Source organism: Brachionichthys hirsutus, chromosome 4 (genome assembly GCF_040956055.1).
Source record: "Brachionichthys hirsutus isolate HB-005 chromosome 4, CSIRO-AGI_Bhir_v1, whole genome shotgun sequence".
Classification (NCBI taxonomy): domain Eukaryota; kingdom Metazoa; phylum Chordata; class Actinopteri; order Lophiiformes; family Brachionichthyidae; genus Brachionichthys; species Brachionichthys hirsutus.
The window spans coordinates 5,420,563-5,564,741 of NC_090900.1; the positions used below are offsets into that span (position 1 = coordinate 5,420,563).

Below are 144,179 nucleotides of genomic sequence, written 5' to 3' on the forward strand. Positions count from 1 at the left end.
CAAACCACTGCCTTTTATGTGGTGGGCTTACTGTGGGCTCATTGTTTTTGCCAACTGCTATAGACCGCTATAGGTCTCATCCAGAGGTGAGTGCACAGAAAGCATTAAGGAAATAAAAGGACACAATTTATTTAATTTAACTTACCATGGAGTCATTCAAATGTCCTTGAAATATTATTTGCTCTATTCTTTGTTTTGAAAAGGCTTTGAAATAATAATAAATAAATACAAAACTGCAGAACAGCTGAAGAGAAGCTGCTCTATTCATTAGAATATCCTTTTCATCAACCTCAATTTACAACATGAAATCAATAAGGAAGGCAAAATCAATAGTCTTTTATTTTCTTCAGGCAACAACTAGTACCGAAGCCGATCAAATTGTTTCCCCACATATTCTTTCTGGGTTTTTTTGTCATGATGCATAAACTTACGGGCTGATATCCTGTGCTGCTTTGGAATAAGAAGGGATTTTGGAATACACTGATTTGGAGGCGATAATGAAAGGTAAAAACTAAGCAGAGTTTAATGCTGTTAATTGCAGAGCTCATGTTTTCATCCTGTGTTATCCAGGCAGACACAACACAAGCCTTACAAAGCGCTTGAGGCCATCAAACAGAGCAGCGTCAGCGTGTCTTGGACCGAGACAGCCATTAGGTCACACAGGGCCACAGCAGCAGTGTCTTAATGGCATTGGTCTGGACAGGAAGCAGTAATAGGATTGGTCTGGATCAGAAATGACAAATTTGTCCTCAGCTGTGCACCTCCTGGTCTCAGTGAACCCGTACAGCCCATAGACTGATGCCCAACTGTCCATCTTTTCCTCTGCAAAACTCACACGCTTATAAAACAACCATGCTTAAAAAAATAGCAATTGCATGCTTAGCCATTTTCTCACAAATTAGTTTATGGTTGGGTTTTTTCAAAATGTATTTACAAGCAGCTTAAATACTGTTTATACTTTTAAGATAATAAACTGACGACAATTTTGAGCATCACAGTTTGAAATGAGGGTGTTGTTGTTGTTTTTTTTTAGTGGGAGGTGAGTGAGATGAAGCGCCTGCCAATTCAAAGCAACAAAATGCAAAAGCTCATTAAAGAACATGCATTTGTCATGTCATGTGTGTATATATCCAAATGTCTTTACATTATTAGTCACCATTATATGTGCCTGTAACTAAGTGTCCTTGTTGTGTTTTAATAATCAGTGTACAGTTTGACAATTTTTTGTACAGTTGGCAATGACAAACTTCTGGCGGTGAGTGGGCCTCCACTCCAGGCAGGAAAGCGCACGCAGAGACGCACACACACGGACGAGGTGCTTCCCTACTGCGTGACAGTCCGCCCCTTGGCATTGTATTAATCACAGAGTAGCACTACAGTAAAAACACACATGGTTTACACTACTTTTCTCCAAGAGTCCATATGTGTGCCCATGCAAGTTTTGCAAGTTTTGAGCATAAGCACAACAAACACACATGCACACCTGCAAAGAGAAACATGCACGCGCACACATGCATAAACACATGAATGCGCACACATGAATGCGCACACAAAAACATCAGTGTGCAGGTTTCCACTTTGGGCATCAAACCGCACTCTCTGAAGTTTGTGCCGCGGTTTTTCTTCCCTTTTCTCGCGTTTCTTCGAGGATTGCCAAGGACCTTGTTCCAAACCCATATGTTGATGTTTTTGCAGGACTAAACACACACAACAGACACACACACGCACACACACACACACACAACTCTGGATGTGCCGAGACATAGCCCTGGCTGACCTACATGTTGGCCCAGGCAGCAAGCCAGGGTGGAGCTGAAGGAGAACATGGGCCAGCACCATATGATTTTTACTCTTGCCTATTTTGGACATTTATCGATAGAGTTAACAGCATCCTTTAAAGTTTAAACCAATATCAGGAATAGTTTTAAAATGTTCATAAAATGTGTATATTTAAAGAGGCATTCTGATGCTGAATGTGGAGCCACTGGACCGCTTAAAACGCGTTCCCCTATCTTACAGGCTGCCTTCATACTGTATAAATCTACAGTACATGCCACAGCTTCACTTTTTCAAGGGGTAAAGACATGCAGAGAGAGAGAGAGAGAGATTTATATGCAAGGTCAATGCGGTTTTGAACTACACACACACACACACACACACACACTACATCGTGCTTATTTAAACAACCATTTCCTGGTGCTCTGTGCTGCGCTGCTTGGGGGTCTGACTGGAGCCTCTGGGTGATTTGTCAGCTTGAGCCATGTAGGTTTGGAACCCCTCAAGGTTTGCTTTGGGTTCCAGAGGGACACGTTCAGACCCTGGAATTTGAGGTTATGGTATCCCAGTTTACCCTTACTTCAGGAATGTATGACACATTTATACACTGTCACGCAGATGGGAATGTGTATCCCACAGTATATGTGGAGGAATGTGAACATTTTCCAAAAGCACATACACGCAGCTTTAGAAAGCAATGTGCCATCAATCTATCATTCTCCAGTTCCTTTGAACCACTGGTAAGAGGTTTATTTTAAATCAAATTTATTTACATCATCCTGTTATTAATAAATGTTTTATTTTTCCTTGCCATTTGCCTGATTTAAACATGCAAACTTCAGATCTGTATTTTATGTGCATACTGAATCCTCGACCCTCCCAGATTTATGTTCACTGTTTTGATTCTGGGCGGCACGCTGGCGCAGTGGCAAGCGCTGTTACCTCACAGCAAGAAGGTCGCAGGTTCAAATCTGATTTGGGGACTTTCGGTGACGAGTTTTCATGTTCTCTGTGTCTGTGTGGGTTCTCTCCTCCCAACACCAAAAATATGCAAATTAGGTGAATTTGTTACACTAAATTGCCCATAGGTGTAAGTGAGTGTGTGATTGTCTTTCTACGATTGGCCCTGGATTGAACTGCCGGCTTGTCCAGGGTGTTCCGTCCACGTCTCTGCTGGGATAGGCTCCAGCACGACAAAGCGGTTAAGAAGATGAATGAATGAATGTTTTAAGGGTTTCCTGTTACTTTGTTAATCCCGATTAATTTAACAACAGGAAAAAGCGGTTTCTCTGGCATTAATTTAGATAATGATATAATATTCAAATAAATTATGGGAGTCTTCACGTTATACACCACTTTTTATATTAATTATTTTTTCTGGCTATTAATTATATATTTTTATTTTATTCTTGTGCTATTTCAAATCATTATTCTAAGCAGCATAGCCTATCCTCTCTTTAAAGTGTACCATATTCTTTCCCCAGTAAGTGTAACCACTTTGGAAGTTTTGTAAATAATAATACCTCAATCTATTTCTAACAATCGTGTCTCAATTAAAAAATATTGTTTAAAAAATAAATGTGTGCGTGTGTGTGGGCATTCGTGGTAACTGCTCCCTCTTGTTCGGGTCCGACAGGAAAGAGTGACTCAATTTCCTAGCAGGCAATGCGAGGAGGATGTGTCGGGGTGACGCGCGCACTTCTCAGCCAATAGGCGCCTTTCATACGCGGAAGTCTGATTGAAGAGGGAAGATCAGTTTGTTTATATTGTCGGAAAGAAAGCGTTTCTTGTCCAAGGAAATATAGAATGTGTGAATAAATCCGAATTCTGCTCTGTGAGAGTCTTAACTTTGACAGCCGCACATCTTGTTTTCATGTAAGTCAACATTTTAACCTATTGTAGCCGACATTTGTATGACAACGAGTGAGTTGATATGCCCAGAAGTCTTCAGCTAAAACAGTCATGCAAAAAGATGAATGAAGTCGTAGCGACATTGAAAGGTGTATTTTTTATTTATTATTTATTCTATGCATTTAGATTGAACTGCATTCCGTAAACTTAATTATGAGGCAGTGGAGGGAATACTGGCATCATGCGGTGTGGTGTAATTATTGCACCCAAATTGTTTAGTATATAAATTTATTGTAGTATAGTGGACACTGTAAGTATATGAAATTTTCATATAATAGGGAGCAGTTTTCTTTAATCTTCAGTACACAGCCCAAGTTTTTTTCCACCTCTGCTTTGCTTAAAACTGAGCCTCCAACACAAGACCACAAGAGTTGTTTGTTCCTAATTTAGTTTGGCTGTTTTTCTCCTCACTGAATATGAGCGTTTATATTTTCACATCAGTATATGCCGCAGGGGCTTTCCAGCAGAGGCGATGGCAAGACATTAAACAAATCATGTATAACAAGGTGATGATAAAACACAACCCTGTGGTGTCTCACAGAAACCTGTAATTATGACAAAATACAACACACACACACACACACACACAAACAAACTAGTTAAGAACATAGTATTTGTTACTCAGTAGGTCTATATGATTTGATGGCCTGCAGCTAGAACGTGGCTCGCTGAGTAATGGTGATAAGGTCTCAACATATCCCGATTATCATATAAGGTTTTTTCCCCACTCTCACTGTGTGCTTCTGCAGAGACTCACTGTGTGGGAGTGGGAGAGAATGATGTGTGTACAGTATAAAATAGAGCCTGACAGTCCCATCGGCTGGCTGGTACTATTATCAGTGTATGTTCTGGATGTATGTGGAGACTTGGTACAGAAATTTATAGTGCGCATTTTTAAACAAACGTTTATCAATTTTTTTTAATGTAATATACATAGAACTGTATGCTTTATTTAACGCTTGCGTTTTTATTTATAGCTAATTGTAATTTATTTTCCTTCATAAAATGGTGATTTTTATGGAAGAGTTTTTTCTCCTCCATTTATGCCCATGATTACCAGCATATAGTCTTCTTTTTTCTTTTGCTGCATTTCTTTTCTTTTTACCATTGCCAATGGTGGGATAACAGAAAAACCTGCCCACATATGCATTTTCAGTCCATGTGTGACACAAACAAAATGGGGTCCCACATGCAAATATTGCTCCTTTGTTGTCTAAGCAGTCAAAAACATCAAGGTATCTTTATTTTAAAGTATAATACATTTGATGAATAGTGACAAAGTAAAAATGATTTAGGATGGTCTTGTTCTTTGTCTCACAAGATCACAAATAGCATCTTGGACGAGCAGAAAATGTCTCAGCTGCAGCCAGTGATCCAGCTCCAACAGATGGCAGAGCTCATGCTGAACATCCCGGATGTGCAGCTCTGGCTGAACAAAGCGGTGGCTTGGGGCCGGGCTGACAGCCAAGACACTCAAAGAGACACCTGCCTGCACTTGAGCAGACTGAAGGATTTCCTCCAGAAACTCCTCTCGGACATCAACAACAAGGTGATTTGTCAGGAAAATATATGCAATATAAAGAAAGCAATGCAATTTATATTCTTGACAGATTTGGATGGTCTTCGTTCGACACGTCATTTCCAGTTAAGTTCTATAAAATGGTCTGTATCCACTGTGAGGTCTGTTTGGCATGCAGGGTTGCCACATTTTAGATAATGAAATTAATTAACAATTAATTAGTTTAGTCAAAGAGCCATCAGATTAATGAAGCACTGAGTTTATTCAAATGCAAGCACTCATACAAATGTGAACATGCACAGCGTGAGCATGTTCACAGTTCAGGCCAGGGCTGAACAGTAAGCCCAGCGTTGGAGGGTTCAGCTAACAGAGACTGCTCTGTGCTTCTGCAGAGACTCTGCATGCCTGGCCGGCTGTGCTGCAGTGTTGAGTTAGTCAGCTAATAGCCGCATTGGGACCTCCAGCGCTAACCTAATGTATCCCCATATCGGGTCCAGCAAATTTGGGAAGGGGGCAGACGACAGGAGGGTGTGCTGGACTGTGGACTGTGAGATTTCAGTGTTACCACCACCTCACCTCCTCCCTTCAGCTCTTATGCCTTGGCACGCTCCGTCTTGTTGCTTTTTTCATGCTAGCCTTGCAGTCCTGGTGCTCTTGCAGCTTTTAATTCATGCTTGTCTCCAGTCCATGTATTCTACTGTAACGCGCTCAGAGTCTGTCTGCCTGGCGCTGTCTCTACCTTGGCAACTTGCCATGTATTCTTTATAGATGACAGCATTGACTGGTTTATATTTGTATCTGTCTGTCTTTTCTCTGTTTGCATTATTCCTTGCGTATATGTTATACAAAAATGTCAGGATTTCTAGGATAATGCAGCTTATGCAAAAAATGGATTGCGTAATGAGGTAAAATGCTTTTTACTGGCAGTGGGCTCATAAAAGGAACCCTGCTTCTTGGCAGCATTTTGCATCCTTTAATGACTTTACTTTCCTGTGGTTTCTGCTCCAAGAAATACTAGTTATGCTGCACCACTTCTACGTCGACACTTGGTTAGAAAGTAAACATATTTGGTGAAAATCTGATGTTACACTCGTTTACCTTTCACAGTGAGGTTGCCAGAATGTCGCTGTGACCAGCCGAGAATTTGCTCCACGCATAAAATCATATTAACTTCATTAAATTATGAACTATTCCCTCCAGAGGTGGCATATAGAGTTACCGTTGTTCGTCTTTTTGTACATATGTCTCTTAAGTAACAAAGTATGGTCAATTTGCATCTCCTCACAAACACATAGTGAACTTAAAGGTCTTAATTTGATAATTCGTTTCTTCAACCTGCTTAATTGATACATTTTAGCCACATTTGAACATAGTTTTAAAGCCAGAGTTTTGACATTAGTGATCAAGCAGTGGCCCCACAACGTCGAGTTCCCTCACACTGAACAGTTCGGTCCAGTCGTCAGGAGGCTGCCAGTTGTGATGTTTAGCCTCCTCTTAATAGCAACAAATTACGTAATTAGAATGATTGTAATCCAAACCAGTTTTATCAGAAATTACAAATTAGCTAAAATGACCATCTGAGGAGAAAACGTATTCAGGTGTGTGTGACCCATATACACTGCAGCCAGCTATCAGTGTGCAATACGGTTAATTTATCTCAAAGCCCATATATAACTGAAGACATGATGATTAGGTGTTGGTGGGGATTTAGTCCTGACAGTAAGTGATAAACCTTTGGACTGCTTATTCTTCCAGGCGTTCCTCCAGGCTCAAGGCATTAGTAAAGTTCCTAATGAACATTCCTTTTTAGTTGCATCAGTGACACACAAATGTAAACACATACTCTGTGCAATGGGATTGATAGGAAGACTGAGTGGAAGGGCTGTGTTCCAGGCAGCATCGGTGGGGTTGTGGCAGGCGCAGTGGGAGCCTTTAGAGAAAGTCTTTAGAGAATGGCCTATTACCATTCTGCTTCCCATTAATAGTGATCTCATCCACTTGAGCTAGTCAAGTAAATATCCTTGTCTGAGTGTTGCTCTTTTCCAACACACATGCATGAAGTTACATTAAACTCTGCCTTTAAACCAGAGCCTCACTGAAGCCCTGTTTACTTACTGCTCTCTTATAATTTCTGATTAAATGTTCAACAAATAAGCAGATGGATATTAGCTATATAACCTCCTCTATTTTCTTCTTCCCTTTGCTCGATTCTCTTTTCCGCCTAGCTCAAAAATAAGCCTATATATTCCTGTTAAAAGTCGTAATAAAGTATTCCATTTCCACAACACACAGCCATTGCAATTCATATACTGTATTAATAATTCTCACTAAAAGAGAATACATATTCTGCATTCTGGGTGTCCTTGTTGATGGAGAAACCTTGTTCACTGAGAAACCGGTCGCAAGCTTAGGTAAGGTTTTTCACTGTCGCCTGAGAGACACAGCGTCCATACAAGCAACCATCACAAAGCTTGAGGCATGGTTGTCTGTAGTAGACAAGTCTGGCCTACCCGGCAGGATCAAGGCATGGCTGTACCAGCATGGCATTCTGCCCCGTATCCTCTTGCCTTTGTTGGTGTATGAGCATGCGGCAGCAGGGGACATCAACAAGGTGGGAAGGAGCGCTGGAGAGGAAGCTGGAGAGGAAGCTGGAGGAGTACCCTGGTGACACGACCAGGTACTGAAGACGGTGGCTGAGACCATTTCCAGTACAGTGGCCAACAACTAGCGTGTCCACAGCCAGAAGTCAACACCATTTGTGAAGGCTGGAGAGAAGCCAGATTCACAGCCAGCATCATCAGCCAGCCTTCTCTCATCGGCATCAGACTGGGAACTGCAAGTCGACTTGGGTAGGCAGCTCAAGTTCCCAGAACATGTAACACCAACTTCCTTGAGAGCAGACGTGGTGCTGACATCTGCCTCGTCTAAGCAAGCCCTCTTATTGGAACTAACAGTCCCTTGGAAGGACCGCATGCACAGAGAGCCTCCAGGTGGATTTGGATTAAAAGGTCCAAAAAGTGGGCTAACGCTGCTGGGACACAAGCCGGGGAATGATCACCCCGGCTGGGTCGCCTGAGGGAGGGTGTCTGATGTTGAAAGACCCGAAACACCCGAGCATCTCAGGAAACATCACCGAAAATGTGTCCCAGCGCATCCGTGGAAGTATCTATACACACGACATGGAAATATTATCCAGTTTAATTAGCTCAGAGATTAAATGAATTATATTGTCTGTTTATTATAGGAATAATACCAAGGAATACTGTTAGGATGATTGTGATCTGTTGATTTATAAAACCAAGAAATGTAATTAAATGACAAAAACACACAATTAATTGCAGAGTGAAATGAAAGTCATCATCTGCACTGAATCTTTGTGTCTCAACAAGTAATGGCAAGTCATTTTCTGATAAATTTGCAACATTTGTTTTTACACATTTATTTTGTCAATCACCTTCTGTTTGGTTCAGGGTTTAAATAATTACCGGTACACTTAAACCCACACATGGACTATTCCTTGCTGTTGAATTCACCAACAGTCATGATACTGTTGACCAGGTCTTGTTTTTCCTCACTTTTATTCTTTCATGTGGAATTATTCAATACCTGAAATCTAAAGTTTTGACAAGCAAATATCCGCTGGGAAAATATGATATTTTCAAAACTGAAATATATAAAATGTCTATCTTAAATGTTATTGTAAGAGTTCTGAATCTATGCTAGCTTGAAGCCCTCAGGGTGTTTTGATTGGCTCTGAGGTGAAATAAATCACATGATCTGTTGCTTTAAGCTGGATAAATAAGCACTGACATTCACACACTTAAACCTTTACATGTCTGGTGCCACGGTTTGGTTGTGACATCACCAAAACACAGGAAATAAGAGTGGGTCATGAGTAATGTGTCCACCTGTGTATCCATAGTCATTACATCGAGTTTTTGCATTTTCTAATAACATGGCAGAATCATAGGTGTAATATTCAAAACATATAAACTATTAAATAAATTATTTTCCATCTATGGCTATTCTGTCCCTCAGAGCTCCACAACAGAGACCATGAAGAGGCTGCCTATCTTAGGCCGGCTTCTTGGCCGGCTGTGCTGGAACCCTTGTGTCTTGGCTGATGGTGAGTGCACCTTCTGGATGAATGTACATAGTGGATGGATCGGGTCCAGACTAAATAATTTTGTTACCTACAGTCAGTGGAAAATAGCAACGCAGAAATCTTGTATCCACACGGAGACCTATGACCCCCATCAAGACTTGATTTCCGGTCTCTTGTTGTCTACAGCTACCAGCAGAGGACTGTTGTTCCAGTGTTTGTGGGGACTGTATTCAGAGCATCCAGGCAATGCTCTGGAAAGAAAAACCAACCAGTGGATACAGGTATGAACCGGTTTGTCCCTCTCTCCCTGTGAATACAGAAGTGAAACTGATGCTTCTCTCTTTAAGCTACGGTTCAGTCCATTCATAGAATCTAGTTTTCTATCAAACATCCATCATGTGCATTTTTCTATACTTTTTAACTGTGATCTATTTGCTGTTAAAGCCCTCATTAGTACTTAACTGTCATCCAACCATCAATCCATCACGTTGTCAACAAATATTCCCACAATGAATCTGTCATTGGCTGCTTAAGATATTTTCTTCCAATTTGACTTTTAATAGGAATTCGCTCAACAGACATCTTTGTCTGCTTTCCAGGGGGACACGGATGATGAGCAAGGGAGATTGGGTCTCGGTTAGTCAAAGCCTTTTGTGCTTAAAACTGTAAAACATACTTTGAAGACAAATTAACTGCCTCCTGTCACCAGAGAACGGTCAGCCTTTATAGCATGGATATTTTATCTGGTTCACTGTGTTTTAAAGGCACACACACAAAGGAGGGAAAGAAACCGAGGGAAGAAAGGGATTCAGAAATGTCAACTTTGAGAGGGTTCACGCAGATGGCTCATGATAAACTATGTGAAACCTTCACATTTTTGCCAGATTAACCGAGTGTTTGTATTCTTTTGATGAATTTCTCATCTAATAAAACATCTTGCTAATTAAAGCAGTGTCATGAAAGTAAACCTAGAAATCGCCAGATGGTCTTTGACCCATAAGAGGGGAAGCAGAGTATGTGTGTGTGTGTGTGTGTACTATGACTACATATCTGCACGTGTGTAGGTGAAACTGATGCAAGGGACATTACCAAAATTGTTCCACAGCAGCTACACAGACAGAGCTGCCTGCAGAGCTGCCTGACTTTTAATCAGTCATGTGAGAAGGAGCTTTACCAAGTTTGATTATCTAAAAGCTATAGAAATAATCCTGATCGACTGGAACGATCACTTAATTCTATTTTCAAACTGTGTTTGATCATTCATGCAGGACCAAATGGAAACACCCAGAGAGCAATAAGCAGTATAATAACCGCTGAGCCAATGTTGCAGTTTTTTCTCATTCTCTTCTTCTGCATTGAAGCTTCCACTCCCCACAAATGACAGGACTTGTGGGGAGCCCCCCCCAAAAAAAAAGAAAATCACCACAGCTCATCCCATCCTGGGGAGCAGGATAGATATGAGGTTTGAGGTCAGATGATTATCTGTCTCTTTCTCTCTCTCTCTCGCTGTGTCTGTGTTGTGTTGGACTGGCTGTCTCGGAATGCAGAATGCAACCTGTTTTTGGTTAGCAGTGTCTGATGCTGCTCCCCAGCAATATTTTCATGCTGCCTGCATAATAGACCATCAATTAACATCCCCTGGGCCAAATCCGAACCACGAGAGGCTTCTGTCCGAAGCCTTTTGACATGATGGGAGAAAGTATAGATATTTTATTTTTAACATTTGTCATCAAAGGGATTCTGAACAGTTACAACACGCTGGTATGCTCTACAGTTGCCAGGCCACTACAAGAGGCTGCTAACATTGGCTTCTACATCTATTTGGCACGTTCAGCGAAGTCAAACACAGTGGTGATAATATGCAAGAAAGATGGCATCATCAACAGTCAGAAAGATTTAGTGTGAAATCCAAATCTTTAGAGCTGTAAAGTAAAGTATGCCCTTATTCTTCCTGCCACGAGCACTCAAAGGCCAAATAGCTGTCTCGGCAAAACAGAAGAATCATAAAGCCTGACGGTTTTTGAAATATGATACGAAAATAAGTATTATACACTAACTGGTTGACATGAACTCGTACCTAAATTACCTCACACTAAAATTACAAGGCAGAAACTAAGAGATCATTTTGAAAACTTCTTCTTTTCATTCAGAATCGCTTTCTTGTCAGAAATGTCACCACATTCTAACAAGCGACTAAACAGATCCACATGAAGCTAGATAGTGGTTCTCTACTCGTGGACCTACTTGAGAGCAGTGTGAAAATTTTCCCATGGTATTTTGGAAGGAGAGGCAATGCAAGTAAATGAATGTAAGCATGTGAGTTGTGATATTTGATTTCTTTTTTAAAACTCGGACATCCGTGCTTCGCCTTTAAGCGATTGTTATGATCATTCCAGCCTTATAAAGCATTTAATTTAGCTCTCCTGAGAGAATGCTGTTTTTTTATGGACTGAAGGGAGTTTGTTTACAAAGGGAATTTGGAGATGGAGAGTTATTGTGTTGTTTATTAAGTGTTTCTGATGAATAAAAGTGCAAACTTAAATCAATTTCATCTGTCTGACCCAAAGCATGAGCCCATATTTATAGGTATCTAACAGCTGGGGTAGGGTTGGCTTACTGGAACGCTAGCAATTTACACTGATGGCCTGATGCTAAATGGCACCTAAATATTTAGTTTGTGTACGTTTATGCATGTTGCTTTTATATATTTGTATTCTTGCAGGATCATTCTAGAATCATACTAGTTACATTCCTAACATTTATTCTGTTCCATTTGTTCCCGACTGTAGTAAACAAAGTGGATGACTCATACCAGTTGCATCATGAGGAACAGAGACTCTTCTGCTGGTCCACTTGTATAGAAGCTAGTGACAGACTCAGATGCAGCCAGTACAAATCCTTCAAGCCTTTTTGTTTCAGCTTTGTGAAGCCTCTATCTCCAGCAACACGGAGTTTGCTCCTCTGCCTTTTGACTTTTTTGGAGTAGAGTCACAAGTGACCTGCCTCTGCTCTGGAAGAGCTTGGATGAGTGAGCCCAGAGGGAGAAAGTTTCTCTCCTGCTAGGCTAATCCCACTAGCTGCTGGCATGTTTCCCACATCTAAACATGTAAGCAAGAAATGCACCTAGTCATAGCCTGCAGTAAACTTATATTACAAGCAAAAAAACAAATAGCACCGTTGGTAACATGTTAGCCTGAATGGAAAATGTGCCTGTCACTTCCCTTGCCATGAACTAACCACTTCCTGTGACTGGAAGAGGGAGAGTTGGGATAGGGTGACCAGTAAAGGGGAGGATAACTGTTTAAAAGCTGACCGTGGAGTCAGTGGTACTAGGCATAATCACAAAACAAGACAGAGTGTGTTTAAAAATGTTAGCCTTTGCTCCCTCATGTCTTCCCCTTACTCCTTCCTATCATATCCAGTCTAGCTACATCGGCCTCATTTCTCTACAGCCTGTGCGAGCAGGGCGACCACACAGTGCTGCAATAACATTGCATGATCTTTGAGGAGATGACAGACCAGTAAAGCACGAGAGTGTAATATTAGAGAGCTGGAAAGACCGTTTGATCACCCAATCTTTGGATGCTTGCATGCTTGACTCAAACGGGGCGAACCACAGGTAGGCCTCAGAGCGACTGGCAGCTTTATAGCTTGGAAATATACTTTGGCCCATTTGCTAAAACTGGCGGCTCCAGCAGCCAACGTTCCTCTTTCGTGTTTTACTCATCTTTGGTGGCATTGCTCAGCAAATCTGACGGAGGTGATCATTAGAAGTTATTATTTATTATTTTAACTTGTGCGTCTTTCTTTAACGCAATACTTTCACAATAAAAAAAAGTAGCTTTATTTTTCGTCTTGTTTTACCCACGTATGCACATTAATGTAAAAATAAATATTTTCTGTGGTTTTACAGGGAATGTCTTTCATCTTTGATTTAATCTTGGGTGGCAACTTCATGAATTACAGAAATACGTTCACTTATTTATTTTTCTTCTTTAGATTTAAAGGCTGTTTATAATAGTGCTTTTATGTCATCATATATATTTAATACACATACAAATGGTAATTCAAAAGCTAATAGCAGTTTGGGGTTTTACATTGAGTGGCCTGCTGGAACTAAGCTGCTGCTGTGAGACAAAAACATTTCAGTGAAGATTTAAATCTGAACACACACACACACACACAGAGAGAGAGAGAGAGAGAAAACTAAACAAATGTAAACAATGAAACTTTACGAAATTATCATTGTTAGAAACCACAAATGTTCCATTTAAATTATACTTCTGAAAAATATCTGCATGTCAAAACACCACAAAACTTTTCAAAATGGTAGAAATATCATAGGTTGTGTTTTTAGCACACACAAATTTAAATTTGAATGCACTTTATGTCAGTTGTTATAGGTTTGGGCGCAATTGTTTATAGCTTCATTATTTTGATCATTCTGACTTCTTGTGCTCTTCTGTCTTCTCTCATTTCATCTCCCCTCATTTTGTTCTTCTGGTTTTGGTACGATTCTGTCATGGTTTTGTAATTGTTAACAGGCACACATCAAAACTAACCCAATCCTCTGCCATGTGCATTTTTATACATCATTTCTTTTAATTCTAGATTTATAGAGGGATAATTCTATGGCAGCACCATATCGAGTCTCCGTAAATGAGCTTGGTCGCTGTTTTTCTGTGAAAGAAAGATGACTTTTGACCTAAAATACTTCCTATCCATCAATCCATTTGCCTTTCATCTCATTCCTCTGGTGACCACACCCTTTTTTCACCCTGTCTAAATATGACAATTGCAGTGCTTCTCTTGTGAGAAGAGTGTTTGATTTTGTGTGTGCTCAATGCGCAGAGGTTGAGGATGCTCAGATGGTAGTCATTGGGGTTGTTTTGTGGGACTCTGTGGAGGGTAAGCATCTTGGCGTGCTGTAGGGCCCGGCCAATGAAACCACACATCTCCACCAACAACGCTGGAGCGCTCCTCTTCTTGGATTTTTGGCTTCTCTCCTTTCCTCTTTTTGTCTTTTTTTTAAAAAGATATTGTGCCTCTCTCGGTTTTTCTCTCCTCTTCTGTTGATCCTTTTATCTACAGTTGAAAAGGATTGTTGCTGTTATAGTCTACTCTTAGTGGTGTGGATGGTTCTTTGTTTTTGATGTATTGGAGTTGTAAAAAACAGATGTGTGTCGAAGATGTGAGACCTCGACTATTTCTGCTCGGTCACTTTTTCCAACCAGCAAAACAGCTTATTGTGGTCATATAAGAAGACTAACCCAACATCTAGTCTATTAATTATTTCACCACTGAATTCTGTGTGGCGTGTTTTGCAAGAATGTAAAATGAGTCAATTTCTCAACCTTTTTTTGTGCTTTCGCGACTTGAGTAGTAATTCTTCAGAAACCTTTTATTGGTACTGAGAAAAGGTTGACATCCAAACATTAGAACTGCTAACTCCAAAGACACTCGTGTTCCCTCCGTTCCTTCACAGCTGAGAATCGGCTGAGTATCTTATTTAATACGTATATGAAGAGTTAACACAATCTGAAACAAAGAATGGTTAGTTCTCCAGTTTCTCATGTGCTGCCCATACATTCTCTCTTTCTGGTGCGCCTTTTCTCCATTCATGTGGTTCAAGACATCAGTCATCCTGTATTCCAGTAACTAATGAATTGCCGTTGATCTGGTACACATTATGCTCCCTGCCTTCAGAAAGTGTTGCGTCTGCTCGCTGCGGAAGGAAAGGAAGGTGCAGCAGAGGCATTAATGAAGCATGCGTGTGTACCACCTAAAGAGTACCATCTAAGAGTCCTGAGAAAGGTAGAGGCTCCTGATTCATAAGGTATGTGATTTTGTGGAGGTATATCTGCTCTTTCTTTCGTTTCAGAAGGTGGAACTGCTGCAGCAGAACATCGGGAGGAGCTGCAGTTCTTTGGGTGACATCAGTCAAAGGTTAGGGTTTTGTGTTTATGTTGTCGATTGTTTTCATGACTGTGCTGTATGTACTGTCATAAAAAAAAGGTTGACGTCTTCTAATGTCGTGCATTATCAATCGACACCCCAATAAATTATCAATATTTAATTTATATTGCTATACAAAGGGAACAAAGCAAATCCCTGGAAAATGTTATTATGTATTATAATTTGAAAAATACGCAATTTCTCAACCTAAATAAACAACTGCTGATTAACTATTTGTTGCAGTTATAATGTAAACTAGCCTCAAAAACATCTTCAGTTTATATATACATATATATATATATATAAATACCGATAGTACAATTTGCTGCAAAGAATTAAAGTGTACACATTTTACAGGTTATTGCTGATAAGTTCAGTGTTAATAGGGATTTTGTCCCAGGTGTTCATGTGACGACATGCGGGCGACATCTGAAGCCTGCGTCCCACTGGTCACCTGCCCTGAGGCTGCTCCTCTCATTGATGCCCTGCTGCAGAAGCCAGTCTCTTGTGTCAGGGCAGCACTGAGTAAAGACTTCCTGGACGCTCTGAGCGCCGCCTACTCCTGGTATAATTTAGGCCGAGAGTTCCGGCCAGGGTTTAACATACATTTGCCAAACACCTTTCTAATGTAATTTCTGTTAAAACATAGAACCATTCTTAATTATTGCTGTTTTTACAGCGATTGCGTGTCACTGGAGGAGCAGTCGGTCGTGTCTCTTTGGTATCACAACCTGTCCAGCTTGGAGGAAGCCGTGCTCAGCCTGCTGGAGCGCGTCGTCACCAACACGGGGTTAAAGCCAGTGGAAGTAGTGCAGCGGGCAACACAGTCACTGCTGGTGAGTAAATATGGTGTTATGAGGTCAAGTCTGTGATGGATGAGGTCAAAGTTGCCCAAAATATATGTAAGTATGTCCACATTCAACCTCAATGTTTTCTAGTTTCACTCTGCAACACACACACAAGCAGCTGATGTTCTTATTTATCCTATGGTTTATGAAATGTGATGCCAACAATTCAAAAGCTGAACCAGAAAGACTGAAACAATTCATGATTAGAACAGCTGCAGAATAATTAGCTGTCAGTCATCTTATCAGGTCACTCTCAGCCTCACATTTCGGGGAAATGTCTGATTTTGCTCTGAACCAGCTTTTTACGAGGGATGTTTGAGCAAGTGTTCAGAGAAACACATGATTTGAATCTCATTCAAGCCAAGAGGACAAAATACGCTGCGCTGTGTTTGGATCATCTAAAGTTTATGACAATATCTAACATTCATGTGTCATCCTGCTGTCCATCTTTAAGATTGTTTTCTGGGGTCTTTGTTTTTCAGTTTAATAGCTAGCAGGCAGGAAATGACGCACAAAATAATTATTATTTTAATAGTGATAATGTGATATAATGTTTCCTGCTACTGGATCATTTGCAGCATTGAAGAATAAGAGCATTGATGCTTTTGCAACGCCATAATTAAATAGGTGTATTATAGTAGTTTGACTCATTTGCCCTCATCATCAGCAAACAATAAGGCTCATTTATTATCACATATTCTCAGGTATGGAGAATATGTGATAATAAATGAGCCTTCGTACTTCTGAGAGGCATTCCATCGCCTTTTTAGTGGGTCTTTATTGACTGTTTTTTCCTGGATAACTCGCATCATTTGGCTCCCCTCTGCATGCATCTCACATCATTTGGCTAGCTCAGAACTGCATCTCACATCATTTGGCTCGTTCTACACAGCCTTTACTGTGGGAGGTACGCGCTGGAAAGATCAAAGTCTGAAGATTTGATTTATGCGTCGCTATGCGTGATTATTAGAGATGATCGCCTCATCACCAGCAGTGATTTGTAGGATGTTGGACTTCGCTTTTTATTTGATCCCACAATCACTTGGAGCCTGCTGGATTAGTTATGAAGGAGGAAGGGATATCAATAAAATATCTGTGACTGAAACGATTCAATTCATTAGAGATCGGGCCAAACAGTGAAAGTAAATGCAAAATATTCTGTCACACTCTAGACTTTCTAATTATTCACAGAGGAAGCACATTAATCTCTGCAGAAATGTTTGGTGCAAATTGTTAGTGCCAAACATGTGTGCACAGTGATGCAATAAATGATGCGTTAACTTGAGTTATGAACGCAAACCTTCTTTTTTTTTAAAAACCACTGATCACTGATTGGCTCATGGTCGCCATACATGTGAGAGCAACAAAAATTTACCTTCACGCTACAAAGACTCAGGCGAAGTTTGTCAGTTGTGTCCCTCCGGTTTTCCCAGAGTGATGGTCCATTTGATTTGTGTACTTAACAGACCAGTTTAGGAACTGTTCCCAAAAAACAAAGCTAGATTAGAACTTATTTGGATGAGTTGTAACACCGCGTGTACACGTATACCCCACTCTCCAATCACATTGAGTTTGTGTGTGTGTGTGTTTACTTTCTTGTCCTGTTGTGAAACTTTTTGTTTACCCACTCCTCCATCTCTGATTGACCTCCACTTTCATCACCTTGCCAGCCCGCACGCACATCTGTGCATTGAAGACGCACATGTCTCCACCCGCCGCGCTTTGTTTACGATATTGCATCTGCTGCAGGTTGTTTGAATGTCAGATGTGGGTTTCTGCACATGTGTGTGCGAGCCACATGTGTGCAGGAGAGGCGTCTGGCCCACTGGCTCCTCCACGTCCCCGTCTCCCTTTCTCTCGCTTGTTTAAATTGCAATCAAAAATGGGAAACATAAAATTAGTCCTTCATTCCTGGTTTTGGCTCATCCCGACGCCATGTGATCCAGCGATTTATAACAATAAACACTCACTTCCTGCACCTTGCTGCCAAAAGCAGGATGTTTGTTGTGTGCTGTAATTGACCCTCCTTGAAGTGTTAGTGTTAAGGTATGGAGGAGGATGCTTAAAAGCCCCCATCTGTTTTCGCTTTGGGGAACTATGACACGGAGCGTTGATATACACAACTGGCACATTAAAAAACATGCCAACGCATTGATGATCCCCTCGAAACAGCAACAAATAAACCCTGTTTTTTTATTACCAATTCTGTTTTCTGGACAAAACAGAAACGGACAATTCAAAGGATGCGCTGAAAACATTATATTTACGTTCTGATGACAGCTTAGAAATGCTGGGTGGAGCGCTTTGTTCTTTCTTGATCTGTTTACCCTGTTTACCCTTTCCCTATTCTTATTCATATTTGTACTTACTTGACCTTCAATTATTATAATTATTGCATTGTATGTTTTATTATATTGCAGAATTGAGTCTCACACATCAAAAGCCTACTTGTAGCTGATCTCCAATCTAATACTGTGTGACGTGTATTAAATATAGGGGTGTGCGATTGAGAGAGCGTCGAGATAGAGGCTGCGATTTGTACAGCTGTTGTGGGTTTGCACTGTGGTGTGTGCATTAAACAGACATAAGATATGTTGAGGAGGTTTGTCAGTTATGCAATTGTGACACCCAGTGGTTGCGGGAGAGTTTGGGAGTATTTAGCTCTGCAGATTTGACCTCCGATGGTTTTACTGGTTGTGTGAACTGTGTTTTTGTGTGTTCCAGCCTAAAGCCTGTGCTCAGCACTGTTCCATATTCCTGGTTGTAAGTGACATCTTCAGGTGAGACGTTGCATGACGTTATGTTTTGGGCTCGATGATGTCTGCTTTCTGTTATGTTTTGTGTATGTACGGTTGTTGTGTTGCAGTGGACTGTAATTTTTGTGTGTCTGACAGGTCCATCCTTAAGCAAACCGAAGGGAGCGCGTCTGTTTGGTATCTCATCCAAACGTTCACCATCTGTTTCCTCAGGCAGCTGAATTTGCAGCAGCATCAGGTAGGACTTGATTTCACATCCAGATCCAAAATGTTTTCTGTTTCTTTAAAGATTGCAAATCATTATATTTATGATCAATTCCCAGTAGTCCAAGTTGTTAAGTTCACATTCCTTGTTTGTTCAGGTCTACATTCCTAAAGACAAAGATATTAGGTTTATTATTCCAGAAAATAAAGAAAAGCAGGAACTCTTGGCTATAACAAGTGGATTTTTTTATGGTGCTTGATCTCTTTGTTTTGCTTTAAAATAAGATTTCTTTTATTTTTTTAAAGGCCCATTGGTTATTGTGCAGTGGTACAAAATAAAAATGTGTCTTCTGACAGTGCATTCTACCTTTTCAAGCTCAGGAAATCCAAAATATAAAAGTCTGGAGAGGTCACAAACCACAACAACAAACGCTGTCCTTTACAAAACATGTTCAGTTTCCCACCATTTTTACTAGGAATAAAAAGATGGTTAAATTCACTTAACATTTTTGATATTTCCTCTTCATTATCACTTTATTATTTCTAGGGACACATTTCATATGTCTGTGCCAATCAGTAGATGCAAATAGCTTTTAATCATCAGTCTGACAAATGAAACATAATCCTGTCAGCCGTTAGCGATGTTGATGCGTGGAATTATTTTACAGATGAGTAACGGACCCTTTAGCCCGTACTCACCAGTAGATGGCAGCGCTGCAGTGTATTTACAGAGGACACAGCTTTAATGGATGTTGTCACACTGCACTAAACGCTACCTATTACATGCTACATTACACATTAGCACCCACTGTATCACCATTACACAGACTCCCATTCAAAATGTCATTTTTCAGGCTTTCAGAGCAGAGAGATTTATGAGATCAAGGTAAGTATGATTTACATTTATGAAGCTCAGGAGAATGTTGGATTTGTTTCGTTTCAGATGAGGACATCAATGAAGGCCTTCTTCCCACAATCACCTCAGAGTCTGCTGGTTCCTCTCTTGACACTGCCATCAGGTCACTGTACTCATGGCTCTGTGTGTGTGTGTGTGTGTGTGTGTGTGTGTTTGTGTGTGTAATAAAACACAAAACCCTGCATTGTGAGGAAAATGTATTTTCAGACATCCTTTAACTGAGTCAACACAGTTTCCCTGCTGCAGTGAACAGCCTCCTGTCTTGCTCTTTGTAATCATTTATAGTTAGTTAACAACTGTGGTGTTTGATGTCAAACAGAAAGCTAACAATAATGTGGAACGGAAGTTAAGTTAAGTATTCTCCAAATTCTCAAGCTTCCTGATTTGTTCGAGCTACACATTAACACACTATTTTGTAAATTTCGTTAAGTAAAATATTTATTAACCTCAGGCCACCCGGGGATCACGCACCTCCACTTGGCAGATTTACACGTACTACTGTGGCGACGCCACATACGCCTCGCCCTGCTCTGCCTTTGATTGACTCGCTTGGCCTGTCACTGACAGAACAATGGCATCAGCCAGCGTTCCACAAAAGTGCATTGCAACCTGTTAAGGTCATTTTTTATTCTCTGTGAAAACACACAAACAAGCAGCGCCCATTCAGAATCCTCCAGCTGTCTTTAGTCGGGGTAACTATGTAATTCTGAAATACAATGGAAGTACTTGCTATTGAAGGGATGAAATTAACATGAGTGCAGGGGCACAGCAAAGCGGCGCTTATCAGTTTGTGCCTGTAGGAAGGAATGATTTACAGGAATGGGGCCATTTAGGGACACAATCGAGCCCAGCCAGAACTTTGAGTTAATTATTACGGTACTGTGTGCATGTGAAGGACGATTTTTCACCTGGGACTGAATGGAAATGTTACTGTGAAAAGTAGTAGTTTGAAGTTTCATCATGATTTGTGCTTCCTCTGCATTGTTAGACTGTAGCTAGGAGGAAGAGCTGGATTCAGATATCAAGCGTGTAATAATACACTGAACTCTGGTAGGAAGTTCTTTTATCGTACATTCTCCACTTTGTCTGCTGAAGCAGTTGAAAAATATCTAAACAGATTGAAAGTGCAGCGGTTGATCCAGTTCAGGTTGGAAGATACGGAAAGTTGTGCAAAACCTTGCATGAAATTCCATTTTAAGTGTACATCTTTAATTAGGAGGTATTCTCCATCTAACATGAGGATGATTGTTGGGAGGTAGAGGAGAACATTGATGCGCCTCTCCTGTCAGTGCCAGGAATACGAAGCTGGTTATCCTCAGCTCAGCATAAAAGGAATCCCTTTAATAGTTAGTAAAAACCATTGAAATACTTTTGTACCTAAATGTCTCAGGTTCAGCTACTATGTGAATATTTGTTTGCTGGCCTTCTGACTCTAATTAGAGTTTTGTCCTGTTGGACGGAGAAAGTTAGCGAGTCTCCTTGATACTTTAACATTTACGAGGTAGCTGGCTTTGGATATTGTAAATACTAATTGTAAAAAACTAAAAGTACATATATGTGCAGGTAATACATAACGGATTCTGCTCTTACAGACATGCCTGAGGAGGCTTGGAGGTCTCATCTCAACTGGCTCAGTGGCTCATTACAGAGACTGACAGAGGAAGAAGAGGAACGAGACGGAGACAGCAGCACCAGGTCAGAGTGAGAAAGGCATGCAAAGAGAACGCGTTAACGTGCGTGTGCTTCCAGCGCCGTATTGAATGGCTGTGTGTTGTTCTTATTTCCATTAGCTGCTGTTGAACTGGTGGTTAGCCAGATATTTTCCCCTTGCAGCTCAGTCAGCACAGAGGTCCGGTTGCGCTGCGTGGCTCCTCCAAGCACTCATTAGAAGCTATTAGCTTGGGAGAGTGAGAGCTGTGGAGAAAACAAGTGTTGGAAAGCCCAATAAGAGCGAGAAAAGGAATGCAGGCGAAGAACCAGATAAGCAGAGAGGAAGAAGACAGAGGAGGGGATGTCATATTAGGGTGTCATGGTGCAGAGAAGGAAGAGCCTTGGTGGGGTGGATTGATACAAAAAGAGAATAGGGGATGTAGATGAAATGTTGGATGTCCCAGAGATGGATGTTGCTGACTTGACACCCTCCAGCTGCAATTTTTAACAGGGCCCATTATCCCCCATCACTACTCCATTCTGGAGCTCCACACAAAACTCCCAAAACATCATTGCGAGCCAACAGCGGGGAACTAGTGTGTTGTGTCGCTGTGAGTGACGATGCAGCAGCCAGGGCGACGCTGTTTGCACGAGGGCCAAGGGGACAGGAGGAAGACGAGGAGGACGGCTCTAATGGCCGCATCGGAGAAATCTGAGAGAAAGATCCATATCACTCGTCCAACTTCAAGTCGTGGTCCCATTGTTGCTGCTCTCTCTCCGCCGAAATGTTCGGCCATCCTTCACACTGTCCTTTCAGACAAACGCCAAGATATTCTATCACATGTATATTTAAATATACAGCACATACATATCGTGTCAGAAAAGTAGAAAATCACATTTTGAAAGATGGAACCACGAGGTTGGAGAAGAAGACTCTGCCGTCTGCAAAGGATGGAAACAGAAGAGACATTTAACCACAACCAGAATTCAACCTTCCCTTCCACCTCTTACAGTGCTGACTGACTGGAGTGAAGGATTATCAATATCAGTGGGCATGCATTATTAAGAGGTGTCCTCTGATGATACGAAACATGCCTGCATTTAGGTTACAATTAGATTGTTTTGTTTTGAACATTCATCAACTGCTGAAGGCTACAAGACGCTCCTGAAACTTCTTAACAAATCAATTATTAGGACTTTAATGAGAATCAATCAATAAAGAATTGCAAAGATATAGATAATACATTGTTTTTAGAATCCACTGAAGTGTCATTTATCCAAAGCAAGACCATCATAAAACAAAAATACTCCTGATCTCCTGATGCCCAGAGGAGGCAGAGAAATGCTCAATACAAATATGTAAACGCAGAAATGATGCCGATCCTTCAAGCTACGCAAAACCAATTTCACGCGTCTCTGCGCTCTGGGGTGTCAAACCTTAGAATTCGTAACCAAACGTGAGCACAAACTGTTGGTGATGGGGTTGCACCCCGCAGGCGCCTCAGCATGAAGCTGACCCCTTTCATTCCGGTTATTTCTGTTCAGAACAATCATGTCTGACTCTATTTCGGCATCCTTTGCTGTCGGTAAAGCGACACACATTCCGCCTCGGACACTGTTTGCGTACTACTGTGGCCATGGAAATGACCTGATTAGCATCACATACTCGAATGCAGATAACATACAGATATGTTGACAATGCTCACTGGGGAAGTGTGTTGCGTTGTTTGTCCTCCTGTCCTGTAGGGGGCTCTGTACAGTGTTTGAGGCCTGGTTCCTGCTGGTTCAGTGTGCCCACTGGGTGCAAGTGGCTGTCCAGTTACTGGTGACATCAGGACCAGAGGATTGTCTGCCCCTACTCTGGCTGCTGACGTTCTACCACCACCCCACCAACAGAGGGCACCGGAGAGCAGAACAGCTGGTAAGAATCTCCAAAAGGAAGACATCTGCTGCTTTTCATGCCTACCCTCCGAATCAAAATATCACGACGACTGAAAGGACTGAAAACACACAACGAGATAAATTAAATCATATTCCCATCAGCTGCACTCTGCGTTTAGCTCGAGCTAGCAAACGCAATGCTAACAAAGATGGTAAACGCCACACGGAAAGAAACGCGGATTGAAGTTTCAAGATTTGTTTGATGTTGAATATAAAACTAGTGTGGACAAAGTCTCAGGCATAGTCAACATATACATTCTGTTGGTAAGTAGCGCGCACAGAGAGAAAGTAGAACAACGCATTAAAGAATGAATTATTGATGAACCCTATCTGAGAAAGAGAGAACGAGACAGTGGCGAGGAGAGAGATACAGATGAGGGAGGAGAGCTGGGTGAAGAGGGTGATGTCGTATTGATTTCCCCGTGAGTGTCTGGCCAGCTGGCCTGAGTTTCATCTCTCCGTCTCCTCCTCATAACCCGGGGAGACTCACTGCCGTCTCTCCCATTACGATCGTGACCTCAAGTCACCCGGGGTTGTCTTTGCTATTTGCTTGAGAGTTACTAATCTATCAGTTTTTATTTGCAGGAAAGAGGCTTAACGCAGCGGTCCTAGATTCCATTACGGTTTATAAATGCAATCGGTCAGCTGACAGACGCTTTTCACATTTCTTCTGTTTCGAGGTGCGTGCCAAAGAAGCATGGCACCACATGCACTCCGCTTTCCTGGTCTCGGTTCATCCTCCTCCCGTTGACGGCCTGCAGTCATTGGCCGCTCTCTTCTCACCGCATCCGCAGCAACAGTCCCCGTCTCCATTATCGATCCTTAACCTCATCGTCAACTTTGCTGCGTTCGCCAGACAATCACTGAGTGCATCGACGGAGATTTTACAGACGGTGAGGAAATTCATTCTCGGCCTCAAAATCTGTTTATCCTGTTAAATAAAACATGATTTATTGTAAATGTTGTACCAGCACTAATCCTTAAAACACAACGTCCACTTGGAAGCTTTTCTGAATCATCTAACTCCGGACAGACTGAGTGTCAGCTGGTAATGACTTCTCTCTCTCTCTCTCTCTGTGTGTGTGTGTGTGTGTGTGTGTGTGTGTGTGCGTTCAGGTGGTGGACCGGTCTGGTCTTGTTGATGAAGCAGGATCTGTTCTCAGCTCACTGAAGCTCACACTAAATGAAGGAAGCGACGCTAACAGAGTTCTTCTCAGGATCAAGGCACTTGAAGACACGCTAACACACCCGCATACCCACATGGACATAGACACACACACACACACACACTCAGATTAATGCACGTAACCACACAGCAATGAGTTCATCCTTGGCTCAGGGTTTTTTCGGGGCACCTTTGCAGAATGACAAATAGCCAGGCTGTTGTGTAGATATGCATTACAATGACAGCAGTGTGTCAAAACGGCACAGTGAGGACAGATTATGCCGAGAGGGTGCAATTATCCACACAGACACGCACACACACACCACACACACACACAACAAAACCACCAGGCCCACAAGGACACTTGAACAGCTACAGATCACGCTGCCTCGGAGCAGCAGCTCGTACAACATGCCCGAGTTCTCCCACTCGTACAATCGTCTAACGCTATAAAGGCTTCTCTCTTCGCATGCTGACAAAAAGCAGTTATCCTTATGGAGCTACTATTTCTGGTCGACATGAGGAGCACATTCTATACGCACTGATTATATAAGATAAATGTCATTTCTTTCTATGCACGTTGTCTGTTGTGTTTATTTATCAAGCGGGACATGTCCTTTTGGTCTTTATCCCCGTCCGGGTCGTGGAGGCAACAGTCTCAGCAGAGATTTCCAGACTTCCCTGTCCTCAGCCACCGCCTCCAGCTTTTCCGGGGGGAGCACGTGTCCCGTGTCTTCCCCGAGGCCTCCTCCCGGCGGGACATGGCCGGGGAGGCGTCCGAAATATACGCCCCCAGCCACCTCAGCTGACTCACCCTGTCTCTAAGGGAGCGCCCAGCCACCCTGCGGAGGAAAGTCATTTTGACCGCTTGTATCTGGGATCTTTTCCTTTCGGTCTTGACCCAAAGCTCATGGCCGTAGGTGGAGAGTAGGAGCGTGGATTGACCCGTAAATCGAGAGCTGCGCCTTTCGGCTCGGCTCCTTCTTCACCACAATGGACGATACGACGACCGCATCACTGCAGCCGTTTCACGATCCTTCTTTCAATCTCACGCTCCGTCCTTCCCTCACTCGTGAACAAGACCCCAAGATACTTGAACCCCTCCCCTTGAAGCAAAGACTCCCCACCGACCTGCAGAGGGCAATCCACCTTTTTCCTTTCGAGAACCGTGGCCTCGGATTTGGAGGTGCTGATCCTCATCCCACTTGCTTCGCAGTCAGCTGCAAACCAACCCAGTACAAGCTGGAGGTCCCGGCTCGAAGAAGGCAACAAGACAACATCGACCGCAAAAAAAAAAGCAGAGATAAAATCCTTTCGCCTCCCAAACCGGACCCCCTCCCGCACCTGACTGCACCTAGAAAGTCTGTCCGTAAAGATCATGAGCAGAACCGGTGATAAAGGGCAGCCCTGCCAGAGTCCAACCTGCAACCTGGAACAGGTTTTACTTACTGCAATGCGAAACAGGCTCCGACTTTGATCCTGTGGGGACCGGACAGCCAAACAGGCAAACCTCCAGCCTTTTTAAAACATGCCATTTTTATTATCTTCAGTCGATGGTTTTTATAACTGATCACTATTATATGCAGCAGTTCAGTGCGGGCCGCCGTGGCTGAGGAGGTGGAGCAGTCGGCCACTTACTGGAAGCTTGCATTCAGCAGACGTGGGTGGGAGTGACGGCGTGGAGCGCCATCACTCCTGATGATCAGGCGGCGCCTCGCATGGCAGCCTCTGTGTGGACGGGCTAATGCTGGCCGCTGAAGTGCTTTGAGTGGTCAGTGAGATAAGACATCCATTTATACTTTTAGCAGTATTACAGTAATATTCTGTACACACAACGCATACCAAGGATTCAACAGTAACTATTTTGTTTTAAACACAAACACTAATGAACTGTATGTTTCTAGTGAGGTAAGGTAAGAACCTGTAAAAGAAAAACCAGGCAACGCTGCTGAAAGATCTCAGATCTCAGTTTGGCGTTTGCTGTGATGCACGGCGTTTCCTCTCAGGCTTTATTGGGTCAATGCACTCATTTTGGGCTGAAACGTTGACCCGCCAGCTCATTATCTAGTGACAGTAAACAGTCAAGTTTATATTACGAAAACGTGTTTATTTTATTGTGAACATATCGAAGATTTTCACTTTAAAATCACACAAAAGACAAATCATCACTTTACATACACACACACACCGAAACCAAGGAGCACAGCAGCTCAGACTTTTAAACATGAATATTTGTTCCCCTCTTACTTGAACAACAATGCGATCAATAACCTTCTACCAGCGAGAACAGTTGGTGTTATGGGTTCGTGCCGACTCCGCCTTTAGACTCGAGTCCAAGTGCTGCTCCCAAACTGGCCATTCGTCCTCAGCTGTAAATAGCTCGGCCTTCTGGTCTTCACACTGACGAGTGCCAAACTCCTGTCTGCAGCCTGGAAGAGAAAGCAGCGAAGACGGGAGCATCAGGGAACATCTGGTAGCTCGTTGGTTTCTCTCTCATGAGAAGGGACGCAGTGAGATGCTGCGTGCGTTCAGCCCTGAGAAGTGATCCATTCTGGGAGCAGAACCGGGTCGATACTGGGTTTCGGAAGTGGATACTAAAAGTTCAAAAAAAAATCAGAGGACAATGGGACAACTGGAAAACTTAAAGAATTCTGAAAAAGCTCTGTAGAGAGGACGGGAAGTTTGACACACCTCACAAGCGTATCTTTTCTCCGGCTGGCCTTTCTTCACCTGCCAGCGTATTTATAGTTTAATACGAGTTGGTGGGCGTGCTGGTTAGTGGACTGGACTCCTGTTCCTGCTGAACTGAGCCAGTGGTTCTATAGGACTGATTATCAGCTCAGTAGGCACAGGAAGCCAGGCCCAAGGCTCCACCACTCTTGAAACCCAACCCACACGCGCTTATTCCTTTGCAAACTGTGTGACGGGTGACGCTCCCCAGTTTCAGTTCACTAGCTGGTGAAAGCAGCGGTTGATCCGGCGGCGGGAACAATCCAACATCATCGGTACATCACAGGCAACGACTTCGGAGTCGGATCATATAAATCACATCACATTCAACACCTGCACACACACCGGATTACCAAAGGTCACGAAAAGGTCCCAAAAAATATGTCTTGAAGTGCTTCTCCTCTCTGAACTGTGAGCCCATCCATCAGGTTTAGTTGCGTGATGAGAGGACGTGGGCGGCGCCGGCCAGCCGGGTTTATTTTTAAGGTCTTGGCTCACTGTTGATTTGTCCTGCGATGTGCGGAGCACCATCTCCCTCCCATTAGACTGTAATAAATCACCTTTTAGATATTCAGTCTGACGGCGGTTCCTCTGTTCCAGGCCTGTGATGGTCATTATTCTTTTAACAGGCCCTAAATATAGGTCTAAAAATGGCAGGCTCCACATGGGCCTCATTTCTAATTCACGCGTCTGTCCTCGTTAAGCCGCCATTTTGGCGTCGGACGTCGAACACTCCGATATCTCCTCGGCTCCCACAACCTGATTTATTTATTTTTTAAAGAAGGAAAGACCAGTTCTAAAATACACCGTCACCCATCTGTTGCTATCTTGATGTTGTGATGGGTTTCAAACTTCTTGATTTTGGTCAGATCACCGTGTGTGTGTGTGCGCGTGTGTGTGTGTGTGTGTGTGTGTTTAACAAGATGACAGCTTTTGTTCATACCATGCGAGACAAAACAATAGACACTTGTAAATCCACAGCAGAATCACCACGTTGGTCCAATCTGACTTGAATATTGTGGAAAGATTTCCATCTTTTGACGCCTCGGTGTCGTTTCCCTCCACAGTGGGGACGTGTTCGGTTAGAATCTCTTCTATGGATCTTTTTGTATCACAGCTGAGATTAGATTTAAATCAATACGCATCACTTTTCACTGCCACGTGATTTAAAGTTTTAATCCTGATGCACCTTTTAAGTCATCAAAGGTCCTTGCGAGTCCTGATCTCCTGCTTTAGCTAAACACTGAGGAACCCCCCACCATGATGCGTTTCATCGGAGGACAGAAAGAAGTTGTTTCAGTTAGTAAGTCCCTCTTGAACTCAATTTAAAAAGAAGAATGTTCAAAATAAAAATACAGAATTTCTTTTAAGAACAAAAATGTGATATATACAAACATTTTCATAAATTTCTTTTTGAGTTTCCGCCCTATGACAAATCCATGTAAAGCACAAAATCAACTTGCAAAATAGAAATGGAAGAAATAGAACGGCAGACAGGATGCTAACCTACACCCAAATTTTCACAGGAAGCCTCAATTAGAAGCGACATTTAAAGGTTGTAGTTGTTACGGCGATGACGAGAGTGATTGTAGCCGCCGCTGCCGCACTGATAACATATCTGTCAGCAACTTTCGGTGCTCGAGTCTCCTCAGGCCTCATTAGCTCTGGAAGTACAGTTACTCTGCTGCATTTGGATCTCACCTCAACAGGAACTACAGAGCGTGCGGCTGGCATCCATCTGCAGGAGTATCCTTTATACCAGCTAACTAAAAGGAGACAGCGTGGAAGAAGAGAGAATGACAAAGCAGAAGATGGTTGCTCGCCGCTCATTAGAAATGTTGCGTGGCAGTTTTTCATCTGCGAGGAGGCTTGGTGCGTTTAATTCTCGGTGGAAAACTTTTAACAGGCATGCAGAAGCGGTTGGAGCTGATGAGATGTGTTAAGACTCCAGTTGGCTTGAATCGAATGGAAAACTGTGGGGATAACGGCGAAGGGAGGAAGAGGAGAGGAACGAGATAAGAAAGAGAAGAGGTTTAGGGTTAGGAGGTTTCTGTGTCTCCACCCAAACATGAGATATAAAAGAAACTTCCATCGCCTCCTTTTGTCTGCTCGTCTGGGTCACGCTCCCTTCAGGTGCAGAACTTAGCCACTGTGAACAAAGAGGGAATCAATCACTGTTCACCAATCAGCTAAGCTCTGTGCCTGGCCGGAGAGAGGATACACAACCTGTCTGGTGGACTGGCGTGATCGGCCACACCCCCCTCCCCCCTTCTAAAATCATCGGCTCCATACCCAAACACCCTCTCGGATAATCGTGCCTCCTTTAGTTTGACGTTGCAGAGGGTGTTTTCGGGTGGAGGCGGGGGGGTCTGCGGGTGCAGCGGCAGACGTCTGGGTCAGGGCCGTGTGGTAATCCCTGGCAATGTGATTTTATCATAAGTCACAAATCAGCACGCCAGGAACCCTCACAGCCCAGACATGAGCGCCCAAGGTCTTCTTCTCCTTTGACATTTTTCCTCCCCCCCCCCCCCCTCTAACCGCTACGCCATCCCTAAGCCGCTCCATGAAAGGTAACGTCTCTGACCGTCTTTCTCCCGCCTGCCGTCGAAGCGGCGTTATGAAACAGCGGACCTGTAGACCGTCACTCACTCTCTCACACTTCCTTAGTTACTCCTCTCCTCCTTTCCCATTTGCCATGCATGGCTAACCTGGTGCTATGCCCCTCATTAAGCGGATCAAGAGGGATTCCAGAGGCATGCACTGCAGGAAGAAAAGAACCAGGGACTGAGTGAGGAGGGGAAAAAGAGACAAAGAGTGACCTCCTTTTTCAAGGGTTGTTTTTTTTAAATGTAAAAACACAGTAGACAGTTTAATTTGGAAGACTTGTTTTTTACTATCTTGCCAACTGCATGCAGGCAGAAAAGGTTCCGTGGAACGCTGTTCTGCTCGACAAAAGACAACACGCAGTCTCGACAAAAGTGGTGAAGAGGATGGTTGGTCCATCGTTCTAATGTGGACCGCTGCTCAGTCGACCAGCACCGATGCAGGGATGTTTACAGAGACAGACCATAGTAGCCGTTAGCATATCAACCTCTAAATACGTCCATTTCAAGCGAAGGACGGCGACAGAAGCTCTGCAGGTGCAGACAGATAGGCGCTTCATACATATGCATGCGTGTTTGTGCGTGCGCCAGAGATTATCAGGATCCAGCCAGATGCGGAGCACTTGTCTAGAAAGCCTTTCACATCCTGTGCAAATGCATAAAGCTGTCTCCGTCTGTGTGTGTGTGTGTGTGTGTGTGTGTGTGTTTGTGTCTGAAGATAAAAGCCCGTCTTGTATTGGCTTGGTCACGGCCTAAAAACGGATTTAGTGCTGTAAGTCACTCGGGCTGATTGGGACAAGCGTTTGGCAGCAAAGCCCGTGTTTTGGCGAAGGTCACGGACGCTGGAGCTGAGGGCGTTTTAGACGACGGGACAGCTCCCTAATTTGATAAGCTAATTAAAAATGTTTTTCTTTTTTTAGTTCGACTTAATCGATCCTGCTAATTTGAAAATGTTTAGAGAAGGGCCGCACAATAAATCCTTTCAAGTCACGTTGCAGGGCTCCCAAGTCACGCTACAACATTTTTGAGACATGAGTCAATTGGATAACTGTTTAAACCATTTAAATCAATTTCTTGATATTAGATATAGAAAGAAAAAAAAAAAGCTTGATGCAGGTCTAGGGTTAAACCGTTCAATACAAACCATGCTTTTATGTCTTCTTGATTTAGTTGAGATGCTTCTTTTTCCAATTGCTATATATAACAAAAGGCTCCACTGTGACCTAGTGGTCCATCTATGCGAGGTAATTGATGATGATTATAGTAATTGCTGATTTCCCCACTTTGACCTATATTACCCTGCTGTATTGTTCAAAGGCTATGAAGAATAGTTGGGTTATTACAGTTGAAATGTCGAACAGGAATCAGTTTAATAGCCTGTTCTCATTATTCAAAGGTTAGCCTCAGTAATAGCAGACTGTTATGAAAAGATCAGCGACTTTGAAACGATCCGTCTTCACTCCGGTCCTCCCTTCCGTTATTTCAGCTTCCCTTTTCCGTCTGCGTGTCTGTCTAAACCGTAAATTTCTCTCTTCCCAACATTTAGACTCCGGCCAATAAATTCCTCGTTGCTCTGAAGCGTTTAAACGCTCAGGGCTCGATAGTTGCGGTTATACATGTACAGACAAATACACACAGGAGGAATTTCAGGGCCACTGGGGTTAAAAACAAAAACCAAAAAAACGAGCCCTTCAGTAAAAGATCACCGACCCATTTTCTGCCTTCTCTCTCTTCCTCTCTGGTTTGTTTGAGGAACACATTGCCAAATTCTTTCTCTGATGAAAATATCCTGATGGCGCTGCTGCGAAACCACAGAAAAGACCCTATTCTGAGTCGTCGCCCCCCCCCCCCCCCCCCCACACACACACACACTGAGGAATGTGAGGTAGAGGTGGCTAAGTGACTCCCGCTGCTGCATATGGAATCAGGATCAATTTTCAACACAAAGTTTTCTTTTATGGTCTCCGGTTGAGAATTAAAGGTCAAATATGAGATGGAAATATTGTCTGTAATCTGCAGGAATACGTCAAGAACTGAAGAATGATATCTTCTAGAAATATTTTTGAGAAATTCTCCTAATTTTCATTCACAAAGCAATAAACTGTTGTTTTCCTTCATCAAGAGTCAATAAAAATACAACAAGACTCCCTGAGATTTGCCCTTCCCCCCCCCCCCCATTTCCATCCAACAACAGAATGAGAGTTCACCTGCAGCATCACAGGACCATCTCCTCCACCACTCGGCGTGCAGACGGGTCCATTTCTGGCTGGACCAATGAGAGGCAACGGCGAGCCAGCGCCTGCTGCTCGGGGTCCTCCTGAACCATGAGCTCTCCATACAGATACACACCCATGGCCTGAAACACACACACACACACACACGGTCATACACACTTAAAAGTGTCTGAAGCTTCCATTGTTCCATTATCTGGGTGTATTTACTTGGTCATTAACCAGAAAGTGTTCCACATCTCTGTAAGCCTGAGCGAATGAATGTTTGACCACCAGCTCACACCAGCGATGACGCACCTGCAGGCAAAACAGGGGGAAAAGACGCTTTAAGGAATCACAGACACAAATGATCACTAGATTATGTGAAATCTTAAAAGGACCCGGACTCGAGGGATGCAAATGGCAGCATTATATTTTCTACATTTACACATGAACAATAAATCAAAGAATATAAAGGAGTTGTTTAATATACACATTTTTAGATATCACAATTTTGCACTTTCACTAAAGTTTATTAAATAATGAGATTAGAGGCTCTTAAATTGCTCACTACTTTCTGGAAGCTGAAAGTAAATCTGGATACAAGCATTAAAGTCCTATTTAATCCATTTGTAGGTGTGTGTTTGCAGGTCTCCGATGTGATTTACCGTACGTCTGCGTGTGTGTGAAGGCTAATGCATGGCCTTTCAGCCAGCGGATCAATAGGAGCTGCGTTGCCGAGGTTACAGGAGACATCAGAGACTAGCTCTGTCCCCGCCTCAGCCATCATCGTTCATCATCTGTTGAGGATGTGGATGCACGCAGTCCACATGGACGGATTCGCTCCTTCACGAAGACGAACAGGAGGACGGAAAAGTGATTTAAAAAAAATATATTTTAAAGCTCCGTTACATCCTTAAAGCTTGACACTTTTTCATTCCAATGTCTTTGACGACTATTTCCAGACGTAGAGTAATAAAATAGTTCTGTGGACAGTAAAGGTAGACTGCGTGCATGGGATTTATTTTTATTCGTGAGGATTCCATTGCAACAACTTTACATTTGTGCAGCGCTTGCTTGTATTTTGAGGCAGTAGGAAGAGGATGTACCCGAAGGCAGCGTGAATGTGAGCGAGAGGAGATCGGGTTTGGTTCGTCGCACCTCTGCTTGTTTATGTAGCATGAGAATAGAGACAGTGGAGCAATTTACATCTTCACATCCTGCATCCTGCTAAATAAACACGGCTAATTGATTTCAGAATGGCTTTTAATTTTAATCCCCCCCCCCGCCCTTCATTCTCCGACTGTGTTTACTCCGAAATAAAACCCAAAGCAGAAGGATCGAAGTGCAACTTGCTGCAGGAACAAGGATGTGTGTGTCTTTATCCGGCCCTGCCCTTCTGGCCTGCGTGGCCTCGGCAGCTGTTCCCTGCACTGGGGTACATTCCTGGGGAGAGCCCTGGGGCAGAGCAGCTGCCCGCTGCAGCGCTCTATTTTTTTACTTTTTCAGTTTCTTGCAAGGCCCCCCCTCCTCTCTCTGACGCCATATGCAATAACACAGTGGCATTCCTTCCTATATTGCTGCCCCCCACACGTCTCCTTCACCCACCAGCGCTCCCACCACTAAGACTGACGCATGTACGGACGCCACAACCGACACGCTCTCTGGTGCTCACCTAATAAAATCGTTACTGACATTAGAGACGCACAGAAATAAAATCATGTACAAAGTAATGGCAGTTAAGATAAAAACAGATAACTTTTCATTTTAAACTTTTGCAGGGTGAAGTTTCCAGTAATTTCCTTTACTGAGGATTTTTTGCCAACAGCTTTTGTGACTCATGCTCTTGAAAGTGTCAGCAGGAAGCTAGCATCATTCAAAATACTTTTTCATTTTGGTTTTGTACCGATATAAAACAAGCAAAATGGCTCCCACTCAAAAGCAGCCCAGTGCCAAGGCTGGTAATTCTATCAAGGCATCCAAAAGCAAGCTCAGAACCCCGCAACCATAATTTACTCTTACTCAATTGGTAACAGGCAACTATTTAAATCTAAATCAGATACAAAAGGCCGGAATTTGCCCCTTTTTTTTAATCCATGCATTATTCTGACAATTTAAAGAAAATATCACGTTAAAATTAACTGGAAATAAAATCTTACTATAGATCCATACTAAAACGCAATAAAGTAACAAATGAAAACATAAGCTAATAAACTAATTAAACGCATTATAATCTCACAAGGACATGAAAGTATTACGTGATGCACGCACTTGTAATAAAATAAAAATCAATCATGACTTTCTTCTCTTTTCTTCTTTACTGCTTTTGTTTCCTGTCATTTTCGTGAGCGTCTCACACATTCGCATTCCGTCTCTTTCTTGTACGTCTCTGCTCCAATACGTGGAGTTTGATTCGATGTGGTCCTCTGAGGTCTCCAGTCGCCGGAGGAGTAAACCCAACCTCAACAGAAACACAATGCGTCCCGTGTGCGTGACCGACAGACGGCCTTCGATCCACACAAGCCTGCTCTCACAGAATCCGACATCCACTCTCAGAACCACACGCATGCTTTCCGCAGGTACGTGGGGCCGCACGGAATCTCGCGTCACATGAGGCTCATGGGAAAAATCTCGGTGGTTCGGCTCACACATGCAAACGCGTGCACTCACGGTATTCATGTTCAGTCCCACAGTTCACAAAGCAGACCTGCTAAATTGTAGTTTCTCACAAATCTGCTTTCAAAGCCACGAATAAAAATCACACATCTAAAGCTTGTGTGTCCGTCTTCAGCGCGCCTTTCACCCAGAAGCGTCTTTATCGTGTGACTCACACGCACGGGGTGAAACAGTGTGTGTGACACCAGTCTGAGCTGTGCTCGTGGAAAAATGCTTGGAACAATACAATTGATCAAATCAGTAAAACGTCTCATTAACAGGAACAAATTATCTGCAGAATTGTTCTAATTATATGCAGTAAATGTATGCAGTGATTATTACACATGTAATAATGAATGAGTTTGAGGATGCGTCATCGGTCAACATAACTAAGAATCGTTGCCATCATCCGATATTCATCCCGCTGTGAGAAGCTCTTATTTCTATGGCGGTAAAAGCTACAGAGGCTGAAAGGCACTCAGTCTCGTATTTGTCCAAGACTTTCCAATCATCAATCCTCCTGAAGAAGATTTAATACTGGACACAAAACGACGATGAATACAATCAGGCAGGAACGCACAGAAAGGAAGGAAAGAGAGGAGAATGGATTACGGCATTTATAAGGAGAGACGCAAGTGATCCGGAATGAAATTACCAGCATTAGGACAGGTCCCTAGCCTTCAGACAGGTGTGTGCATGTTTGAGAGTGTATGCGTTTCCATGCCTGGTCCCTGTGTATTTTTTAGCAAACACTCGGAAGCTTCCTGGAAATCGCAGATGGGAATCTGCTTTCATCTTTCCGGGAAGTGGTACGAACATAAAGCTGAACCCGAGGCCGAACTCCAAGTGGCCTCGGCTTCGGATGGCCAGGGTGATTAGCGAGGGAAGTCAGAGAAGTATTAGAGGCATTGTTTGAGAACTTGAAGAAATACCATGCTTGTGGAAATTATAAAAAAAACGAAAAAAGACTTTAGATGCAGCGGTAGATGTCTGGAGTGCAATAAAGACTTCCTTGGATCCATACAGCAGAACAACCGCAGTAAATAGATCGGTGCACAAATTAAACAGCACGTACAGTAATCCAAGCCAGCGTTAACGTAAAAATAATTGAGTTTAGAATCATTTTTCTTTCCAACATGAGGCTAAAACAGACATCTTTGTTTTCAGATTCATGCTCCTAAAGTGGGAGATGGCATTGCACACACACACACACACACAAACTCACAAACATTAATAGCACCATTAAGAAACTTGTGCAGTCCTAAAATGTGACGCAAATACTTCTGGGATTGTGTCAGTAATGGTGGCTGTAAAGAAGAGAGCCGCCATTACAGCAGAATTTACTACACATTACTAATCCTCGTTCCCTGGGACGGAAAAGGGAGAAGAAACCTTTTCTTTTCTTTTTACGACCGGGGGGGGGGAGATTACCGAGATGACGCATAAGGCCTACCTGTCAGAGCATGCGAGTGGGTGTGTGGTCTTACCTCGGCGTCTTGATTCTGCAGGTCGTAAGTTCTCTGCAGAGCAGGCATTAACGCAGCGCTCAGCTCCTCTTCCTCAAGCAGGAGCTCCAGAAGCATCACTAGCTGCTCCGCTGTCGCCTGAGGAGACAGAGCAATTCACCAGATTAACGGTACCGGCTTCCACAAGTTCCCTCGTAAAAATCTACCGAGACACGTTATCAGGAGTAAAAAAGAAAAACGTTACACCCGACTGATATCAGCGGCTATGAACTACTAAACTATCAAACTTATGAGCATATTAAACGCTGCACGGCTGTTTTCAAATATTTATTTGCATTTAATTTTCATCTCAGTGCTGGGGAGGAGCTGATGGGGGGGTGGGGGGGGAGCACATCAGTAAGAGCCGGGGAATTAATGCAGCCTTTAGAACAGAGGGAACGGCAGCATAATAAAACTGAGCTGAGATGGCAATTAAATAAATATGGTAAACCGAGCGAATCTTGTGCAACTGGGAAATATTAGAAGATCGGCAAAAGAGGAGAGGTGAAGGAAAAGTATTAACATTCGAATCAAGGACAGAGGGGATGGGAAACAAAGCAACAAAGTTTTCCTTTTGATAAAGTGCCATTGGGGAGACAGAAAGAGAGAGAGCGGCTTCGTTTAGCGACACGCACGACCAAAAGACAAGACGGCGGAAGCCCTGATTGCAACGACGAGGCCTCGATGAACGTAACACGCCATTTTATTCTCATGACTAACATCTACAGGGACGCTGAGAAAACTCAGCCGTGAATTTAGACAATCATTCTGAGGATGGATGTGGGCAGCGAAATGCGAGAGCGACTTCCTCCCCCGGAGACAGCCGTGCCCAGTCATGTTCGCGGTTTTCCCCAGCCACGCTCGCTCTCTCTCTCCCTCTCTCTCTCCCCGGTCCCAGCCTGGGACACAATTAATGGCTGACGTCCCCACAGAGACCCACCAAGTGAAGCAGAGTGCAAGAGGGAGCAAGAGGAGGAAGGAAACGACAGACGAGGAGGCTGACTGGCAGAACGGCTCCGCTCACACATCCAGCAGAGACGAGAAAGCTGCATTTGTGCGGCGGATATTCACGACGGGCCTTTGGGTTGAACTTGTGTTTGGTAAACAACCTCCTTAATGGTTCTGGGAAATATCGGAATTAAAACCAGGAAGTATTCCAGCGTGTTTGCAAGCGGTGAACTCAAACACCGCCACCGCTGCACAGACACACACCGATGATCATCTAACTCTTCGTCGCCCTCCATCGCCCGTCCTCCATGTCCACATCCCTCCATTTTATGAAGGCTGAATGTGTTCTGGAGTGGTGTCTCCACCTTTAAGGGGTCTCTCCTGGGCCCACCCATGATCATTCACCCTCCCATCCTCTGAAAAGTGAAGAGTGCTTCCTGACACACACACAACACACACACACACACACACACACACACACACACACACACACCCCTCTGCACTGACTTGTGTTTATTCCTGTTTGAATATTGCTATGGCAGTGATCAATGTCTGCACCAGCGTATCTAAATTCCAAGTTAATGATGATGCACTGCTAACCCATTTACACAAATTCAGAAACATTCTATCTGATCAATATTGGTACATCTCCAAATATATATATATATGCATGAAAATGGTAATACTTCTTCCGTCGATACCTGGTTTGTGTTCAATGTCATATTCCTGTAGTGTTCCACAACCGCTTCAGGGAAATCTAAATTCACAGTAGTGACTGGAACTGGAGAGAGAGGGAGATGATGGGAGTGAGAGAGCAATTATAGGGGGAAAGGTGAACTCCACGGCTGAATACTCCCTTATTAATGGCACAAAAAAGCCCCAATAATGGCACAAAAAAACATCCAAACAGCCAGACAAATGCGCACACACACACACACACACACGCCATGACCAGGTCATGAGTAACTAACAATAGCCCTTAATAGTACAGTGCTGAAAGCGCTTTACCTGAAGGGGGAAACTTATCCCGCTCTATCTCCACCATTCATGTGGAAAGATCTCCTCAGACACATGAAAGAGGCGTTTCATTCCCATGCTGTCCGTCAAAGCTGAGGAATGCTGATGGCGAAGAGAGAGAATACGCGTCGTCTCTTTCTGCCTCTCCCTCTCACACACACACTCTCTACTTCCGTACAAACCACTGACACTCGGTTGCACCCACTCTATGGAGAGTGGGTGCCTCGCAAGGACCTCTGGGATGTCCCCTTCACATGCTGATGATGAAGATGAATATATTTATTAGATAGAACGTTAGGGTACAAGTACAGTCAAACAGTAGCATGTATTACAGTACAAGTACAGTCACACATCCTGTCTAAGAGGAGCATTTCAAAGAAGCCCTTGACGCATGCACAAATATAGCCTGTTTGCTGCAGTGGCCGAGCGCTCAGTGAGACAAGCAGCTGCAGTAAACACCATCACAAACTATAAATACATGAAAACGCTCTTTAGCTTAGTGTGTGTGTTGATGCATGTATGGCGTGTGCGTGTGTTCCTGCCAGGGGGGGTGTTGGTTTGTCACAGACAGAAAGAAGCACCTGTATGTGTGTGTGTGTGTGTGTGTGTGTCTGTCCATATATGTAGGTGTATGGGGCCAAGCGACATGAGTCATGCTACTGCCGCTGCACGTCATTCAGCATGAAAAGCAAAGCACTTCACCCTTTAGTACAGAACGTGTAAACACACACACACACACACACACACACACACACAAACCGTCAGCAGCAACTTAATTGTGATATATTTTCACGTTTAAAATTTCCGATACAGTCGGCAGGCTTGGTTGACTGGGCGACCGGTTTAAACGATGTAAAGGGTAGTCCAAAAGAAAAAGAGAAAACACGGAAATCAACTCTCTCCAATAATCCATCACTTGTTCAGCATTTCCATGGCAACATCACCGAGTAAGATTGTGTCCTGTACAGCGAGCCTTTATAACAGGACCAATACTAAAGACCCGCTTTCTAAACCTATCCCTGGCATTCTGCATAACGTCTGCCTACACGCCTATGAGTCTCTTGCTACTGTAAAGGTCGCACACCATCACTGAAGGGGGGGGGGGCTCAGATAACCTCCGCTACCCGATTCCTTACCGCAGCTTATTTACTCAGTCTTCTTGGTCTTTTTTTTTGGCACTTTTCTCACCGGGTTCCATGCGAGGCATCATCAAACTCTTCTGAGTTGCATGTAGAAACAGCAAAGTCACGCTCATTATGACTAACTGCCAATGAGAAATAAAAGCGTGTGAAAAGAAGACAAACATTTAAATAGATAAAGAGCATGAGGGGAATCTCATGCACAATTCACTCATTCAATGCAATGGTGCTCGCCGAGGCTTTCTTTCCCTCCCCCGTTCCGTCGCTCCCCACATCTGTGGCGCTGTGGAAAGTGAGCTGCTTGTTCAGTCACTCTGCATTATGGCATTTGGAAACGTTGAATAACTGACATTATAAAACCAAACTGTGCGCTGGGCGTTTGTGCGATGCCTTTCAGCCACGAGGTTGCCTTTTATTTTTGTCCAGCCACCGGCTCGTAAAAACGCATTCTGGCACCGGCAGCTAAAGGCCTCAGCCCACGCCGCAGGTACTAAGGTTTCCACTCATTCTTCCCCACAAATCCCTCCCTTTCTCTCTGCCTCCGTCTCCATGACTGTCTGCTTCCCCCCCCCCCCCGTCTCCATACCAACTCCTTTGCACCGGACCGAACTGCACGTCTGGCTCCTCCAATTATTACACTTGATTTAAGGGCTCAAACATTCATCTGCTCAAAATGCAATGGTAGGTTCAGGGCTCGAGGAGAAAACAGTGCTCCAAGCAGCTGTTTGGATTCTCTCAGCAGCCATGACAGCATAAACAGCATCACAAATACTTACATTTTTAATTGCCCTGTAACTGCTTCATACAGCTGCACGGAATTAAAATGCGAAGCGAAATACGACAGATGGTCAGGAATAAAATGACCGGGGCAAACAACCAAATGCTCTGAAGAATCTAGTTTGGGAATATTAAATGTCGGTCTTTTTATTCTGTGAATGTCCGGGATCATCTCCATTTAACCTCAAACGGCATTTACTTCTCAAGTAGGATAAAAAAAAAAAAAAAAATGAGTGAGGGTTTGAAATCAATGAAAGAGGGCAAAGCAGAAAAAAAATCTCAGTAATAAATTAAATGTTATCAACCTACTTGGGAATAAACATTTTCAGTCATTTAATGCACTTATACGTGGTCAGACGTTAGCAGGAAGCTCCTCTCAAGCAGTGGAGACGTTGCTAAAAGATGCTGCAGTCCTGAGAAGACCTCATAAATGTAAAGCCTATAAATATGATAAGTAGCTAAGGAAAAATAAATGTGTCCACTCTGGGGATATTATTCTGCAATCTTGTGGCTTCACAAGGTCTAAAAAGACATTATAAAAAAAGGCCCGCCGACTTTATAGCTCATCTAATGCTGACATGTTGTAAACCAATTTCCGGGTAATGGGATGGAGTGCACGCACACACACACACACACAGGACATGCTGAAAGGTCATCTGTGAGTCACATTTTACTCTTTCAACGTGTAAAATGGGCCCGTCTTCTGTGCTATCATCTCCTCGCATGATGTCACACCTGCTGCTGCAGCGGCCCGGCGATGATCTCAAAGATAGCGCCGGTCAGACAGATGACCTTGGAGATGCCCTCCAGCAAAAGAGCATCGACGCAGTCTAATCACGAATTACATTCATTCTTTGTTTCCCCCGCTGTAGTCAAGAACCGCAATATCTACAGCGAGCGGGATGGGGGGGGGGGGGGGGGATTTGGATGTTTGTTTGAGGGTCTGGCTGGTGCAATCAGTTGAGAAACAAATCAGGAAAAAAAACCCATAAATGTTTTAAATAAATTCAAGGGAGACAGCAGAACAAGAGGAAAAAGGCAGCGAGGAGAAACGGGAAGCTTGTGAAGCTTTGACCTTGTGATCGCGATGATTCTGGATTCATATCGATGCGTCTTCTGACGGGAAAACACGCGCTAACAACTGGCACATTGTCAGCGACGTTCACCAGCAGGAGCATAATCAGGAAGCAAATTCGCTGCAACATGATACTTAGCCAATCAGCAGAGCCAATTTGGAACACAAACAAAATCCATGTGCCTTAATTATGCCGTGAGCGGGATAGATTTTGAACTCGACTAGACATTACGCTCACATCTTCCCAATTCTCCACCATTTCACCGCCTGCACCCGCTTCGTGCTTGTCTGTTTTTAAGTGCGCGTTTGATCAGCTGCTGGTTGTTAAGATGGGTAGTGTTGAGTAGCAGCCCCCCCCCCCCCCCGCCCCCGCCTTCCTTCCTTCCTTCCTGGCCTTCAAGTTCACAGTCTCAGGACAATCAAAAAGCAGCAGCGTCACAGCGGGGTGGCGAGTCAGGGGTTCAGCTGAGAAAGCACACGCAGTGGGCCCGACGGTGGGGAAGGACTACTTTCACTGAGCCGAGCCCGGACACATGCGCGCACCTTTAACATCAGTATTGTTGGCTCTCTTTTTTTTTTTGCTCGTTCAACAATGCCTTTGTGCAGCTGCAGAAAGTGGGGCATTTCCTCGTTCACTTCTACGTTCTTGCAATTTGGCATTGATCTAGAGGGCAATTAGCATGTTTTCTCTCCTACTCATCACTGCTCTGACTCATTCACGCTTGCACACACTTCCAAAAGAGGAGAGGTTTAATTAATTCTCTGGCACTCCATGCTTTGACGCAAGCCACAAATCCAAGCGTGTTCAGTGCATGCCCCCCCCCCCCCCCCCGCCTCCATCTTACCATTCCTTCTCCTCCCACAAGTCATTGTTTCGGTCCCAATGGAGACGCAGACAACTTCTGGAAAGCAGAGATCTCCCTACAGGACAGCACTTGTTAATTATTGTGCTGCTGTTGTTTTGTGAGAGCCCCTTCATGTAATGAAGCCACCTCCAGTTAACCTCCATGCAGGTGCCCCTCCTAATGAACCAATAGGAGTCAGCACCAGGAGGACACAGAGAACCCTCAGAATGAGACAGTGCCAACCCCCCCAGACTTTTAAATTTTTTTTTGAAAGGGAGATTGAACAAAAGCAACACATCGGAAAGCTCTTCTGTGCTGCCATTGTTTATCTACAATGAACAAGCCAACGGCAGTGTGTGGATTTTGATGCCAGCTATCTGGAATCAAGACACGTGACTTGCAACACATTGGCGTTGGCGTTTTTCCTTACATGGGTGGTTTTCGGCTCTCCCTATTGGTTCCTCCATGCCATCCTAAAGCCTTGCTGTGTTTAAACAGATGTAGATTCACTGCTGCCGTCTCAGTGGCAGAACAACAATGTAACGCCCTCATAACTTCTGCCCCGAATAGCGAGGTGCAGTAGAGGCACAGCATTCCCACCTTAAACAGGCTAAAATGGCCGTTTGGAACAGAAGTGGAACAGAAGGGCGGCTGTGTGTGTGTGTGTGTGCGCGTGGGAGGAAAATAATTCATAGCAGTGTGTCACATCCAAACAGCTGGAGGTCAGCTTTGACAAAGACTTGTGGAGAAGAGAGGCAGGCAGGATGACTTTGTAGCTACAAACTGATGAATCAAAGACTTTATAGAAAAATCTGTTTGTAACGTTTCCTGGGAACTCTGAATTTATTGACCTCAATTTGAACAATTTAACACTACTACACAAATGCATCCCTTCTTTTTGTTGTTGTCCCCGTTTGTCCACATTTGATTTTACTGGGGTTGTGTGATGTCCATGTCCTGCTTTGGAGGATTTTCTGCCTTCCAACAACAACATCCTGACATCTCCAATCCAAAATCATCACCACATTGGAATTCATTTAAACCTGATGCTCCCCACCGACACAGCGCAGTCACTTATCTCACAGCTATCTGCCTACTCCTTAAACACATAAGGAAGTATGACATGTGATTAAGGCTGAAAATAGCAAAGCACCCAGGTTTAATTTCCTCATGTCATTTGTTCTGGCCTGATCCTGGGAGGGTGAGAACAGCCAGGCTGTGGTTAAATATTGACCCTGGGGGAGGGGGGGGGGGGGGGGGGGGGGCTGAAAACCAACAGTGTTTACCTGTTACACTACATTTTCCTTTAAGGGGTTGTGGATAAAATTAGCAGAGCTGTGTGCTGCTCTTCTGACGAGCATTATATACGCCGAGGATTTCAGGGTGCGTTTCACTGAAGAAAGACGGTGAGGATGAGGTTAAATCAGCAAATATACAATTACAATACTTAAAAATAGAAATAAATAAATGGCTTCAATTTCCCAAAATATCACGTAAAAGATTTCCAGCTAAAACATAAGGGTGTGAGAGAAAATACCGAATATGTGCGAGTCTAACTTGGAACCAAGTGAAGAGAGTAAGTCAAATATCAAAAGTTTCTAAATAGGAGAAGACACCATTTCAGTACTTGTTTTTGTGCTTGTGGAAAGTTTCTGGAGAAGAATTAAATGAATTTTGAGTTATGGTTAAAAAAAAGAAAGAAAAGAAAACAAGTCTTAATGGACAGACAGATGGACGGGAGGGAACTCATCCCTATACGCCCATTCCAGCTGTACAGAGCTGCAATAATGGGGGTAAAACACAAGCGATGACCTCCGGCGTGGAGTGATAGCATCTCCCTCTGACAGTCCAGAGTCAAACACGGAGAGGCCGCGGCAGCAAAAGACGAGATGGGAAGAGGAGAACGCTGAGCACGGCTAACACAGACAGACCATCTACAATAAAGGTCATGTGAGTGTGTGTGTGTGTGTCTCTTGTGTGAACTCCGGGCTGGCTGAGTTCACCAGTCTGAGCTGACAGAGGTATGTGGGATGGATTAAGCCCAGATATCTGCTGCAAAGACAGACACGCACACACAGCTGCCACACACACACACAAAGGAAGGAGAAAGGAGGGAGATGTTAGAGACCAAAAACAGAGATAGAGATAGAAAAGGCCTCTGAAAAAGACACCAATAGCAGAAACAGATGGAAATTAATTAAAAACTTCATGTTTACTCAGCATTAAAAGCTGAGGACGACCAGCCATCTGTGTTTCTGCGCTTTTAACTCCACGTCCAGTTTAGCAGCCCGAGACGTCCCAGACTGGGGAGCGTGGAGTTAAAGCTGTCGGTTGTTCAGCTTCTTTCAACAAGAGAACATCTTTTTCATGCGTCTGTATGACTGGATTAGAACTTGATTAGTGTAGATGACGTTTTAATCTCCTGGCAGTGTGAATGACAGGATACACAGCTTCATTAATGAGTTACAGCATGTTCATTATTATTATTATTATTCCGTGTAGCAGGATGAAAACAATGATTATTATTTGATTACTTTTTTCCTCAAGCTGAAATAAAGTAAATTATTAGTCAGAAGGAATCAAAAGATACTTAATCAATAAATATCTGGTCCTGATGAATGTAGGAAAGAATTCAAATCTTACACACACACATACACCCCCCCCAAAAAAGACAAAAAAGTTGCCTAATTTGTCCGTTCATCCCCTTTTCCTTATCCGGGTCAGATCATGGTGGCATCAGGCGACGTCACGTATTCCAAACATCCCTCTCCCTCAGCGACACGTTGCGGTTCCACATGGGGGATTACAAAGTCTTCCGACTTATATCAATGCCAGAAAGCAACAATTCTACTCCGAGATCCTTCCCAATGTCTGAATTCCTCACTGTATCTCCAAGGCTGAGCCTTTATCCCAACCGTCATCTCAACAAATGAGGAAAGAGCATCATGAGCCAGAAAGCCACCGACTATCAGATATCTTGGACACATTTTATTTATTGGTTTCATGTGCAGACAGTTCTAGAATGCTCGGCGTCGATGAGCTTGGCAGGATGCAGCCGTCATCACATCGCACGCAAGCATTTTGTGTGCATCGGTGTGAATTAATGCACGTCTGCGTGCGTGTGCTTTTAACAAGGCTAATAGCATCAGGGCTGTCTGAGACCGCCGCCGTTACCGCAGCCATTACCGGGAAAGACAGCCGTTTAGAACTCAATACTCTTATTCATACAAACGCAACATTAAATACCGTTTCCAAATGCCAGAATCAGCTTTTATGTGAAAAGCATCGATTCGCTCCACCCCCGATTAAGGAGCAGGTTCCAGTCAACAGCCGGGACGCTACAATATCTGGATAAAGCGTCGCCGACTAGAAATTGGTGTTCAAACTGGCTCCAGAATGAATAACGTAGATTTGTGAGAGTGACAAAGTGCTTGTTGTGCACATATTGTGGCAGCCTTGTCCTGGCAGGCTGTGTTCGCTCTCTATCTCGCTCTCTCTCTCGCTCTCTCTCTCGCTCTCCTTGATGTGTTTTCCATGTGTGTTGGAAAGACAAACACAGCTGCACTTTAACGACACTAAAATACTCCTGGGATTGAAGATGCATGCATGCGGCATGCGGCATGCGGGTGGGAGTCATACTGTCTGGGCGTGCGTTCGTTTTGCCAACTTCGGCGAGAAGCCTGTTGAAGCAACACTTGGCTCTGTGCAACTAGCCCTCACTCGGGTCTGAGAACTCCCGACCCCAACGCATTGCCTAATCGTTTGTGTGTGTGTGTGTGTGTGTGTGTGCGTGTGAACATGCAGTGGGTACGTTCCTCAGAGAGTCATGACGCCCTAAGTGGTATCTCAGAGCAGCTATGCCTGCCGTTAAATGGTGCGTCAGCATCGTTAACCCTGACGGGCGATTCCTTTTGCAGGTTCTTTTTGCAGTCCCTTGTCGTTTGCCGTACACACCCATTCACAAACACATGTACACTCACACACATTAACACTTGGAGACAGCAGGGAGTCTTCGGACAAGATGGGACCGGCTGTGAGCTTCAAATGACCCCGAAAACAGAACTTCTGCCGAGTGATAAATGAGACAAATACACTCTGGCCCTGTTCCCCTCTCACTTTCTTTCAGCCTCGCTCCCCCTCATTAACACGACAAAATTGGAGCCATCGCCTCCCCTCCCATCTCTACATGTGAATCTTCTCATCTCTAATACATGTAGTGATGATAGATTTCAAATTCCTTCCATCTCTGTCTTTTTATACCTACATAGAAAGCTTTTTATTTTTTTACTTCATTCATACCAACTCAAGAAACGGCGCATAAAACAGGTTGCTTTTCTATTATTTCTAAGAATTTGTGAAAAAAAAAGTGGGGATTTTAATTTCAGTCATTTTTATAGCCATTTTTTTGTCATGCAAACGTGGCGAGTATCCCAGATTAAATTCTGGAGTCATGCATAAGAGACGCCGCAGCTGCGTGTACGTTCCCTAGAAGCCATGCAGAGATTTACAGAGCTTACTGTTCCTCGCTTGGCCACAAAACAAAAAAAAAGGTTCCGCCGCAAACATTTATTCAGAGGAAAACAAGCGGACCGAAAAGTGTAATTTGATACTGAATCGACAGCTTAATGACGCAAAGTCAGCGTGACAGAAGGGCGAATCAAACTGCACTTGTTTGCGAGGCTGATCCATTGATTCTCTCAGAATCCGTTCTTCCTGCTCAGCGTTTTCCACAACAGGACCGGCATGCATTTATTCAGCCATTGTCCTGCTCCTGCTCTGTCGTGTCTTCAGATGTCCTGCACCTACCCCTTTCTGCCATTCTCCTCTGGCTATCGCTTTCACTATTGTCTCCCCCCCATCTGAGCTCAGGAGCCACCATTCATGTGTTGTACACAAAGGAATTCGGTAATCCAGTTACACAACAGTATCTGTGTGATTCTGTTGGTCCACTAAAGTCAACGGATTGAATACTTTTCAACTCATCAAAGACGTTCTCGCGCGCGGTGCAATTGTGAACAATGGGGAGAGTAAAATTCCTCCATCCATAAATCTTTCCATCTACAGATCATCCATCATTCATGCTTTCATTTTTGAGCACCAAATTGGGCCCAGTCATGGCAAAACTCGCCACCCAACACACTCCTCGGTTGGGTGACCCAAAAGTCATTTGCAATAACCTCTTTCTATTCTCAGAAATTAAATATTTGTTTTCTCCCTTAGTTGTTAAAGTTGCAGCTAAAATCAATTCCTTATTGGACAATGAGTTGAGACAGTTTATTATAAAGACATGGCAAAATTCACTTTGCAAATCATTCCCATTATTTCCTCATACTTGGACCTAATAAAAACGCACTGAGATGTTGACAACAATTTGACAACACTGCAAATAAGCGATTGGCTGTTGATCAGCAGCATAATCCCGTTCACCGCAGCTGAACACGATATGAAACGGACCCTTTGAGTCCACCCAGTTATTTTTAAGCAAATGTTTTCCCTTTAAATTCCAGTGTTGCTAGCTTCAGTCGGCATTATGTTGGAAGAATTAACAACAACACCCCCCCCCCCCCCTCAAGGAGAGAAGACAGACACAAACTGAATGTAACCTCTTGTTTAGCTTTAAAACACCACCAAGTGGTAAAAGTGGCCCACATAGTTATTTATAATAAACTCCTCACAACCTTTTAAAAATAATTAAATAAAGTTCCCTAAAGGTAGCAATACTTCAATTTAAATATCCCATTAAAGCAAGAGAATGGACTGTTTTGCAGGAGCTCCGTATTTCCTAGCTTGAGTTATGCTTTCATTTTAAGACAATTAATGGGTTGCGATCTGATAATGAAGAGGGAGACACGGGCACACAGAGACACATCCTGATGTGATGAAGTCTGTCCGGAACCAGCCATTTTCCTGAATGTTCCCATCTTTCTTCCAGAATACCCCCTTATCCCTGATTCATTAGTAATAAATCACAGGGGGGAAGAAAATTTGCAACAGAGGGAGAAAGAAGGAGGGACAGTGGTATAAAACAGGAGACGGTGCATGGGAGATGAAAGAAAGAAGGATAACCAGATGCGTCCTCATCATTTGCCGAATGTGGCTGGAATAATTTGAAGCATCGCCGCCTCATCAAGGAGAACAACACAAACAGGGATTCCATAAAAAACACCATTAATAAGCGGGCATGCTATATTTAATAGTCCGCTGGTCAAACACACACACACAAGGAGAGAAATAATTAGATTTCAAAGGGAAAACAGAAAGACTGTTGGGTAATTTGTTATTCAATCTTCCTGGTTATGGAAACCAATTTGCAACACGACTGAGTCTCCGGTAGAGAAATGTGGCCTCGGTCTAAATGCCACCTGAAGAACCACACCCAACAGAGGCTCTTTGATCACAAATCCCCCCCCTCCCTGCTTTTTACTGCCCCATTGGGGCTCCAGTTACCCCTACTATTCCCCCTGTCAACTCGTCAACACCACACCAGAACACAGCACACTGGATTTCAGTTCCCACTCCAACAAGGTAGTCTCTCTCTGTAGTTTTACATTACATTCTGAAATGGACCTCGGTAGCTGTATTATGTTTTGCATACCATAGTGCACCACTACACACTCCTGTTACTTTAGCTCGGAGGCCATTAGCTTGATGGCAGTACAGTTAAAAGCTCGCCTTTATTTTAGGTTGTCCTCCCCCATCGGTCAGTCACAGCATTTTCTGTTCATCTCTATTATTGGTTCATCATAAAAGGCTTAAAATGCCCAAAGACATAGGAAAATATTAATAACCTCGGTAGTTATTAGTGTTAACGAGAGTCCTCAGACTGAATAGTTTTACTGCTTCAAAGTGTTTACCCAAGTCCCATTAAGATGGATGAGTTCAATCGCGACCAAAGGAATCAACAGTTGATTTAACTCTCTCTTGTTTTAATGGTAAAACTTTTCAGAGAGCAGTCAAGTGATCAAATTGAGTTTGTTCCATTTCCAACGCTTTCAGCTGCACCTCTCTCAGCCTCGTGCAACGGATGAGATTTGCACCATTGTCATAAAAAATAGCTGCTCTGCAAGTTCATGAAGCCTCCAGATGCCAGTAATCAACTCAACTGACCCAGTCTCTTTCAACAGATGCCCGTAAAGATTAAAGAATTAAAAAAAAACTACCCCTAACTTCCTGTTGTTGACATTTTCTCATCTCCAAATCAGGTTCTGGTATGAAGCTCTAAATTGCCACGTTGCTGCGAAGAATTTGTGAAAGAGAACCTGTTCAGACCTGGCATTTGCCTCCGCCTCAGTGGATCCAATCACCGGTGGACAGCTCGACATCCGGCAGATCAAACAATATAATTAGACTCCACAAGTATTTTGAAGTGGCAACTTGATCTAAATGCATTAGCTTTATATCCAAATAACCTTATCCCTCAATGAGAGAAATGGATTCAAGGTTTAAAGTTTGTCACTGGCAGTCTTTTAACTTAGTTTAAAAAGGTGAAACTGGTTGAAGCAGCAGCAAAAATGTCGGAGGCTCAAACCGTTTCAGACTCCAGTAGCAGACTGGACAAGGAAACCACCTATTCTACAGCATTTAATGATCCATTCAGTATAAGGCACAAATTATGTGGAGTTTTCCAACAGGTCTTTTTACAAACATTTTTCGGTTCCTCCTGACTGAAGAACTCCCACAGTTATACCGCTCCTAAGACGGTCCGGGGATCGTGCAGTTACTAGATAAATCAGATGAAAGGGAATGTGTTCCTAAACACTTGCAGCTTAACTTGACAGGTAAGGAAGCCCAAACATGTCATTTGCATCACAGTGAACCAAATGGAAGTCAGCCAACGTGTAATCCATTTTGCCTGTCATTGTGGCTTAGCAGAGGACGCCAGTCTAGTACAGTAGGTGGTCCATCATTGAGGCCTAGGATGCATTTGTGTGCACCGTGGGCAGAGCGCTCTTATCTCACCATGTGTACAGTGTGCATTCACAATTGTACTTTCAGATGCCCGCTTTTAAAGTTTATAATCAGATACAATCGTTTTAGCCAGTAGTATTCATATCAAATGTAGAATTTATTAGGTGTGGTTCAAACAATCAAAATTACAGAAGATATAATCATATTTTGGGTTCTTCATAAATAGGATCTCAATATTAACCATAGATTCAGAACAAGTTGCGTAGAAAAAAAAACAGCTGTAGGAATGTCAAGAATTCATGATTACACCATTTCCCGGATTTGTTTACGCAGGGAAAAACTATGTAAACACTTTTTTATCAAACTTGATCACATCTGCACTCAAGGCGCTAGAATTTCTTAAACTGGATCATGTGCTGCATTTGGCTTTTGGCTTTTAAACCAGATATGGAGGTCGTTTACCCCGTGAGCAGAAATAACTTCGCATCACGCGGTAAAAGAAGAAGAAAAAAACTTTATCAAATTGCATGTGAAGGAATAATGCTATTTTGCGACCGTTGCATCTGTCAGCCATTAAACGCATTCTGCAGACCAGATGATCCGTGAACGCTGAGCGTACTATAAGTGATGGTAAAGTTGGATTTTGAGGTTTCAGGAACAGGCTAGGCATTTTAACAGTTAATCAATTTAAGACCGGACTGGGATCAATCACAAGTCCGGGTTTCTTTCACTCAGCATGTTGTTCCCAGGAAATTCAGACAAGGTCTCCTGCCATTCCCAGCTCCTTTAGCCTACAGGGTTTCCTGTCCTGATCAGCAGGGGCAGACAGGCCCTCTTATTACATCGACCACAGATGAAAATAAGAGCAAAATGAGGCCCATTACCATGTGGCTGTGACTAATATCCCTCTACAGGCCTCTCCACACACACTGGACACACACACACACACACACACACACAAACACTTAAGTTATATATGAGCTCCAAAACAGTCAAACGTACCACTAAAATGCACGAGAATTAATAACGTAACAGAGACAGAGACGGGGGAAGTTGGTAAAACAGATTGGGCTTTATTAAATGGACCAGATCCCGGGCAGCTCTGGGGGGGGGTCTGGCTCTAATCGAGGGCATCTCTACGTTTGTGAGCGTGTCTATTTCCTAATCATCCATGAGGTCATTAGCGTTAAATGTGCCCCCGGATCAGGCTAATTCCTGACTGTTTAAACTCCAGGCTTCTTTATGCTCTCACTCATCATTCTGTCTTCCACACTTCTTATTGAATATCCACTGTTCATTTCCTCGGATCCCTACCACAGATTCATTACTTATTTCTAACCCACCACTGGTTGAGCTGCCTTTTTCATCCTCAGCTCCAAAGCTCCTGTTTTACCAATTTTTGAAGCGTGTTTTCCTCCACTCACGTCTTTCCCCTTATATCATCCTGTCTCCATTAGAACATGAATTGATCTCAAAGATAACCATGGGGGATGCACACTGCAGCTAAGCTAAGCTCCATGGGTAACTTCATCTCTGGTACTCAAACCGGTCTACCTTCCCGTATCCCGTCTTCTCTCCATTTTCATCGTTCAGTTATCCCGAGTGATTTACAACTTGGCAACAGGCTGGCAGAAACAAGGAGGAGAAAGAGAGGAGCGGGAGGTGAAAAAAGGAGGGGCTGAGTAGATATTGGTCTGTTTGAAGTACATGAAGGAATAATCTAAAATACACCTGGACCATCCATGGGGTGCTCTGTACACAGGAACAAAGGGAGAAAAGAGAGATGTAGAGGAGGAGAGAGGAGAGCACTGGGCCACGAAGGGAGAGAGGGCAGAAAGGTGGATGAAAAGGGGGGAGGGGTCACTTTGTGTTTCCTTTCAGGATGGCTTTTATGGTGTAACTTCAAACACTAACCTCCCACACCCCGCCCCTAATTCCCCCTTCTCTCCCGCTCCATCCACTCGTGGCAGCCTCCTCTTTCTCACTATTGTATATGGCCAAGTGGACAGTAATTGGCTATTCTTTCAGCACCCCCCCCCCCCCGCACCCCCAACACAGGAAGAGGCCCTTGTTGCTGCCCCATAAAAGTAAGTGCAGTTGTGTCTACGTATGTGCCCCGTAAATACGCCAGACGGTCGGTATCAGGTGGTTGAAGGGGGCTGTTCTCCGGGTGCCCCCGAATACCACCACAAGACGTGGAGGTAATCTAATCCAGAAAATCTCGTTCCAACAGCTCTCTAGCTTCTAGCGTTTCTGAAACAGTCTCTGGATTTTGACTCAAACACAAACACTTTTGCCTATGCATGAAACGTGCACATCTGTTGAAAGCTGTGGTACGAGGTGTTGAGAGGAAATTAAAAGCCGTAAAACGTAGGTGGATATATACGATATTCTTGGCACTGAATGAGTGGGGTTTTCTTTTCTTCCGTTATTTTATTCAAAAGGCACTTGGGGGCACTTACCAAACTAATTCACGCCAAGAAACGTACCAAGCAAAAGGACCAGAGGCTCCGTCAGTGTTTCCAACAGTGATGTATAAAACGTGCTCTCGTCTAACTAATGACTTCTGCCGCTCTGTGGCTTATAGATCAGTGTGCATTCATTAATGATGCGGGCATGTGTGCAATTATGTGTGTCAATTACTAGGTGGAGTGGGATTAGCTGTCCCTGGAGAGAACTAATTATCACTACACACAAAGGTAAAGCAATCTTTTTTGGACACGTCTCGTGGAATTTCGTTTGGTGTTTAGCTCGCGCAAAGTGGCAGGAGATAGACAAACGGATGCAGCAAAGGTTGGTCCCCACCCCATCCAGACAAACGCCGACACCATCCCACACACGCGGGCCGTGACCAAACACAGACCACTGAGCAACAGTTGTGATGTATACAAGTGCTTAAAAGGTTAAATACGTAGACGATGGCGTAGCGCAAACACTGCAGGGTAGTTTGTCCTCGTAGACAAAACACAAACAGAACAAGAGATACTGTTGGTGTCAGACAAACGATGCGTAATATCCAGACAGGTAGGATCATAGATGTTTCCACGAGAGCGCTGTAGGTAGAAGCAGAGCAGGTAGAGCTCCAAAGTGTCTCCTACCTCTTTGTAGTTCACCTTGGGCTCTTTCCTCTTCCTTTTCCTGCCCTTCCCCTGACGGCTCCGGCTGAAGAGAATCCATTTTGCAACCTGCAAAAGAAATGACGAGGAGAGGATGAAGAGGATCAGGCGGCGGTAGCGACAGAAAGCAAATTGACATGTTTTGAGAGAGGGATGACGAGGGAAAGCCGAGAGAAAGAGGACAGGAGATGGGCAATCGCAAGGGGCGTAACAATGACGGCAGGAGAGAGAAGACGGGAAGTGGTGCGAGAGAAGGAGAGTGGTCAAATGAAATAGTGCAGAGTAAATGTAAACAGGCTGAAGTGAAAAGGTGCACAAGAATGTATCTATACACACAATCTGCGAGCCAAAACTAATAGCCCACAAACCTTAACAGAGGGTTTAGTATACCCACAAATAAAATCAGCGTGATTCCTTCTCTTCCTCAGACATGCACACATTAAATCCAACACATTCCACTGCTGAGACACACGAGTAACAGTGAAACTATGCCGCTGTGACCGAGCCTGGAGCGAAGCTGCGCCTTACACCATAGATCTCCATTTAGCACCCAGTCCCTATCAAGGCTCCATCTCGTCCTCTGCACTTCACTATATCCCAGAATAAATACACTGTCATAGTTCAGTTCAAAGTGTTGAAGAAAAACACTTCAACATTGCGATAAGTTTTCCAAGATGCAAAGTCTTCTTGACGTTTAATGGCATTTGTGGCAAGTCTCACATATATTCTACCCGGGTCTGATCGGATCGCGTTTAAACATTCAGGAAAATGGGAAATACAGGTAAAGCAGTTAAGAATAAAGCGAGCGATGCGGGAAATGTGATCGGAAGCACAGAATGATACGCAACAGATGTAGAGCGCTGTGTGTCGCTCCTCACTCCGGAACAGACAGGGAGAGACAGAAGTGTGGAGCAAATGAGTAAAATAGAGGCAGATGGAGTCAAAGAGTGGCAGAGATAAGAGATGGAATCCAACACTGAAACGGAGTGTGTAATGAAAAGAGTGTAGGGGGGGGACAGAGAAGCAGCAGCAAAACAGTGGCTGAATAACTGAAGGAAAAGGGAATGATGGGAGGCAGATCACATCAAGCAGTCTATGGTGCAATATCTCAAATGTGAGAGCTGCCCCCGAGCGCGTCTGCCGCTCCCCGAAGAGGAGAATAGACTCCAGAGAGGAGAGAAGGAGCGCTTACCTCTGCTTTGACTTCTCCCGCAAGCCTCGCCTGTGACCAGACGGCGCTGCTTTCATACAACCACTAAATGACAGAGGGAAGGGAGAGCAGTGAGCCGGGGACAAGTGATCGGGACAGAGTGGAATGCTTTGCAGAGGCAGAGAGAAGGAGCTAGGGAGCGAGGGAGAGAGAGAGGAAAGCAGGAAGGGGAGGGAGAGAAGAGAGAGGAGGTGGGAGTGCAATCACTTGTTCCTCTGGCGGAAACTCACAAATTGACTCCGGAGGATGAGAGAAAAGAAGGAGTGGAGAAGAGAGCAGGAGGAAGGGGGGGGGGGGGGGGGGGTACCTCAATAACTAGCATTGTGTACAGAGTCACCTCAGCCCTATGTACAGCTACTACTACACAACAAAAAACACATGCAGACATAGTGTTGTGCACGCACACACACACCTACGCACCGACTAGGCACAGACACGCAGCACTTAGTCTCTAACCCGATTAAAGCTTTCAGCAAAGCTGATGCTTCACTGATAAATCACTTATCAGAGCCATGATGGAAAGGTTGCGTGCATCCGAGCGAGATGCGTTTCCGTGCGTGTGTCACGGAGCAAAAGAAAGGAGTGAATGGATGGTGCATGATAGGCGTGTCACACAAACTACACACATGTCCCCAGACATGCATGATCCAGTTACTCGCTCCTGAAGTTCAACAGTAGAGCTGCTCCACCCAGGCGTTGTACAGGTAGCGTAGCAGAAATAGCCTGCGTGTGTGGAAGGCAGGGATGGAACGAGAGACGGGGTAGTTTGGGTTGGGCTGGGTAGAACACAGCGAGTGTTGAAGCAGGAAATTGGAATTGTGTAACAGGATACCAGACCGTTTTTACGCCGCCTTGATCCCCACTACCAATAGCAAGGCTTTTGTCTACCTCGAAGCCCCCCCCCCCCATACTGCTGCACCCCTGTCTCTCATGAATCAATATCAGATTGTGTTGAAGGTAAGAAGCTACACCTCTCACTCGGGAAAAAAAACAAAGGCGAGGCAAATGATGCTCATCGCTCATTTGGTTTTTCTAGTGTTTTTCTGCTTGATGTTTTCCACGCAATCAAGGAAACCATGCAAAACAATAACAAAGCCATGCCCAAGAGGGAGTGTGTGTGTGTGTGTGTTTTGACACCTTACTTTGATGAGTTCAGACTTGTTTTATTTCAAGAAAAGCGTTTTTTGTCATTGAATAGATTTGCTGAATCATTTAACACTGTCCTTGATAAAGTTTAAACTAACATATCATATCAAGCAAGTCAAAATGTATAAATAACTAAGACTGGACAAAAACAGGACAAATCCTTTTCAGCTGTAGAAAAAAAAAGAATGAATACATCAGTATAAGACACATCTATGTACCTGGCAATGAAACTTGGAAAATGAAAGTAATTTTAAAAAGGAGAAAGTTCCAGAATTTGCATATTTTCCTTGACATATCATTTAGCAGCTCAGACTTATTACCATTAGAAAAAAAACATGTCACTTCCGTGTAGGAGAAAAGTAAATGTTACTCTGTTTAAATACTGACTAACTCGCTGTAACAAAAAAGTAAACAGACAAAATAAAGACAAATATAGCTCAAAATGTTAATTAAATATCAGACTGATGGCGCGAGTGAAGAGGAAGCGTCTTTGTGCTTACTCATCTACCCTCAGGTCTAAATTTGGCCAGCAGCGGCCATCTCATTCCAGATATCGTACTCCAAGATTGGTGAATGACATCACGCTGTAATCGTTTATTATTAGGCCAAACCATTTCCTGCCTTTCTCTATTACAAGCGCATTTTCAAGCATTGGCTCTGAGGCAGAGACGTGAGCGAGAGGCATGGAGAGACTTAAAAATGTGTTTTCGTCCGTTGTACATAATACAAGAACGCGTACGTGTGGAAGGATTTAATCGATCTGGCTGATCTTATTAGCCAGTAACTGGCACATCAGTCAGAAGAAGAAAAAAAAAAAAAGCATTCTGGCCAGCGTCCAATCAGGTGTGAGACAACAGCTATCCATCCACACTGTCCTTCCCACCACCCAGAGGCCTCTGAAAGGCTCCGGTTACATCATCACTTTATCTAGAAGGTGAAGGGAACCAGACACACACACATGCATACACAGAGGCAATTAAGATCAGTTGCCATGGATATAGGACCATTGAAGAAGCTAATGTCGACTGGTTGTGTGACGTGTGTAGCCTAATGTGTGGATCGGATCCTTTTTGATTGGAGAACAGCGTCGCTCACTTTGCCAACATACAGCAACACTGTGGCAGCAGATGCAAAGGTGCCATTATGGGCTGCCACACGGGATCTTCAATCCTCCTTCCTCACACCAATCACCTGCATGTCCTCCCTCACTGAATCCAGCAGCCTCCTCAGCGGTCTTCCTGGCAACACTATAATAACATACTGCACTGATCTCTGTTTTACGAAGAGCCAGCCACAGTTGTTAAGCAGACAGTGAAGCATAGAGTCAAGATGGAAACCTACTTGAAAAACTAAGTTGAAAAATAATTGCATCTGGATTTAGTTGGGGAAAGCCTCGTTGTCTCGCATCAGTATGCATGTTTAAAGCTAAAGGGTTCAAGGTTTATGTTTCTCTCGTACTAATATTTATTTCTGCTACTAAAATGAGATTGAATTTCCACGATTGCAGCTTTTCACTACAGACAGATGGGCTATGCCATTCTTGTCATCTGAGATGAAAGGCTTTGAGCCGTCCCAAAAAACAAAAGGAGAGGGGTAGTATGTGGCGCAGCTATAGATGTTCACACCACTTGAGGCAAACAATGATTTGTGGTATCAGGATTTTTCTAAATATAAATAACGTGAACTAATATTGTACGACACTGCTGAATTTAAACAGGATCTTAATAAAACCTATAACCTAAAGACCTCATTGATTAATTACCGAGTATAGCAACAGGAGGGCGACTGTGGTCGGTTCTTGACACGAGTTTCAAACACAGCTGCATAAAACCGGGTTGCTGAAAGCAGCAAATGTAAATAAATGTGGATCCATGTTTCCTTTTCAGCGCTGAAGAAGATGATGAGGGAAGATAAGAGATGAATCAACGGCGGCTACAGCATATGGGACCGTTCTGGATATCGTTAAGTACAGAAGAAGAAAAAGGCATGCCGTAATTGACGACGAGACGTATCCGCTTCCACAACTAGAAGTCAGACCTCTAAGGAAACAAAGACGTTGAAATGATCACCCCCATTTGCATGAGTCGCGGAGGATCACAAGAAGCGTTCGTTTGGGCTGTACTTTCACCGTCAGTACCAAAGTCGTCTGTTATCCCTCATTACTGCATGTTAATTTGTCACTATAGGATACAGGCGCAGAGAAAATGTCTCTGAACTCAGTAGAGAAAGAAAGCAAGGATCGATTAATGCTGCAAAATCAATGAAATAATGGTTGTGTTACTGTGTAGCATTAGTTTTCTGCGCACGCTTAATATTAATTGTTAGTTTAGTTTCTCCAAATTGATTTTAGAGTTAAAGACTTTATTCAACTATAAAATGGTATTTAACCTCTTATGAGGCTTCATTAAATATGTTATAGTGACTTTGTGAAACTATTTTTCTTTTTACAAATAAAGAGAGCGGGACTCTTCCTACCTTTGGAATTCCCGGTTGATCGAGCCAGTCAGCATAAATAGTATCGAGGGTGAGGCCTTTTCTGAAACACAATGGCACAAGCGTTAGTATTATTACTATTATTATAGCACTGACAGTTATTGCCCAAGACAGCATAAGAAAACATGGCTCTGGGAAACACCTTTGTGTGTGTGTGTGTGTGTAGCAAAGGGAAGACTCAAGTGGATTGCACATGAAAGCGGTTATATACGCGATACACAGAAAGCAGGTGGTGACAGAACTGACTTACAGAGACAAATGTGCAAGAAAATATTTCATAAGCAGTCCACAGCATGTATGCAAACTGTGAAGTATACAAAGTACACAGCAAGTCTAGGATTAACTACATGGCATACCACAGAATCATCAATCCTGCCTGCCGGAGGCCTAAAGGAAAATTCCACACTTGGCTCGTCTGAAGCTATTACTGTATATCCATCTGTGCTATTCAGCCCATTAAAGGAGTTATTTCTTAATGGAACCCAGTGATTTACATTTTGTATACTCATTTCCTCTTAAGCTCCTCCAACTGAAGCTCAATTAATGCTTGCCCACATTTACGAAAAGCGTGTTTAATTAAAGGAATGAATGAGAATGTGCCCATAATCTCAAATGAGCACATTCCTGTGCCCTTTGCATAATGTATAAACATCGCTTTTATATAAATTAAATCTTTTAAAAAGACCACTGGACTCTAAAGAAGAATAGATCTATTTCTGTAATTAAAGATATAACTTTGGATTAACATGTATAACGTGTTTCTTTTTCTCGCTTTCCATGACAGACTTCAGCAACAATTTTCTGTCATCAGTGCATCTTTCAGTCAAACTGTCCTCTGAACCAATGTCAATGCCGTACGGTGAAGACTTGTGTTACCCAACAGGGCTCACCGTTCATTGTGAGTGAAATGTGAATATCAAATTCAATGGAAACCCAATCAATGCATGTCGAGATATTGATGGATCGACAAGCTGCAGAGACAGACGGAGCCTGATGGGGGCCGTAATGGATTATAGAAGCTGTGCTCCTTGCTTCGAGTCACGACCAAAGTAGAGTCCCACTGCATCATTTCCGGTTGAACATTCACTGGAAATGGCGGCAGATGGAAAATGAAATTCAAGCTGTTGAAAATCAGGACTGTACTCCGCATTATACTCCCTAATACCTCATTAAATACCAGCTGGGGTATTAAAAACATCATAAACAACAATGTTCCACTGGGTTGATTCAATGAAATTGATTTAATTTGAGTGATATTCACATTTGTTAGATCAGGAGAAGGAGCCTCAAAACCAGTTGGTTCTTATTACCACAAATCAATCAGTGCATTGATTTCTAAAAATGTGTGCTAATACATTTTAGTTCAAAATCCAGTGTTAACCAGTTAGTGGGAGACAACGACACACAAAAGTATTCGTGACCCTCAAAAGCGAGCCTTTATTCTCATCCTAAAGTTTATTATATTGGCACAGAAAATCCGTAATATATGAATATCAGAAACGTTCACTAAAATGTAGGCCGAACTGAAGAAAAATGTTCTAATATTTAGCGCTGAAGTCCATTACTATGCTCGCCACAAAATCTAATTAAACCAATCTATTGTTTTGTTGCCGGTTTCACACCAAACACGTCCCTCCACAAATCGATCCGGATTCTTGAAAGATCAAAAAATGCACTAAAAATATTTTACAGTGACGAGCGACAGCATTTTCTTTTCCTTTTAGAAGGCTGTTAACTGAAAGAGGCATCAGATCCAAATATTGACTGTCCCCAAACTCCCTCCGTTTAATTCAATCAATCGCTGCTAGTCCAGCAGCACACTTCACATGACAGAAAAGACAGAAGGCAGACAAAACGGTGCTTAAAACCCGAGGAGTGAAAGAGTGCTCAAGGCTGGGAGAAACTCAGCGGAGGATAGGCAAGCGGCGAGAAAGAGGCGGGGGGACAGCCAGGAGAAGAGGTTAATGAGGCAATCAGGAGAAATAGAGAACTGAATGATTTAGCGAGTGCACAGAGGAGATGAGAAAATTAGAGAGGAGGGGAGCGGGAGGAGCAGTTATCCTTTTACACTTCAATTAATAAGAGAGGGGGATGAGACTGCTCTCCGAACAGGACTGGTGTTGTGAGCTTTGGTTCATGTTTCCCCAGCAGGATGGAATTAGTCAAAGAACAGATGTCAAATCCACACAAGTACAGTATATCTAGTACGAACAAATAATATAAAGCCAAGTTCAAATCGAAGATTGAGACAAGACTGTCTAGAAGTCATTTTAATGTGTCTTCATTTCCCCCCCATTCTTAATGTTATACTATATAATATTATTAAATAGTAATATTAATCGCAACGTACGTACCTCTCCATGTCAGGAAAGGTGATCAGCACCATTCGCAGGAAATCCTGTTCAAAAATAATGACAAAAGACCGACAGCAATGGAGGCGTTTAGAAAGGAGCAGGAGCAAGGAGAAAAGGAGGAGAAAGAAATATCCAAGTTAGGTTAAAGCGTGTTTATTCTACATCCATTATTTAGGAGGGAAGAATCAGCCTGTCACCGACAAAAGAGGAGCCAGGTGCAACACATCACACACACACATCACACACACACACACACACACACACACACACACACACACAGGTGTGATCACTCAGCTTCATGGCCCAGTAGAATAAACAGTAGTGAACTGATGTATGGTCATCAGGATGAAATGCCGCTGGTGCATTTTCACACATCGCGACATGGTGGCAACCCGGCTTACAGCAGCGTAAAATTCATTTATAGACGGAAAATTACCTCAGCGACAGAGCCCATCAAAGAGGTCAGATCTGAGGTCAGATTTAATTAAAGGCCTCTCAAATAGAGGGTAGTCAACAATGAGAAGCAGTAAAAAAGAAATATATTAAATTGTCATATGCCACAGCCTCACCTGAGATAAAATGAGTTGCCCGTGGTATTTCTTCACAAACGCTCTAAACAAGTTGATGAATTCTTGCTCTCCCACATGACTGGCCAAGAACCTGAGGAGGAAGTAACCCTGGATGAAAGACAAGAGAAATAAAGAGAGAAGAGATCGTGATCCATCACAGAAACATTACAGCAGCATCTATAGTCATTACAGGAGCATTTACCATAACAAAGAGCCGCCTTTCAAAAGGACGTTTATGTTATAGGATTTATAACCGTTTCCGAGTTTTCCTTTGCCTTTCCTTCCCGTGTCCCCCACATTCATCTCACCTTGAGGTAGTGAACCTGCATGAAGGCTTTGTCGGGGTTGAGGGCATGTTTAACTGTCGAGGAGCCGGACTCACTGACCTGACCTGTGGTATCCATGTTAGGTCTGGACAAAGACAAAGAGAGCGAAGACACAAACAAAACAAAAAAAAACACACAGAAAGATAAGACAAGTGAGGAACAGCATATACACAGAGGAAGACGAACTGTATCCACAATGAAGAGGAAGGTGGCACAAGTAGGAAGGCTAAAACAGAGTGGAACAGCGTTCGGGAACCCAGGCAGGTTTTATTTAGACACACTCTGACATTTCAGTTGCAGAAAAACTACAATTTCTCTAAAGCAACAATATACTGTCAGCAACATTAAATCATTCGACTCAGCTGGTCCTCTCAGCGGTGAACGCATTACGGAGCTCGCCCAAGGCAGGCTAGAAATCAAGCTGTAGATTTATAATGTGCTGTTAATATGAACTCCCACTTTCCTGCTTATGAATCCCCGAGCAAACGCACAACACTTCCACATAAAAGCACCCCGATCGGCAAGCACAAAAGAGGCATCCCTTCAACCACCATGAACACACAGACACACATAAATCCAATAAAAGCCAAGCGAACAGGCCAATGACGTGGGATGCTGTGCAATGATAGTTTCAGTTAGCCGGTATTGATCAGACTGAGCAGATTAACTCAGTGTGCCAATAGGAAGGCCTTGAAGAATCACCCTCCTGCCAAGTCGATACGCTAGGCGCCTGACCCACCAATCAATACGCCCTTCATCACTAGCTTTTTTTTACCACAGGACTGCTTCATGACGGGCCAGACAGACAAACGCATGCACAACACATACGAACAAGGACGGTGAGAAGAAGAGCCTGGACAAGGGGATATGGAGTCGACTTAGCACGAGATGAGGACGATGAGTGGGAGGGATGGAGAGCAGGAGACAGACGGGAAGTTCTGGTTTGCTCAGTGGAACGAGACAGGGAGCTACAAGGGTCCTCCATTAGAAGGGCTTTCTTCATGCAAATAAGAATGTGTTCCTCCTTGAAGGCATTTGAGCATGTAAAATAAATGGTATTCATGAGAAGGAAAAAAAAAAGGGGGAAATGTATTAAAAGCTGATTTAATATTAAGAGACAATCAGTGGAAGTTAACTGTAACGTACTAAGCAGCTGCAGCTAAAGGCGCAGTGCTTTTACACTGTAAAATAGCCGTTTGTCATACTTACTGATTTACTTTCTCTCTGTCTATCGTGTCGACAGCATTTCCCTTTTCTTATTTATCATGGAGCTATTTTTTACTTGCCCTCTGTCCAGTCCCCTGCCTGTAGTGCCCATGTCTGTCTGGTACTGCTGATAAGATGAAATAGACTCTTTAAGACAGCAGGGCGTGCGGTAAACCCTGGAAAGTGTGTGTGTGTTTATGCGCGCGTGCACGAAAAAGAGGGACGACGGCAAGAGACAGAAACGATGACAGGACTTGCATTTCAGAAGAGAAAGTGTGTCGGTTTCACGCGTCAGAGGTACCGGTGAAAAAGTTGCTCCATCACTGCCGTGTCAGACAAAGGAACTCCGCCCTGCCCGCTGTCCAGACCAGGAACGTATGGACGTGTAAATCCCCATCTTCAGCAGCCCCTCTTTGTCAGAGATGATTTACAGCAGCTTTACGAGGAATTGCTGCTCGCTGCCTTGGAGAATCACACAATAGCTCAATGTATTGCAGAATAAATGGCATCCTTATCTGACTTGTAGGCCGTGTGTGCGTGTGTGCGTGTGTGCGTGTGTGCGTGTGTGCGTGTGTGCGTGTGTGCGTGTGTGCGTAGCCATGCATACACCTGGGTCTCTGTGAGATTGAGACAGAGAGAAAAAGCGGGAGGAAGTGATGAGCTATTACTGACAGAACCTAAATCTGAAACGTACACACACACACACTGGGGTTATAGCTCCACGAGTCATATCCTGACAAATTACACTGGGTTGACTGTGGAAACCGGATAAGGTAGAGCAGCCCAGTGAATCAGCAGGGAGAATGGCGTGTGGCCCAGACTGCCCTAAATAGAACTCATCTGAAATGGACTGATAAACACAGGCCACTGGGGCCCCTTCTGGATCAAGGGGCGTCGATCGTGACCCACTGAAGTTGGAAAACTCATTCTGGCTTTTAGCCTTTGGGTGTATATTCTGTGTTTGCGTCGCTCTCTGTGCACCACGTCATGCTTACTGCCCCTTCACCTGGTTCTCTCTCTCTCTCACATTAACACACTCTAGCAATCAGCTAGTGTTTATTCACGTTATCCACACAGTGGAACGAGCTATGCAGCCAGTGAGACCTTGAAACGCACCCCCGAGTTCCCCTATTACAATGTTTATTAGATATTGTAGTATGACATAAGTCTGCACATCACTATCACACGCAGAATAATCAAACCGAGATTACCAACGGGGCGAAAGAACATTGTTTCAGCATTAACTGGGAAGGGGGTCAAAATCATCGGCCGGAGAGAGATCAAGGACGGGATATGCTCCGACAGAGGACCTCCTTGAACTGAGATCGAGTTGCAGTCTCCCCTCGGACAGCCTAATGAGATGTGGTTAAAGGCACCTGAAAGTTGAGCCGTCTTGTCACACATTCTGTTCCCAAGGTCAAGACCGATTAAGGTGCATGAGCGCCACAATCTGACAAAAATACATATTGTTGGCTCAATTTTTCAGAAACTTAAGTTTGGATTAAACTCTGTTAAGGCTTCATTTTATGGATCTAACAATTACTACATCTGACCCGATAATAACTCTAATGTACGCAGCCGTGTAATCTTTGAATGTGTGCACGCTGCTCGTTTACATTTTTCAGGTATTAGTTTTATGTTGCTGATTTGACCCCATTAGATGTAGAGAAACTGGATCCTGCTCCTTTTTATCACCTGTGCATTTGTCCCATACAGGCTGGTAGGCACCTTTAGTCACCTACATATTCTACCATGTTTAAGCCTACGAACACTCTGAAAATTCCAATTATAAAACACTCATTATATTTTAAGTATGTACATTCTAATAATTAATTCCGAACACAGCCAGCCATGAAGCACTGAAACACTTCAAACCCGTGAGGACAACGCTGACAACACTTTCACCATTTTAAATACTGAAACTTTCCATGAACACAACTTTTACTGAGGAGAGTCAGAGCGTAATTCAAATTTAAATACTATCAACTTATGGAGCATTTCAATTGCGTTATAAAAATACATTAAGTGAAGTAACATTGTGAAGATAATTCCATGAAGTCAATAATATTGATTTGCTGTCACGCTCGACATCGTCGCTTACTAGTGTCAACAACACATTACTCCACAAGTGGCATCGCCAACGTGATCCAATACTGAAGAGCAGTGCTCGCAGCCATTAGCTTTCCGGCCCTTAAACAGTTAACGCCAGTCTGTAGGGTTTACACCTTTAATGCCCTGATGACACGGTGCTTCCACCATAGATAAAACAAACAGGGCGTGGGTCCCACATTGTCAGGATCAGACAAAGACTCAGGATGTTTGCGCGCCTGTTCGCTCCGCTTGTGTGCAGGACTTATCAAAGGCATGGCAGGACAGTTACACCTGGATGTACTTGCCACACCTGTACCGCTGGAATGAAAGCTCACGTGCGCGTCTGCACGTGCAGACATTTCAAAAGTGTCTGCACATGCAGACATACTTTAATACCAATATACTACGGTATTGCTGATGGCTGACATTTTAATAATGTCAATTGCAGTTACTGTACACAGAGACATTACCTTTCAGCACCAGCTTTATTAAACAGCTATTAGCCAACCCTGCATAGATTGTGAGTTTTATAAGAATTGATCAAATAACCCTGAATTTGTGGCATTAAGAAATGACTTTCTCAAACCAATATGAGATACGGTGTGCTATTTGCATAAATTGCATGACAGTCACTGCAGCACTAATGCATTTACTTTGAATGAAAATGTTCCTAATGCATATTTCAACAGGAAATATTCTAAACAAATGATCTGTAGAAACTGGCTAGGATAAAAGCTGAAGCTGCTGTAACATGCAAGTCACAAAAGAACTGCACGTTTTAAACACGGTGGGTATAAAAGAGCATATTGAGCGCTGATACCAGAGCATCATAATAAAGCAGAAAGACTGTACATACTACTGTAGGGCATTTGGAGTAGTTTCATGCCTGTGTATAGCACTTGAATTTGCTCTAAACTTGCTTATTAAAGGTGCTTTTTCTGGATTCACAAAGACCTCCATGGTAGCAAAGATGGTAAGACAATTAAATCAGGCACATGTGACTAAAAAACAAACAAACAAACAAACACACCTAAGAATTTGAAGTGCCTCCTCCGAGTTCTTCAACTCATCAGAGAGTCGTCTCCATCGCAGCAGCGCTTTCAGCTCAGACTGGTCTGCTGTCCCTTGTGAGGAGAGCTTGGGGGAGATATATGGAGAACAAAAAAACGCATGAAGGAAATGGTTAAGACAGAGCGAAGTCGACAGAGCAGTAAAACATTAAATACGGTGACTTTCATCGGCGAAGGCGTGCGAGCGCTGCCGACTATAACTGTCACTGCGTCTATTGATTTTGGCAGTAAACGCCGAGCTCGTATCTTAAAAGGTGACATGAATGAACAAGGCAGACACAAGAAAAACATGAGCATAACTCCAGATGCTGTGGGAAAGCAAGAGGATGGATTACATCAGCAAGCATATCAACTCGTGGATTAGAGCTGAAGTTTGTGGAGGACTCCCTCCAATAATACACCCTCTTCCATTGTTCTGCTTTTCGACGACATCCTGTTGCAGATTACTTGAATTAACAGGCCTTAATAAAAGTAACATCTGGTGTAGCGTGAAATTCTCTCTTTTCTTTCATCCGTCTACTTACTCCTCTACTTCCGGGGTCGCCACAGCAAATCAACGCTCTCCACTCCACCCGCTCCAACACCAGCCACTCTCATGCCCTCCCTCACTACGTCCACGTATCTTCTATTTTCTCTGATCTGGGATCTACTCATTTAAAATGTTTGCTTTTGGCAGTAGTACCTTTTTGCAACGCTTGTGTGTTTGAGCTCAGTTCTTATATTTTAGTAGGATGAGAGGTTTGGGTTTGGTGAATTATTGTGTGGTTGGTATAAAGAAGAAAAAAAAACAGCAATCTTTATAAACTGTTTCCATGTGTGCTTGAAGAACGGTTTTACAGCAGTAATGGTAGGTCCAACTCTACGTAATGTGTATTAAAGCCAGAACGGTAATACAGGCTATTCCTCCAGTATATATTGTCGAAATGGAAAGTTGGAATGTCAAGGTTCATTTCTCATTGTTGAGGCATTATATCTCAGATAGTAAAGTTAGTATGACAGGAAAGAAATAAGCTACGACATAAAAAAAGTGAAATTAAGGGTGTTCTTTTTGTTCTGGATTTTCCCGTCAAATGAGAGAAAGCTGCTTTCTCAGAATGACATGTTGATATGTTAATGTTAGAATTCACAATTTATCTTAGCTTGGGTATGAAAAAAGCTCACGTTGCAATGTTTGTCAATGTTCATCATTTTTGCAGGGATTTCAAATGTACCTGCTGTGCTTGAGCCCAGATGATGTCCTCCAGGTAGGTGGCAAAGCCCTCGCTGATCCACTCCTCGGTCCAGTCTCTGGCTCCGATTACGAGTCCAAACCAGGAGTGGGCAATCTCATGGCATATCCTCGACCCACACAGAGACAGGCCGTTTACCGCAGAACCAGGAAATTCAGTGTTTAACACACTCTGGGACAGGAAAATGATATGGGGGCTGGAAAAGGGAAACAACAGAAATAAAGAATGGATCAAAATTACACTGTAAAAGGGAACAACAATTAGAATGAACTATAATAATGCAGGTTTGGAAAGCAATAATAATAATAATGCATTAGTGCTTTTCTTTCAGAAGCTCAAAGCGCTCAACATTGTGCATTATTCATTCACTCCACACATGCAAACAATGAGAAAAATATACAAAGAAGTAACCCTGAGAAGAAGAAAAAATCTGTTAGGAAATAAAAATCAACAAAGGTTAACGATACACAGTACCCCCCTCCAAAGAGATCACTTCCCACTCCTACATTTACAAATAAAATTTTACATCTAATGTCATCTGAATCAACACATGTGAACTAATCAGCATGGGACTCACTGACTGCTCATCCTTTTCTACATCCTGTACTTTTGGCAAAGGCAAGCTTACTCATCAAGCGTTCTTGCCTAACTTTGCTAACCTGTATCAACATTGAGCAGGAACATAATGTTCCCTGGAATATGTTAGTCATCCAATCACAGGTTAAAGACAAAAGGGCTTTTTCCTCAACTATTTGATATACTTATCCAGGCAGGGTGGTTTTATTGCTCCCACTCCTCTTTTCAGTTTTCTAATTGTGACTTCAAGGCAATGCTGCAAATTTGATGTTTAAAGAAGGTCTAATTCAAAACCCCTACCCTTGTAAGGTCTTCTAAGAAGGAAATGAAAAGAAAATTAATGACAAAGCTTGATATGCGGCTGTACATAGAAAACTACAGGCATTCGTACCAATTACCGTACATACTCATAACAGACTTGAATGGGAAAATGAGTGAATATTTTCCTTGTACTCCTCGTAACAAAGGAAGTGAACGTATGGTCATAGTTACAGTTTTAGACCAATTTAAACAGATAATATATGTACATTGATCACATACTGCACAAATTAATTTTTTTAATGACATCAAAGATAATGATACCATTGCATGAGATATTATTTTTTGCTTCTTACCTTCCTTCATTAAGCATTTAAACCAATAGGAGCAGTTTATCACAGCTCTGAGCCAAGCAAAGTTGTAGAGAATAGGATGCATTCAGCTGCAAATTTTCAATATAATTATTTGCACATGCGTGTGAGCTTGTAAATATTCTGAACAGAGACATGCGATTTAAAAAAAAAAATCTAATCTTCTCAATCAAGACAGTAAATTTCAGGTTTGGAAGCTCTCTTTTATTGCCAACAGAAGATAGTGCTGTCTGAATGGGAGCGCCACAGGCACACACCTCGATCGGATAAAACTGGGGGAGTGAAGCAAAAATCTTTATTTGGAAATTATGCAACATGTTGGAGGTTACGATTTTCTTCAAATGGACCTATTCTAAGACACTGAATCAATTTACTTGTCCATGAAAATATATTGATGTTATATGTATATATTATATAATACCGAGAGTCTCCCAGCTATGCTGCCAAGATTTGAGAAGCTAATTTAAAGACAACATTGCCGGGGAACTATTGATATCTCTAGAAGAATAAAAATATGGACTACAGGACAGATGTCTTTTAATCAAGAGACAGCGCTGGTAGAACAGGACTACAGTGAGTCCTCTGTCAAAGCTAAGGTCATAACTGAGGACTGTTCCGGAGCATTCTGTGCTTCCCGTCTTAGGTAATAGGCTCGGGGTGCCCTCAGAGACTTGGGGCAGACTGAAGGAGAAACAGGCTATTCTTCAGTAGAATAATGGGAGAGAGGTCACAGAAGAGCCAATGAATGGTCTCTTTCTCCCTCACAGCCGATATAACACAGGACTAGCTTGAATTTCTTACACAGATTTTATGGGCAACTTCCTTTCTTACAAATCTATGACAAAAAGGGTCATACCTCCCTCCCACTGCAACAAATATGTTAAAAACAAAATCACAATTTTTAACATGTTAGTTAAATATAACAATTTATATTAAAACATTTTCATTGTATGCAACTCCATCTAAACACTATGTTCTAATAAACCACAGGATATGTTTCTATTTTTACAAAGAGGTCCTGTTACAAATACTTCACCTGTTGGGTCTCCAATCGCCTGCTGCTGCTGATGCTCTCATCAAAGAATTCCTAGGACTTAAAACACGACAGTGGCTTTATTGTCTCACTTTGCTGTAACCTAATTATAGCGAGAAGTCAATTTATTAAGGTAAATATTAGCGTAAAAGGTCTACCACACAATCTATTTTGGAGGAAGGCAAAATTGAATGTCTCCACTTTATTTCCCCTGGGTTTGTTTTTTGTTTAAACCAGACACAGGTGGGGCTTTTATCTGAGAGCATGTCAGCCTCATACAATGGGGTTTTATTCGCATCATCTCTCAGACAGCATCTCAAATCTAATCCCATGTTTTTCCTAATTACGCAAACAAAGACTCTCACTGGAGCAGGAGATGCTAACATTAGCCTTATGAGTTTCTTTGTAGCCTAATCTTATCCCCCCCCCCCCCCCCCCCCCTCCCCACAATTGGATAAGCATGCCTTTGTTGTCAGCTCCGGCAGTGCGTTGTGAGCGTGTCTATGAGTGAGCGAGCGTGAAACACAAAGACAGCCTTTCAGAGCCGGCGCCTGCACATGCCCCTGTGAGGGATGCGGAATCCATCACTATAGTGACAAATAGTGTCATCCCACCATCGTCGGGATGAATAACTACAGCATCTTTCACATTCACTGACAAACTGACTGACGTTAGCGATGCACAGAGACCTGCACGCGCATGTAGTCACTGCACGAGTCACATTCTATGCCTTTCATCTCTACAACAGATCGGATCCTACAGTCTGCAGCACAGAAGAAGTGTTTGCCCCCAAACCATCAAGTGTTGGAAATTCATTTCTAGTCTCCCCGTTCCCCTCTCCAAACGCCCATATTCCCATGAATATTTTTCATTCATTCATTTCATCCATTGAAAGCCATTCAAAGGTTGTTGTTTTTTCGGTCATTTGGTCACAAACACAAGAACAAAAAGCACAAATCAAAAAAGGCACGAATCCCACAATAAGGGTTCTAGTCCATCGAGTCTTAATGCACATAATGAAATACTGATTAAATTCCTCCTGTGCCATCTCACATGTCAACATCGTGACTCGGAGTCGCCAAGGGTGACATGGCCCTGAGCTTCAAGGGAGTGCGCCGGGGCAAGTCTTCAATTTGGTGAGAGAGAGAGAGAGAGATTGCGATAGTGTGTCGCTCCTCCATCTCTTCATTCATTATTCATACCTCCATCCATTGTTCCTGGCTGGAGGCCATTTTTTCCCCCCCGGTGGGACACTTCTATACATAATGCAGAAGGGGTCCTATCATAGTTCTGTAATTGACATCCCAAGCCCAGCTAAGCTCATAGCTGGAACACGAGTAAAACAGCCCCGTGAGACAAAAGATCACGAGAGCTGAGTGTGCAGACGATGTGTAAACGAGTGAGCGAGAAAGAGATGCAACTCAACAACAGCGAGGAAGACGAGGGGAAATACTGGAACAGAGGAAAAGGAGGGTGAAATGAAACATCAAGGACAAGTAAATCTTTGGCATTGTGCAAATACGCACAGAACCAAATTACATTTACACCCTATAGTGGGTGCCTGTAAACAATCCATACAGGCATGCATATATTTGTAGGGGCCCCTTAACATGCAGAGAGGCATAGGGTGAGGGTGCCGCCGTAGACATCGTGGTTGGGGAGGGGTTTGTTCCTTGCTCAAGGGCACTGAGCTACTGCCGCCCCCATTGTTGTAGACAAACTATAAAGGTTTCTATTATCTTCTTGTCAATCAAAAGTTGTTGGGCCGGATTTTGTTCTCATGTCAGTTTAAGGGAAGAATGTTTTGTGTGTCCCCCCCCTCTCTCAGAAAGAGTATGTGGCCTATTTAAACACAGGAGCCTGTTTGACCAAACTCCTACCACCCCTTCATTCTTTTTTAACAAGTCTGACTTCAAATGTCTGGCATTTCAGACTGACTGCAGATCGGCTCTCTGCTCCCAGACACAGCCCCACAGGGCCAGGCCAAATGCCACTCCATGTAGGGCCTGATCACATGAATGCGGGGCCAGACTGGGGCCCCAGAGGGCCGCCCCACCCACATACACTGCATCGCATCAGAGCCTGAAAATAAACAGCAGAAGAGATATCAGAGTTCATCCGGAACAAAGCGCCAACGTTGCCGCACAACTCTGGAAAAGATGAGCACTTGTAGCGCTTTACGTGCTAAACACGTGTCAGGTTTCAAGTCAAGTTTCTAGTTACCGTCAAATGGTTAATCTTGGTAAACTCATATGCATACACCACTGGCTCTAAGGGGGTTACGTTTGAATCATACTAATGGGATCAATACACTGTAGAATAGCTCAGAACCTGAGGTCAGAGACGCTTGCGTACATGCAGAGAGACATAGCGGTACCTGGAGATACTATGCATGTATAAGGTGGAGTCAAAACAGCACGCAGATAAAACCGCAGAAAGTCAAAGGCCCAGACTTGCACACACACGCCCACTCACATACTTCAAGGGAATGTCCTTTGAATCAGCTCGATAACGATAGCAGATGTTTGACCCATCTTCTCTCAACAGTAAAACAATCCACAGTGCGGATTGTCCCTTGCTTATCACAAAGATGAAAAGCTGATGTCATGCCAACGGAATGTTCTTAAGTCAGCGAGTGTTTGTTTGTCTGTAGAGATGCTGCAATGGAGCCCAGTATGGACACTTTTGTGTGAAGTTGAATGCTGGGCACATTATGGATATACATACATAGTAGATGTCAAAAAAAAAAGCACATTTCATTAACAAATCTACATTATTGGCACAGGAAAGATTGGCACTTCCGACACCCAGCAATAGATGGCAACAAGCAAAGGAGGAAGCTGAATGTACACAAAAACAATATAACAATGAAAGCTCATGTTACTTAATGGGATTAACATAAAGGTTGTACCAGGTTACTTTAATGGGTACTAATACACGCCGGGTTGTTGTAAATGAGAATTTGTTCTCAAGCGGCTTTACCTGGAAAATTAAAGGTCAAATGAAATGAATGGGTACTAATGCAGTGGTGTACGAGTTTATCTGGCTTCAACGAGCCCCTGTCAATCAGCCAAAGGGTGGTGTCAACATATATTCAGGTCATAAAGCGCATTACTGTACAACTGCGGACATTCATTTGCAAACACCTAAACTCATCTTGCAACACTCAGAATCATCTCTTCTTTGAGAATGTTTTCCCACCTTTAGGATCATAAATAGGCAATTTATTTATCTTCTTTTCCTGTAACGAGAGGCTAAAAGACACCGAGGAGATGGAAAGTGAGACTATTGTTGTGAGCACAGCAGGGCTGAATATGAAGTGTTTGTCAGAATGGAACGATTGATGAAGGTGAGATTGACGTGAGATTAGCCAGCGAGCATCTTCTGCAGCGTTTTCAGGCTGCATGTCTGTCAATCCGACACTTATAAATATAGTGTATGAGAAAGGTGCCTGAAGTTAATGCCTTCAAAACCACCTACTTACACAAAATATATAAAAATACTGTAAAAACAAAATTCGACATGTAATGATAAAAGCAGGTATTAACAGGTGAGGAGGATTGAAGTAGATTTTTTATTTATTTTTTTTGCAGCAGATGTGGTTCACTGCTTTTTTTTATACAAATGCAGACGTAGAAAGAGAACATCCAGTGCTGCGGCTCGCTCATCTGTTTTACAGTTTTTATTTTAAAGTCACGTTGATAACAATGAAACGGAGGAATAAGCTATGCCAGACTTTGGGTTCACAGACGAACCCTTTTGGCCATTTTTAATGGGATTTAATGACAGTAAGGAAAATGTCTAAGATTATCAGACTAATCATTTCAGATGGCACAGATACCAATGTGATAATTATACTCAGATAATCTTTTACAGTGTTCAGCAGCCAGAGTTATGGAGGACAAAGTTCAACAAAGTCATTTGGATTCTTTGCTCGACTCTCGTACGAATCAAAATACAGACCGTACTATTGAAAAATGTCCAGATAATCCATCCAAATGTTTTTATCTATAGAACTGGTCGACCGACCAAACAACCGACAGACCTCAACCGCCCATAGAGCAACACCCCTATCATGGTTATAAACAGCCTACTGTGAGAATAACTGCTTGACCAGCTTGGAGCAGAGCTCTCCCTCCCCAAGGCTAAAAGCAAACCCAGACATCAGAAGCATGACCACCGAGCATTTCGCAGCACTTTGTTTCAAATCTCTCATTTTGGCCAGTTCAGCACAGAGGTCCCACGGACATTAAGCCGTCTGGCTGTGCACAGACAAATTAAATTACCTCGAGCCTCGAGGTTCCAATAGCACACACACACACACACACACGCCCCAGGATGTACACAACGACCAGTAGCAGCAGCATCCCCCTGCAGCACACAATGGACCCATCCATCACTCGAGGGAATGGGTCCTGTGGACTCACCCATTAGTTAGTGGAATGGGTATGCAGTGACAGGCCTGTCTTGACAGAGCCTCTAATGCAGAATTATGGCAAAGTGTGTCTGTGTTACTGTTAAATGTGGTACGATGCACCAGCTGTTGCCAGAAGGTTCACATCTGAGGGCAGTTCATGGAAATGCATCCTGACAACCAACAAGTGATGACAACAGATGCAGATATACGCCTCGAGGGAAAGAAGCACACAGTTTTGAATAATGTTGCACATGCATTATTAATAGTTACTCCCAAACTATTCCTCTAGTACCGAGATGATACTACAGAGGAGCAGGTAAATCCATACTGCAGATAGAGAGGGGAAGTCGAGAGCCCCCAAGATACCTGGAACGGAACGCTCTTGCAATAACAAAAGACTTGCTAAATGGTACCCTGCTATCTTCATTAAGAACTGACCAAGGAAATGATCCTAGGAAATGAAGTGAAGCAGAGAAATGGCTAAAGCCTGGATTTGGAGGAGCCGTCTGCATGTTCAACTGGAGGACAGCAGCGGAACAAAGGCAGAGGATAAGAAAGAAAACTTAACTACTTGCATTTAAAAGTGTACTTACAGCCCTCCCTCTCCTTCTGTTCATGTGCAGGCAGGCATGCAGAGCTGCTCTTTCAGTTCTTTTGTGTGGCTACAGAGGAGAGAGATCCACCCAAGGGGGGGGGGGGGAATACCTCATCCTTGAGTATTTGATTAACAGTTGTCTCCTGCACTAAGGAGTCCCCCCCTCACCACAAACTCCCCAAATGCCTCCTGAAAGAGCAGGTCTGTGTCACACACTTCTAGGGTTACTTCACAGATCAAACTGGAGAGGAGAAGAGAAAGGCAAGAAATCCACTGAGACGGCAGAAGGAAGAGAAGCGGACATGCACTGGGAGGACTGGGAATGTCATGGAATAAGAAGAAAACTGGAAAAGCACGGGTCAGTGGGGAGGCGGGAGGTGCAATTCAGTCAGGCAAAATGATGGGGAATCATTGCCAATGAGGTGAAAGGGAAGGTCGAGATTAACATCTTCTCTTTTAATTAAACTTTGTGCTCTGCTATTATCTTGGATTTACATTAGATTGAAGACGGTATCAAGCAGCAGCGCCTTTCCACAAACTCAATGACATTCCCATAATGATTAGCATTATTTAAATAGTGTGGGCTTTTCTTGATTCAAACAATTGCTGGCTGAATTATAAAATGACGTTTTGCATTAATTTCCTTGTCAACAACTTCCACTGACATAAGTTGACATTTACTCATACACAGGATAAGATGCTCCGATCCCTTGGGCCATAACCCAAAGATTAAAATACAAATTTAGACATCCATTGTATTTAAATTGTTGCCGTTTTGAAGCCGCATTACGATATGGGACTTGTGTAATTGAATAACTATTTCTACCATACTAAAATTAATGATGCACAATCCCTCTGTAGACAATAAAATAACAAAAAAAGTATGGTACAACTTTCGGGAACTGCTACATTTCCCGAAAGTTGTACCACACTTTTTTTGTGTGTGCGCAAATAATATGTAATCGCTTGTGAATGGGTTTAAAAATGCCAGTGTGGTCCTATGAAAGATGAAAACCCGTTCGGGTCATACACTAAAGAGCTCAAGGGCCGCAGGAGATTATCCTGCAAGTTACCAACATCCCAGGATGTTCCAGCTGCCTGCTTCCTCCCAAAAGGGACCACTGTAACTTCCTGCTAGCCCATAAACAAACAACGCAGTCAACTGAAGTCGGGCTGAAAATCCTCCGGTGCCACATGAGGAGGTCAAGCGGTGTACACCAGTCATAATTTTTACCTGGTGCTTGTGACAGTTATATGGCTGCTGAGTTTGGCATTCTGCAAAAGGAACTTGATCCTTTTTCTTCCTGTGCCTCTTTTAAAAGGTGAAAGCTGTGCAAAACAGAGGGATGAGAAATGAGGCTCAGTAGGCAGAGTCACATTTTGTGGTAATCCAATATTCGCACGATCCTTAATTCCTAAATGTAATTACAAATCCTTTTTTTCTCTTTTTCTTCGATTACTAGACCGTTTGTCTACATATTGAAGTGTCCTTGAACATTGCTGCCAATTTCTCTTCCATTGGTGAGTGACTAGTTTGCTCAAATTGTATGAGAGCCTCTGCCAACAATATATAAAAGTTGGCTGTTTTGTTCAGTGCTCTGAGCGGTGGGTCAGACTAGAACAATGTTATCTAACAAGTTTGGACACACCTTCCCATTTATTTGAATGGGAAGAATGAGAAATATGTGACTGGAACTCCAAGTAAAGCCCATTTACCATTTTTGTGAAACGAATTGTAGTTGGACAAAATAAATATGCACGCTTGTGCAGTGCACTCCTCTTTGCAAAAAAAACTGGCAGATTGATCGTTTCAAGTATGTTTTAATAGGTGTGTGGATTTATCAGACTCCGCCAAAAATTCCCAGTGGAAACAATTGTACACTGATCCATCTCAATTACAGCCATAACTTGAGGATAACACTATGACAGCTGTAACTTTAAAAAAAAAAAATTGAATTCACTAGCAGAGAAAACAGACGATAACAAGCAATGACAAATGACCTGTATCGCCTTCCTCTGAGGTAATCCTCAGTTCACCGAACACGTATCCAAACACCATCATGTGAACAATGCACGCATTCATACAAACACAAGCGCAGGACTCGGCCTGCATGAAGTCAAACCAAACAAAACCCACATCACACAGACGGCTGAAGGGAAAGGCTTCGACACTCGGGTCATTTCTCTGCGAAACGCAGGGGAAACGGCACTTTCTCAGGAATGTCAGAGCGTGTGGCCCATTTGGACGCACAGCAAACGCAGTGATCTCAGATTAGTTCAGCCAGGGCTCGGGTGCACATGGACCTCGGCTTCAAAGAGAGAATGGAAATGCCGTGTCCTTCCTGTCACTCCTAGTCACAACCAAAATGACTTTTTCCGAGATGAAAATATGAGAGAGAGAAAAAAATCATCAAAAAAACGCAACAATTTAAAGCCTCGCAAGGTGGTGGTCCCGGTTTCAGTTTCTACTGACAGCCGCGGACTTTATTGCGAGTTAGCATGTTCTTCAGGTTCCTCCCCTAGTCCAAGAATATATAATACAGGTGAACCAGTGACTAGAAGTTTCCTGTGTATGTGAATGTGATTTATTTTGTTTTTCTATGTGGCCCTGTAGTGAACTGGCGACTTGTCTGGGGTGTACCCCAGGGCGTACCACACGTCTAGCCTAAAGTCAGCTGGGATACGCTCCAGCAGTACGACAAACTGGCACAGAATAAGATAAAGGAGATGTAATAAAAATGCACGCAGGCAAACACACGTTCACATAAATGATTGCTGATTACTAATGTTCATGAAAGAGTGGAAGACTGGAAGAACACTGCTTTCCAAAAGGTCTGCAAAGGCCTACTCATCATTATACGGTGTTCCCCTCATCCATGCAACTCTACGTTAAAGCATTTTGCTGCTAAATGTGTTAAACGGTTGACATTAGTCTGAAGAGACAGTCCGCAGTATCTCTATGTTCAGGAGCAGAACGACGCCGACATGCCCAGGAAGGACCCAAGTTGTTTCCTCGTCTGTGAAAGAGAAGACGCATTGTTTGCCACACACTGCATCAATTGCATGGACTTGGACTGTTAAAGTTTTCTTGGAACAGGAGTAGAACATCGAGATTCTATTAAAATAAAACAGATTCTCATTGTTACACAAAATGAAAAGAAATTGGTTAAGTAAAATCTGAGGATCTGCTGACTGACTTCATTCCCTGGAACTTACAATAGTGAAAGACAACTACCCTTTGTGTGTGTGTGTGTGTGTGTGTGTGTGCGTCTCAGAAAGCCCTGTAGCTTCCAGTGTGGTCACGGCACGGCCTTTGAATGCAGACCTGTTCTTTCCCTGAGTCTTTAATCTTGGCTTTCCTGCCCCATTCTCTGTATAAAAACTTTATGCCGCAGCGAATCCTCCACTGCAGCCCCTCCACGCTCTTTCCTCTGTATCAGACAACAACAGCTTCATGCATCCTTGAACCAACTCCCTGTCCTGCTGTTTCCACTGGGGCACTGCACAAAAACTGATCTTGGCGTCGTCCCAAGCGCTGGGGTCCACATACCTCCCAATCTCTAGATTAAATGGCACCGGTCTCTGAAGTCCTTCCAGGGGCTAATGGCTTTTGTTGCTGGAAATAATCCACACATCCTCTCCCACATCCTGGGGGTTCACTGGCCTGACGTGAACCCCGCCTTTGCCCTCTTCATCTCTCTCATCTTCGCTTCCCTTTTGTTTGCCCTTTACGCCTCTCTGCGGTACAACCCCGTGGCTAAGTGCAGAGGCATGTAGGATGGAGCCACCCGCACGACGAGAATGAGTTGACATTGGGTTGAGACTCATGCAGAGTTTTCTAGAGAGTCTGTGCAGGTGGCGTTTGAAGCAAAATAAAGGATTTAAATCTCTTCTCTGTCCTCTGCAACTCACTGGAGTCTAGGAAGCCAAGACAAGAGGGATAAGTGCCTGGGAGTTATCCTCATACGGGAAAGAAAACAACCGTCAGGCAACAGCCACAGCAGAATAGCCACTGCTTTCACTTGATCTCTATTCAAAATAAACAGCCCAAAAAAAATGAACACGATGATGTGAAAGACTTAGATCAAAGAGAGCTCTTGTGTTTAGAGAGAAGTCATCAAGTATGCTAATTTTAGTCGTAAGCACAGACTGCAAGCTTGCCGCCCTTTGAATTATCTCTGATTAAGACCACTCTTGGCTCAAAAGTAAGAAACTCACACAGAATACATATTCAGCAATGATCTCATATCCTGTCTGAGGGACTTCTTCTCAAGGGAGGCCAGTGAGGGAGAGGAAAAAGGCAGACCGAGCGAAAGCGAGACTGTGGTTGCACACCACAGACATTTGGCACGACGTTCACTGACCACCTTAAACAGCTTACTTGATCAACACAGTTTATAAAAGGCCAGTCATTGAGGGTCTTTATTTGGCATCAGTTTATCATTTTAACCTGGCTGGCTTTCACTCATATCTACTGTATTGCAGAGAAAGTGTAAAACCTGATTTCCAGGGAAACTATCGGTGACATGCTGGAGGCCAGAATGATGAGCAGTGGACTGTGTGTTAAAGGACAGAGAACAGAGAAGAAGAGCTAACGGATTAAGGAATGTTATGAGGGCAATGAGGGGGGAACCAAAGCTTGGGCAGGAGAAAATGAAGGGTAAAAAGGTGACAGAAGCAGGATAGCACCAATTCTCAAAGTGAAGGGCAAACAGAAAACACAGAACGGTAAGATAATAAAAGGGGGATTAAAGTAGAAAGAGAGTGGAAGATATTTAAGCAGAGGAATATGGAAGAGGAAATGAAGCAAAACAGAGGTGGGTTTTTTTATAGTGTAGGACAGCGTGTTTATTATCCTGTGGGTGCATCTTTTCCCAGTCCTCCATTGAAACTGTACACAAACATTCATATAACAAGTGTGAAATGATCTGGGTCACCCGCCACGGGCTTATTTTAAAACTCTAACTGAGAAAAAGTTTCATTTTCTGATTAAATTAAATTCAGATTGTCACCATTTATGTGCAACGCTTATAATTAATCTGGAAAATTTCACGCGTAATTCAACCCTAGCATCCTCCCAGAACCACACAAACGAAAGAAGAGACGTCGCCTGGTGTGCTGAACAACAACATTTGTGTTCAAATGTTCTAGATGGAAGTCTAGATAAAAACTAAAGTCGTGCACAAGCTTGTCTTTCCACCAAAGTGCTATCTTCCATAGCACTCTAGCGATGACGACGGTAGCTCCCATTGGCGCTGATGCCATGTACAGTATAGTATTATACATCCCAGCTACTCTGCATGAGAGCAGGTTTGTTGGTGCTTTAGCCAACTGCTGTAAAATAGTCTGACATTTAAAAACAGACCTGCAGACACAGCAACCATTCCTCTGAACCATTTAATGTTCAGAGGAATGGTTGGAAGAAGTATATGCTGGACCGACTTGCCCAACTTTATTTAGGTCAAACAAAAGGAAATGTCTTTTAAAATCAGCGAACAGATTAAGAGACGTGGTGGGAGAAAGTCATTGGAGAAAGTCGTTTCAGATGGAAAAATGCATAAAAGAAGAAAGAGGTGGAAGGTTTCGGAAACAGGATGAGGGAATGGAGGACTAATGTTTTGGAAAATAGAGTGAATAGAAAAGGTAATGAAAAGTAGATCTGCAATAAAAGCAGACAGCAACAGTACGGCAATCTTGAAATGCTAGAATGTTTCTCTGATTCTACTTTCCCGTTTGAAATCTTTAAGCATCCTCGACATGCTGGATGACTCAAATGTGTTCGGCAGTTATTTTTGGAATCTTAATTCAATAATGAAAGGATTCCAATTACGAAGAGACAGATTGTTTTGAACTGTACAGTATACCATTAATCATGCAACCCAGAAAAAATCAACTGAACCAGAGGGATAAAGCTGGAAAGTGCTGCCTGTAGCTTTGGTGTGGCAAATCTTTGATGGTCTGCTTCGGTACAACTTTTAAATTACGGTCAAAAAACCAGCCAGGAAACATAATTTAGACTTTCCAGTCCAGCACTATTTTTATTATTTTTTTTACTTCCTAACTTGCCTTCCCTGTGTTGCTTCCAGTATATTCTGTCTAATCTACACATTTCACTCCTAACAAATATTTAGTTGTCATTACCTGGCCATGCCCAGACTGGAGAACCCTGCGGGGACTATGAGAACATCGAGGCGGGGAAAGGGATGAACCCCAAGAATGGTGTAGGCCGCATGCAAACATGGAGGCAGCAGCTTGAGGACGGTCTGCAAAAAAAAAGGTAAACGACAGCGTTAATGGTCACAAGTTTAAATGGAATTAAATGAAGAGCATCAACAAGCTAGCTTTCTCCTGTTCACACAAATCCTATAGAGCAGGTAAAGGTAGCATGCAATCGAGAGTAATAATTATTACATGACTATTTAATGAAATAGAGCATCTCAAGTCTCAGACACTTTGTAAAAACTCAACCTGGGCCTTTTGCAGCAAGCAGACGGGACCAAACACGCGGTGCGGAATCACCCGCTGGGACCTCGCCGACCGCTGAGTGAATCGGCAAGGGTAGTCGCCATGGGAACAGGGGATGCCGTCATCCACCATGCCTGGATAATCAGTTACAGTGAGGCCGTCATCCTCAAGGGAAGAGGAACAGAATGTAGAGTCTGTGCGGCTGGCATGGTCTCTGCTGCAGCAGATCAAAACAGGGAAGGAAAGTTTAATCCAAGGTTAATAAAGACAGACTTAATGAATATTCTTATTAAAAATTCATGCTGTTCTTGAGTAGGCGAGCAAAAAAAAAAAGGCACATTATGTCCCCTCAATCTGTGCTACACATGGAAATGGAAGCAGTGGGAATATGGAATATACAATTCACACAGACAAACCAAGCTGATCCCAAAACATATCCAGGAGCCAACATTCAATCTAAAGGCAATATCCAACACGAACTCCATCCTCAGCATCAGAGCTGTTCCAAAGGTCTCAAGCGACATCCAAGTTTCCTTCCAGCCATTCACTGAAAATAAAGGCCTTCCTTGTAGCGCGGCATTCCTGGGCCAGTAGCACGCTGCAGCTGGAGGGAAACCATGAAGGGAGGAGGAGGATTACTGGAAACCACTGGCTGACCTGCCAACCTGCTGGCAAGCAGAGAGGGAGACCCCAGCCGAAAACCGGCCCTGCCCATAGCAGGCCGGCCCCTCGCCAATGTACTGTGTACTATGGAACAAGCTTTAATGCACTTGCATAAAAGCTGATTGAGTGTGACACCCTAGCGTTCATCTGAACCATTTTTGGTATGGCAAAAGGAAAGTTTAGCAATGGAATGCTCAAGGGCATGACTTGGGTTAATAACACAGGAAAAATTAAGAAGAAGAAAAAAATACCTGCCAGCCTGGAGAGGAGAGACCTTTGCTGTAAGGTCGGTGGAGCTTCCAAACCCAGACACAAGTTCCGTCTCAGTTTGCCGACCAGGTGCGCACCCAAGTCTGGCTGTCCCGTCTCTCGCCACATCTTCCAATGTTGGGGGAATGTCTGCTGCGACTCGGTGCCAGTAGCCCACTGCCAAGGTGAAAGTGGAAGCAGGCATTGGCATAGTGACGTAGTAATTCCAGATTAAGAGTCCTGCAAACAATAGAGGAAAAAGTTTGATTTTCACAATTAAAAAGCAAACAGAAACACACGACACACACAAAACTAATTTCTACATCTGACGGTAGTGGTGGGGATGATCAAATGTTTTCCCTCCAGTGAACAATAAGTCAACATAAACAGCAAACGAAGAGAAAGGGCAGAACTCTGTGAAGGCTGCGAAGAGTTTACCGAATCCGTAACTTGATCTGGATCTAATTTCCTCTTCCTTATTCTGAGGTCCACCTCACAAAAATGTAAATAGAGTTGCTGTGAGGAGGCTTCGAGTTATTCTGATTAACAGACAGACAAATGGTAGTGAAAAGACGCCCTGCTTTAATAAGCCACATCTCGTAATCAAAGGCCCGAAGGCAGAATAAAGTATGCGTACCTTTGTCCCCGTCCTCAGTAGGTCTAGCCTGCTCCTCCCCACTCATCAAAACCATGCACTCACCGGGGGCCCGGACTGTTGCCTGCCATGTTGACATGGCAACAGGCGGCTCCTGGCAGGGGAAGAGGGCTCGGTTGTTGATGGGAGAGCCGGCAGTGTAAACACACACCCTGGAAGGGTAAACAATGGTAAATTCATAAACAACCCTCATTTCAATGTTTCACACACACACACACACACACACACACACACACAGAATGTAAAATAACAGCCCGAGGTGTGTTTTTGTGCATTAATGAATCAGAAATATTCCGCTATAACTCAAACAGCATCTGCCAGAGCAGATGTGCTGCCAGTTGTCAACGCTAAAAAGCTTTAAAGAGAGAAACAATGAAAGATGAAAGCAGTGTGTTTACGAATTCAGAGCTGAACCTGTTGTCCTGGTCTTCGGTCCACCTCACCGACCCCCCCGCCGGCTTCGTCTCATAGTAGATCCGGATCGCACGAGGGAACTCCTGAGGCGACGCGACCATCTTCTTCCTCACCTGCAAACTCCATCGATCGCGACAGAAATGCAACGAGCTGCCGTTCTGATCACCGGCGGCTCGGCTACACTGCAAGTAGAGCTGGTTCCTACGCTCCCATTGGCTGGATGGCATGGAGGTGAGGTTCTGAAGAAGAACGTCTACCGGCGAGTGTCCCGACTCAGACGGTAGGGGAGGCATGGATGCCACGGAGGAGACGTCCACCTCTTCGACCTTTGACACGTCGAGGTCACAGCAGTCCAGCACTAAAGTGAAATCATTGCTGCTGGTGGTTCCCCACCAAGGTGAAGACTGAATCACGTTGTCAGGCGTGGGCCGTGAGGAACCCACGGACGGTTCTCCTTCGACTGCACCAGGTCCAGCGTCATCCTCGGCCCCCACCGCAGAGCGAGGCTCCAGGAACAGGACAACAGTACCGCCGATGACCTTCCTGTCAAAAGCAACCACCAGGTCGAGCACGTAATGCCTGACGAGTACGTGTTTAGTGTTGGCTCGAAGCGGGAGGTCGTCTTTGTCAGGGTTCAGATCCCCATCTGGATCCATGCCACGCAAAATGCATCAACAGTGATGAGCGTGCGGTTAAACCTAGAAGGCAACAACAGGAAGGAGAATTGTTTTCCGTGTTACAAGGACTTTTGAGAGTAACCGAATCATTGCTTTAGATGGTGACGTAAATATTCTGCCAGCGTTCTACCAGTTCTAACTGCGTGTTTGCAAACTGAGCGTGGACCTCAATCTGCTGAGACGTTCTACAAGTGTCCAACAGAGAAACAGGTTCATGACCCCGTTTTGGGTTGTATTAGGAATGTACCTCCAACCAGTGTGTGTGAGGGGGGGGGGGCAGATAAATGTCTGCACTAGTCTGTATTAAAGCTCTCCTGCAGTAAACATGAGTTTTTTTTGCTTTCACAATCGTTCCATTTAGCCTGCTCGGGGCAGAAAGAAGCGGGTTTGGCAAGGCAGAAGTGCAATTACCGTTTACAGCAGGAAATCATTGGAGGTTATTTGGTGCAAAAGTATTCATAAAAGTATTGGCACACAAAAGCGGAGTAAAATTTACGGCAACAGGCTAGAATGGCCAACGTGTCACCGACATGGATCCACCTATGACATCACAGAGAGACACTGACATCATATAGTTACCATATAATTTAATGCCGAGCGCAATAAAGTCTTCTTTTTTTAAGTATTCAGTGTCTTGGAAAGTTATAAATTAGAATGTAAGAATCAATGCAAGGAGTTTATGCTACAATCAGCTGAGAGGAAGTCACTCCCTGATCTCCAGATGACGTCAGAGCGACAGGAACACACTGAGCCTGAGCCATGCGTCTCTCCGAACGCTCCTCTGTGTGGAGATATGACAGCTCGGAAACATTTAAGGACTCAACAGCCTGCAAAAACACGAAAGGTCTGTCCTTGTGGTGAGAAGCTAACTCAAAGTTTGACACTAGACGGTCTTTGAATAACAAGTGTTCCGTTTCGTTCTCGTCCAGGACTGATGGAGCAACATGGGATTTAATAAATCTATCGCAAATCTTCCACTGACCTGTATCCGGATGTGGAATGGCGCTCACCAATGACGCCATGCTCATGCGACAGAAGAGTGTAGTTTTCCGCCCGATTTTTCCAACCACACGCGTTTCAACTCGCTCAATAATTAACACACGTTGGAAAATGTTGTGAAAAATCAAACTGAATAAAATAACAAGCTAAAATGTTTTATAAAACGTATAGGCATCATTTACATTTTACAAGATGTATACATGTCGAGTACACAGTGACATGTATCGATACACTCAATACTATCACACCAAAAATCAGTCTCTCTAAATAATCAGTTTTCTCTCAAGCAATATCACAATCGCAATATAGGGAGCCCGAGGTGCTCAGCAGAGATCCACCCTTCCCGTGTGCTTTATTTTACTTTTTAAGGAAATTTCAATTTCAATCAATTGAAAGTTTAAAAACACACAAAACACAGCAAAGCATATATTAAGTTTTATTCAGGTACATTGACAGTATTGTGTGCATAACAAGTTAAAATTCCACATTTAGGAAAACAATTCTGAACGTAAAACATAAAATGTATGTTTCAAAAATGGGTGTACATTTTGTACAGTGGGTGTACTCACAAGTAATAAAAAAACACGTTCTACATTAACTTTGTTTTATTTGGACAAAAACATTCAGCAATTCAGAAATAAGAGATGTACTTGGAACAAAAGCAGAAATGAGTACTGTACTAAACCTATATAAGAATGTATACCCACATTTGAAACACGAAGCACACTGACAGAAATATGGTACAAGCATCACCAATAAAATGAGCGGTTTTGTGGGTGACCGCAGACCGTCATTATTTAATACTGCAAAAAAACAGTAATAAATTTATCTTATGGAATGTATACTATGTGTAACATAATTCATAACTACAAATCACAGCCATATGGAGTGACCTCCAAAAATATTTAATTTATTGCCAAGTATCTCAGTTCTTACATAATCAGTAATTCATTTTGGCACTGTGTCTACCATAGATCTAATTACAAACATGTACAGATATTACACTACATTTAAGTCACTGAACCCAGTCTACAAAATCATATTTTATTGCTATTATTCATTTTAAAATGCCTTTACACAAAATGCAAAATAGTTTTTCATACTTTCGTAAACATCATTGGAAGTATTCTATGTAAAAACTGTGCTATATACAAAATGTGGATCAAGAGACAAGCCATGTGGAATTTAGAGTCCAAGGTAACTTGCAACAGGTTTAACTCTTTGTCCCAAAACAAAAACACACAATAAGTGCAGAAATCCATCTATGCGCTTGCTGCTTTACCTAACGCACATCACACACAAGCCAACCTGAGTGGAATTTCAAAAACCCTTTAGCACAGCGGAATCATTATCATTACCAAAGTGACTTCAGTATGGCACCAAAATCTTCTAATCAAAACGTAATAAAAATAAACAGACAACCATACACACATTTACATACGAGTACACGTAGGACATGAGCGCTATTGGCACACACACAGACCCTGGGCTAGCAAGGACCTCAGGCAGGATTTCTATCCTGCTTCTATGTCAACACACACATGATTGCAGCATTGTTAGGACTTGAAGTTACCTTAAAATGAAATCGACAGAGCCAACACATTTTTACAGCAAATGGCTCAATAAGCTACATGCTGAGATTCTGACTCCGTATTTCTACATGCCTACTCTCCGTTTGTTTCCTGTATTGACACTGCTAGAAACCTCCGGACCATTTAGAAACTGAGAACTCCACCGTGGACACAATTCACCAATCCAGCAAAGGGCATTGCGAAGGAATCATAAGCAGTTCCTTTCATCATCTTTTCTTCAGAGACGCGTAACAACGCCTCTCCTTTTCCATAGCTCACTCTCTCTCTCTCTCTCTCTCTCTCAGATGAGCCGTGGCATCTCAGGAGTTTTCCTCATGGGCTCTTCGGAAACTTAGACGTTTGAAGGAATCCCTGAGACAGTGAGGACAGTGGATAAAAATAAAAAAAAAGATGAAAGAAAATAAACTGATTGGCTGATGAGGAGGATGACAAAAAGGTATAACTATTAAGGCAGGTAGGAGTAGAAGAAAGAGCAAAGTGAAAAGAATACTAACTTCTCAAAAGTCTGCCTACCCTAATGTTTCAACAATACATTTCCTATTTGTAATGCTTTGCTGGTTTAAAAATCAGGATTACATAAGTGATTTTGGAAGATCTCTCCACGCTGCAGGGAAGAAATGTATTCCTGTGGAAAACCTGCTCATCCTTGAGAGCGGCTTCAAGATGCATCAAGATCATCACGGTTCGTCACAAAAGCACTTAGCGAGCAATCGGCCTTTAGTAATGCATTAGTCTAATTTGGTTGTGGGATCGGTTCAACACCCAATCTGTGTACTGTGGCTCCGTTTCAGCCATCGATATTTGCAGAGGCAACATGGACAGTGTCACCTCCGTTCAATCCCACAATTACTCACTTTCCTGTGGGATCAGCAATTACACAGAGTGACATGAAGATCAATGATAACAGGCATTATTTTAACCTCAGTGGCTCTTGTCCAAGCAGTATTGGCCATTTGACGCGGCAGGTGTGTTTACCTGTTCTCCAGCCGAGGCCTGATGATGGGTTTATAGAGCTCTGGAATCTTCCTCTCCAGCATAGGCCTCAGGTTCTCCCTTAGCCGGGTATAGTTCTTCTTCAGCTCCTGCTGGTACTCTTTCTGATCCGATGTGATCAGGTGCTTATTCTTCTCAACGGCCTCTCCACATCTACAGGACATAAGGAAGACACGTGCTGGAGCCGCTTTCATAATGCATTTTCTTAAATTAGGTTGAAAAAAAGGTTGACCTTTCTAATGCAATGACCTCAAACTTAGAAGATCTTCAACAATAATTGCATGCAAACCAATCTTGCAATAATACCTTCTATATCCCCGAGCCTACAGAGAAGTACTGCACTGTATCATGCTAACAACATCCTGTAAGTACTTGACATTAATTGGTTTCCTTTGCAGGAACTTTAAATAAGTTAATGTATTTGAATGTCAGGAATCCGTAAAGTAGATTTTTCCAAGAATCTCCGCCAGAATGTTAATGTTAAATTATGAATGTTCTACAGGGGTGATCTAAAAAGCAATTAAAGGAGCAGAGATGTACAATTTCAAATCAAATAGCTAATGCATTAAAAAGAAACAAATGCATTTTCTCTCAGATCAGAGAGCAGGTATGGGGTCGCCACACCCCTATAATGACATGTCTAATGACCAACATACAAAACAGTCTGCAGGACATCAGAGGGACTTGTGCTGATTGCTAACATGTGTTTGCGTTTAATGAGCTTAATATAGGAACAAGCCATGTCCTGTAACGGTATATATTAAATACTCAGGAAAAAGCACATTAAGGAAAGTTAGAACAAATTCTGAAGAGTTGTTTCATACTTGTTTTGAAGGCTTAAGTAATGTTTGTGATAGTTCTAGACCAGATAAATTGTTCTTTTGAATGCGCCACAACATTTGCCATGATTTAACACGTTGTTCACATTGATCTGAAGGTTTGTGCCGTGGGAGTGACAAGGGAGGAGGTGGGAGTGCACCAGGGATCAGCTCTGAGCCCCTTTTTGTTTGCCATGGTGATGGATAGACTAACAGATGAGGTGAGAGCAGGGAGCCCCTTGGAATATGATGTTTGCAGATGACATTGTGATCTGCAGTGAGAGCAGGTAGAGGATAATTTAGAGATGTGGAGGTTTACTCTAGAAAAGAGGAATGAAGGAAAATAAACCTTCCTGAAATTACAGTAAATATTTGCTAACCTGCATGTAGCAATCAAGACAGCCAGAATGTGACATGAGGGCTAGAAAATGAAAACCATTCTTTGGAGGAAAATGGTATAATGCTCACGATACACATTTAGACACACATGCCTGCTCCAATTACACACAACAGCAAAAAAATAATGACTATATGAAAGAACAAATGATCAAAGAAAGGGTTAAGTATTGTAAGGAAAATATGTTCCACCATCAAATGGGAAATTAAATACCATCTCCCACGTATAGGCTCCATCTCGCCATTTTTACTGATACTAAAATGACGAGTAGCCAACAGCGCTCGTCTGAACGTGTAGTGTTCTTAATCAAGTTTAAGTACTGTTCTGAACTTCAACCTGTTGAGTCAGTGATAGAGTTGATACCGGTGCGTTTGCTGATTAATAACATGATGATAGGGAAATATTCCCATCAGTCAGTCAATGGAAACCATAAAAAATAAGGACAAACTCAAATTCAAAAAAGACTTTAAAATAAGCTTTTATTCGGATTCTTGTAGTTTTCCTAATCACTGCCTACTGTAAGTGGGGCTTCTTTGATTCCATCTTACCTCATAATGAACTCTTTGAAACACAAGCGCAGTTTATTGTGGTGACGGAAGAGCTTTGGGTCTGCTGGAATCTCATTCAGGAAGACCTGTGCCACCTCTAACGGGCCCTGTAAGAGGGGGGGGAGCGGCGAAAAGAGGCAAGGGGCAAAACAATGAGAAAGAGTTAGGGAGACAGAGTGGCGAAAGGAAAGAGAGGAAGCGGTTGAGAGTGTTTGAACAAAAGGGTGACGAGAATACTCCTCATTCAGACGGCAGGGAAATGCTCAATGCAGCTAAGGGATGAGATGCTGAACTAAAACATGAAGAAGACGTCACTTCAGAGACAAAGCTGGGATTAGCCTCCTGCATTAATGCCAACCCAGCCCCCAAACAACATTTGGCTCCCATTTGCCACGTATGAGGTCTTGTTATCCCAATTTATAGTTATCGTAAAACCACAGCATGATTGCACGTCGCCTGCACCATGACAAGCACGGTTAAACAGCACTGATTAGCATAATAAACGCATGTGACTTGGTCTTTGGTCTGAGCTACAGATCCACACACACACACACACACACGCACAGCCTCCTGTGCTGATTACAGCCAGGAGTTATGTGTTTACGGAGCTGCTGAGCATTAATGTTATGTATACAACCTTCAGGTTGAAGCAAAGGACCTGTCAGATTAGTCGCAGCGAGGTAAAACATGGGGGGGGGGGGGCTGTTACCCCAACATTCACCATACTAGTAGGACCTGGAAGCGATCAGATCAAAGGGACCTCCGGTTCAGCATGCCGTGCGGCGGTGACATGAAAGGGAGAGGCGCCATGAATTGACGTTTTAACTAAATCAGGGGAAAGGCAAAGGAAGGATTAGGGTTATGGATGGGGCGAAGGCTTTGATGTGTGATGACTCTGACTACAATGGAAACCAAATGTGATAACAGAGGTAAATTATTCAGGATTATTTTCCTCTGCACATTCAGAAGGCACCTTCAGGGAGACAGAGGCGTTACGAACGATACAGGAGCAATCGTTTCAGGTATCAATTGGTTAAACAGCGCGCAAGTGATCATTTAACAATACGATAAGAGCATCTGCTAAACAAATCTGGAGCGCTCGTACCTGGTTAACAGTGGCCCCCACGGAGCCCTGCAGGAGCATCTGTAACATCTTAGCATCGGGTCGCTCTCTATGCGTAGCAACTGCTAGCTCTCTGGTTTTTTTCTGCATGTCCTCTATGGCCACCTCGATAGGAGTCAGGTCAAACTGGAAGCAACAAAACTGTACTGTAAGAGGTAAAAGTCATCGCTACAGTCTTTCTTCAAGTTCGACACCATGGATTCGGCGCCTACCTCTTCTTTCTGTATGACGTTGATGCGAGTCTTGACGTAGGGGAAGGCGTGCACGGTGGTGAGGATGGTCTTCCTCTTGTACTGCTCACTGAGTTCCCCCCGAGGACGGCCACTCTTGGTGAAGGGCGTGGTGTACATGAAGCGCCGCAGGTTGAAGTTCTTCTCGAAGTTCGTCAGCCGGTCTTTCATTTCGTAATCGTCAAAGAAGGGCTCCACGTAGGTGATCTGGATATAAGCCTGGAGAAGGTGGCGGAGTTTAGCGGCTACTGGCAGCTTTTCAGTCGAAGCATCGTAGCAGACACAAACTGAAAAGGTACCAAGACTCTTCAATGTATTTATGGCGTTTGTTCCTGCATAAATTTGCATGCGTTATACTTGTGTCTCCACACTGTACCTGAATAAGGTAGAAGATGATGAGCATTTATAACGCTTACATTATGTGTCTCGACATTTTCTGAATATATTTACAATTCATTTACATATCTTTTGAGTATTTTCAGCTCCGAGTATCACGGATGTTCATGTTTCCTTTCCAACTGATAACAGTAATCCACACTTTCCTGTCATACTAAATGCTTCATAATATACTTGTATGACAATTTGGTTTTGAGTGCATTGAAAGTAAAATTAATACAATTGTCCCTCTTATCACAGGTTTTACGTTCCAGGACCCCAGCGATTGGTGAAAATCGGTAAAGTAGCAAGCCCATATTTATTTTGCATGTATTTCTACCTTTATGAACCCTTCCTGCACTTCAACCCGCCCTCTACTGTATTCCCCTTTCCCACACGCCTATTAAAAACTAGTCTATTCTAATACATTAACAGTAGTGTGTATTTCAATACTTCAAGGAAACTCTCACAAAAAAGACAAGCACAAAGTAGACCCGACCCAACCACCTGGCCGATACCTGCCTGGTGCTGGGCCGCAGAGGAAGAATAAATCATTTCTATAATTTCTGTTGTATTGATTATTAGCTTTAATCAGCTGTTAAAGTCATTACTGTTGCCCACCTTGTTGGGGTTCAGCTGTTTCCGGTTCACCGGCGTAGAGTCCTTAATCATGACCAGTATTTCATCCCCAAAACACTGACTGTAGAAGTTCTAGAAGTCACAAAATGAAAATGTTTGTATACAGTATTGATCATATCATATAATATATCATATATCAGTATAATATATGCACACGCTCCTCTCTCACATACCTCCAGCCGGTGTGATATCTCAGGCAGATGCGTGATCCCTGGCTCTTTGTAAATAAATTCACGTTCGTCCAGGTCACCAAACTTGGCCCCATAAAAACCAACCCGGAAATAGGTACCAAACATCCTCCTATGACCCTGGAGGACAGCAATTTAGTTTATGTCAGCCTTATTTACAGCCATTTACGTTATTACAATGGGCACTTTGTTTAAAATGTGCTTAGCCCACATATATATATATATATATCAGAGCCATTTATCTGTGCTTGATAATGCTAGTTCTCTTTTTCTCAAGTAAAATTTAAAGAAAGATTTTTTATTTGATTTTTAGAAATATTGCGAGAGGATATTTAGCTTTTCTATTCTGTAAAAGATCGGAAGTATTTTTCTTATTTTTTATCTCAATAACAGTCAGCCCTACTGCTTCCCATTATTACCTTCTGAATGATGTTGTCAAATGCTTTCTGCAGCTTGTCATGTGTTGATGCCAGTTTTCTGAAATCTCTGTGAGCCTCCCAGACTGGCATAATGATCTTGTAGACCTCATTCACCGCCTCGTAGAGCCCACCCTGACGAGACATCCATCATTCTGATTAGCGGGACCACAGAAAGAGGGAATATTTGCACAAAGGACCCTGATTGGCCAGGGCAGATAGAAAATTAAAATACCGTACTTAACTGTAATTGTAAGAAAAGAGGAAATACAACAAAAGCCCTAACCTGGAATTAAAGAATGTTGCTACCGATAAATCAGTCATAAATGTTTTTGAAAAACATTGGATCTATAGCCCACCTGTAACAAATACATTAATAGCATCTGCTAAGGGCACACCAACGTGAACACCCCATAATAAAAACTTGACACGAATTAATATGCAATGTGAATTTTGTATTCCGCTATAAGTCAATGCAGCTTTATTATTATTATTATTGCCTCACATTGCTGAAAAGCTCCGCAGCCTGCTCGAGCAACCCCACCAGACCGCTCTCTGTGAAGTAGCGTCCCGAACACACCCCGTCCTCATCTGGGGACAGGATGTCATCCGACACCGCAGACTCCTCCAGCACATTGGGGGAGATGTTCTGAGGAGAAAATCGGTTAGCTAATCAATCAATTAGCCCTCTTAATCAAATAATCAATCACTGGCTGACTTTAAAAGGAAATGTCCTACACTGGGAAATGGAATTAATTTGATGACCGTCCAATCAATGACCTGCGCCTCAGATGTCCTGTTTATGACACAGCTCATCAATAACAAGATCGTCATAGTTACTTTCCTAACTGCTTGTTTTCAGTTCAGTGGAACTGTCTGCTCACATGTTTCCCACTGGACCAAATTTGCCTGCTTCTCTCTCTCCCCCCCCCCCCCCCCCCCCCCCTTTAACTTCAAAGGCTGTTTTAAGCAGCGCTACCAGGGGACCATATTTAAACATTGACGTAATGAGTTTACAGCTTCTCCCTCTGGATATACACAACCAAAACTGGAAATATTTCGCAAGACGATGTGTCTTTCAGCATTGTGGAGAGGAGGGTTTGCTCTGTTTAAGACAACAACCGGCAGTCAAGGCAAACTGATACTTGAATGCTTATTTTTCTGATTGTGACGGTTATATCTGAGCATGCCATTTTCCAGTTAATTTGGTGAGTTGTATACCTGGAAGGTGACACTACCGACGGGCAAGTACTTGTGATCCTCCAACATGCTGAGATATTCGGCCACCAGGGCGGCAGCGTGGACCAGACACATGGCCGACTCCGTGTAACACTTCCTGATGTTGTGCTTCTCCGCCATGTTCTGCAGCCAGGTCAGACGGAGGTCAGGAGACGTCTGGTAGCCCTTTGCGATCCTGGAGAAGGAGGGTATTGTTGGTTTCCCCCGCCATCGTTACCTTTTCCTTTATTTAACTATGTAAAAGGTTTCCTGAGATTTAAATCTTATTTAGAAAAGAGACTTTTAAGACCGACAACGAATGCAAAAGAATCAAGAATCACACATTACTATAACTTTAAAACTTCTGAAACTGTTGCAGTTTTTGTTTTTCTCAACTTTGGCATTTAAAATGGTTAGGGATTGAGCTCCACAGCATGACATACACATATAAAGAGAGAATATACAAACACAAAATGTTTGCATGAGGCAGAGTACAGCAGCTACAAAGGTATTTGGGCTGATTAGCGTTTTTATGAACAAGCTAATTATTAAGAGCAATGGAAAATGTTTTTCTGTTCCTGGAACGGCTAATGATTAGCTTGAAAATACAGAAATGAATACACTCTGAGTGTAGTATATGAACGAAAGAGCTCAAGCATCTGGAGACCAAATGCCAAATGTCAAAATGAATGACACGTGTAGGCGGCATGTGCGTGTGTGTGTTTGTGTGTGTGTGTGTATTTGCATATACACAACGCCAGATGAGAAGACTAAACTGCTACCATATGGTTGCTATAGTGAGGGCACCAAATAGTGGCAAAACTGCCCTGACCACAGAGAAATAGGAAACAGCAGTTCAGCACAGACAGAAGCAGCAGGGTAATGAAAGAAGAAAGGACATTTGAACAGTTATTCTGAGATATCAGAAAATGAAGACAGCAAAGGAAGAGGGCTTCCCTTCATTCTCACCTGTACATGAGATCCATGAGCATCTCAGGATCTTCCTGGAACTCCCTCATCTTAACCGTGTCTGACAGAATGCTATTAAGATTTCTCAGAAGCTCGTCCACCTGCAGATACAAAACGCCCATGTTAGGGCAGAATGTCATCAAACCGATGGCACTAATGCAGTCCAGCAGCTATCATACTTGTGAGGGCAGCTGAGTGTTCTGCATCTCAGTGTCCTCCTCTGCGTAGGCCAGGATGGTGCGGAGCGAGCATCGCAAGTATTCCTCCTGGAAGTCGGACGACTTGCCCACCAGCGAGGCCAGAGACATGGTGACCTGCATCTTCACTCTTGAGAAGTTCTGACAGAGACAGAGGAGACTGCAGTGAATGTCTGCGTTTCACATTTCCCATTGCTAACGAGACCGTTAGCAAAACGCTTCCTGCAAGGGAAAAAAAGGAAATGTAATATCGTCTTGGCTCAATAAGGTAATCTAACGTATAACAGGCGTGTGCAGCCTGTAAGAACATGATCATTAATTCTGCTGGTCCTGCTTGAGTACAAACCACGGGTGTAGACAACAGATATGACAAAATCATTACTACACACTACATGGAATAATAAAAATGGCTGCAGTCTGTATTTGGCAAGAAAAGAAAAGAATTTCAAACAGCATGTGCTGCTCTATTTGACACTAAGCGACCACCAGCAGGATGTCGACATTAAACTAGCCATCTTCGTCATTACGGCGCGCCGCACATACTCTACCTCCCCCCCTCTGAGTTGCTGCTTCTCACTACTTCATCGACATGCTCCTCCTGCTGCTCCTCAAGAACGCTGGTACATCTCAGCTTTCATTGTCTGATATACCACCTTTCATGTGAATCGTATGCATTATTCCTGCTACCAACAGTCACTGAACTTTCTTTATTATACCCGGGAGGCAAAAGGCTGAAATACCAGGAAAATAAAAAACAAATCAAGACCAGCCCCACTAATTTATTCTGTCCAGGTGAAATTTAATATCTTTCCTCCTAAGATACAAGACATCTTTAGACAAAACACACACACATATATATATATATATATATCTAAAGGTATTTTATGACTTTTTAAGGATATGAGGGAACCTTGTTTTCTTCCGAGATGCAGCGCAAATATATCAAAGACTTACAGATCAATAAATTAAGTTTTTCTCATGCATCTTATTTTGTCTGTATTTGATTGCACAAATAATACAGCAAAAGTGCTGCAGAAAATGTAGGAAAAAGTAAGAAGCAATACTACAATACTCTTTTTTTTCTCCCTTCGTCTTTGTGACGTGTTCGCTAGCCTTCCTTGTCTTTCCATCCTTCACACTACCTGTCCAAGATAACAGGCCTGACAAACACTCCTCCATCCTCTGCAGCGAGGACTGTGTGTATGTGTGAGAGAGCGTGTGCTCGTGTATGTGTGAAGTTCCATCCATCTCCAGCACGACCAGCTAAGCGGGAAATGATCTCCCATTAGCAGAGACATAATCACCCATGGATCATCTCTACGGCCCCATTCTGTTCAGCCGAGCAGCCAGCCAGGGCCTAACCACCCATCACTGCCCGCTAACTCGATGTGTGCGTGGGTCTGTGTGATCAAACGTAGCCTAGGTAAATAATAGCTTTAGTCGAGACATAACCACTTTCGTCTTTCTAGCTCTCATTTCAACGCTACCATCTTTTCTCCAGCTTCCTTTCCAGCCTTTCCACAACTGGATACGTTTTAACCACAAGCATGTGTCTGTGAGATTTGTTCCATTTCTGGAAAGAAAAAAGTCTGCTTTTCTCTTTTTATTACAACAGTCTGAAATGAGGGAAAATGTGTGTGACATACAGAGAGTGAGATGAGAGCAGATGAAGGGATGAAAACATAAGCAAAGGAAGAGGTAGAGAGCAGGCCCTACATGAATGCGATGCTACTTCAGATCACGGCTTCCTCTAAATGCACCATATAAACAAACATATGGAGGGACATGCAGATGGGATATACTTCCTTTGAACCGGAGAGAAGTGAATGTGTGTGTGGGTCAATGTGCTCCACAGATTATTGTCTGAATTCATTAAAGTGTACAGACTGTAAACACGAGAATTACTGACTGCAACAGCAGCCATCAAACCAGCAGAGAGAATGAAAGCAGATACTCCATCGTAAACCTCCTTTCCTGCAGAGCTGCGTCTTCTCAATCCTTTTGGTTCCCTCCATCACTATCCTTACCATTATTGAAGCGTGCACACGTGCAAACACACACAGAGTCTGGCAATCATTACTTAAAGAGGGTTAGGGAACATGGTTTGGCAGACAATGACATATCTCTCCGCTCTCTACCCGGAGACACTTTCCTCGGAAGATACTTTCTGCGGTACACTCGAAATAGACATGGGAAAGACAAAGCTGTGCAGGAAAGGGAAAATGTAGAAACGAGTCCAGAGTAAAATTAAACGTATGGACGACAAGCTGTTCTGTGTGGATCCCACGCAGTTCTCTAATATTCTCCTAAATTGCACAATACATACAACTTTATTCGCTGGCTTTGATATACCGGTAAGATTAGGATTAAACTGGCAGACAGGTAACCACTGTCTGACATTCGCTTTGTGATGGTGTCTCCGCGTTCGTGCGCCTGTATGTACATATATATATATATATATATATTACAAAGACACTCAAAATTATATAATAAATGATACAGTATTACTATAATATATAATGTGGTTTGATTATGAGTTTTACCTTCAAGACGGACGATAGCGCCAACAGCGGCGTGCAGAGCGCAGGAGGAGGTGGGGAGAGTTAGACGGTTTGTAGACACTTTATACCGTACTTGCACTCTTACACGTACACTTAAACTTCGACATAATAGTTATGGCTTTGGAAGGCCCGTATCTCGGAACACTCGTATGTCGAGGCGTACACACACACACGCGAGAATCATTTGTTTGCGAGTGTGCCTAAGGTTTGCTTACACTGGCATTGCTGAAGCTGTATCTCATGATGAGGTAGAGGGTGGCACAGGCCTGGCTCCTGTTCTCATCCACAGGGCTGCTGCAGTACTGAAGCACCTTCTGGCACAGGTCCGCACACTGCTCGGCCTCCTCCTCAAACAACAGGTCCCCAAACTGCACACAAGCACACACACATGCAGTCAAATCTAGCCAGACCCGTCAGGAGGCACGGGCAGATGTAAACGAGAAATACAATCAAATAAAAATACCTTGACAATAAGTGCTCTGAGTGTGCTGAAAGTGTGAGAGAGGAAAGTAGTGCTCTGGTTGCAGGAGAGCGAGTGGAGCAACACCTTCAACACTCCGCCAACTACGCTGTCCTTACAATCAGACAATGGCACAGCCTGGACAGGAGAGATTAAAGACAAGACAGATAGAAACCTAAATAAATCACTAATTCATATCTTAAAATGTTAACACCTGCGTGTATGCTCGGAAGTTAGTTGAATGTCAAAAGTTTTAACCGCTCAGAAATTGCACTTGGCAACAGTGAGTTGATTTTATACGCGTTCTACATAGATGTATGCATTTCAGTTATATAGATTACAGTAATATAAATCTAACTGAAATATCCACAAGTTGCATCATATTTCTGTTGTAAGCATTCAGTCTTGAATTTTCATAGCGTGTACGCCATACCTGTACAATGGTTTCCAGCAGGTCCAGAACTATCAGGTTAGTTTCTGTGGCTAAGTTTCCACTGATCAAAGCCTCTTGGTCCAACTCGGCTTTCGTTCTGAAGGAATGTGGGGAGTAAGAAGGATATTTAGTGAAGCAAATGTCAAAATAAAGAAAGAAGTAGGACAAACAGGAATACACTTGGAAATTTTGAAAACTGGATAGTGACTTACTTATCTTGTCTGTCATTGGTCTGTCTCCACTGAGTGAGGTCTTTCCTCCAGCGAAGGTTTTCTCTCTGACCCACAGTCCTGTCCATCCCTGTGAGGGGCACAAAATGAGCAAGTGAGAAAATCATTAGGTGTATTTATTACTGCCGTCATGCGATTAAAACATTTGAGCGATTAATTATGATCTGTAATTAACTAATCTAATTTTTAATCTCACTTAAAAGTTGCAGAAAAACACCCTCAACTTGATTAATTTATTTGAATTCATTACATTATTGTGGCAGATCAAAATATGAATATATAACAAATAGCAGATTTATAAAGTCAATTATTGTTTGACTTGAATAAAAACACTTTATTAATCCCAGAGGGAAATTCCATTTTAACAGAAGCAGTTCTATCATTTAAATTCTGCTGTATTTGCAGAATGTCTTTGTTTTTCTTTTCTCCGTCGTGCATCTTTCTGATTCTGGTCATCACCGTATTCCTGCACGGTACTAGGAAGCCTGACGGTGCCCAAAACGCACAACCTGTGTAAAATCAAAGTGGCTCTTGCAGGGACTTGCTGCCATCACACACAAATAACATTTTGGAAATCGGTATGTTGTTCTCTAGTTTTAGAGGTTTTTCCTGTTGACTTATTGCTGAAAAAGCCAATAAAAGAAAATCTGACAGACAAGCCATTCCAAGAGGTACTCCTAAAAATGAGAGGAGATACACCACCTCCAACTCGTTTCATCATTTCTCCACGGGCTCCCATTCCTCTAAGCAGCGCTTCTTCCAGCTGCAGCTTGGCCTGATGAGACTTCTGTAAGGCCTGGGTGCTCACTTTGTCAGTGCTCTGCTTACCCTACGAGCACAAGTAAATATTTACAGGGTACAAAAAAAAAAAAGGCCATACTGTTCTAGATTTTACGCTAAAATATTCCTAATTTACAGTGTGATAAACACGTATGCAAACAATGTAAATACCAATCTCAGATGCAGATTTTGCATTTGAATTCACATAAACAAAATACATTAAAATGAGTGGTTCAGCTGGACTGATGCAAAACAATAAATGGGGAAACACATGGGCGCACTGACCCTGTACTCAAAGCAGGACACGCAGATGGTGAGGAGCTCCAGCAGCCGATTGAGTTGAGAGGGAGGCATGTCTGCAGTCCAACGCTGAACCAGACCCCTGTCAGCGTTCTTCATCACCCACAGGAAGCAAACCAATAGGTGGCGACTGGTATCTGCTGCCAGGGTCGCTACAGATTTACCATGCTGGGATGAGGGAAATAAGGAAATAAGGAAATGGTAGAATGGGATTATACAACATGGTCCCACTAGTGAGAAACGAGCCTTATGTCCTTTAAATATATGTAACGGATATATTATAACAGGCAGGCGTACGCTTCAGTTCAAAATGGCAGAATGAGCTTTTTTTTTCATACCAGCGGTAGCATTTAGCTCTACATGCAGCAAGAGTGTATCCAGCACATATCGTCTCATTCACAAGATTTTCACAAGTGAGGTGTGCTCTGCCCCATCTTCATAGGTATTAAATCTAGTGCACATTCATTTAGTCATTCGTGAAATGAAGAATCACTGCTATAGAAGGCTACTGCTGCTTCACTGTGCGGCAGCTTTGATAAATGTAGCCATTAACCTCCCCAGTGCTCTAGGTGTCCCACCGAAAGCCCGGTTTCCAGGTCTCTGTTTCACAGCAGGGCCGAGTGAAGCTCACCAGAGCCAATGACTTAATCAAAACCGGGACTTGTTTATTTTCAAATAAGCTTCATGTTAAAAATCATTCCTGTTGCTTGAGGTAAAAGATTCAAACATTATTTGGAGGAGAAGCACCCCCAGCTGCCTTGTTTGGGTTTTTGATGGACACCAGGCCGACGGCTCAGTTTTACGACAATCAGCTTTTCCTCGGTTGTATTTCATGTCGTAACATACAAGGAACTGATTCATGTCTTTAAAAAAAAAAAAAAAAACAAAGAAAGAGAAGGAGAGCAGCAGTGTTCAGTTTTAGTGCCCGTGTAGTTGCAGTAGCCACACTTGATGGATGCGTTTGTCAGAGAAGACGGCCCCGTTCACTTATGATGGCAATGCCTGCCCATAAACCATCCCCCCAGATGTGTGTGCATGTTTGCGTGTGCGTGAATCTTCAGGATGGATGAAATGTGTGTGCGACCCTGACAGCTAATCAATCTATCTCAGTGCAGCTCACCTGTTAGGAAGCAGAAAGAGACACACACACAAAATGTTAAACTTTTAAAAACAATGACCGCCATACTATAATCCTAATCATATTAATGATAAGAAATTGCTTCTGGATTTTACCATGGATGCCATGGAAACAAGAACATTGCGTCCCAATGTGTTGAAAGGGTTCCCGGCAATCGCCATAGCAACAGACTGATTGATGGGCGGGACATTTTCAAGGTCATCTTCAGGTCCGCCCGTCTTGTTTTTCCCACCCCGGGTGTCAGAAACTACGGACACAAACGGCACTCAGACATGTTAAACTGGAGAGGACTGGCGTATACAGATTTAAATTACAGTCTTAAATGTGCCAAACTTTTGACATAACTGCATCTTCATCTGGATTAAACGGGGAGTAATCACTCACATACGCCTGCTCCCAATAGTTCCTACCCAGTTATTCAGTGAAAGCTAAACCATCATGTCTTTAGTGCGAGTCAAAAATAATAACTTGTATTTCAGGTGTACGAACTACCTGTGAAGTCCAAATAGCTGGTGGAGTCAATGATGATCCCCACCAGGGGGAGGTAAAGAGCAGCGACCTTGGCTCCGACCTCTGGCTTAATGCAGCGATGGTCGAGATCATGGGAGCACAGCAGGCTGTAGATGGCGTTGATGGCCTTTCTCTGAACCTTTCCCCTGTGAAAACATTTTACATCATCATCCAATTATATTACATACAAGTATCAAAGCAATTACTCAGTCAGTTATTTTCATTTTTGACTTCTGATGGAAGTGGAAACCGCATCAAAAGTTGCTACAACTGTACAGTTTATCCGGGGAATAACTCAAACGTTTCCTGTGCTCCCGTACCCATCTGCCTCCACATCTAGGGCGGCGCTCAGCTCCGTCAGCAGCAGGCCGGTGAGGTAGTGCTGCTGCTTGAATTCCTGAGAAAGCTCAAACAACCCCAAGATCCTCTGCTGCTCCTGGAAACTACACGAGCCAGAGCTCTGGACGGAAAGAAAAGAGGAAGGCGTGAGAGGCACGATGAGGGGAGCAAAACCCAGAATGAGGGACGGATTTCACCATTAAGGATGGATACCATTTAATCTACTCTACTAAACAATTGTCCAAATGCCTAATTACCAAACATACAAACGTGTACAGACCTGTGAGGAGATAGAGGGACATGGAGAAGCAGGAGCAGAAGCAGGACTGCTGAAGAAGAGGTTCAGGTTGAGGTAGTGTTCGTGACTGCACAAGATCCGCAGGAACTCCAGGCGCATACTGATCAACGTTGGCATCGACAAGCTCTTAGCCGTCATCTAGAAGACAAATCAGTTCGTACATCACTGGACTTCAACCTTTTGGAAACAGGTCCAAAAAAATATACCCGTAGACTTAAGGGGCGTCTTATTCAACCATCAAACAATAATAAATGCCACATGAGAAATTACCAATCAATGGACTTCAAATGTTTCAGTTGGCGGTCAGCATTATTCTACCTGATTGCAGTAGTTTTTCACTAGTTGGAATACAAATCCTCTGTCCATGAGAGACAGCAGGTCATAGAGGAAGAAAGCCAGGCTGATGTTGACTTTCTCTGCTTGCTCTACCTCCTAAAACAACAACAATCAACAAACAGTAATCAGTAAGCTGCACCGAGTGGATATTGCTGAGCATCTAGTTGTGAGCTTTTGATACCACAGAGGTAAATATAATTAGCACCTCCGACTCCCTGTTGTTTGGAGAATACCAGCATCACCCAGGAGAACAGGGGGCACACTGACGCAGTGATGATTTCTCATTTTGACCAAGTTACGTTCATTTAACTGGGATCTTGACGGGAAAAATGTATTTATGGTATTCCTGACCTTAAGTTGCTTGACAAGAATAGTCCCGATCTCAGCCGTGACCACAGAGACGATGGTGGTGATGTCGTCCTTAAATCGGTCAGAGAAGCGGCTTCTTCGGGGCACGTTGTGCTTGTCGAGGAGAGACACGTGCTGAGCCATGCTTTTAACCTGTTCACGCAAACAAACATGCACAGCGCATTAACAACATGTTAATGGATGGCTAGAGTGATAAATGTGCATGTAATTAAACAATATGTCAGGTTGATTCGATAAAAAAACGGTGACATGATAAGAAAGGAGAACAGTTCTATTATTTTTCTTTCCTTTTCTATCCTCATTTTTCATTCTCATCGCAAAATATGCGAACACTGAGTAGTGAGACCGAAGGTCAAAACGCTAATCGCTATGGGATGAGCGTGAACGTGAGTGAAGATACACCAAATGACTGTCAAGCAGCACAACTTCTAAAGCAGCCAAAACGCTTCTCAATTAAAAACACTGACCAGCAGCTCGAAGAAGAACCAGGCGTATTTGTACGCGTTCTCTCTGCAAACTCCAGTGCTGACGACCATCTGGAGGGCCAACTCCTCGTGAAACTGCTGCAAGAGACGAGATGCACAAACGGGAGTGAGAAACTGCCTCCCTTTGGTAGATCAGCAAATAGAATGTGTTCTGTAAATAAACATTCTACAAGCATTTAATTGACTATGAATGAATTTGAAGTGCTGGCTCTACTGGATTCCTCAGTGTTACACCTCCACCCTGTGGTTACCCCACAGAACTGCTCATAAAGCTATGAAGTAGGAGGCTGATAATCTGTGTACTGTTAAATACACGCATGCATGAACGTTAACCTCTTATTTTACCGTATCTACACATCTGACTGTGCATGACTATACACTCATATAAATTTCATATAAATAGTAAAGAGGACTGCAGTCAGGCTAAGAATCAGTGTCAACTCTGTCTGTTACCTTTCTGTTGGAGGGCCTGGTGCTTCCTGTGGCGTTCTGGTGGTTGCTTACGTCCACATAGGTGGACATGCGGCTGCCTGGATTGTTGTGGCCCTGGAGACAGTCACACACACACACACACACACACACACACACACACACACGTTCCATCACATTAAACATGATGGATGTATTCATTAGAGTGGGTGTCAAGTGGCCTATTACATTAGCTAATGTACTGTGGGGATGAAGAAGAAATGACTGTTTTTGTGTATCAGCAAACATGCTGGGATATTTACACACTGCACTGCATGTGCGCGTGTGTGTGTGTGTGTGTGTGTGTGTTTGAGGCTGTGAGATATGAGGCTAAAAATATTAAGCCTACGATACCTTGAGAGTTAGGATGTTTTTGACTTCAAGATCTTCGGCAGAGGTGAGCGGGCCGGGGATGTCAGGGTTGCTACTACTGCGGATTCTGGAATGGAAAAGCATGTTTCCGACCGTAGCGGCTGTGGCTCGGCCCATTGTGTTGTAACGGCTCTCTGCCGGAGGCATCGTACTCCCCGAGCCTGATTCCATTCACACAGAAAAGAAATTCTTCAAATAACAGCAGCAAATATAATCAAAAAAGAAATCACAACCAACAATATGAGCAGGTTTATCTTTAAAATGCGTCAGTAACCTGCATTCTGCATGTCTTGAGGAGGATCGGGCAGACGAAACACCCAGTAAAGGTACGTCGCTAAGAGGCTGTTCCTGCCCTGCTGGTCTCTGATCAGCTCCTGACTGTTATGAAGACTGTTGATAATAGACACCACCGATTCAAAAGCTATCTGGGCTAGATTGGCTGCAGGACACAGAAAAAACAAGCTCATTAATCAAATGGTCCATTTTGTTATTAATGGAAACTTTTTCTGCAACAACTTTGATTCCAAGCTAGTAATTTGAGTGATATATTCAACAAATATACTAAATGTCCACTGCTTCTCAAATGTGGTTTTTCATGCCGATTTGCATTTTATGCCGTCAAAATAAGAAACTCTAGAGAGGTCCAACCAATATTTTGAAAAACAAAAATGCAAAGCACAGAAAATCAGCCAATCACGAGGCTGACATCTCACAGAAATGTGTGAGATGCTATTCCTTCATGGACTTTGCTCTGTTACCCGAGGAAGGCCATCTCCTTACCGGTCTGGCCTGCGATGACCATGGGCTGCATGATGAGGGTGAAGAGTTTATCCAGCACCAGATGGAGGAAAAGGACCAGAGGTTCTAAACTGGAGGAGGACAAGGAGATGATGCTGAGCTTCAGCTCATGTTCCAGCTTATTCTCTGGAATCTTCTCCTCTCTGACCCGCAATGGGAACGTAGCACCGCCCTCCAGGGCGTGGCAGAGGGTGAAGAAACGCTCCAGGTGGTTGTCCTGGTACAAGAAGGAAAAGTTGAGTTCTTACCGCATCACACATTGAAAGAGAATCAGATGGAAAAAGACAGGAATTGTGTTGCGTACACCTCAGACAAAAAGAGGAACACACCTGAGTGTGGACAGATGACACTGCCTGGATCTCAAGGTTGAAAAGTCCTTTGTGACTCTCCATCCATTTGACTGGAGGGGCCTGAAGAGGAAGTTTCTACACGACACAGACACGGGAGCCATTACCGTCCGTCTATCTGCGTTCAGTTCTTAATGCATCTAAAGCCCTTTTCCTTCACACACAGTAGAATGACGGGGACAATGCGGACGAGATGTTCAAACCTCAGGCGTGTGCAGGGAATAGTTGATGGGTAGTCGCTCCAAGGCGATGGGCAGACAGAACTGACCAATCTGCAGTCGGTCATTGTGCAACATGGGCAGCCACTGGATGGATATCGAACAGTACACGTGTGAGCTTCGTGGGCGTGAGCATGAATATCGCCGAGCCATAAAAGGACAAAGACTCACCGAGTAGCCGATGAGCGTCTCACAGCTGCCGCTCTGGTTCTGTTTCTGATGACAGCTGATGTGGTAGAAGGTGAACAGCAGATGATGTCTCTCCGTCAAACGGGCTGGAAGAGCCAGCTTCACTTCCTCATAGTAGTCTGGAGATCTGGGAGAAAAGGAAATGGAAGCAACAGAGGAAGAAACATGCAGAACAAAAAGGGACGGGTGAGGACAAGGATAGAGGGAGGTGGTGAAGGAGAGCGAGATAATGTTACCGTGGCCCTTTAAATGACAAAAATATGCACACAAGTGATCAAAGAGGACTCAATATGGTGTACTTGCTTGTTATGGTAGGTAACTGATGTGTAGACTTCCTGTAAGAATTCAGGGCCATTTGATTTCCCAGAAATGACCTGAGGGTAGATGGGGGGGGGGGGGGGGGAAACATCAAAAGAAATACATTTATAAAGTACAAGTACATACATGCAGTAACTTGAAATGTTCCTCTGTCAAACAGCAAAACATTCAACTCATGATTATGTGTATACTGGGAGTGACAGCTGTTCCTCCACACAAGCCCTAAAAATGTGTAAAATCCACAAGCCTTGTTCTAGATAAGACTATTATTAGGGTTCAGATCTAGAGAAACAGACGGGAAACTCATCGGCCCTTGTGTGTGCTTACTGATGCTCAGATAATTTAGTTAAATGTGTATAGGTCTGTTAAACCACAGATTGAAAGCAGCAGCACTAACAGGCAGAGCACAGGCTGCATCCTCGGCGCTCATGAACTGGATTTTGACGGTGATGTTTCTCGCCGATGTGAGCCTGTTGACGAAGTTTAGCCTCTGGGGGTAGATGAAGAGCAGGTTCCTACACAGACATGGAGAGAGAGAGAGAACGCGTGAAGATTAAGCTGACCACCGCTAGATGGCGCTGTCTGCACAGTAACGGTTCATCATGGAGCGATAAGGTGACAGTCATGTCACAGAAAGGTCCAACAACCAGTAATTACTGTGGTTTAAATACAATCTGCAATCTATGCCCAAAACCTGGAATACGTGGAAATACTGCAAAGTACACAGAATAAATGCACGCAGAATGTCAGTATATTATTAGCATGCATGGGGATTTGTCCTCACATGAAGTTACTGAATGTTTTCTCATCAGCAATTACATTTTTAAACAGAGTGATGATTTAAGCCCCTGCAAATACCGGCTGCCTGCTTAATGCGGCACTGCAGGAATTTCACAGGTAGCCCAGATGAAAGCAACAAAGTATACAAAATAAATGTATGAAAAACTCCTGAGTGATGAGTACAACATTTATCCTCTTCTTGCCTCTCGGAGAAATCCACTATAATAATTTACTTTTTAACCCCTTCATTTCATCATGTGGAGGTGGAAGTTTTGCATCAGAGCTCTACTGTAAAGACTTTTATTTTAAACATTTCACTTGAAAAATAAAAAATACTTTTCTTTCACTTTGTTATGTGTCTTTGGAAGAAAAGAAAACATACTGTTAGTGCTCAAGTGCCATCCTTCAGTTGGCATACCTGTAGATGTTGTTCGGGACGTAGACCTCACTGGAGGGGAACTCCAGCACCTCTTTGACTGGCCGGATGTTCTTCTCAGCCACAGGTATCATAGGAATGAGCTCTGTGGACAAACATCCCAGCGGAGTGTCGTGAACTGGAGACATGTCCAGTTTGATGGAACCTGTACGATGCAAGGTAAAACAAATGATGAGTCTTTATAATATCGAATCATATCATTCTTATATAAACCAAATTAAAGCAATAAATTCAAAGCTTAAAAACGAAAAAGCTACCGGTAAATGTTGCTGATTGCAACTTCATATTTAACAGACATGAATCTCATATAAATTATCTCAGCTGTGCAAGTGGAGAGAAATTCCAGCGGACGCATTCCACCAGTGAATAAATTAAAATGAAATTCCACGAGTGTTTGGATGCGATTAAAATTGACCTGATATCGTCTTGATTCTTCTCTGTGGCGTGGAGGTTTTCTTGATTTCAGACAAGAATTTGATCAAGTCCTCATCGCTCAAACGATCTCCCTCCTGAGAAAGTACACACACACACACACACACACACACATAAAGAACCAGTCTGACAGGAAGCACAAAAACCCTCAGAATATCTCTCATAAACTGAAGCCTTCAAAATACAAAGCAGCGATTGGTTCAATGACGTCAGAGTCCGACAAGAGATATCCTGGCTGCATTTATGCCACATCTTGGCTTTATGACAGAAGATATAAGAGCTGACGGGACATTTAATCAAAGGAGACAAGGCGATGCTGTATTTTCAAGCTTCTTTGTCAAGACAATCTCAACATAGAGCAATACCTCGACATAAGAGTACTTGGACATACGATACCGAGATATGAGCCAGCCTGCGAGAAACATTTAGCTTTGAGATGAGAGCATAAATCTGAGTTACAAGCTCGGTCCAGGAACGAATTATACTCGTATGTCAAGGTATTACTGTACAACAGCCAGTTAACAGCTGACTACATGCTCGAGTGACAGTCAGACCTGTTTAAAGATAGTGCCGATAGTAATGGTGGCCGGTTTGAAGGCGGAAATGTTGCAAAATTGATCATCCATGGTGTTGAAACGTTCAGAATTCCTTCTCGGAAACTGGGCTCTCCGGTCAATGCTGCTGGATTTACCTGGGGGGGGGGGGAAAGGGTCAGAGGTCAAATTATGCATACACGGCTATATCAAATCACAAGGTGTTACTCATTAGAACAAGAACTCACCTCCTTTCAAGCTGTCGGAGTCTGTGACGTCACGGTCTAAAGTTGCGGTTGAGATGACTTCCATGATATTTACGGTGGCCCAAGCGAAGGGCATACGATAGCGTCCTAGCCTCTGGCAGAAGGTCTCTGCCTGAACCCGCAGCTTCTCAAGCTTGTCCTTGTTCTGAAAGGCCGAAAGCAAGATTACATTCAAAAAACAAAATAAGATGCTAGAAACTTCCTGCAGGATCAGAAATCAGGTGCGTGTTTAAAACATGATGATAAAGGAAAACCCTGCAGTATCCGCTCTATGGAGTTAAAGATAATTGCACTGCCTCGTTACCTTTGCAGAATCGCATTCCCTCAATGTGATGTAGGGTTCAGCACAGTCACTGATCTCTCCTTGCTGAAGAACCTTTTCAATCTAAAACAGACAAGGACATGCACATCTTAGCATAACCAGAATTAAAACAAAAGTACAATCGAAGAAATATTTACATCAGAAGGAAGGGCATTCAGAAGCAGAACTGCATGTCATCTCAGGGTACCGGTACGTAAAGCCGACCCCATCGCCCCTGCCTCATCCTATCCTCAGTATTACCTTGATGACCAGGTAGATATCTGCAGAAGGGTATGTGATGGAGAAGATGCCCGACCTGGCCAGGCTGGACTGGTCCACATGTGGAGTGTGAGTTTTCAAGAAGTTTTTATATTGTTCCGAGTTCAGATCACAGTAGAAGTTTTCTGATATCTGGAGAGAAACAAAAATACAAAGTCATATTTTCAGGAAAATATATATATATTTACCTTCCATTTATTTATGTCACATCAAATTAAGAAGATAGTCAAAAGTTAACTATCAGGTCAAATCATTTCTCTAAAGCATTCTATGAAAACCACATCTGTACTGAACTATAGAGGCATTTATGTCGCATTATAATGCATTTAGAATGCTTTAGAACTACACTCAAACTTGCTTTCTCATGCGCTGTACCAACATATATGTGTGTTTAGGCAGCCATAATGCGTTATAAGCCCCTCCATGAAACCTCGGTTTTATAACACTGGTTTCGTGTAATCCCAGGATTGATCGTTGAATATCCGTTTCGTCCACTCCTCCTCCTCCTCCTCCTCCTCCTCTGCTCACCCAGCTGATGACTTCAGGCTCAGAGCACCGCCACATGTTCTGGTCTGGTCTGGTCTGCTCAGTGTCACAAGATCCTACTCATTTCAAAGCCATGAACCTCTCCTGCATTCTGCTCATCCCATAGGAGCCCCGTAAGGCCGACCACACCAAAGTGAATCCGACTACAAACTCAGGACGGCATGCTAGGGCGACCATTTGTGCTTTATTTTAGAGCTTACTGCATTTACTTAGCAGTGGTCTAAGGGTTGACGTCAAGACGGAAATGACCGTTCACTTTAGCACGAAGGTCGCGTACCGGCGAGCTCTCAGCCGACTGCAGCGGAGGAGTCCACCTCCGACAACCGATCACTTCTCAATGATCTCAAACAGCTGGCTGTCCTCTCATTGGACAGAACAGACATGTCAAAGTTAACATTCCATTTTGAGTGTGGTTTTTGTTTTAAAGAAATGTTGAAGACCTTTTTAATAAAATAAAGTGCTTGTCAGACCACAGCTGGTACATCCATCTATTAAAACAACAATATTCCTACTGACACACACACACACACACCACCACTCCAGTGTCGCCAAGAATGTTGGGTAACTGTGTACCAATACTTAGGACAATTTGAAGAAGAAGAATGTCATTTGAATGTGACCTTGTGATCTCCTTGGACAGAAGCCACCTACGGTTCCACTAACAGTTGAACCTGCGATTGTGCCGAGGCTGCTGCTGCTGCTTCAATGGGGAAGAACGGCCTCGTCAACCAAACTGAGTCCACATTATTTAACGGCTATGGAAGAAATGCTGTGGTTTACTTCTGATTCCCTGTTTGTGTCCCTCCCATTATCTGCCACTGCCAGGTCCAGCAAACCTAGGCTTGCCTCCTCTCGTATCGCAGCAACAGCACAAACATGACTAAATACACGTAGGAAACCTGCAGACAAACGCGCATTCCCTGCCGTTTCTATTTTGAAGGCATAAACTGTCTGTTTACATGTCACCGATTGCCACGAATATCAAAAGTAGGCCACTTGTTTGGGTCACGAACTGTGTCTGCACCTTGGCTGACGGTATGACATGGAATTATACAAACATCTGCTACAGATTTAACAGATGTGCACAAAATGGCAAAAACACACACAGCAACGCAAGATACTAGAGAAAATGAGTCAAAGAGGCGGCAGGGCTGTGGCAGAAAAGGAAATATGACATCCTTGAGGAGAGAGCGAAAAAGAGACAAGCGTGCAGAAGAAGAGGGAAAAGAATGGAAGGTTCAGCAATAAATAGGTCGGTCACAAATGTTTGGTGGTTCCCCCAGATCTGGATTCAGAGGACAAAACTGGCTTCCTATTTTAGTTAGACAGAGGAACACTTCATTAAAGTCTGGATCCGTCTCTGCTCATTGTAAGAAGCAGGACCATTTATTACTCTCTACAAAGTCACACAGTAGTTCAATGCACTATGAAAATAGCAGTCTTAGACAGCTCAGCTCCACTCTGTGTGGACATGACGTATGAAAATGCACATGAGCTCACCGTGAAAATGATGGAACAATTAATACTCTGCTTTACCCAGAAGATTATCTCTGCTACGAAACAGCTGGGCAGCTCTGACAAGGAGGGCAAAGCCAGTGTGGCTAAAGCCCCGTCTCATCCGAGAGATCCATGAGCGCTAAGTACAAACTAAACCCTTCCAGTCCCTTCACCCCAAAAAAACGCTATCCAGCTGTGTAAATCCACATAAAACACAAACAGCGGAGGCCGACTGGGAAAATGCAGCTCTGTATTAGTAAAACGCTGATCACTAATTTTATATATATATAAATAATGTATGCAATCCTTTTCCCCCCTCTATCTACATTTCCACTAATAAACTCTTATCTGCAGTTCTACATGGTTTTTCATGGTAAATGGATTTACACAACTGTTTTATCAAAAGCGTAAAACCATTTCACGTGAAACCTTTTTATTTGTATACTCATTGAAAAATCAAAAAATAACACCCTTGGAAATAACAAGGACCATCTGTGAAGCAAAGTCTCTTACCTTTTTCTTCTCTTTCAGGTCGTACAAGGCCATAGAGGCAAATACGGGCTCAATTTCAATCTCAAACCTGGGATGCCAAGAGGAGAAAAGTACATTTACTTGAAATTAATCGTGTGGTCTGTAAATAGATTATATTCAATTGCATTCTACTCTATTCCTGTAGATTACTACGATGCTGGGAAGCTGTAAAGTGTATTACAGTAAGCGATGACATGTTTGAACTGCAAAATAAAGGATTAGTTGCCAAACCACTGCTCACTGTTCAACTAAACATTGGCTAGATTTAAGGGAGGAAAGAAGGACGTGTGAGATAATGTGTGTGTGTCTGAAAGAGGAAAAAAAGACAGGATCGCACAGAGGGAGGGGTGGTACAGTGATGCTCTATAGAGAAACAACTACGCCGACAGGAATCCTCCACCCTCCCACACTGCTGGTCTGTCCACAAGGCCTTTCAGAAAGGGCCCTTCAGTCATGAGCGCTTCTGACACACAAGAACGTACTGTAATATTAACCATCGAGCAAAAGGTCGCTTTCACAATCAGGCTGCCTTTTAGAATAATTTCCCCTCGATACAAATAACTGCTTGATTAATAGAAGGCCACCGTTTAGCTGCACCCCCCCACATCATTATGAAAATGAATTACGTACTTGATGGCATGGCAGCGGATCAGGATACGGTCTCCAGCGTGTTCTTTGGGGCAGTCGGGAATGGGCCGGATCTCCACTGCGTCTTCCTACAACATAATAGCAGGTCAAGTGCGAAAAAGGAAAGAGCCGTTACATTCAGAGGAGATTCTGGGTTTGAAATACACTCAAAAGTATTACTATGGACAAATATATAGACAAGAATCCACTTAGGAGTCCTCCTAAGGAACATTAGGTGGAGTTGACCCCATTGTGGCAGCGGCTCAGGACTAACTCTCCACTTTAACTTTATAATTATGATTGCACGCTATATTGCAGCGCGTATGGACGTCTCACCTCATCCGCTGGTGGGCACAGAGCAAACAGCTCGGGGTGTCGGCTCCCCTGTCTCGCCTCCTGGTTGAAGCGGTCCAGTTCCTCCGGGCTGCTGAAGGCCAGCAGCTTCTCCAGTCTCTGGTCCGGGGTCAAACACCGCAAGTTGAAATCACAGGAGGTCAGAGTGCGGCCGGAGTCATCGTTCAGCCCGGAGAGAGTCGGAGACTTCACCTTAAAACAAAAACAGAGGGAAGACGTAAGGGCCGGGAAGGGGGGGAGGTTGGAGAGGGAAGAGAAGCCGAAGGTGAGGATAATGAAATGTGGGAGCGGGAAAGACGACGAGATAAAAGAGAAAGGAGGAAAAGTAAGTTGCTGTTTTTTTTACCCTACCTCTTTTGTATATAGTTAAATTATTAATGTTTCCTTCCTACTTGCTTTCTGTTGTTTTGTTACTGATACACTGGATCTACAATTCAGGCCTTAATAAATGTAAACGGGCATTAACATAAATAAATCTATTTACCGGTAATAATTCTCCCACCTTTTGGGCTGGGGTGAAAATTATTTTGAGGGTCTCTAAAACTTGGCCTCAGTTAGGAAAGTGTACGGTATTTACTATTTACATTTACTATTACTATTTACTCTCTTTGAATTGGAGCATGCGTTGCTCATCAGCAGGAGATCTCCTTATGGAAGTCCTCTCACTCTGCCACAGGGCAGGGCAGGACATAACCTCGCCCCCCCCCCCATCATGGCTCGCCATGAACAGGATGCCACCCCCCCTCTCTCCTTGTCGCTTTCATTTTGCATCATCCATCAATGTGGCATCCCAGCTCTCCAACTGCAGAGAAGTAGGCAAAGCCTCACCCTGCTGGGGCTCGAGGGGACTTCCAGACCGTGATCCCGGGACTCCTGATAAACCGGACTGGAACACCGAACAGACCAATCACACGCTCCGAAAGACAATAGTGCTGTTCTTCCCCTCTCTGTCACCCTTTTTTTGGCAAGTAGATCATGGGAAGCCTGCAGCAGCACTAAAAGCCCTTTGGTTTGGGTGATTAACTAGAATTTGAAAAGCGAGGGCGACAGGAGGGGGGGGGGAATGGTGAGACAGGCTGGGTAACTAGCCAGAGGCTGGGAGTGGGGCTGACTGATTGGATTGGCTGAAACAACCAGACCTTGGATGAGAGAGGGGATGACATAAGAGGGAAGTGAGAGAGGACGGGAACTTGGCTCAAAGTAACGTCAGTGGAGTTCTGAAGCAGCCATCTGTAATGAAAGGCAAGGGGCCTTATAAACGGAAGCTTCTCCGTGTATTTAACTACAACAGCTCGGACTGGAGTGTGTGATCGTCAGGTTTAGCTTGTACAAGTCGGGCTCAATCAGGTTAATGCCACAGAGGAAGGATTGTTAGGAACAGAACACCGTTGTGTCCAGTTTGTCCCATCCCTATTCCCCACAGCACATTCAGTACGGCCGTCTCGCTCAAGCCTCGATGAGTATGGACTTTTTATTAGTGTCTATCTGCTGTGCGTGTTAGGAGTCGAGACAGACCAGCCGGTGATTAGCTTAGCACAGCATTAAGGTTGAAAGCAAAGCTTGGGTCTCAAATACAATAGCAGACTACAAAAAAAAAAAAAAACTTAAGGGGGGAGCAGGTAAAACTTTGGTTCAGCATAGTTGGACTCCGCCGAGTAACAGATCATCATTTAAGACAGGTGGGGGAAAACATCAGAGCAATTGATTTAAAGGACCTTTACACGATTTACTGGTTAATTCACCTGAGAAGCTGACTGTGTAAGTTAAGCACGGCTGGCTGTGTTTGTGTTTCTTACGGGCTTTTGTGGGTTCTCTGACTGGGCGTCGGACTCGAACATCTGTTTCCGAAGGAGTTTGTGTAGGCCTGCTCGCTCGGAATAGGCTCCCCAGCCATCCCCCTGACACCTACACACACACACACACACACACACACACACACACACACACACCCAAGAGTCGGACAGGGACACAACATCAAACATAACACATGGCTGGAGTGATACACCTCCGCACTTTAATCAAATACGATTACCACAAAAACACAAGCCATGTCCAACATAGTCAACGTGTACGTGTATTTATGCGAGTCAGAGAGAGAGAGAGATAGAGCGAGCACTACGGCACATCCGCACACCAGTGTATTGTGCTTATCGGCTGCTCTCAGGTCTCCGCTTTCAGGTTTGACAGACTGTTGCACATGGTGCACACTAAAATACCAGTGATGGCAAAGTTTGTTCGTTTTTAGGGATGCAAGGTTACAACATTGAACTCTGGAGCATCGCCCACTCGTCTTGTACAATGGAGAACATTCCATGCGTTTTTAGTTCCACTCTAAAAAGTTTCCCATTTCTATGTTAAACCAAACCGCAGGCGCTAAGGGTGTCACAATTCCAGAAGTTCAAACCCTGATAAAACACTGCCAGATAACTCTTTATAGAAATTCTTTCAAAACCTTGGGGGGGGAAATCTTGGCACATAAATATCATTCCATTTTTAGTAACTGTTGCAGGGAATTTTAACATCTCTGCGGTCCTGGTGTTGAAAATCGGGTATGGAGATCAGCTTTTAGTAGCATCAGTATAGCAGTGAGAGTCCTGAACATTCAAGACCGTAACAACGGTGCATATCGGGGGCGATCTACCTTCTGGAGACCACAAGCCACGGCTGGATGTAGCTCTTTACGCAATCCCTCACATGTGGATCCAATTCCGATCTACACAGACGGGAAGGAGAAAAATCAGACAACGCCGACTGAAAAATGCACACCTCTTGTGTTTTGATGTGAACTTCACGGTCAAGGCGAGGGATGCTTGGATGCTTCGAATATGCCACGATAACAGAAACTGATGGAATAACTTTGGATAGGCGACACTAAAAGGACAGCCGCGCTACTTACTCTGATTCTACAAACATCTTTAAACCAATCGGGTCTTCGGTGGCCAATTTAAGAGATCTTGGGACCTACCCATTTTCTGGGACAGAGTGTCGCACAGTGCGGCACTCCTTCTCCACCTGCTCCACCTTCAGGTCATCGTCTGGGAATTCTCCAAGTTCCTGCATCAGGGCCAAGTCTCCACTCTTCAACTGTGATATCAGGAATTCCTCTAGATCCAAGGGCTCCACCGCGTCGTACGCCTGAGGCTGCAGAAAAAAAAGGGAACCACCAAGCAAAAGGAATGTTTGGAATGGCGTCTAATAAGCAAATGAGGCGGATAATCAGTAGCGATTCCTACAAGTAAATGTGTCATAGCATAAATATTAACCAGTCTTTGTATTGATCTCATGAGACAACAACAAAAGAAATCTAAAGATAGAAAAAGCAAATAAAAATACCAAATGTGAAAGCTAAAAGGTGATTGATTGCACAGTCCTGACAGAAAGAGCAAACGACCGGAAGGGGGGTGTTCACAAATCACGATGAAACAAACGACTGCAGCACCAACACAAAAAGAAACCAGAACAAACTGTTCCCCATCAGACACTTTCTTTAATCCTATTTTTAGACAGAAACACACTCCAGAGCTGCAGCAGATTAAAAAGGTAAAGCAATGATCAAATTCGAATATAGAGCACAATCGAGATGAACATTTCACCGCAGGCTTTAGATCAGATGCGTTTTGCAAATGAAATCAAGTCCCAATGTCACATCATTAGAAAGAGCGATGGCGACAGCACACTTCCTTCCTGTGGCGTTCCGGTCGCTTCGGTTGTGAGAGAGGAACCTGCATGTAGCAGGTGTTTCTCCGAAGAGCAGCGCTGGACGCGCGGTGGTGGTTAAAACACGACACCAGGACGGAGGTGGAACAACCGTATCGTCTGTTTAGATCAGACCCACAGAATCGATGAAACCTCGGCATTGGCCCTTCAGTCTGGCTCTCTGCCGCCCAGTTTCTAACAATCTTTGTGGCACGGCCTCTTTTTTCTTCTTTAGTGTGGAGGCTAATGAATGCTAATCTATGCATGCTTATGAACAGAGCCTGCTGCTCCAGAGACATGGGGAGTTAGCAAGACGCTAACATAACCTCTCCTGCAAATTCAAAGGCCATACTTTATTAACTGACACAAAGGCGATCATGAAGAAAAGGTGATTTTGTAAAATTATATATATATTTAAAGCAGAAAAATGTTAAGTCCCTATTGGAGCCTTTTTTTAAAGACCGACACATCTCTGCTAGCATCAGCTGGGACAGAAAAAGAGAAAGTCCTGACAACCAATGACCTCAGCAAATATGGCTTGAATCATGACGTTGAAAACAAAATAACTTTAATTAAAAATCTTAAGATTTAATTAGTCTTAAGCTGTGCTCATGTGGATAATGTAGACTTACCCGGCTGAAAACTGAAAGATGCGGCGCAAAAAAGGAAGCATACAAAATGGCGCACTCCAGATATAGGAACCCACAGCGTGAACCTACTGACACTTTCTGTTGAAGCCACAGCGCCGTGCAAAGATCCGCTTTAAATTGATCCTCATGCTAAATGCTAAAAAAACGCCAGCAGATTTCAGAGCATCGGCGCCACCGCTTTTCTAACCGGTCAAAATGAATGCATGAATCTGACTCCTAAAACCCTAACGAAGACTTGACAGCAGTTTGTAGCATTTCAAACGTGCTGTAGTTTAGAACTGAAGGGGAGAAACCGCAAGACATTTTAAGGAAGTGACATCAGCAAAGTGTTCCTACATCGACTGGTGTTTCAACAGACAGGGCAGCACATGCGCTCACACACACACGCGCTCACACACACACACACACACACGCTCGCACACACACACGCTCGCACACACACACACACACACGCATGCACACGCTCACACGCTCGCACACACACACACACACACACGCACACACACACACACACGCTCACACACACACGCGCTCGCACACACACACACACACACACACACACACACACGCTCGCACGCATGCACGCTTTGCTCTTAATCTCTTGATTTGTGTTTTAAACCAATGACAAATAACGACATGTCAACGCTCCTCGTGTTTCGGCACTAAATATAGCGACGGGGTGAGCGAGGGAGAATTACCAGAGTCAACAAGGTGATCCATGTCAATAGCTGCAGCAACAAACCATCCCTCCCCCATCCCTCCCTCATCCCTCCCTCATCCCTCCCTGTGCTCGTGATGCCTGCTGGATGACAGGAATCCATCATCCCGGAGATTATAATATTTAAACCCCATTCCCACATTCTAAATCCAGTCATGTTAAAGATTTGTCGATGTAAGCTAGAAGGTAAGCAGCCCCCACCCCAGCGCTGTCAGCAGCCAAGGCTGACCCATTTCCCAAGCAGGTTAGAGATTATCCGAAAGGAAAGGATGGCACTCCGCCTCAGACGCTGTCCGGTGTCGAGCTCAAGGCTGATCGGCGCTGAAGAACCGAACGGCTTCGGCTCAGTTAAGCATCTTCACAGATATGTCTGAAGCCTCAGAGGCTAAGAGCTTTAAAAAAAAAAAAACTTAAATGACAGAAGTGGGGCAACAGGGAGCAAATATGTGAGGGGTTGACAGGAATAGATGCTAAAGCTGGAAGACTGAAAGAAACACATTTGAATCTGAGAGGGTACAACAGAGACGTAGAGGCAACGAATTCCTGCAAAGGATTTCTGTGCACGATTCCGCCCGCAGGAATCAGCAACTGTCGGCAGGAGACAAAAAATAATAATGGCTTTCGATGCTGCAGAAGAAGAGGAGAGAGCGAGTAGGTTTTCCCAGATGAATCACAGAAGACATGTCGGTTCACCTTTAAATAAAAGCACGTTATAAGTAATGAGAGAGAAAAGAATACTCTTTGCCAGGAATGCAGCCAGCTGGTTCTGCAAAAGCATTTCCTGATGTCAAAGCAAAATTACTATGATACAAATAATAACCTCCAAGACTTGACCCCACGCTGAGTCAGACATTCTCACAACTAACGACAGCAGAGAGGATGTGGAAGGGATATAGCCCGGAGGACGGAGGTGGTGCGGCACAAATACTTCAGTTCAGCACCAGAGGACGAAACGCCGACTAGCATCACATCATTAGTATCTGCTAAAGTAACACTGAATTTAAAAAAATACATTAATCTGAGACCTATTTATAAACCTAAACCCACTGAACGTATTTGATAGATGTGCAGATTTACGTAATTTTCATTCATATGCAAAACATTTTTTGTCTTCCCGAAGCCTGCCTGCAGCCGATGCACACGACACACGCCTCGGTCACACGTCTCACGCCTCTGTCCTGTCCAACCGATGTTAGTGCTCTCAGTTCTGGACAGCACCGGTGTGAACCCGTAGCTGATGAATCGGAGCTTGTACCGGAAAAGAATGGCGCGGCGGTCATTCGGATCCACCGTGGCAGCGGTGAAGATCGCGTTATTGTTAAATATAAATAAAGGTAGCCTCGTCAGTTTGTTTAAGCACTCGCAATATAATCAAAGAGTTTGATATGAAGAGCACAAGGAACGAAAATAAAAAGCCTGACAGCCCGACGAGGGATGCACAGATGAACATGGGGGGGGGGGGGGGGGGTCATTGCATCTGTGGAATAAAGTTTAAACATTAAATGAAAAACCAGCACACAAAAAATGTGAAATAAAAACCTGTGATGATCAAGGTAACTGCTGAAGTGAATTATTTCAAAATTAGGAAGTTATTCGGGCTATTGTTTGAAGAAGCAATCACCCAGCCCTTATTTAGCACGATGTGAAAAACAAATGCTGGACTAAAGCGAGCCAGCGGGGAACTCACCACGGCGAGGCTGCCGGTGGCCGAAGCGTTGGAGTTGCTTCGGCTGTGATGGAAGCCATGAGTCCCGCTGAACTGTCGCCTGATCTCTGCAGACGAGTGCCTGCAGAAAAGTATAGAAACACACACACACACACACAGCTTGAGTTTTCTGTTCGGCAAGGAAAGACAACCCTCAACGCCAGCAGGCCATACGTGTGAGCTATATGACGGTTAGTATTTGCACAGAAGCACAAACATTTACAACCTCCTGTAAAACCACAAATGTGTATTTTAATGCAAGACACGGCAAGTCCGCCGTTCCAACCTGCAGTCGTCTGAATCGGTCGACCGTGGCGACTCCATTCAGACCATTGTTCTCCCCTACAGACGCACATCTCTGATAGCTGTGCAAAGGTTTTGTCATGCTGGCAGTGGAACAAATACAGTGTCCTGGTCTGAGGGTTAGTCCGAGCAAGAAATCAACATGACAGAGGAATGGGGAAGCATTTAAATAGTGTGGCTAGATAGCGACCGTTTCTGTGTGTGTGTGTGTGTTTGCCTTCAACGAAAAGAAGGGAGCGCAGGACAAAAGCAACAAAGCCAGAAATTTAATTTCTACGTGACTTAAGGATCAAATACATCATTTAAACCTGAATAAATTCAACACAATAAGCTTTATTCTCTTATATTTGTACATTTAAACTGCGATTGTCGGAAACGGTTTATTGCAATGCTGCCACACGAGGGAGATTCAGAGGGCGAAGACTTGAATAAATGGGTCACATTGCCAAACAGTTCCCCTGTGGTCACTCTCACGGGTGCATTAAGTCCCCGTAGCCATTGTTGTGACAGCAAAGTTACTAATTACCGCCGCAAGTACACGGGCACCAGCAGGGGAATGGAGGAACGCCAGCATGTCAAAATCACTGAGGCTGAAAGCATGCAAAAATGTGTGACGGCTTCCTGCACACACAGAAACAACAACAATCTCATAGACGGTGACGCGCCAAACCTGATCCTTGTTTCGTGGTCACGCCTGCATTGTTGTGGTTTACAGTTCACTTAATAACGATTATTTAATTATATAGAGAGAGAGATTTGCCTCAAAGCTATGTATAAACTCTTTCCAGTCCCATAAGTGGCCGAGTCAATGGCACGCGTGAATGCACAGGAAAGGTTAAAGGTCAAATTTACACAAAAGAGCAAAGTCCAGAAGCACAGCCCTGTTTTATAGAAACAGTCGTTCCATATGCACGGCGATTTCCACAACGACCTGCCCCTGCCCCCCCACCCACACACCCACCCACCCACCCACCCCCACACACACACACACGCACACACACACACACACACACTCGACCACATTATCAACTTTTAATCTTTTATTTGCAACAACATCTCTGTTGCGCCATTTGTTAAAAAGTGGCTCAAACTCCTCACACACCAGGAAGTCGACGGTAAACAACATCATCTCGCCAGTGCAGGAGTAAATGTGTCACACTTCACAAACCCTCCCGCCCACAGCCTGCTCAACACAACACAACACAACACAACACAACACAACACAACCCTCCACAGCCGGCAGATTAATAACTAAACATCGTTCCACAATGAAGCTTTGAAAACTGGGATCTTGTGTGTACAACCCGCCTTGCACTTTCACATCTACAATTTTAAGTCTCTTTACGCTGCTTAATATATATATATAGATATATATATATATAAAGAATATGCTGAGTCGCACCTTAAGCACAATTGAAAGGTGCCATTGTAAAGAAGTTTACCGGTAAGCAGCAAAAAGAAAACGGGCCTATAAAGAACTCGGAGCATGCAGGCAAATGAACCTTCAGTTCTGTTTAGAGATATTTAACACATCATATGAATAAGATTACAAAATATAAATGAAGGGCAACGTGTTCTCACATGCACAGAAACGTGGGACGACTGGCTGGCATGCGCACACTCTCTATAAAAAGACGAGGCTAGTAAAACAGTAATCAGTTCTTACCAGCCCAGCCAGAGAGACATCATTTTACCACTAGTAGACAAACAGCATCTGTCATTCTCTTCAGCAGGCGTTTGTCTTGGCATCTTTAGCTGAATGAAACCCAAGCTGCTCTTGTGAGGAAGACAAAAGGAAAAGGCAGGGCTATGGGATTTGAACAGAAGTACCAAATATGTCACAATGGCGTGATACAGATTTTGATTTGTTTGAGAGACCAATGAAATGGAAGAAGCTACAAAATCCTAAAAGGGTCTAAGATAGACCAAGCCCCAAACTTTAGTGAAAATAAAAAAAGTGAATACGATGCAAACCAGCTATTTAATGCTCCTCTGACAGCAGCATATCCTTGAATCACACTAATGGTGTACTTCTAGTTAATGGCAGGTCTCCGGGATAACACCTACGGTCTGAAACCTCAGAGGGTTCCAGAGTGAAAACATTTTATCCTCCCTCCCCGTTGAAAGGGGTCGGGCCCTTTTAGTTATGTCGTGCTGTCTGCAGCAGGCCTGCACTTGCTGTGTGTGCGTACGGGGTGTTCCTGTTGGCTTTTATGAAATCGCTGGCCAAGCACTCCTTACATAGAGTCGGACTGGGAATCTGTGTTTTTATAAATCACGTCTCACAGCTCTAGTAAATATCCAAATCTGTAATTTCATTCAAGATTATCCGTGTTCAGTCGGGCTACGGCAGGACGCTGCTCAGACAGACAGTCATCAGGTTTGCCTCCTTTTCCTCATTATTATAAGATTAACCCCCCCCCCCCCCCCCCGAGCCAAGAAGAAACACAGGAAAACAAAACAAAAACAAAAAAAGAGTGGTGTGGCATTATATGACAAGAGGGAACCAGAGGGATCCCCCATCGCGTGCTTCCTGCTATCACATTTCTCCAGATGTAATGGGTCCTCGTGCTATCAGCGCCATCGCTGCTCAGCTTCCTGTCAGAGTGATCCGCACACAAACAGTCATCTGGCAGGGTTCAGGTCACAGACGGGTCCAAGCCAGACGAAGTGACCAGAGGAAATACTTAAAACACGACTTCTGGGTGAGTGTGGGCGCCTTGACGACACAACAAAGACACGACCAAAACTCCTCTGGGTAACTGTGCGCCTCTTTATTTATTTTTTAAACACCCATCACACAAAGGCCCACCAACAGTCATACGAGGCTGAACAGATGCCATTAACCGGAGCTAGATGCAACTCAATCCCAACCTCCTGCCACTTAAGAGCCCTGGAAGACGGAGGCCCCTGGTCTACAGCTGTGCTCCCACCTGTCACCATATGTTAGCCTTTCACAACACGTTCAGAGGAATATTAGGCATCCACGACCTTCAATCTGTCCACCGAATGTTAGCATTTAGACCTACTGACTGACATAATGCAATCTCACACCTTTTACATTCCCCTTTATTGTGTCCTTGTGACGAAACACGCGTTTCCTGCATTTGAAACCGTGACGACCAAAAAAAGAAAAAGTGAAGTAAAACTGGAGGGAACGCAGCGTGCAGGATTTCCTCCGCCCTCCATCCTGATAGAGAGATAGAAAATACTCACATCTTGAGTATTTATGGGTGGAGTTAAAGACGGTTTCTTCTTCTGCTTGTCTTATTTGTCCCTGAAGTAAATGTCTCACCAATACAAGCTGGAATTTAGCTACAATTAGCTCATGGATTCAAGCTGAGACACGAGGATTATTATTATGATTATTATTATTGATTAAATTATATGTTTGTTTTAGGACTACCGTAATTGCTGAACTATTATGCGCACCTGTGAAAAAGCCGCACCCACTGAATTAAAAAAAATATATATTTTGTACTAAAATAAGCCGCACATATTCGTAAGCCACAAGTGCAATCAGATCCGTAACTTCGGGATAAGGATTGGCTCTAGGGGCTGGGTCGGTCGGGCTGGGGTGCGAAGCGGGGCTGGGCTCGAGCTGCGGCTGGGGGAGCAGTCGCCCCGTCGCCCTCCCCTCTCCGCCCGTCGGAGGCTGCGCGGCGCGCGCGCGCGCCTGGCGGGGTGTCCCCGTCCCCCTTGCCCCCGTGCCCCTCATCCTCCGTCCGCGGGAGCGTGGTGCGGCAGGGGTGGGGACGCACGGGAGGTCGAGGGGGTGGGTTCCTTCCCCGCTACGCGGCGCGTCCGACGCCGCGTAGCGGATGGCGGACAGGCGGCGGGGACCGGGTACGGCGGTCCGGCGGCGGCGACTCTGGACGCGCGCCGGGCGCTTCTCGCGGATCTCCCCAGCTACGCGCCAGCGGGGCTTTCCCTCCGGGCGGGCGGGCGTTAATTTTGTAACGAAAATAAATAGGCTTTAACGAAACACGGCTCGTAACGAAAGTGGGAAAATATACGTAAATTTGCCGCGTCGTTGCATAAACCGCAAGGTTCAAAATATTGGAAAAAAGTAGCGGCTTGTACACCGGGAATTACGGTAATCAAGGAGACTGATATCTGTTATCTAGAACCCAGAGAGTACAGTTAAACCAGAAAAAACATAACGGAGTACAACTTATGTACTGTAATGCGTACTCTATTATTACGTGATAATTTTCTGCCATATCAGAATTCCACGTCACATTTTGGAGGCAAATGCTGTGCTTTCCCCATCTTATTACATTTATCCAAATACTTTACTTTGTAGTGACTTTTTAGCTGAGGGCAAGACTTCAAATAAGTTCAGAGAATAATAATAATAATAATAATCTAATTTTATTTTAGTTCATTTGCAATGTTTGCAGAAGCACATAAACAGACCTTTGGATGAGAGCCCTAAACAGGAGATTGATGCGGTTCAAAAGAGTGGAAGAATGTGACCGTAAACGCACACATCTCTCTCATCATCTGCCAAAAATGATTAATGACCCCCCCCCCCCCCCCCTTCTACTTCCCCATCACATGTACAAAACGGCACTCTGCGAACCTTCATATGCTTTGGTTGCTGATCATAGGATGTATTAGTTTCAATGAGTCATACTTCTGAGGGGGGGTATGCTACACAATGGACCTCCATGTATACACTTCCTCCACACCTGGTGCTGTGACCCGACTCATTTATAGCATGATCTGGGATACACCGGTCAGACCTCACACCCCAACGGCAAAGGATGTAGAATTAGCATCTTTAGCCTTTCCCATCAGGTTCCCACTCATGGAGCGATGTACGGACTGAGCTTTTTCAGCTTCACTGCCCAGCGTTAGGGTAAACATGTCAGTCTGGTAGAGATCCATCCGTCCTCATTCTACGGATCCTTTGCAGGAGCCATGAGGAGCCTATCCCGGCTGAGACTGGGCCAGAGGCAGGGTACGCCTCGATCACCCCCACCTCCAGGTAATCTAAAGATCAACCAGAGCATCCACACGCTAACGCCGAAGGCCTTCATTCGATCCCGGCCACTCCCCACGTGCGCCTGAATGAGTTGATCAGTTATCAGAAGTTGATCTAGTTCCCGTGGAAATGTTGAAGCACTGCTGTGTGATTAAATGCACCGAGCTGCAACATTAACATTCACAACATGTGGCTGCCTGCTCCGCCGCCCCCCCCTGTCCCTGGGGAGGAAGCTAGAGTTGAACTAACCCTGACACCGAACGACTTTTTTGCTTTTACCTGTTGATTTTCAGCGCGAAAGCCCGTCGGTCTGCGCTGCACACAGACGCCATGTGTGCCTGAAGTCCAGTCCGGCGGGTGCTGTCGGTGTAGTTCCTGCCGCCCGCTGTCAGTGACGCGCCGCTCTTTCGCTACAGCTCGACTGTCATGTCAACACTCATCTTGTTCGCCGCGGCGGCAGCTCTCCTGGGTGTAAACTTCCGCGTTTGATTTGAGGCGTCCAGTAGAGAGAGCGCGCGAGACAGAGAGAGCGCGAGACAGAGAGAGCGCGAGACAGAGAGAGAGACCCCGGAACCGCGAGAGTGGGAGGGGAGGAGGGAGAAGCGACGACGGGACTGGCTGGACGAGGCACGCGCGCTCCCTCGCTGCTGAGATCAGCAGACAGTCACGCAAAACACGCACAGTCACGCAAAACACACACAGACACGCAAAACACGCACAGTCACGCAAAACACACACGCGTCTGTTGAAAACATTGTTTTATATGTGTGGCAGGAAAGTATTATTAATATTAATCATCACTTTGGGCGCTGCATGGGTGTAACATTATTGTTTGGGCTTACAGTCTAAGAAAGGAGCATTAATGTGCAGAAAGTCGTTTTGAATGCATTTTACTGAGGATACGCACAATGTTTTTTTTTAATACCATGTTCTTTTCTGTACACTGTGGAATTATTCGAAGATTCGAATAAAATATATCAAACAAAATCGTGAAGACAAATCAATTAACAAATGAATTGAACTGTAACCACCTGCTAAGATGTCTCAGTCTCATTCAAGGTGTCTTAATATTGACTAAAATCCTTTTTCTCATCTCCAGGTTTATTTTTGTTTCTGGTGTGATGAACGAGGCGAAACTGCTTTCATTGAGGGTTAAAAATGTCCAATCTTTATACCGGTTTTATACGGAACCTTCGCGCTCGTGGACTTGAACGGAGGGTTTATGGTGTAACACCGCTGTCAAACTCAAAGCAACGGCGGAGCTGAGGAGCTAGTTCTTGTTGAAAACTTTGATTGGCTCCGACTAGAAGAGGCGCTGTCAGATCAATTTGTTCATAGATTTTGTAAATCCAATAAATAGTTAGTTATCCTCTACCGCGGCGCATTGAGCAGGTACGTGAAGGACATAAAGGCTAAATATGCTAAATGTTAGCTATGCCAATGCAATGAGTCCACAGCTGTTCACAATACGGGTGAGCGATTAGATGCTAGCGCGTAAATTATTATGTTTCGATTAGACTGTAAATTATTTTATCAAGTAAAAAGCAACCAGACAGATATTTCTTCATCTTTATCTCTGGCACAAAAATGACCAAATATCGCTGAAATGGATGCTATTAATTACTGATGCATGGTCGTGTCATGAAGTTTAAATCTGTTTGTCCTATTTTCTTAGTTAAATACGTTTCAATTCTTCAGATAAGGTCGATCTGTGCCCCCATTTGCAGACAATTATTTCTGGTATGGGTGACAATGGGATGGAGCACGACGATTGTCCAGAGTTGGTGCCCATTGATACCCCACCTGGTTCTCCTACGGTGCAGATACCCGTCACCATCATCACAGGCTACCTCGGTGAGAGATCAATGCGACTCAAATCTATCGTGAGCTTATAAGATTGTGGTCTCGGGCGTTTGCCAGTAGGCCCCTCACTGCGATGTGGTATATCGTTCTCTCTCATATTTCCTATTTCACTCGCGTTTCTCTCATTCTTTTCTAAAAGGCAACTCTTGTGCTGCCCCTAATGATCAATTTACTTAACGTTTGCTTGTATTCATAGGTGCTGGAAAGACGACGCTCCTGAACTACATCTTAACAGAACAACACAACAAACGGATTGCTGTCATACTCAATGAGTTTGGAGAGGGTAAACTCATTGCGAAGTCACAAGCATGTCAGCTGAGAATTTGCTGCAACGCCAGGTTGATGATTGTTTATTTCAACACGCTTCCAAAAGAGGGCGGCATTGCAGCAACTTTGACACAAAGTGGTTTCTCTGATTATCCAGAATCTTTCATTTAGAAACTCATTAACCTATCTAATATTTGCTTTGATATTTTTAATTTGGTAGAATTTTTATGTTGCATAATGTCTTATTTATATAAAGTGGTTTTAAAAATGTAGCTTATGCATTTGTTAGAATTTGCTGGCATCTAAAAACCTTACATTTTTAGAATGCTAAAATCTATATCTAGTGTGCAAAATATGTTTGCAACATTGCGCCTTTTATCAACTAATGTTATCCTGATTGATGTTCCATCCTCATCCTCCACCTGCAGGCAGTGCTCTTGAGAAGTCCCTTGCAGTGAGTTACGATGGAGAGCTGTATGAGGAGTGGTTGGAGCTGAGGAACGGCTGCCTCTGCTGCTCTGTCAAGTGTGTAATTACAGGCCGTTTTCTGTCTCAATGCGAACTAAAACAACAAAATAAGTTTTTAACTTTGTTGTAGATCCTACAGCTTTTTTTTTTTTGAGCCAAATACTTCACATTTTACACGAATTGATTACCTGCTGTGCGTGTATAGATACCTCAGAATGTAGGTGGAACAAACATTGTGGTTCATTCCAGCCCACTCTAACCCCCGACTGTAGACCTTATGTTGTGCATATTCTGAAAATCATTACTGGCGTCATTTATGTATATATATATATATATATTTCATTTTGAAGGGATAATGGCCTCAAAGCCATTGAGAACCTGATGGAGAAGAAAGGAAAGTTTGACTACATCCTTTTGGAAACAACCGGACTGGCTGATCCAGGTATGACACATTTTGTCACCTATTTTATTTTGCTCTTGCCTGTGATGTAATTGTTACTGGTTTTAACATTTTGACCATGTGAAAGAAATATCATCAAACTACATTAAAGTATCTTTTGTAAGATATTTTGATACTTTACCATATTAAGAGTTACTGACTTGTGCAAACATTTACTGTTGATGGAAGTAACGCAACTACAGTACATGGAACGTGCAAGCCTTGATGAATGGACTTCATTCATTGTCACGTTGGCGCTGCACTAAAGCCTCAGAGATGGGGCTGTGCAGCATCTCATAGCTGTCACCAGGTTGATTTCATGTTCTAAGGGCAGGGTTATTGTCAAGTAGTCCCATTATGGGGATTAAACCTTCATGGGACTACCTCAGATTTCCTGGGACCTACCGGTAGATGAGCCAGACTGTCCTCTCAAGACTTTGGCGAATCTGGTGTTTTGTGATCATTCTTGGAATTATGTTTGGATGAAAGGGGCAGAACAACAAGCACAAATAAATCCACTGCATTGTTTTACCCCCTCAGAACACTACTTCTCACTTTTTGTCTGTCTGTCTTGTTGGTTCCATGGTTCACCGTGGTGTGCACAGCCCTCGATGGCACAAAGTAGGATGCGGAATTTAATAAAACATAATACCGTAGGCTTGTCTACCAAGAGGGCAGGTGACGGTCGCAATCGCATCAAAAATAACTTACATAATAACTCGAACAATGACTGTCTCCATGAATGTTATTTCTGAGATTATACGCAGACAAGTTAGAAGAAGAAAAAAAAGACTGTGTTGTCTCTGATATGTTGTCTGCACATAGGATTGTTTTGTTTGCAAGGATGACGGCATATTCTCGGATGACGTATGCATTAAACCATGTCCTTATAACCCTCTTTTCTTTCATGTGTGTAAACAATGGTTAAACTTTTAATGCCCACATCAAAAGTTTTTTTTTTTTTTTTTTTTTTTTAGAACTCTGAGTTGTTTGTGACAGGAACCTATTTCCATCAGCAGACAAAAATAAAAAATCCATCTGTCCATTCATCTCGCAGGTTTGAATCACAAATTCAATATCAGGCCATTAAAGGGTGAGTCCTCTGACAACTGGGGTGTGTCGCTAAGTGACAGCTGTCAGGAAGAAGGGGCGTGAGCAGACACACATCACTTGTGTGAACAGCGTGCTCAGACTGAGGCTGTCCTCACGTCTCTGCCATGTGATTGGCTGACACTTGCATTTTATCGACTAGTACAGCTCCATCATTGGCTCCCGTGGAGCTGTCAGTCATGAAGGCTCCTAGGGGATTCTTCTGAGAAGAGGTTGGATGAGTTGTGTGAAACATGCCACTCAAAAACAGTGTTTTCATCACACAGCCATCAAATATTTACAAAGCTTTCTTATTCTCGCTTGGCAGTTTGACAAAAGTGAATAATGTGAACAAGCTGTGGCTGCCGTGGCGACGCAGAGTCCTGTAATAGCCACATCTGCAGGAAAATGGAAACGAGCCAAAGGTACCAGCAGGAAATAACCAGTTGAAAGCTTCGGATATTGGGTTGATCTGCTTCAGAGCTCAGTCAGAAAACTATTGCTTGATTCCTGGAAAAAGTATAATTCGAATTAAATAAAACATTAAGGTGTAAGTGAATATAGTTAACCAGGTAAATGCTGAAATTATTCATTTATTCACAAACAGCCTAGAGTTTGGTCATTTATTAACTTGATAACACTTTAATAATAGTTTATTCTTCTTCTGATGTAGAGGTTGGCTGGCAAACGGAATATCTGGGGTTTGGATTGTTGGCCTTTCTGCATTAGTGAGTTCAAGATGCAGGAAATTGTAATGGAAAGGTATTTTATTTACTAAATGATGAAATAATAATGAAAGTAATCATTAACTACTGTTTTAAGCATGTCCGTTATAATATAATGGGTGGCACGGTGGTGTAGTGGTTAGTGCTGTCGACTCACAGCGAGAAGGTACCGTGTTTGAATCCTATCTGTGTGGACTTGGTATGTTCTCCCCGTGTCCGTGTGGGTTTTCTCCTGTTTCCTACCTCCAAAATAATTCAATTTAGGTTCATTGATTATTCCAAATTGTCCGTGTGTGAGTGTGTGTACCGGTAAGTGGTTGTCTCTCTGTGTGACCCCGCGATGCGCTGGCGACGCATTCGGGATGTGCCCCGCCTCTCGCCCATAGCAAGCTGGAATAGGCTCCAGCAGACCCGGGACTCGAAAAGCGGAAGAAAATGGATGGATGTAATATATCGGCTTGAAATTCAGAAAACGTTGTGACATGTAGAACGGTTTCTCGTAGTGGTTTTTTACGTCCTTAAAGTTTCACTTATTGGTTTCGCTGTTATTTTGGAGGCTTCCTGGGACACATAAATATCTCGGCCTTGGTGTTGGACCCTTTTGAAAGTTGTGCATTCAGGCCGTTTATAATCTAATCTCCCAGTTTCAATCCTCCGGCAGGAGCTGTGGCGTCCATGTTCTGGGTCGATGCGGAGCTCGGCAGTGACATCTATTTGGACGGTAAGATATTTGGAATGACTCGGTGCGCTCTTTACCATGACTTGACTTATTTTTCCAGAAAACGTTTTGGAAACAGACAATAGCAATCGATCACACAAGTGAAACCATGTTTTATTCCCGGCACGATTAAATGCAACGTGTGTTCAGATGAAAATGGATTTCCTCTATCCTTTTTTGGATTCATTTTACAGCTGTTTACACGTACAAGCAGGGAAATTGGTCCTCTGGATTTAAAAGACCACAGGATTGAAGCTTTGGCCTCCTCGGTGTCCCTCCACCATTGAGAACGGTCTTGGCCTCCTCTGCTCACTGTCCCAGCACTTGATCCGAGCCTCTAGTTTCTCCTCTTCAGCAGAAACCCCCGACCTGATCAGTACCATAGAGCTCAAACCAGTGTACCAAACTACCTCGATGGGAACCATCAAACTCGAGTCCTGAGTTTTGTGCCGGGATATGAGGGCATGATTCTGTCTGCAGTCCTGCTGACCCTCATGCAGAGTGCTTTGCATTGAAGGGGATCCATGACTACCTCCAGGCCTCTGCCTTTTGTGTGGTTTGAATCTGAGCCGTTGCCTCCAGTACCCTTAATCACCTCTCATATACATGGATGCAATTGTCAGTTGTCCCATTTATTGCCTCCCCTACCATCGATAGCCAGTCTACTGGGGGGGCCTGCACAACCTCTAGAATTATGACCAGTGTTTTACTGTATATACTCCGTCCGCCGCCTCTCCTTTGGGAGCAGGGTTCTGAGCAGGCCATGCAGAGCGGCTTTAAAATGCACTCATTTTTCTGTTGGTCAGGGGTCAACAGCTGGTGGCTGGGGGACCAAATCCAGAGCACCAAAGCCCTTTGACATAACGGGGACTTTTTGTTTGTACTGATATTAGACAAATTAGCACAATTATTATCTTGCTCAACTGCCAACAAAATTGTTTTTTCTTTAAAACAAAAAGAAAAAACTTAAGCTATAAGTCGTACGGTTATGGGTTAGGTTCAATGGCCTCAGCAGGGGAGAGGAGTTTACTGCCCGAATACTCCCGCTGCAAATGATAACACTGGAAGCCATGCACAGATTCTGTATTATTTGTGCTTCAAACACAAGCGTAGCCCCGACGACTTTTAAGTTGCGTTGGGGGGAACGGAGCCACTCACCCACCGAAACTGGAGGAAAGAGCTTCTGGCAGAGACTTGAGACTTGAGTAGGAACAAACAAACCAGATCAACCTCCAAATGCGATCATGCAGACTACTGTAATTAGTCTGTCTTCAGCCCTGCTGACTGAAACGGAAGGGAGTAGAGTAGAAGAGAGGCTGGAGGCAGATACCGGAGTCTGAGTTCAGCGAGATGCTGAACAGACAGACGCTCCTAGTGCCTGGAATTGCTCACAATCATGTGACCGATACACAATTGGGTATTCAGGCAGTTTTGGATGCATAAACACGAATTATCCTGCAGACAGACTGACAAGAATCATACAATAACAGTGACACGTGATACGCAGCACAGTTTGAATTTGATCGAGGGTGGAAGATGGGTATTTGTTCGGTCCCGTTTATACAGAGTCAAATACTGGCACCGAAATCTTGAGGTTAACTGAACCGTCGCCAGTTTATTCTGAGCTGCCTTTGTTCGTCATGCGATAACATTTGTGAATGGATTACATTCTTAATCTGTTTTTCTAGTCTGTCAAACATACGGTAGCTTCTCAGCCTGCACTGGTTGAACTCGGGATAAATGAGTGTGAAGACAATGCAGTTTAGATATGCCCAATTGTTTTAATAAACCTTTTGTATTTCTGGAACTGCTGCCGTTTAAGATTTATATATTGCAGCTCTTAATTTGGAGACATCTTTCATCTTACTCGCTCAACTGTTGCTCGTCTTCAATGTCGATGTATCTTCTCATTTCTGTTTTAATGCTTTGTGTGTGCGTGAATGGTGTCTTTCTCATGACCCTAAATACTCAGCTGTGTACTCTGTTACAGGCTCGCAGACCAAAAGTGTCCCGTGGACAACAGTGAAAGCACTTTAGACAAACGGAAACAGGCGGAGAACAAAGAGCGACATCTCGCAAAACTCATCACTTACGTTTTTGTTACAGGCATCGTCACTGTCATTGATGCCAAGTACGGACTCCAGGTATGTACTCGGAGCATTCAAGAAGGATCTTCTCTTGAGAAAATGTCATGTATTTCTGAGAGTAATTGATTATTAAAGACTCTATATTTTTTATTTTGTATGCCAAAAATCTTAATTTGTAAATTAAAGTACCAAAAGTTGTCAGATAAATGTTGTGGGAGGAAAATGTGTCCCTCAGGACAGCATAGACTAGAGCAACAGCCACTCAACCCTTATTGGAGATAAATCAAATTAAGCTTTTGCCCAACTTAAACATCAGTCAGTATTTGCCTCAGGGCAACAGTTTAGTTACCGGCATTTGAAATCTTTAAAAAAAGCTGTTACATTTATGAGATTTTTTTGTAACCCCCCCCCCCATGCATAGTGACACACACACATCCTGTCCTTCCTTGATGTCTTCTAAAGGAACGGGACTAGTGACACCTAAATAATGGGCTCTAATTTAAAGGTGTCATGCTCAGGGAGGCGACACATTTCATGGCCCAGGTGCTGCTCTGTCTGCTCAGTGAGGAGGGAAACGAGGAGATGACTGAGTGAAGGAGAAATGAATACCAGAGATGTGTTGGTTTTAGAACTGGGACATCCAATCGGCAGACGTTAAAAGCGAATGACCATTCTGGGGGTTTTCTGTTTAGTTTTTTTATACCTGATATTTATTTGTTCAAAAATAAAGCGATGTTGCCGGATGCTGATAGGTTAATGACAAGTTAACGGCTGTTCGGCCTGTTTATGCGCTTGAGACTGTTTTGGAAATTGCTGCCTCCCTGCTGGAAGAAGACAAACAGAAAATGATCGCCTTTAGTCTCATGTCACTGAGTTTACAAAGATGAAATAAAGGTCTTTCTCTTACCAATTGGACACGGCTTGCTTTGTCTCTTCCTAATAGTCATTTCCATTTTTTTTTCTAGGATTCCATTAAAATTAGGAATATGTAGGAGGATCACTTTTGCCTTTTTCTGTGCTTTTCTGGTAGCATGTGTAACTTCATTATTTCTGCATTCTGTAGCAACTGACGGAGGAAAAACCTGAGGGACTCATCAATGAAGCAGCCAGGTACATTGACTTATTACTACCTATTCCCTCCATCACTGGCCTTTAGAAGCTCTGCTAGGAGGCTTGTTCTTTCCATTCAGAGCCAGGCAAGGTGTTTCCGGTCTTCATGCTAAGCTAACTTGCTACTGGTGGTGATTTCAGAGTAACGGAAAATACCAAATGCTAAGGTTTTGCTTCTCGATCTCCCACACTTGTCCTTACGGCGTCCCTTTGACCGTGCTCTCTTGCCATCCTTCGGTCGATCTCCCTGGGCATCTCTGTCTCCTCCGGCAGCTGTGTGATTGTTGAACAAATACACCGATGCAGAAAGACCTCTCGCATGACCCTTTACGTTCTCGCTCTTTGTTTGTGTTTTCACCTCCAAGCTAAACAGATCTTAGCTGCCTTGTCAGTTTGTCTTCTGCAGCCTGCTGCCACCCATAAACCTGGATTCACTCGGTGTCATGGAGGTTTTCTGATCTTGGATGCCTAACATTATTTGCTACCAGTATTGTGATTGACTTCCTGTCATAGCTCTCAACTATTAACATAAATTCTTGACTCCGCTCTTTGGTTTTGAACAACATTTCTCACCTGCCATGCTAACAATAAGTTGCGTTTAATGTCTTTTTTAGGCAGATTGCCGTTGCTGACCTGAGTATTATTAACAAGACGGACCTGGTGAACGAGGAGGAACTTGCTCAAATCCGAGAAGCGGTCAGGTAGGTCAGAGTCGTGGGGTACTAAGAACGAGTCGGTCCTTTTTATAAGTCCATAAATAGTTGCATTCTTTCTCTTGTTTCAGATCCATAAACGGTCTTGTCAAGATTATAGAAACTGAGAAGTCAAGGTGAGGAACGTTTTGTTGCCTTGCGCCAGAATTCCTTCTCGGCAGATGCACATGCTGCTCCTGCTCAGATCTTCATATCAAAGATGGTGCCGTTTAGGCGTGACATTGTTCAAGACACAACTCCCAACACACACACACACACACACACTTATGCAAACACAAACTGCTACGCCCTGAGTAAACAGCAAACCTTCAAAGGTGTTCGGTTATCCACAAGACTTTGCACTTTGACCCAGGGTCTTCATGCTGACACGGTTGCACCGTTTGTTTTAGCAAGTTATTGGACCTGGTCGGCATCTGGCTACAGCAAGCAGCTTGTGTCAAATGCTTTGGTGTGATTTGGGTCTGTGCAGAGTTCAAACGAGGGTGAGCAGATGAAAAACACCATGCAGACAGAGGTTAATCGGAAAAGCACCCCCACAACTTTTTTTTTTGTTCCAGCTAGCCCATCCTTAAACCCGGAGTGTTTGTGTTGAAGCTCCTTCCTCGGTTCTTTGCCTGCTGTGTCGCGACTTAAAATGAAAACGTTGAAATAATCAGGGTTCCTGTTCCACAGGGTGGATCTCTCTGAAGTTCTCGATCTTCATTCGTTTGACAGTACGGATGGAGCAAAGTGAGTTGGCATGCTTGCTTTTGACAGTTGTGTATGCAAAATGGGTTCAAATTGATAGAATTATCAGGAAGCCAGCTTTAAAAATGTTCATTTTGAAGCGTAATGCTAACATTAGCAGTTGAGCATTCAACTGCGTGATACTTTTCAGATGAACGTTTTTGAGGAGGCATAAAATACAAAGACAAATGTATTCATAAAGTTTACCTTCTCAAACCGTACTGATGCTCTTCTCACTTTCTGACTGTTTAAATACGTATGGAATACAGGTTTTCTTTCAAAGACCTCTGGCCGTTCCGACATCGATTACCTACATTCACCGTAAATAGAAATCAAGAGGTTAATTTGACCGACTTGATGGCCTTTGTTTCCCGTTTGTCTGAACTCTGCACCCGACCGTCTTTAATACAGTTGTTCACCATGTTTCTCTCTAATTAACAGACCCTTTTATTGAGCGCCCCCCTGTTACACCGCAGGGTGGTCATCATATTGAATCCCCTGCAGAATGTCATTCCTATGAATAGTCGGTGTTCATCCTTTCATGTGAATGAAACCGGCCACGGTGTTAAAGCTCTCTTACATGCCCTCAGTCAGTGTCTCTTGGCCCAGCTGCGGAGGATTAGAGCTGTGTGTGTCCACCGGCTCCCGAGGAGTCCCCCCCCCAATAGATGGCTCCTCTCCCCCCTTGTCTTTGAGAGCCCGGGCTCCTCCATCCCACGCTGGCTGTTTGAAGCGGCCCCCCGCCGTTCCACCTGTGTGGTACTAACATCACGCAGAGCTCAAGCTGCTGGACACAACATTTAGCCTCCTTGTGAGGTTGGGGGGGGGGGGGGGGGGGGTCTGATGGAGAGAACAATGGGTGTAGTTTGTTTGGGGTTGCTGGTGGGTATTTGGTCGAATTTAACAGCCAATTCTACAGTTTTCACAAGGACTCTCAAAGTTGTCATTAAGCGACGGTATAACAGGTCAGGACGGGAGACGGAAGGCAGGCAGAAATGTTCGGGTCCGGTTCTCCTCCGGTAGATCAGACCGGGCTTCTGCCTCAGACGGTCATTTGATTTAAGCAGGTAAAGTCTTTACAGTAGACCGGAATGTATTCAAACAACATAAGATATGAAAGACAAAAAAACATTCTACATAACGAAAATTAACCAGATAACGAAAATTATTTTGTAAAACAAAACTTCAAAGGATTTGTAATTATATTTTTTTGCCCTATATGTAACCACAAAGCCTCATTCTTGTTTGTAAAACTTTGTGGGTTATTGTCCAGATGAAGTAAATTATACAGCAAGTCACATTAAATTTAAAAGTTGTCTGTTGGAACCACAGAGATGGAGGAACCTGGGTTCTTTAAAAGGATAAAGATATTTACGATCGGTCCAGAGCAAGAACGTCCTGAGGTGAATGCAGAGTCTGCAGCCAGAAGGGAGAGAGCGTTCAATGTCATAATATCAACACAAAGGATATAAATGCAGCTCTACAAATGATTAAAACAAAAAAAATCAATTACACAACTCCAAAGTGTACATGTTCAGTCATCGTGGAACAATGTAGCACCGTTAACGGATGCTTTAGTTCAATATTTTAATGAAACTTTAATATTTGTAACCATTTCTCTAAAGTCTAGCGGAGAAGCTCCAGCTTGTGAAAACTACAGGACCACATCTTGACAAGGTATTGATCGTTCTGCTCTTTGTCTCTTTATTTTTAATAAGCTGTAGATAATACTTTCCTCTGCCAGAGTTTTCTTATGATGCTTGCTAATTTCTTTTAACGCATCATTTCCTCCAGAGTGGAGGGGGATGCAGCGTCCTCGGCCTAACGCCGTGCTTTGCATTTCCCCAGGCCGTGACACTGGAGTGAAAACTCCCTCCCTGCTTTTGGTTTTGTGTTGAGTCCGAGTGAAGCTTTTGATGTTTTTCCTCTTACACTACAAATAGAGCTGGTCTCCTTCATACACTGAATATCAGTAACGAATGGGGAAATGCACAAAACCGAACGAATTCCGGGCCTTTTCAAATTGTCTGATCCCATTTCTCGTGATGTCACAAATCCAAGCAACTCCTTGCGACGACCTCGTTGACCTCGTCTCGCTCTGTCGTGCTTCGTACCCATGAACTTTTATCACAGGATGAGGAGAGATGGGGGGGGGGGTGTTTGCGTGCGTAAATAATGCCATTGTTGTCAGTTTTCTGCAGGTTCCCGTTCCCGCATGAAGCTCACCCTTCCCTCATACCCCCCCCCCCCTCTTCCTCCTCCCCCATGTTGCTCTTTTCATGTAAATGAGTAGGCTGTTTTTCTGTTATACCAAATGACAAGGAAGTGTGGAACTTTAACACTTCAACACAAAACACCCCCCAAATAGCTACAAAGTGTCCCTTTAATGCTAAAATGAAGTATGTAGAGGAAGGGAGTGTGTGTGATGGCAGAAAAAAAGGGGGGGGGGGTATGATAAAGATGTTTACATTACCAGGTTCCAGGAATTGGTTTTTTTGACAGTCATTGACAAAGTCATCAGTTTTGTTTGAGGTTTGTGTGTAATTTAAATTGGTGGAAAATGTGCTTCGCGAAACACATTTTGGTAACGCTGTCTTCGTCATCCTCAGAGTATCGTAACTGTGACTTTAGAAGTGGCTGCAGATCTCCCCGAGGACACCTTGAACGTCTTCATCCAGGTATCCGTCCCTCGGCACCATTCAGACCCTCCAGTGTGTCTCCTCCAACGCAACACAATCATTCTCCACTCTTTCAGAATCTGCTGTGGGAAAAGATGTTTATGAACAAAGAGGGGCATCCCATGACGGTCATTCGGCTAAAGGTGCGAGAACAGTGATCCGGAAATGCAGCATTTCTAGCTGCATTTAGAGCCACTTGATGTCTCACCTGTGACGTGACTCGTGGTGTTCTTTAGGGCGTCATATCCATCACAGATAACGCACACCAAGTGATGCTGCAGGCGGTCCATGAGCTGTACGAGCTGATTGAGACTCCTCAGCTGTGGGAGGCGGAGCCGCGGATCAACCGGCTCATCTTTATAGGTGACAACGTGCACACGTCTTTCACAAGCTCTGCTGAATCGATGATTATGAATATATTTATTAGATAGAATGTTAGAGTACAAGTACAGTCACACAAAACGAATTTAACAATACAAATAAAAATAAAACCAATATAAATTACTCGATTGATGCAAAATAACAATAGGAAAATAAAAATAATTTTACACCACAGATGCAAACTAACAATACATTTTAAATAAATTACACCACGGCAGCAAAATGACAATAAATTACAAAGACACTTAATATGCGCAACGTAGATTCGACATATTCTTAAGTAGAATGTGTCTCTGAATTTAGAGATGAATTTTCATAAGTTTCTGGCTGCAAAGCTGAATTAAGTGTTCCATGGGGTTGGCTGGACATCTAGCCCTTCACTCGGACACGTCTTCATCCTTTATACACAATATATGTATCGTAGGTCCGTTCTTCGCTTTGTTGATACTCTACTCTGTGATGCAGGTAGAAACCTGGACAAGGACATCCTGCAGGAACAGTTTGTCTCTGCAGTCGTGCACGGACCGGAGAGGAGTCAGTAACCAGCATTTCTTCCTTCTTTGCACTGAAAGTTGTTGGTTCTGAAGCACAAACTGTGAATTTGACTGTCCAGATTTTGGTATTGTTCATTTCTTTCCTACAAGAACATGAAGTAGGACGAGTCAGCGGGCGGTTAAGGTCACTGTGATCAACGCTGTAGCTCCAAATTGTGATTTGAACGAGTATGCCAAGTACTTCGCCGTCGTGCCTGAGCTTAATGCTGTGTGTCGCCTTGGAAAATACTTCTAAAATATGTGCGCACACAAACCACGGTACAATGGACCAGAGTTGTAGTTACTGTATTTGTTTTTGTCAACATCGCTTTTACGATCTGGAATTTTCAAAAGATGGGGAACCTAAGATAAACATCCGAACTCCTAAATGTTATATCCTTATCCTTGCTTTTGTTTCTGGTTTAACTTCAAAAATATTGAAATAAAGTTCTCACTTACAAACCATGTATTGTCGCTGAAACAACCTGAACAGTGTTTTCTTTTTTTTTTTTACCAATAAGAAAAACGACGAGTTCAAGCTGACAGTTGCCGACTATTAACGTAACAACAGAGACAAAGTGCTTTTGTGTTGGAGGTAAATTCACAATGCAGCAAAGTGTGAGAAATGCCCCCGAGAGCAGGAAGATCTGAGGCTTTATTGTTATGAAACGCATGCAAAGTGTTTGCGGCTCTCGCATCTGGCTCCATCACAAAAGTGGTGGAGCCAATATTGTGGGTAAAATTAAGATTTCCATTTAAACTGGTTTCAGTTTTATCCATGAATATAAATATTGATCAGTATTAATCTGTCGTCTATTGGGCTTGTTCCAAAAAAAACAAAATTGAAGATATTTTTTAATATGCAAAATACAGAAATACCACTTTTAACGTTACATTTGAGATGTGTCATCTCTGCGCCTGCGGCTTTGATACATTTATATTTATTGATCCTTTATTAGTGCCGTCATGCAGCAGCAGCAGCAGTTAAATGACGCAGCGGGTGGTTTATCCAACGTGGTGATTTGTAACGGAATGGTTTATCACGCATCCGCTTCTGGACCGGCTTCTTTGAGGATGACGCAACGTTTTCATCCCGGTCGTGAAGGTGAGCTGATCCCTGCAGCCTGCAGGGCGCACCGCGGAGCTGAGCCGTTTCCTCCCCGCATTCTGATGCTGATGTCCTCGTTAAGGCCACGATTACCTCTTTTCTTGGCTGGCAGCGGGGAGCCCTACCATCATGGCCATTTTCATGGTCACCCCCCCGCGGGGGTCTGGAGGTGGGAAACTAAACGAACCCGCAGGTGGAAACGCTTTGTTTCTTGTTGCGCGTTAGGCGTGGTGTTAAAATCCCCTGGACCGTCCACCCTCCCACTCTGGATGAAGGTGATGAAGACGAAGATTTGACCCCGGCAGCTTCTACGTATATATAAAGGGCTCACCCCAACGATTTCACATATACGTATATAATTATTATTATTTTAAATGTTTTTAAATGTCATTTAAGTGGGCTTTCGTGCCATGAATAGGCCGTGCGCTCCTCAGACCCCCCCCCCCCCCCTCCACCACATCCTATGTGGCTCCCCGCGGCGGAGAGCTGCTCTGATTGGTCCAGAGGGTTAATGGCTCTGGTCTTTGGGGGGGGGGGCAGCAACCTCCCGGCATATAAACATTACGCGTACAACTTTTAGCGAGAACCGCGCCGCGACTGCGCTTTTACGCACAGACCAAAGGCCTTTTGGTTTTTGCGCACTTCCAACCACCGATGTCTGCAGTTGATCTTTACGCGTTTTAGAACCTCCAACCGGCGACCATGACTCTCTCCGGTGAAACCGAAGCTTCACGGCATGGCTCTGCGCTTCTGGGCGAGGATGAACCGACCCGCGGGCGTCCACGCCGAACAGCGTGCCCATCGGACCCGGGCTCCTTAGCGGAGTCTGGTGCCGAGCTAGACTCCTCGGAGCCAGACTCCTCGGGGGAAAGCGAGAGCAGCTTCTGCGCGGACGCACCGGCGTCCACGAAGACATCCCATAACAGCTCGGTGAAGCCCCCTTACTCCTACATCGCCCTCATCACCATGGCAATCCTGCAGAGCCCGCTGAAGAAGCTGACGCTGAGCGGCATCTGCGACTTCATCAGCGGCAGGTTCCCTTACTACAAAGACAAGTTCCCCGCCTGGCAAAACTCCATCCGGCACAACCTGTCCCTCAACGACTGCTTCATCAAGATCCCGAGGGAGCCGGGGAACCCGGGCAAGGGCAACTACTGGTCCCTGGACCCCGCGTCGGAGGACATGTTCGACAACGGCAGCTTCCTCCGGCGAAGGAAGCGCTTCAAGAGGAGCCAGCCCGAGCACGGCGAGCACGCACTGCTGTTTTATTCCCGCTGCTGCCGGCCCTATGGGCACCCGTATTACGCACAGGGCCGGGTAAACCCCCGGGAGGGTGTAATCCCGCCCCCCTCTTCTTATAACTTTATACCACAAACTCTGGGCGGTCGTGGGAAGTGCAGCGGCGGGCCTAAAGGCTCCGGTGCGCAGCGTCGGGAAACGGGACCTCCTGATCCAAAGCCTGGCCTGCAGCCAAAGTGCTCCTTCAGCATTGAGAGCATTATGAGCAAGCCTTCTCCGGATCCGCAGCGGAGCCGCCTCAGCGGGCCCGGATTCGGACCATCCCCGTTCGGACCCGCTACCTGTTCGGTTCCGTCGCTCCTGCAGGCTCCCAGGAGTCCATTCTGCCCGTCAGCCATTCTGAGCAGCTCTCCTTTAATCCAGGGGCACGTCAGAGTCTCCTACCCCCGGTGCTGAAGCCTCTGCTCACCTGAAACTTGTGTGTGCGTGTGTGTGTGTGTGTGCGCGCGTAGCGCATTTCTTAAAGAAATACTTTAGTTGCATGATATTTGTGCGTTAAATTCAAATGTATACTTGCATAAGTTACTGTAAATAAGATAAGTGGTAATATATGTAACTTGCTGCAATGAAAACGCGTTGATGAATTTGTATGTTTGTGTTACTGAGCAAAAATAAATGAGAAATCTGAATCTGATGTTTGTCACTTTGCTTGAATCATTACAGCAGAGGCTTGTTCACCTGTTAGGAAACCTTTATATATATATATTATTTTATATGTTTATTATATATATATTATGTTGGCCACTAAGTAAATTATTATTTGCTATTTTGGGGCGATTAATAATCATAAACGCTATAAAAATCGGTTGTTAAATAATTCAGTTCCGCCTTTCTGCCTCCAGGTGGCAGTGTTCACCACATATTGGCGCACAACTTGTCAGCGGTCGCTCGGGCAACATTCTGTCACATAATCCACTCCCGTTTGCATTGAAAGCAACAGAACATTCTGAAATGCGCGTATTTCCAATGATAACCAAAATAAAAACTAAAATAAAAACACTTCAGGAAGTTCCGGTTCCTAACCTCATCCGCTCCTGCGTGTTCGCATTACCGGACAGTTCAGACACAAGGCCGTGTCCAAACAATTCCTCCCCTCCATGCTGGGTCTATTTTTGGCAGGAGGCTCAGCTGATTGTGGGCCTTGAAGATCCTGACCCTCCCAGATTTGCCCCCCCCCCCCCCCTATAGAAGTTGCTGAAGCTTATTAGGAGGAGGGAGTTTCCCGAACAGCAGAGTTCAGCTCCTGCCGAGGGATGCGGCTCTCTGGGCTTTAACGCAGAAGCTGTCGAGGTGAGAACATTTTTGTGTTCGGGTTCCCCCCCCCCCCCCCCCCCATCCACCCATCCCTCCCCCCATCCCTGTATGGGACTCTGTGGACACTCTTCACCAGAAGCAAACGTTTGACTCCAGGTTGCGTGACTGGCCGTCCTCCCGACCTGGAGGAGGATGGAGACGAGCCCCATCCCGGTGGTGACGGTCCAAACCGCCCCCTTCGACGACCAGCGGCCCGGTACCGACGGCCTGAGGAGGAAGACGGCGGTGTTCGAGGGCAAGAAGAACTACCTCCAGAACTACATCCAGAGCCTGCTGTCCTCCATCGACCTGCGGGACCGGCAGGGCTGCACCATGGTGGTGGGCGGCGACGGCCGCTCCTTCAGCCCGGCCGCCACCGAGGTGATCGTGCAGATGGCAGCGGCCAATGGGGTAAGACGGGGGGGGGGGTAAAATTCCTGGAGGGTAAAATTCTAAATCAACCTTTTGCAGGAAATTAGTAATAATTTTACTGTGTTAATAGTCTTTGCTGTAGCCCCCCCCCCCCCCACCTGGGGTCAACTGGGAGGGACCAAAGGGCCCCCCGAAAGTGAATCCTGCTGACGTTGGAGGATATAAAAACTCTGCCCTATTAAATGATTCTTCAGGGCAGAGGTTTGTAAAACTGTGAAAATGAGGTCAGAAGTTAAACAGAAAAGCTTCAGATGTGCATTCTGTGACACAAGGCAACCTTTTATTATCGGGCCATGATGGGAGAAAGGAAGTTGAGAGAAACGTACGCTTTAATGTAATAAAAGCTCTTTCCAAAATGATCAAATCTGAATATTATAATTGGATTAAAGTATCATATTTTGCTTTGCGCACGTCGGTCCGCGACTGTTTAACTTTACGATCCTGGCTGACATCTGACAGTCTGAAACACGAACGCCTCGGCTGCACGTAAACGGAATCAGGCCAATCCGAAATGTTTCCGAACTCAGCAGCAGATGAAGAGGAAGAGGAAGAGGAAGAAGGGGTGAGGAAGATAGGGAGATCTTTGGGATTGGTTTGGGCGACTTCCAAAGGAAGATCTGAAGGGAATATAATTTTCTTTGTGCTGGCCCAGCCAAGTGACAGCTTTATCAGCACTTCCATCCATCCTGCTCTATTTTCCTGCCTACGTGTGTGTGCCCCCCCTCCACTCTGGTTCCACCTCTCCTGGACCGAACTTTATGCTTCGGGGATCCCCTGTCATCTGGCACTGAACCAGAAGATTTCTTTATCCATTAAAATGATCCTAAAAATAATAAATGCACATTTCCTCCCGTTTAGCCTCGCTTTCCTTGTCCGGCCTTTATGTGCATATGAAACATGCCAGATGTTAGGAGGATACTCTGACGTCAGGAGAATGAATTCCTCTCCAGTGAGGACACTTTTATTTAGAATAGCTGATCTGGGAGGGGGGGGGGGGGGCATTAACGCTTTAAAAGTAGCTTAGAAATTCTAAATACAGAGTAGAGCTGCGATATTTCAGCACCATCCTTGGGCAGATCATTTTAATATTTAAAGCAGCCTTTCAATTAGTCACCTGTGGACGAATGAGATGCTTTCAGGTCCCCCCCCCCCCCCCCCCCCCGTCAGACCGAAGGACCCTTTTGTTTTTGGGCTGCTGCTCAAACAGACGTCAAAAAACACTCCCATCCCAACAAAATGTCCATCGGATCGGATCATTCTGCTCGTCCCGGGTCGATGTGTAACGGCCGTTGCTTCTCATTGATATCTGTCTGTGCAGATTGGCCGTCTGGTGATCGGCCACAATGGCCTCCTGTCCACCCCGGCTGTTTCCTGCATCATCAGGAAGATCAAGGCCATCGGCGGGATCATCCTCACAGCGAGCCACAACCCCGGAGGCCCTGGTGGAGATTTTGGGATCAAGTTCAATGTAGCGAATGGAGGTGTGGACTGAGCTCTGAGTCTTCCATTGGTTTCTTCCTGTGCTATGTATGCACTAACCGATAAAACCGTTTTGTTTGCCTCGGTTTGTGCTGCAGGACCGTCTCCGGACTCGGTGATGGACAAGATCCATCAGGTGAGCCGGACGCTTGAGGAGTACGCCATCTGCCCCGAGCTCCGCATCGACCTGTCCAGGCTGGGAAGACAAGAGTTTGACCTGGAGAACAAGTTCAAACCTTTCAGAGGTATAACACACACACACACACACACACACACACACACGACCCCTGAGGGGACAAGCCGAAAGCAGAGGAAACTAAATATTGTTTTAATTAATTTATCAAGGGATGCTAATGTACTGGTTTAAATAAACCATTGGTGCTAAATTATTAATAATGTGTTCCTTTATTTTAAAATGTTTCTATGTTTCATTAGAAGTCATCTCATGCTAGAGTTCAGTATTTCTATCTGATGCACAAACAAACACGCGAAGGTCAAATCCTTCTCCGGTCCGTTTGCAGTGGAGATCGTAGACTCAGTCGACGTGTATCTACAACTGCTGCGAAGCATTTTCGACTTTGCCGCCATTAAGAGTCTCCTCACAGGACCAGAACAGCTAAAGATACACGTCGATGCCATGAACGGAGGTGAGACAATCCACCATCGAGCTTTGTTCCTGTTGGGGATAAAGCCGTTGACATGTTTTCCTCTCCTCGCCGCTGCCTCACAGCCATGGGCCCCTACGTACGTAGGATCCTGTGCGATGAGCTGGGAGCCCCGGCCAACTCCGCCGTCAACTGTATCCCGATGGAGGACTTCGGCGGCCGACCGCCAGAGCCCAACCTGACTTACGCCTGCTCTCTGGTAGATGCCATGAAAGGTGGTGACTTTGGCTTCGGAGCTGCTTTTGATGCAGACGGGGTAAGATGTGTGATTTCTCAGTCCACCCGTGACCTGCTTCATGCGTGGAGTTTGAGTTCAACACGTAGATCTATTCCGGGGCATCATGCTGGATGCGCTTCCATTACGCAGCCTCAGAGGTAGCACGGGTAGCGTCACGGGTAGCGTCACGGGTAGCGTCACGGGTAGCGTCACGGGTAGCGTCTCCCTTGAGCCGGTCCCAGGAGCGGGTAAA

At 43.9% G+C, this 144,179-nt stretch overlaps 6 protein-coding genes across 6 annotated transcripts in view; 4 read left to right on the top strand and 2 right to left on the bottom strand.

Moving 5' to 3' along the window:
* Positions 1 to 5,038: 5,038 nt before the first annotated feature.
* On the top strand, positions 5,039 to 31,954 carry fancc (FA complementation group C). Its single transcript, XM_068760989.1, has 15 exons — positions 5,039 to 5,236; positions 9,245 to 9,332; positions 9,498 to 9,592; positions 15,018 to 15,125; positions 15,193 to 15,257; positions 15,667 to 15,831; positions 15,946 to 16,102; positions 18,839 to 18,894; positions 19,009 to 19,108; positions 20,018 to 20,093; positions 21,583 to 21,685; positions 23,387 to 23,561; positions 24,262 to 24,474; positions 24,698 to 24,836; positions 31,926 to 31,954. The coding sequence occupies exons 1-15, from the start codon at positions 5,039 to 5,041 to the stop codon at positions 31,952 to 31,954; spliced, it is 1,767 nt and encodes a 588-aa protein (XP_068617090.1).
* aopep (aminopeptidase O (putative)) lies at positions 26,751 to 83,320 on the bottom strand. The gene is made up of 17 exons (XM_068760988.1): positions 82,665 to 83,320; positions 82,233 to 82,402; positions 81,598 to 81,835; positions 80,687 to 80,897; positions 80,360 to 80,481; positions 66,951 to 67,164; positions 65,700 to 65,806; positions 61,355 to 61,457; positions 61,047 to 61,154; positions 60,478 to 60,521; positions 58,106 to 58,166; positions 54,467 to 54,529; positions 53,257 to 53,343; positions 36,432 to 36,548; positions 32,521 to 32,607; positions 32,287 to 32,435; positions 26,751 to 27,175 (listed from the first exon to the last, which is right to left on the bottom strand). The coding sequence occupies exons 1-16, from the start codon at positions 83,318 to 83,320 to the stop codon at positions 32,295 to 32,297; spliced, it is 2,529 nt and encodes an 842-aa protein (XP_068617089.1). The 3' UTR covers positions 26,751 to 27,175; positions 32,287 to 32,294.
* Positions 83,321 to 84,769: 1,449 nt separating this feature from the next.
* dock8 (dedicator of cytokinesis 8) lies at positions 84,770 to 123,968 on the bottom strand. Its single transcript, XM_068738353.1, has 48 exons — positions 123,916 to 123,968; positions 118,326 to 118,425; positions 114,540 to 114,715; positions 114,216 to 114,287; positions 113,371 to 113,479; positions 111,557 to 111,766; positions 111,224 to 111,309; positions 110,576 to 110,642; positions 108,002 to 108,151; positions 107,744 to 107,824; positions 107,422 to 107,584; positions 107,195 to 107,331; positions 106,624 to 106,717; positions 106,191 to 106,353; positions 105,390 to 105,507; positions 104,978 to 105,048; positions 104,657 to 104,801; positions 104,471 to 104,572; positions 104,250 to 104,345; positions 103,903 to 104,137; positions 103,397 to 103,561; positions 103,105 to 103,283; positions 102,736 to 102,828; positions 102,265 to 102,360; positions 101,780 to 101,929; positions 101,411 to 101,524; positions 101,075 to 101,230; positions 100,776 to 100,915; positions 100,438 to 100,601; positions 100,041 to 100,192; positions 98,793 to 98,975; positions 98,430 to 98,556; positions 97,710 to 97,797; positions 97,498 to 97,594; positions 97,068 to 97,202; positions 96,820 to 96,972; positions 94,026 to 94,184; positions 93,847 to 93,947; positions 92,881 to 93,073; positions 92,165 to 92,308; positions 91,663 to 91,794; positions 91,229 to 91,363; positions 91,038 to 91,127; positions 90,024 to 90,260; positions 89,794 to 89,937; positions 88,689 to 88,795; positions 86,908 to 87,078; positions 84,770 to 86,283 (listed from the first exon to the last, which is right to left on the bottom strand). Exons 1-48 carry the CDS (start codon positions 123,966 to 123,968, stop codon positions 86,232 to 86,234), a joined length of 6,285 nt encoding a protein of 2,094 aa, XP_068594454.1. The 3' UTR covers positions 84,770 to 86,231.
* Positions 123,969 to 125,378: 1,410 nt separating this feature from the next.
* Positions 125,379 to 137,882, top strand: cbwd (COBW domain containing). Its single transcript, XM_068738846.1, has 15 exons — positions 125,379 to 125,490; positions 125,696 to 125,782; positions 126,195 to 126,291; positions 126,585 to 126,676; positions 129,149 to 129,208; positions 131,312 to 131,349; positions 132,356 to 132,402; positions 133,017 to 133,103; positions 133,187 to 133,231; positions 133,788 to 133,844; positions 135,467 to 135,518; positions 136,451 to 136,519; positions 136,597 to 136,662; positions 136,756 to 136,882; positions 137,366 to 137,882. The coding sequence occupies exons 1-15, from the start codon at positions 125,379 to 125,381 to the stop codon at positions 137,440 to 137,442; spliced, it is 1,113 nt and encodes a 370-aa protein (XP_068594947.1). The 3' UTR covers positions 137,443 to 137,882.
* A 1,361-nt stretch (positions 137,883 to 139,243) lies between these two features.
* foxd5 (forkhead box D5) lies at positions 139,244 to 140,236 on the top strand. Its single transcript, XM_068738683.1, has one exon. It carries the CDS (start codon positions 139,244 to 139,246, stop codon positions 140,234 to 140,236), a length of 993 nt encoding a protein of 330 aa, XP_068594784.1.
* An 859-nt stretch (positions 140,237 to 141,095) lies between these two features.
* Positions 141,096 to 144,179, top strand: part of pgm5 (phosphoglucomutase 5) — a 16,706-nt gene continuing 13,622 nt past the window's right edge. Inside the window, exons 1-6 of the mRNA XM_068761105.1 lie at positions 141,096 to 141,130; positions 141,251 to 141,544; positions 142,884 to 143,046; positions 143,143 to 143,289; positions 143,566 to 143,691; positions 143,775 to 143,965. Coding sequence (XP_068617206.1) covers positions 141,287 to 141,544; positions 142,884 to 143,046; positions 143,143 to 143,289; positions 143,566 to 143,691; positions 143,775 to 143,965 — 885 coding nt within the window. The 5' untranslated portion in view covers positions 141,096 to 141,130; positions 141,251 to 141,286. The remainder of the gene's footprint in view (positions 141,131 to 141,250; positions 141,545 to 142,883; positions 143,047 to 143,142; positions 143,290 to 143,565; positions 143,692 to 143,774; positions 143,966 to 144,179) is intronic.

Bases quoted from the DNA above. Each gene is read 5' to 3' on its own strand.
- dock8 (XM_068738353.1), bottom strand. From the start codon at position 123,968: ATGGCGTCTGTGTGCAGCGCAGACCGACGGGCTTTCGCGCTGAAAATC. The intron at 102,361-102,735 runs GTAACAGACAGA...CGTCTCTTGCAG, and splicing joins CCAGGCCCTCCAACAGAAAG to CAGTTTCACGAGGAGTTGGC. The intron at 100,193-100,437 runs GTAGTTCGTACA...TTGTGTCCGTAG, and splicing joins CAGCTATTTGGACTTCACAG to TTTCTGACACCCGGGGTGGG.
- foxd5 (XM_068738683.1), top strand. From the start codon at position 139,244: ATGACTCTCTCCGGTGAAACCGAAGCTTCACGGCATGGCTCTGCGCTT.
- aopep (XM_068760988.1), bottom strand. From the start codon at position 83,320: ATGGATCCAGATGGGGATCTGAACCCTGACAAAGACGACCTCCCGCTT. The intron at 67,165-80,359 runs GTAATGACAACT...TCCCTTTTCCAG, and splicing joins TCCAGTCTGGGCATGGCCAG to CCCCCATATCATTTTCCTGT. The intron at 36,549-53,256 runs GTAGGAGACACT...CTGTCTCCTCAG, and splicing joins CCAAGGTGAACTACAAAGAG to GCGACAGCGGAGCAGCTAGT.
- fancc (XM_068760989.1), top strand. From the start codon at position 5,039: ATGTCTCAGCTGCAGCCAGTGATCCAGCTCCAACAGATGGCAGAGCTC. The intron at 9,333-9,497 runs GTGAGTGCACCT...TGTTGTCTACAG, and splicing joins CCCTTGTGTCTTGGCTGATG to CTACCAGCAGAGGACTGTTG. The intron at 16,103-18,838 runs GTGAGTAAATAT...TGTGTGTTCCAG, and splicing joins GGGCAACACAGTCACTGCTG to CCTAAAGCCTGTGCTCAGCA.
- cbwd (XM_068738846.1), top strand. From the start codon at position 125,379: ATGGGTGACAATGGGATGGAGCACGACGATTGTCCAGAGTTGGTGCCC. The intron at 131,350-132,355 runs GTATGTACTCGG...TGCATTCTGTAG, and splicing joins ATGCCAAGTACGGACTCCAG to CAACTGACGGAGGAAAAACC. The intron at 136,520-136,596 runs GTATCCGTCCCT...CCACTCTTTCAG, and splicing joins CCTTGAACGTCTTCATCCAG to AATCTGCTGTGGGAAAAGAT.